The sequence below is a fragment of the Callithrix jacchus genome, chromosome 5 (assembly GCF_049354715.1).
Source record: "Callithrix jacchus isolate 240 chromosome 5, calJac240_pri, whole genome shotgun sequence".
Classification (NCBI taxonomy): domain Eukaryota; kingdom Metazoa; phylum Chordata; class Mammalia; order Primates; family Cebidae; genus Callithrix; species Callithrix jacchus.
The window spans coordinates 53,210,604-53,353,924 of NC_133506.1; the positions used below are offsets into that span (position 1 = coordinate 53,210,604).

The following is a 143,321-nucleotide window of genomic DNA, read 5'->3' on the forward strand; positions in this document are numbered from 1 at the left end:
CCCACACGAGGGGCAGAACATTTAGGTGGGTGAGTGTCCTGAGATTGTCCCTGTGAGTATCCAACTGAGCCTCTTTAATGAACACCTACTACATGCTTTCCAATCTCAAGTGCTCCTCCAACCCATCTACAGGGTAGGGGCCAGTTCTTTCTTATTCTCAGAGGGGAAACTGAGGCCAGAAAGGCAAGATCACTTGTCCAAGGCCACACAGAGTCCATGGCAGAGCATGTCCTGTCCATTACCCAATTGTGTTTCCTGATCTGTAACATCAAAAGTCACACGTGAATCACCCTTAACACATGACGGTATGGAGTTCCCAGCTTTGCCACAGAACTTGCTTATTAATTCCAGAGTCAGATGCCTGAGGTCAGCATCTGAAAACTGGCAGCTGAGTGGTTCGGCATGCAAGCCTGGGCCAGCGTGCTTGGGTCCAAACCCAGCTGCACCATTTACTGGGTGTGTGACCTTGGACAAGTTATTTAACCTCTCGGTGCCTCAGTTTCCTCATGTGTAAAAGGGCTTAATCAAAGGAGCTAGCTCATGGGATTGAGGTGAGGACTTAAGGGGCTAACCCAGCCCAGCTGTCGGGCCGGAGCCCCAGCGCCATCTGCGGTCATGGGTATTGTCACCCCACAGGAATGTGTCTGGGAGAAAATGTGTCTTTGAAAAAAGGTTTGACGAAATGCTGAAAAGAATAGACAATATAGAGAGAAATATAAATGAATTAACGGAGTTGAACAATACAACACGAGAACTTAGTGAAATATGCACAAGTTTAAATAGCAGAATGGATCAAGCAGAAGAAAGGATATCAGAGGTCGAAGACCAACTTAACGAAATAAAACGACAAGACAAGAATAGAGAAAAAAGGATGAAAAGGAATGAGCAAAGTCTCCAAGAAATATGGGACTATGTGAAAAGACCCAATCTACGTTTGATTGGTGTACCTGAATGTGATGGAGAGAATGAATCCAAGCTGGAAAATACTTTTCAGGATATTATCCAGGAAAATTTTCCCAATCTAGCAAAGCAGGACACTATTCAACCCCAGGTAATACAGAGAACACCACAAAGATATTCCTCAAGAAGAGCAACCCCAAGGCACATAATCATTAGATTCACCAAGATCGAAATGAAGGAGAAAATACTAAGGGCAGCCAGCGAGAAAGGCCAGGTTACCCATAAAGGGAAGCCTATTAGACTTACAGCAGATCTCTCAGCGGAAACCCTACAAGCCAGAAGACAGTGGGGGTCAATATTCAACATACTTAAAGAACAGAACTTTCAGCCTAGAATCTCATATCCTGCCAAACTAAGCTTCACAATTGAAGGAAAAATAAAATCTTTTTTGAACAAGCAAGTACTCAGAGATTTTATTACCACCAGGCCTACTTTACAAGAACTTCTGAAAGAAGCATTATACATAGAAAGGAACAACCAGTATGAGCCTTTCTAAAAATATACCAAAAAGTAAAGAGCATCAACATAAAGAAGAATTTACATCAACGAATGGATAAAATAGCCAGTTAACATCAAATGGCAGTAACCCTAAATTTAAATCGGCTAAATCCCCCAATCAAAAGATACAGCCAACACCTAATGGTATATCCAAAGATACACAAAGACTCAAAACAAAGGGTTGGAGAAAAATTTACCAACCAAATGGAGAGCAAAAATAAATAAATAAACAAAAAGCAGGAGTTGCAATTCTCACATTTGATAAAATAGATTTCAAAGCAACAAAGATACAGTGGTAAAAGGATCAATGCAACAATAAGAGATCTTAATACCCAGATACATAAGACCCATAACGAGCTTTAGACTCAGTGAGACAGAAAATTAATAAGGATATCCAGGACTTCAACTCAGATCTGGAACAAGTAAACTCAATAAATATTTATAGAGTTCTCCATTTTAAATACACAAAATATTGATCGGCCATTATTAATACCCATTTTTAGAATGAAGCAATATTCCTGTTCTCTCTCCCTCTTTTTCTTCCTCTTTCTTCCTCTCCTTCTCTCCTTTTTTTACTTTTCAACATCCTAGTTCCTCACCTCTACTCAATACATTCCTCTGAACACCTGATTCCTTGTGATTCTCCCGTCCCACTGAAACCTCCAATCCATTAAAAAAAGAAAAGGAAAGAAAAAAACAGAAAATGCACTTGGGGCACATGGAGGCACAGTGCAGTGTTGTTGGAAAAAAAAAAAAAAAGAAAAGGAATGTGTCTGGGAGAGCATCCATTCCTCCCATACATTCTCAAAAGGGCCAGTGACCCCAGAAAAATTCAGAGCCACTGTTCTCTTCCAGATCACAGAAGGGGAAACTGAGGCCCACAGAGGTGAATGCTGTGCACAAGGCTTCCCAGCTCATGGCAGCCACAGGGGTTGAGAGCTCCACCCTGAAAATCCCTGGACTTGGGGTCTGTGTCTCATCTGCAGAGGGCTGGGAGGGCTGAAGAGTCCGCGCTCCTTGCAGACCCCATTTATACATAAGGAGTGGCTTAGCAGCAAATACAAATGGAAAGGGGGTCTGGAGGTTTGTCTTGACGCTGTCTGTCTTTGCAGAGTGAGAACCTGGAGCCCAGGTCATCGGCCCCACCTGCATGTTAAGGGTTTGAATAGAAAAAGAATCTCAACGGCCAGACCTTCCCAGACTAATCAACTCCAACCTCTGGGGCTGGGCCCAAGGACACAGTTTTAATGCTCCAGGTGACTTTTTTGGGTTCCAGTGAGGGTTGGGGCAAGTCAGTAGCAAACTGCCGGGATGCTTTCCTTCTCCTTTTATGTAAAAGCGAGAACTGTGTGTGTCACCATATGAAATAACAATACATTTTGTTATTAATAATTCTGCTCTTTAAATGGGGGCAGGTGGGGTGCAGAGGGAGATGACAAAGGTGCCTTCCGGGAGGGGCTCCGGGTGAGCCCTGCGAGGCTGAGCCCCTCGGGTGTCTGGGTGCCATACAAGCACTGGCCACCAGGTGACGCCACTCACCAGCCTGGGCTTGGGCCCACCTTGTTTCGGGTCCCCTCTGATCTGCAGGAGAAGCTCCCACCCCCACCCATGGGTGGAGTCCAGACTGAACGGGTCGCGGCTCCAAGACACGCCCACCCCTCCCACTGCCTTGTCCTGCCTCATCCTCTACTCTTCTGTCTCTTCAGTCACTCACCTTGGTTCCTTCGCTCATCCTTCCTGGAAGGAGTCAGATCCCAGCTGTTTCTCTGAGAAGCCTCCGGGGCAGTCCTTTGTGCCCCCTCCCCTGGCCTGGCCTTTAGTGTTGGTCTTGCCGCAGCCCCGCTCTCCCCCATGGGGAAACTGTCCCTCCCTCTGCCTCCAGGACCCATGCTTGTTTCTCCCTTCCCTCCGTGGCCTCTGCAGCCCCTCTCTCCCCCATGGGGAAACTGTCCCTCCCTCTGCCTCCAGGACCCATGCTTGTTTCTCCCTTCCCTCCCTGGCCTCCGAAGCTCAGGCCTTGACCCTGGCTCGCTGGTGGGCTTGCAGGTCAGGTTGAGGGGCACAGTCTTGGTCCTAGGTGTCAGCCTTGCTTCTAGGAAGATGGCTCCTGCTGCAAAGGTGGAGGCTGGTGCCTCTCACGGCTGCTCTCCATCTGCACTGTGCTTGGGTGACCCTTTCCTGCGCCCGTGGCCCCATCCTGAAGTCACATGGAGCCCCCCTGGGCCTCAGCTGTTCTTAGGAGTCTGTAGCAGGGACCAACGTGCCAGCGGAGACCAAGCGCCTGGAGAAGTTCCCTGGGCAAGGATTCTGTCTCGTCTCTTCTCCAGGGCAGGTTCTCCTTCCCAGCTGTGTGGCACTATCTCTCTGAGCCTCAGTTTCTCTAACTATAAAACAGATAATAAGAAAAAGCATTTTTGACTCTTAGTATGTGCTCACAAAATTTGCATAAGTTAGAAAGTGTGATGCGTCTCCGCAGTATCACTGTAGGCACCAGAAAAACAAACAAAAGGGAGAATAGACAAAGAGGAAGACAAGCACGTCTCAGGTGTGTGTGTGGGGGGGGGTTCCCCCTTTCTCTGCGTTCCATGGCACACTTGGAGATGAAGCCAGGAATCTGCTGTGCTCTTGTCACCCCACTGAGTGGGTGTCTTATTTTAAAGGCTTGGATTACCATTTCTCTTCTCAACTTAAGAGATTTTTAAGTTGAGTTTGACCCGAAGGATTATCTTTAAGCCTCAGTACCACTGGTTTAAACAATAGAGCTGTGTCTTTCTCTTGTGACAGTTGCAGGCATTCCAGTGTTAGTGTGGTGACCCCGGGTCTTTCGACCTTGTTAGCCTGCCATTTGTGGCCTTCATTCCCAGGTTTGCCTTACATTTTAAATCGGCTGCTCAAGTCTCCGCCATCACATCTGCATTCCTTCCAGCAGGAAGTAGGAAGGGGAAGAAGGGCAGACATCTCCCTTTAAGCATACATCTTGTAAGTCGCACACACGTTTCACTAATACCCCATTGGTCAGTCTTGTGGCTCATACCTGCAAGGGAGCCCTGGAAAGATGGTCTGTATTGTGGGTCACCATGTTCTCAGCTAAAATTGGGTCTCTATTACTTTAAAATGGGGGACAGCAGATATTGGCAGAGACCTAGCTATCTCTGCCATTTCAAGGTTCCATTGTGCCCCCAAGGAAGGAGCAAAGATACCTCCTCTGCCTTCAGGAGTGTCCAGTCACAGGGGTTGATTTATTCAGCAGTCGCTGTGCCTCTTTATTCTGCTTGGAAAGGGCCTCAAAGGCTGCCAGTCTTCCAAGATGGCATCACTGCCTGCTGGAGTCCACGTCTCCTTTTGCCTTGGAAAGCGCACTCCCTGTTCATGGCTTGTGTTTTTCTGGAAACTATTAGAGCTCTCCGCCCAAACCAGATGATAATTACATGTTACTGATCTTGAGTCTTTAAATTTTTCTCTCTCTCTTTTAAAAGAGAGATATTTTTACTGCACATTGTGTTGACAAAACCCAAGTCTCCTTTCTACCAGGCAGCCTGAATTTTATTTTCAGATTTCTTCTGGGAATTCATGATAGGGAGGAGGAGGTGGAAAGGTACTGAATGTGAATAATAACATGTCTTTGGTCAAGGACAAGGGTCAGAGAACCAGGGGTGGTTGAAGAGGGGAATGGAGATTGCCCAAGGTCACAGAGTCATCCTCCAGGGGCGGAATGAAGACTGAGTAAAACTGGTGTGTCCAGGAAAGCAGGCTCTCATTGCAGTCCCTAGAGGAGTCTGCCCTGGCCCTGTTCTCTGCTCTTCAAGGCAGAGCTGTTGATGCGGCCTCCATTGTTTGTCTGTGTCCACTGGAGTTTAAGAGACCTGGGGCTCTGGTCCTGGCACCCCCCTTTTTAGCTCTGTGCCTTAAGCAAGTCACTGCTCTATCTGAGCCTCAGTTTCTGACTTTGTAAAGGAGATCACAGTAGTACTTACCTTGTGGGGTTGTTGCACAGGTTAAATGTGATCATGTACCTGTAAGTCCTAGTAGAGCACTGGGCACATAGTATGTGCTCAATAAACAGGAGCTAGTCATGTTACCACCATGTGATGCTCAGCTGTCCCTCTCTCTAGTAATAAAGCAATCCTAGTCACTCATCTGATCATTTGCCAAATACTTTCTCATGCCTCCCTTTTGTCAGGCCACAAGCTGGGCCCTGCAGGGCATGGGAGGAAGGTCTCTGTCTTCGTCTGTTTCTGCTGCTACAACAGAACATCACAGCCTAGGGTATTTATAAACAACAGGATGTTATGTTGCTCATGGTTCTGGAAGCTGAGAAGTCCAAGAGCATGGCAGTAGCCTCCGGCAAGGGTCTTCCTTCTGTGTTATCCCATGGAGAGAGGCAGAAGGGCATGCAAGCATGTGAGACAGAGAGGAAAGGAGCTGAACTCTTTTACAACAGCAAAAACAGCATCTGCCCATTCATGATGACAGAGCCCTCCTGACCTAATTGCTTCTTAAAAGTCCCACCTTTTTAATACCATCACAATGGCAATTAAATTTCTACCTGAGTTTTGCAGAGGACATTCGAACAAGAGCAGTTCCCCTTGCTGATTCCTGCCTCCATTTCCCACTCTGGCTGCAGAAGAGGCCATATTGCCCAGTCCTGGGATGTACAGGGTGGCTCAGACCAAATCCCAGAGCCCCTGCTATTCCCAGCAGCACTGTCTGGTAAAGGAGAGCTGGTCGGGGGACGGGGTGGGCAACAGTACCTGCTCTCAAGTACAGATAAGGTCAGGGAAGTGGGCAGGGCCAGGCCATGGAGGGTCATGGTAGAAAACTGAGATTTTTACCCAAGAGGTAAGGGAAGGGCCAGGGGAAGATTTGCACCTAAGGCAAGTGGAAGATTTCTAGAGGTGGCCCTTGTTGCTGGGAGAACAGGTGACAGGAGGTGGGCAAGGGGAGAGGGAAACCAGCCACTTCATATTTAACTTTTATTATAATCAAAGGATTTAAAAAAATAATTTGGTTTCCAAAATTATTTGCCTACAAAAAATTCACTCAATTGCAATTGGTGACAATTTACAAAGCATTATTCTTGGAAATTCTTGCAAAATGAGGAAGATTTCACCACCTATAAATTCTTTTCAACTATAATACAGCGTCATGAAATTTTTATGAGAACTAAATGGAACAATTAATGAACTTGCCATAATGTTAGGTTTTCTAGATGTTTAATCAAACATTTATTGATTTTAATTTTGCAGTGTTATTTTTTCTTCCATTTTTTTTGGCACATTTTCAGAGACTCTTGAAGTGTCTGTCGGCCTGATATTCTAAGACTTTCACACCTAGAAGCTAACATGAGAAAATGGAGGGACACATATCCAAAGGACAGGGTCCCTGGCCTCCCAGAATAGTGGACCAGGTATGAATTGAGTATGGTGTTGGGTATTGCTCAGTGTGAGACAGAGGACAGGGCAAGGGCAGATGCTTTTACATGTTTTTTTTTTTCTTATTTTTTTATTGCATTTTAGGTTTTGGGGTACATGTGCAGAGCATGCAATACAGTTGCATAGGTACACACAGGGCAGTGTGTTCTGTTTGCTTTCACCCCTTCACCCACATTTGGCGTTTCTCCCCAGGCTATCCCTCCCCACCTCCCCCTCCCACTGGCCCTCCCCTTTTCCCCCCAATAGACCCCAGTGTTTAGTACTCCCCTCTCTGTGTACATGTGTTCTCATTTTTCATCACCCGCCTATGAGTGAGAATATGCGGTGTTTCATTTTCTGTTCTTGTGTCAGTTTGCTAAGAATGATGTTCTCCAGATTCATCCATGTCCCTACAAACGACACGAACTCATCATTTCTGATTGCTGCATAATATTCCATGGTGTATATGTGCCACATTTTCCCAATCCAGTCTATCATCAATGGGCATTTGGGTTGATTCCAGGTCTTTGCTATTGTAAACAGTGCTGCAATAAACATTCGTGTGCATGTGTCCTTATAGTAGAATGATTTATAGTCCTTTGGGTATATACCCAGTAATGGGATTGCTGGGTCAAATGGAATTTCTATTTCTAAGGCCTTGAGGAATCGCCACACTGTCTTCCACAATGATTGGACTAATTTACACTCCCACCAACAGTGTAAAAGTGTTCCTTTTTCTCCACATCCTCTCCACCATCTGTTGTCTCCAGATTTTTTAATGATCGCCATTCTAACTGACGTGAGATGGTATCTCAATGTGGTTTTGGTGGTTTTGATTTGCATCTCTCTGATGACCAGTGACGATGAGCATTTTTTCATATGATTGTTGGCCTCATATATGTCTTCTTTGGTAAAGTGTCAGTTCATATCCTTTGCCCACTTTTGAATGGGCTTGTTTTTGTTTTTCTTGTAAATCTGTTTGAGTTCTTTGTAAATTCTGGATATCAGCCCTTTGTTAGATGGGTAAACTGCAAAAATTTTTTCCCATTCTGTTGGTTGCCGATTCACTCTAGTGACTGTTTCATTTGCCGTGCAGAAGCTGTGGAGTTTCAGGGAGTTTCATTAGGTCCCATTTGTCTATTTTGGCTTTTGTTGCCAATGCTTTTGGTGTTTTGTTCATGAAGTCCTTGCCTACTCCTATGTCCTGGATAGTTTTGCCTAGATTTCCTTCTAGGGTTTTTATCGTGCCAGGTCTTATGTTTAAGTCTTTAATCCATCTGGAGTTAATTTTAGTGTAAGGTGTCAGGAAGGGGTCCAGTTTCTGCTTTCTGCACATGGCTAGCCAGTTTTTCCAACAGCATTTATTAAACAGGGAATCCTTTCCCCATTGCTTGTTTTTGTCAGGTTTATCAAAGATTGTATAGTTGTAGATATGTTGTATTTCCTCCGGTGCCTCTGTTCTGTTCCATTGGTCTATATCTCTGTTTTGGTACCAGTACCATGCTGTTTTGATTACTGTAGCCTTGTAGTATAGTTTGAAATCCGGTAGTGTGATGCCCCCCACTGTGTTCTTTTTGCTTAGAATTGACTTGGCTATGCGGGCTCTCTTTTGGTTCCATATGAAGTTCATTCCATGTTCATGGTTAGGAAGAATTAATATCGTGAAAATGACTATACTGCCCAAAGTAATTTACAAAATCAATGCTATCCCCATCAAGCTACCATTGACTTTCTTCACAGAACTGGCTTTTACATGTTAATGTGTAACTTCTCTTCATTTAAAATGGATATCCTCCTTTGAAATTTGACCCAAAGACCTCCCTAAAAGACTTGGTAACCAAACAGCAACTTACCTTTATTTGGAGCTTACTGTGTACTAGGAAACTCAGATTAAATCTGCATTTTACAGACAAAGAAACTGAGGCATGGAGAAATTACTAGGTCAGCTGGCCAAGATCACAGAGCTAGTGAGCACTGGAGAAAGGAGTGCTATCAGACTCTAGAACCCAAGCTCTTAGCAATTACTAATATTGCTAGGAACAAATCTGTTGTTATAATTTTGCAAAGATAAGAAGCGACGCTTTCTATGCCAGACAACTCTGCTATCTAGCACGGCTCTTGAGGCCTGTCAGAAAAAAGTAAGTTGCAATGTCATTGTTTCCTACGGTTTCTTTGAGACTGAAAGAGCCCATGGGAACAGGACACTGTGCTAAGTACTCAGGGGCATAGAAAGCTGACCAGTTAGAAGAAGAGAGTCTAATATTTAAGATTTTTTCCTCATGATGATTTTTAAAATATTGACTATTTGTTGAAATAATATTTGATATATTGGGTTAAATAAAAATATTATTAAAATAAAAAAATAGAACAAAGTGACCGTTTATGTCCACTGATCTCATATGCACAGCCCCAGACACACACATAGCCTATCTGTGCTTTCTCCTCCCTGACCCCTTCTCCTCCAAAGTTCTCTGGCTTTCTCACTTTACTGATCACTGCTTTCTAGTATGTCTGAGGCTGAGCACTCCCAGAAGCACACTCTGAAGGAGGGCTTTGAGTACAAGATTGTTATCTGAGAGGTGGTACCAGGAAATTCTGGGAGGCCAGTGTGGAGGTGAGCCCAGGAAGAACAGAGAGCAGTCAAGGATATGCCATCTGCTGATGACTTCTGCAGGCAGCTGGAGCTCAATTCTTCTGGACAATGCTGGGAGAGCATTGGGGGATCTACCTGTGGGGCAAGGGAGCTGGGGTATTGATCCATCCACTCCCATCATCACTCAGTGAGGTTGCTCCTAGGGGGTGTTAATTCCCTGGCACTCCTGGCCTGCTGCATGGGGGCCAGAGGAACTCCAGGCAGCAAGGCACAGGTGCCTTCAGTTGGAAGCTGGACCTACATGGACAGAAATGCAAAGGGCCAAGTAGATGTGGATGAGGTACCAACCACACATGGGACAGATTTCTGCATAAGTTGTTCCTCTTGGCCTCTAAGGCCTGGAGTGGTTAAGTAGCATGCTGGGTTGAATAGCTGGGAAGAGGCAGTGGAGAGAATTTGAATTCAGATAGAATGACCACAGAGCTGGAGTCCCTGACCTCAGGATCCGCAGCTTCCTCTGCCTTTGCTGACTCCTATGAAGGGCAGGCAGGACTCTAGCTCCATGAATTTTAAAAATTCATTTTTAAACTCACTCACTCAATAAAGTTAGAAGATTTTAAAGACAAATTTAATAAGTTTGAACTCAATAAAAGCCTTTTAATAAGTTAAACATCATGATTTCAGCCTTCTGCTCACAGAGTTGTTAGGCAAGATGGTGAGGGGGAGGGGAGGGGCAAGAGGGGAAGCAGGGTGAGGGTGAGAAGGGAAGTTGGGGAAGTGTGCTAACACACACAAACAGGCACACACAGACGTATGTTTCTTGTTAAAATTTATTTGCACATTTAAATCGATCGTTTGTTTCAAACTGTTTGATTGTGAAGCTTTTATAATATTTTGTTTTATTTTTAGAAACGGTTCTTTTACTTCAGAACAACTGTACGAAGTGCTAAAGAAAATGCTTTGCTGACTTGGCACGGGTTTGCTGTGTGCTCTGCCTCCTCGCTGGCTCGCACATTCTTCCTCACACTGAACGTGTAGGCCTGCGCCTGTGACAGGAAGCCAGGCACACATGCTGAACTAATTTCAACAAATATCAACTTAAAACCAACTAGAAGTCGTCGGAAATGGACGGGCTGGTTCAGGCACAGCTGCCCTGCCCCAGCTTCGTGCAAAGGAAGCCACATTGTCTACACAGTGCAAAAGTGTTGCCATAGCTAGAAAAATTTTCCTTCATGATTAATCTATTTACTTGTCCAGTGTGGTGAAATCTGGTCTTTCTAGCTGCCCAGCACCCAACCCCTTCTGGTAAAAATCACCTCAATTTTCCTTTGAAAACCTCTCCCCTTCTTAATCTATGTGAAGCCGACTCCACCTCCAAGGTTCGGGGCAGGGTGTGGTACTCAAGCCTGGCCAATCAGAGCATTCTATTGTTGTGACTGCAGTGATTGGTCCAGGCCTGGGCATGTGACCTAAGCCAAGCCAATGAGTTTCAGTTCTGAGACTTTTGCCGGAAGGACTGGGGACTAATTTATTCTGAGTTGATTTAAAAGTGTAAGGAAATGAGCCTGGAGAAAATATAGTGTCAGGCAGGGAGAATTTAAGCAGAAATCAGTAGAGATAACAGCAGTTTGATGGTGGAGACAAACTCCTCCTTGACACCACCGTGAGCATGTCTAGATCTGGTAGCATATGATCTAACCCAGCTCTAGAATGTGCAATTATATGTGCTATCAATGTCCTTTTCTGTTAAAAGGTCCCACTTAGGTTTGGGTCACTTACTATAGAAAGATTTAACCAATACATAAACTTATTTTAATTTTGTTTTAACAGACAGAAAACCAAAATGTTGAATCAGCTGGTTGAAGATCACTGGGTGAAGGTCTAGGGATGGAAAACATTTTTGGGAGAATGCAATCAGTCCAGAGAATGCCTCTGTCCCAACCTCGCCATGTGGTCTCTGCTTGTTCACCCTCAGTGATGGGCCACTCACCTTGTGTGTGTACCAGTGCTAATAATAAGAGTTGCTTTCTTTTACCCTAGAGATACTATTACATTGTTCAAAGACACATGCATGAGATTTCCATCACAGGATTGTTTACTAAAGTGAAGGAGGCACAAACAACCTAGATATTCAACCAAAAGGGATCAATTAAATGAATTAAGAAGTCTGTACCATGACATGCTCTGGAGCTATGACAAATGGGATCTAGAATTGTATTTATTGACATGGAAAAGTGTTTACAGTATATTGGGAAAAATGTTTGTAAATTGTGTGATTCCATTTTAAAATGTCTGTGATTATCATAACCCAGAAAAATACTGAGAGTATGGAGTATGTCTCAGAGATACATAGGTAATGTGTATCCTAGAGTTTCTCCCTTTCTATAATAAAAATGGATCACCTGTGTTTCCTAGTCAGCTTGGGCTGCCATAACGAAGTACTATGGCCCGAGTGGCCTCAACAATAGAAGTTTTGTTTTTTTTTTCTCTCTCACAGTTCTGGGGGCTAGAAATTCAGGACCAAGGAGTCACCATGGTAAGGTTCTGGTGAGGGCTCACTTCCTGGCTTGCAAATGGCTACCTTCTCACTGTGTCCTTGAAAAGAGAAAGAAAGAGAGAAAAAGAGAGAGAGAGAGAGAGAGAGAGAGAGAGAGAGAGAGAGAGAGACACCAAGTTCTCTGGTGTCTTTTCTCAGGGCACTGATCCCAGCATGATGGCTCCATCCTTATAATCGAATCTTAACCTAGTCACCTCCCAAAGGCCTTATCTCCAGCTACCATCCCACTGGCACTAGAGCATCTACTTACTAATTTGGAGAGGACACAACTCAGTCCATAGCACTGTGTAATAAAAATAATAGCAAAAATAATTATTTACATTGCATGAGAATTTGCCATGCAATGAACAGTATCGGCATAGTCACAATGTAAATGCCCGTTTACCGAATTTCAGATTTCGAAACACCTCACAGATAAAGCACAGATGATTTCGTTATGCTGCAGGGCAGAATCCAGATGTCATTAGTGTTGAAGGGTTGGACATAGCAATGAAGAGGCAGGCTGGAGGAGGCCACGGTGGAGGTCAGGGTTCTCCACTGGCACCATGGGAGTAGAGCCACATCCCCTTATGTGGAACAAGAAATAGAGTCCAGATGAGGCAGGGAAGTGAAATTCTTCCCCTGAAGCTTTAGTAATTTGAGACTCTAAAACAAACTAAGAGTAGACAGATTAACAGGAAAAAAGGAATATGAATGTGTTAGGTGCACCGTGTGCATAGGAGCCATGCACAGTATGAAAACTCAAAGAAACATCCAGATGGCTGAGGCTTTTGTAGCATCGTGAGCTTCCAGAAAGAAAAGGGTTTGGCGCATGGAACACTTGTGATGGCAGCAATGCAGGTTATGAGAAGGGGAGAGGAGAGGAAAGTCATGGAGCAAAGGCAATCTTGTTTTGCAGATGAAACCTCACGTCAGAAAGAGTAGATGGTCGCCGGTGGGAATGCTTCTGTCATAAGCTTAAAGGTGTCAAACTCTCAGTTAACCTTTCCTGGACCTGGACAAAGTGGGCCACAGAGAGAGCCTGTTCACACGTGCTGTTTACTTCACTTTATTTCCTCTGCAGGTTCAGTTTTCCCCTACAAAAGACATCTTTGCAGGGTGAGCCTTAGGTTTGCAGGCCCCCTGAATAGCCATCTAGAAATACATAAAAAAGATATTTTTTGGGGGTGAAATATTTTTGGTTTGTTTTAATAAGAGGCATGAATAGGAAACCCAATCTAGCAACAAAGAATACACATCCTTCTCGAGGGCAAATGAAAATTAAGATAGACCATATACAGCAATGGTTTCTTTAACATGACACTGAAATTTTAAAAGGAACGAAAGGAAAAAAATAGATAAATTGGACTTCATGAAAATGAAAAACTTTTGTACTTTTAAAGAACATTATCGAAAAGGTGAAAAAGCAACATAAAGAATGGGAGAAAAATTTTGCAAACCATGTATCGGATAAAGATACACTACCTAGAGTATATAAGTAAGTGTTTCAACTTAACACTGAAAAGACAAATTGCCCAAGTACAACATAGGAAAGCCTCGAATAGACAGACGTTTCTCCAAAGAAGATGTACAAACCATAAATAAACACACAACAGGATTCAGAGCAACATTCATCATTAGGGAAACGCAAATCAAAACCCCAGTGAGACACTCTGTACCCTCTAAAGTGGCCATTAAAAAAGAAAAAAGACAATAACAAACGCTGGTGAGGAGGTGGAGAAACTGCAACCTTTATACATTGCCAGTGGGATATAAAATGGTGCCACCACTGAGGAAAAGTTTGTCTCTTCCTCCAAGAGTTAAACATAAAACTACTGTATGACCCAGCAATTAATTCCACTCCCAGCTCCATATCCAAGAGGAATGAAAACGTATGTCCACACAAAAACTTGCACATGAATGTTCACAGAGGTATAATTTGTAGCAGCCAAAAAGTAGAAACTACCCATATGTCAGTTAACTGATGGATAAACAAAGTATGGTATATCCATACAATGAAATATTATTCAATACTAGCACAAAGGAATGAAGCACTGATTCATGCTACAACGTGGATGAACCTTGAAAACATGATGAGTGAGTGAAGCCAAACACAGAAGACCACATATCGTGTGACACCACTTAGATGAACCGTCCAGACAGGCAAAGCTTTGGAGACAGAAAATAGATTAGGGGTTTCTAGGGGATGGCAAAAGAGGGAAATGAGGGAACAACTACTAATGAGAATAGGATTTCACTTTGGAGGGATGAAATGTTCTGGAATTAGATAATGATAACTCTTGCACAATTTTGTGAATATGCTAAAAGAACTCTCAGTTGTACATTTCACAAGGGTAAATTTTATGATATGTGAATTGTGTCTCGACTTTTAAAATTAAAATAAAAAGGAGAGATGTCCAGGCACCGTGGCTCATGCTTGTAATTCCAGCACTTTAGGAGGCCAAGGAAGGAGGATCACTTGAGGTCAGGAGTTCAACTATCCTGGGCCACATAGTGAGACCCTGTCTCTACTAAAATAAAAAAATATCCAGGTGTGGCGGTGCACGCCTGTAGTCCCAGCTACTTAGGAGGTGGAGGTGGGAAGATTGCTTGTGCACAGGAGTTGAGGCTGCAGTGAGCTATGACTGCACCACTGCACTCCAGCCTGGGAAACCTGGTAATTGTGTGCACCCAGCTTCATAATTGTGGTCATCTGAAATACTGTGACAAACAATCTAAGTCTTTGATGAGATTGTTGAAAAACCACAGTGGATTACCACTGCCTAGGCAGACCCTGTCTCAAAAAAGAAATGTTGCGGGAGAACATCTATTTTCAGCTCTGACATGTGAACAACTTAGAAGTCATCACTCTTACCCCTTACAACAAGAAAAATCTGCACACACTGAAAATCAATAACTTTTCTTTGACCCCTCAGAGAACTGAGGTCAGAGGGCAAACGGCCATCCTAAAATATGCAGAGATGACTGAATCCAGTGAGTCACAGCTGATATCTGTTTACCTAGGGAAGAATCCTTTGGAATAAATTGGTAGAAAGACTTGACTCATAATTTTGGTGAATTGTTGGAGTATTAGTTTGTACTAGCATAAAAGTTACTTCTGGCAGCTACAGTCTTAGGGAACCCCCCCACACACATTTTCATGTGTTTTACCTTTAGGAATCCCTCCAGGTTCTTAAAGAAGTAAGAAAGAGCCCCACCTGGGCTGGCAATGGGAGGGAAAGTGTAGCCATTGCAATTCACCCAGAGTGTCCTCCAGAAAAACATCTTGCTCTTTAGGGAAAAAGACTCCACCGGAGCCCTCAGCCTTCCTGTCTTACATAAGTGGAGGAGAGAAAAAGTTAAGCATTTGTGAAGGTATGGCCCAGGGACAGCAGCACACTAAGTAACACAGATTTAATCATAAGATTATAAAATAATTATCTTCTGCATACTATACCACCATACCATTAGGACTTCAGGGAAATAGAGGATTTCACCTGGAAGAGCAGGAAAAAACAGGCTATCTTTGAGGAAGAACACTTAGGAAAGCCCTATGTGAACAGGGATAATGAAAACAAGGACACTAGAGTAATTTGAAGTCTCTGGCAATACAGCTATGGAAAACATTAAACACAGCCCAACTCCTGGACAGAATAACATGAAACCTCACACTTAAGGCCTCTATACCTCCATTCTTATTACCCAATACTTGATGTCTGGTTTTCAATAAAAAATTACCATACATGCTGAAATGCAAGAAAAAAAGATAATCTGAAGCAACAAAACAAGCATCAGAATCAGACTCAGCTATGACACAGATTTGGAATTATTAGGCAGAAAATTCAAATAACTATGATTAATATGGTAAGGGTTCTAATGGGAAAAAAGTAGACAATATGCAAGAACATATGGGTAATGTAAGCAGAGAATGAACATGCTAAGGAAGTCTCAAAAGGAAATACTGGAAATAAAAAACACCGTAACTGAAATAATGAATGTCTTTGATGGGCTCATCAGTAGAATGAATCCAACAAAGGCAAGAAAGAGCTTGAAAATACATCAGAAGAAACTTCCCAATTTGAAAAGCAAAGAGCAAAAAGAATGGAAGAAAACAGAATAGAAAATCCAATAACTGTGGGACAATTTCAGAAGATTTAATATATGGGTAGCTGGAATACTAGAAGGAGATGAAAGAGAAAACAGACCAGAGGAGACGCTTGAAACGATAATGACTCGGAATTCTCCAAATTTAATGACAGACATCAACTGTCTGATCTTGGAAATTCACAGAACATCAAGCAGGATAATCACCAAAACATCTACCTCGACATATCATATTCAAAGTAACAAAAAACAAAGATAAAGATAAAATAATGAAAGAGACCAGAAAGGAAAAACTCCCATCTTACCTATAAAAGAACTAGAAAAATAATTATATCAGACTTCTTTTCAGAACCCATTGAAGCAAAAACAAAAACAAAAACAAAAAAATTAATGGGCCAAAATAGTTAGTGTTAAAAGAAAACAACGGCCAACCTAGAATCAACCTAGAATCTATGTTCAGTTAAAATAGCCTTCAAAATTAAAAGAAAAATAAATACATTTCTATTTAAACAAAAACTGGAGGGATTATTGCCAGTAGACCTGCCTTGCAAAAATATGAAAAGAAGTTCTTCAGAGAAAAGAAAAATGATGCAGGTCAGAAACTCAGATTTACATAAAAAATGGAAAGGCACCAAATAAAGTATAAGTGGAGATAAAATTTTTTGTTTCTTATTTTGATGATTTAATAGATAATTGCTCAAAATAACAATAGAAACAATGTATTCATTGATAGTAACTTATGGGAAAGTAAAATGAATTACAGAACTGTTGTAACAAACGGGAGGCAGGAATTGGAACTGTGTGTTGTGGACTGAATGTTTATGTTTTCCTAAAATTTTTATGTTGAATTGCTAATTCATAATGTGATAATATTTAAAGGTGAGACTTTTGGGAAGTCATTAAGAGTTAGACTAGGTCACGAGGGTGGGACTCTCATAATGGGATTAATGGCCTTAAAAAAAGAGGAAGAGCTCTTTTTCTCTCTTTCTTACTCCTCTCTCTCTCTCTCTCTCTCTCTCTCCCCCCCTTCATCCCTCCATCACTCCCCACCTCCCCACACACATGCACTGAGAAAAATCCATGTGAGGCCACAGCAAGAAGGCAAGTATCTGCAACCCAAAGAGAAAGCCCTCACCAGAAACCCAGTCAGCTGGCATTTCAGGCTTAAACTTCCTAACTTCCAGAACTGCGAGAAAATAAAGTTCTGTTGCTTAAGCCAGTGAGTCTATGGTATTTTGTTATGGAAGTCTGAGCAATCTAAGACACCTTGCTACAAAACACATGCACTCTCCATGAAGCAGTCCATTTCTAGAAATTGGACTGAGAATAATTGTAAATGTATACTAAAAACTCTAGAGCATCCACAAAATTTTTTAAAATGAAATATTGATTTGTTAAGAGAGGAGGGAAAATGGAATCATATATAATGCTCCACTAAAGCCAGAGACATCAGAAAAAGGGGAAGATAAAAAATGAAATAAAGAATAAGTACACCAAGAAAAACAGCTACAAACATGGCAGATCCTAGGCCAAATAGATCAATAATCACTTTAAATGTGAATGGCTAAATATACCAGTTAAAAGAGTGCCAGAATAGATTCTTTCTTTTTCTTCATTTCCATTATCAAATTAGTGGTATTGCACAGAATGCATTTTTTTAAAAACAATATCCTTTTCTATATTGTCTACAGAAACCCACTCTATATAAAATACTCGAACAGGTTAAGAGTAAATGAATAGACAGAGATGTACTATTCTAAAACAAATCAAAAGAAAGCTGGAGTAGCTCTGTTAATTTCACAAAGGCAGACTTCAAAACAAGGAAAGTTATCAAGAATAAAGAGGGATGTTACATAATAATAAAAGGGGTAGTTTTCCAAGAAGACACAACAACGTGTGTGATCCCAACACAGAACATAAAAATATTCAGGACAAAAACTGATAGAAATGAAATAAGAATTAGAAAAACCTATGCTTACAGTTGGAATCTTCAACACCTCTCTTTAGTAACTGATAGATCAAGAAGGCAGAAAATCGGTAGGAATGGAATGTGGAAGAGCAGTGTCAATCCACATGAAAATGGACATTTATAGAATACTCCATCTGACAGCAAGTTACAACATTCTTCTCACGCTTACATAAAACATTCACCAAAATGGACCAACTTCTGGGCCATAAAACACATTTTAACACATTTAAAATAATATAGGAATCATACATAGTATGATCTCAGACCGCAACGGATTTAAACTAAACACCAATAACAGGAAGACAGTTGGAAAATCCTCGTGTCTGGATGTAAACAACATAGATTTGGGTCATAATTCCAAAAGACACAATCCTGATTGCCATAATCCCAAATGTTGAAATCCCCAAAGACAAAAATTCCTGAAGTCTAAATCTCTAACGTCTCAAATCCTGAAAATCACAATCACAGTATAGTTGTATCATGTCACGCAGAATTATTACCTTATTATTGTCTTTATTTATAAATTTAAGTAGGGTTTAAGGAGATGTGTGTATGGGAGCCAAATTGACAAGGGGTGAACTTTTGGATTTACTTTTAGGTGTCAATTTGACTGGATTGAGAAATAGTAGATTTATTAGAAACCAAGTAAAGCGTGGTTTTGGGTGTCGCTGTGTCATTGCCAGCATTGTTTCTGCCAAATGAGGGGTCTGTATATAAGTGCCTATGAAATGGGCTTTTGCATGCCCAAAACAACATAGAACCATGGCACAGAAGACAGGAAAATGTAATCGGGAAGTTACCAACCGCAGTGATACACATTTATACATTCCCCAGTTCGTCTGCTCACAGCTGTTGTACCATGGGACTGTCTTTAGTATACCTGCTTGCAAAAATATGAGTGTTATTGTTGCCTATTTTACTGTGTAAAGTGTTCTATTTTTATGCTTCTCAAATAATTTCCTCTTTGAAAATTTCTTCTTCAGAATGTCTTTTAAAGAAATTTTTAATTCTTTTTTAGAGTTTCATTTTTGAAATTTTGATCTTTTGGCATCACAAATTTTGGGATTTTAGACTTCAGGGATTTTTATCTTTCAGGATTTCAACATTCAGGACTGTGTCTTCGGGGATTATGATCGACTCTCAAACAACACATCCCTAAATAGCCAATGAGTCAAAGAAATGACAAGGAAAATTAGAAAATACTTTGAGATAAATGAAAGCATGAAACATATCAAAACTTACTGGATGCAGCTAAAGCAGCAACTAGAGGAAATGTTTAGCACTAAAATGTACAGATAGCAAAGAAGAAAGATCTCAAATGACAGCCCAAGGCAACACCTGAAGAAACTAGAAAAGGGAGAGCGATTTAAGCCTAAAGCAAATAGGTGAAATAAAATAGTAAAAGTTATAGCAGAAATCAGTGAAAATAAAAACTGTAAAACAACTTTTAAAACAGGTCGGGCGTGGTGGCTGACGCCTGTAATTCCAGCACTTTAGGAGGCCAAGGTGGGCGGATGACCTGAGGTCAGGAGTTTGAGACCAGCCTGGACAACATGGTAAAACTCCATGTCTACTAAAAGCACAAAAATTAGCCGGGTGTGGTAGCGGGCACCTGTAATCCCAGCTACTCAGGAGGTTGAGGCAGGAGAATTGCTTGAACTCAGGAGGTGGAGGTTGCAGTGAGCTAACATTGCATCATTGCACTCCAGCCTGGGCAACTAGAGTAAGACTCCATCTCAAAAAAAAAAAAAAAAAAAAAAATCAACAAAACCAAAAGCTGGTTCATTTAAAAAAATCAATAAAGTTAATAAACCTCTAGCTAAGCTAACCAAGAAAAATGAGAGAAGATATAAACTAGCAATATCCAAAATAAAAGAGGAGTCATCATTACTCATTCCATGGACTTTGAAAGGATAATAAAAAATACCAAAAATTGCCAGGAAAAGTGGCTCACACCTGTAATTTCAGGCCTTTCAGAGGCTGAGATGAGCAGATCTCTTGAAACCAGGAGTTTGAGACTAGCCTGGTCAATATAATGAAACCCCTTCTCTACTAAAAACACAAAAATTTGCCAGCTGTGGTGGTGCATGCCTGTAGTCCCAGCTATGAGGGAGGCTGAGGTACAAGAATCGCTTGAGCCTGGGAAGCAGAGGTTGCAGTGAGCTGAGATTGTGCCACTCTACTCCAGCCTGGGAGTCAGAACAAGACTCTGTCACAAACAGACAAACAAACAAACCTCAAAACAAATTCTAAACCTACAAACTTGGTGACTTAGGTGAAACAGACCAATTCTTTGATAGACATAAACTGCAAACAAATTCGCACGAGAATAAATCATCTGAATACCTATATCCACAAATTAGTTTATAATTAATAACCTTCCAGTAGAGAAAGCATCAGGCTCAGGGGTTTTTCTTTGGTGAACTTTGCCAAACATTTAAGGAAGAAATGATACAAATTTTCTACAATCTCTTCTAGAAAAATAGAAACAGAGGAAACATTATGTAAATTATTCCATGAGGGTAGCATTACACTGTTACCAAAAGTGTGTAAAAACTTCACAAGAAATAAAAACTATGGAACAATATATTTTTTGGGCATAGGGTAAAAAAAATCCTTAACTAAATAGTGGCAAATTGAATCCAACCATGCACAAAAAGAATTATTATACACCATGACCCAGTGGTATGCAAGACTGGTTTAACACTCAGAAAACCCAACATCATCCACACCAACAGGCTAAAGAGGAAAAATCGTATGATCATATCAGTCATGTAGAAAAAGCTTTTGACAAAATCCATGATTCATTCTTGATAAAATGTAGTAGGACTGAAGTTATACTAGAAGGACTGTGTATCCTCAAATGTGTTTGTAGACATCCTAACTCCTAAGGTGATGGGTGGTAGAAGATGGGCACAGGAGGAAAGAACTTTTATGACTGGGATTAGTGCCCTTATAAAAAAAGATTTCAGAGAGATCTCACTCTTTCCACCATATGAGTTCCCAGCAAAATGACAGCTGTCTATGTACCAGACACTGGATCTACTGTGGCTTTGAACTTGGGCTTTCCAGGCTCCAGAACTGTGAGAAATAACGTTTCTGTTGTTTAAAAGCCATACAATCTATGGTATTAATGTCATAGCAGCCCAAGTCAACAGAAACAAGAGGAGAACTCCTTCAGCTTAACAAAGAGAGCAGCTATACAAAGAACTTAACGTTATACTTAATGGTGAGAAACTGGATAACTTCCCTGCTAAAATTAGGAACAAGGCAGGGATGGCCGCCTCACTAGTTCCACTCAACACTGTTCAACATTGTACTGAAAGGCCTAGGTAACCACCTAGGACAATAAGACAATAAAAGGAAATAAAATGTTTAAAGATGCAGAAGAAATAAGTAAAACTGCTTTTGTTCATAGATGACATTATTATCTATGTAAAAAATCCTAAGGAATCAACAACACAAAAACAAAAACCACGTGCAACTAATAAGTAATCGTAATGCTGTCTTAGGACATAAGATTAATACAAAAGTCAATTACTTTCCTATACACCACCAATGAACAATTAAAATTCGAAGTTAAAAAAATCACTCAAAACGGCGCCAACCAAATGTGAAACACTTAGTTGTAAATCTAGCATTATATAATATCTGTATGTCTAAAACCACAAAACCCTAATAAAAGAAATAAAAGACCTAAATAAATGGATAGTCTGTGCTCATGCATTGGAACATTCAATATTATTAGTATGTTAATTTTTCCCAACCTGATTTATCAATTCAATACAATCCCAATAAAAATCCCAGCAAACTATTTTGTATATATGGACAATCTGATTCAAAACTTTATATTGAAAGGCAACATATCTAGAATAGTCAAGACAATAATGAAGAAAAAGAAAAAAGTTGGAGGGCTCACGCTAACTTCCTGAAGACTTACTATAAAGCTGTATGAATCAAGATGGCATGGTACTGGCAAAAAAGGAGACAAACTGATTAGTGGAACAGAATAGAGGCCCAGAAAGACACCTACACAAATACAGTCAACTCATCTTTGAGGAAGGAGAAAAGGCCATTCAACGTAGAGAGGAAAGTCCTTTGAACAGTTGGTACTTTTAACAATTTTAACAATTGGAACAATTGGATATCATGCGCAATCAACCTAGACACCAAGCTTAGGTTTTCCCAAAAACTCACTCAAAATGGATCCTAGGCTTAAAACACAAAATCATAACATTTTTTTTTTTTTTTGATACGGAGTTTCGCTCTTGTGACCCAGGCTGGAGTGCAATGGCATGATCTCGGCTCACTGCAACCTCCGCTTCCTGGGTTCAGGCAATTCTCCTGCCTCAGCCTCCCGAGTAGCTGGGATTACAGGCATGCGCCACTGTGCCCAGCTAATATTTTGTATTTTTAGTAGAGACAGGGTTTCACCATGTTGACCAGGATGGTCTCGATCTCTTGACCTCATGATCCACCCGCCTCGGCCTCCCAAAGTGCTGGGATCATAACATTTTGAGTTAGAAACATTGAAGAAAATCTAGGTGACCTTTGGCTTGTGATGAACTATCAGATATAACACCAAAAGCATGATCCATGAAAGGAAAAATGGATAATTATTGATAAATTGGACTTTATTAGAATGTAAAACTTCTGATCTGTGAAAGACAGTGTTAAGAGAATAAAAGGACAAGCCACAGATTGGAAAAAAAATATTTGCAAAACACACATCAGATAAAGGACTTGTATCAGAAATGTACAAAGAACTTGTGAAACTCAACAATAAGGAAACAAACAACCTAATTTAAAAATGGGCAAAAGATCTGAACAGATATCTCAACACAGAAGATCTACAGATGGCAAATAAGCATATGAAAAGATGCTCAATATCATTTGCCACTAAGGAATTTCAAATTAAAACAACAGAGTTATCATCACAAGTCTATTAAAGTAAGTTAAATAAAAAGAAAACCTGACAATACCAATGCTGGCAAAAATTTGGAGCAAGAGGCACTCTCACTCCTGCTGGTGAGAATGCAAAATGGCATAGCCACTTTGGAAGACAGTTTGGTAGCTCCTTACACGGCTAAACATAGTCCTACTATGTAATCCAGCAGTTGTGGTCCTATGTTTACCCAGAGGATTTGAAACTTTTGACCACAAAAAAGCCTGCATGTGAACATTTTAGCAGCTCTGTTTGTAATTGCAAATGAGTGTTTATGAAACAACAAAAATGTCCTTTAGCAGGTGAATGGATAAACAGAACATGGTATATTCATATAATAGAATAATACCAGCAATGAAAGGAAGTGAGCTATCAAGGCACAAAAATACACGCATGAATCATAAATGAATATTGCTAAGTGAAAAAAGCTAGTCTGAAAATGGTGCCTATTGTATGATTCAATACATGACATTCCGTAAAAGGCAAAATTAGAGTGTTAATACAAAGATCAAGGGTTGCCAGGGGACTGGGGGCATGGTAAAGGGGAGAGGAGATTAATTAGGTGAAGGATGGGAGATTTTTAGGCCGGTGAAACTATTCTGTAATAATGAGGTAGGAGTAGGAGGCAGGACTTGATTCCAGAGGTGGGGCTGAGACACTGGACCAAACTGAGGACTAGCTAAAACAGGGACAGGGTGGAAGCAGCTTTCCATGAGACACACCCACCAGTGTGCCATGTCAGTTTACCATCACCATGGCAACACCTGGGAATCACTGCCCCTTTCCATGGCAATGATCTAACAACCCAAAAGTTACCACCCTTTTCCTAGAGATTTCTGTGTAAACCACCCCTTAGTGTACATGTAGCTAAAAGTAGGTACAAGTACGATTGTAGCACTGCCCTCAGCTGCTGCTCTCAGAACACTGTCTACGGGGTGGCCCTGCTCTGCAAGAGCAGTCACAGGGCTGTAACACTTTAGAGCTCTAACACTGCTGCTTCAACAAAGCTGTTTTCATCTACCCTACCACCAGCTCACCTTTGAATTCTTTCCTGGGTGAAGCCAAGAACCCTCACAGGCTAAGCCCCGCTTTGGGGTTTGCCTGCCCTATATCAATGATACTGTAATCCCAGCTCTTCCAAGCTGGCAACACGGGCTGGCTGACGCTCTGCTTTGGTTTCCATGTCTGAAGAATGGGGTATTGTGAGAATAAAAGCAGTTGGAGGGTACAGGCCCAGTCCTTCCTGGGAGCACCTGTTTATCATAACCCTATGGACAATGGATGTGAGTCTGGCATCGTAATGTCCTGGGGGAGGAGCCATGAACACCATAGGCAGTGTAGTGACTGCATCAGTAGAGCTGGCACAGAGAAGCTGGGGGCATCCTGGAAGTCTTCCTCGAGAAGGTGCTGTCTGAACCAGGTCTGGGTCTGAATGATGTCAGGGCAATGCATGGTTTGAGAGAGGGAATCCAAGGCAGAAGGGGCAGCAGCGATCACAGCTATGGGGAGAAAATGGGGTGTGTGTGGGGGAGAAAACAGGGTGCGTGTTGCTGGAGCATCTGGGAGATGCCAGAGAGAATGGGCAGGCTCTGCAGGGCCTTGTAGGCCTTGAGGGCATCTGGGCTTCCTCGGGAGGCCAAAGGGGCCACAGAGGATTCTAAGCCTCTCCAGATTTGGGGCTCCCCCAGGAGGGAGGAAGGAAGACAGGAGGCAGGGGTGGGCATCTGGGTGGGGTGAGAGCCTGGTCCAGACCACACAGTGGGGACATGAGGAGGGACGGGTGTGAGCTAGTTAGGGGTGCTCTTTGTCCCGCAGCAGGTAGGTGCCATGGAGGGGAGGGAGAAGGATCCAGGAGGAGCAGCAGGTGGGTGACAGGAGGCTCTGGTCAGGCAGACAATGGCTGCCGCTGAGAGGACGCTCAGGAAATTTCCTGTTGCTTCTGATGGATTCCAGACATTTCTTAGGAGGTGCCCACTGCTAGGCCTGGTGCTCTATGACAGACATGGAAGTGGCCAGACCAGGTGACTTGCTGGTTTTCAGGTAACTTCCGGTCAGGATGAGCAAAGGAGCAAAGGTTGGACATGCAGGGAGGCTCGCATACCCACAAAGAGGCCCCAAGGCCATCCCCAGGGCTGCCTTGTTGACATCAGACCTGTGAAGGGAAAGTGGGGGCTCTGCCTGCCACCTGCAGCTAGTGCCAGCCCACAGGCGCCGAGGTGAGGAAGCGTCTGTCTGGTCAACCCTGTGTCCCTGTCAGTGGCGCCTTCCACGCTGGGTGCACAGTGTTCACTCATCAGTCAGATGGACCTAAAGGTGCCCAAGCCCAGGTCCCTTCTTGTTACACTCTGCGGTACCTGCGTGGTGCTCTGCAGCCACAGGAAGTGATGTCTGTGATCCTGCTGGGGCCGCTTCTCAGACACACTCATCGCCCTTCCGGGCTGGTGTGCTGGAGTGTGGGGCCCACCCCGCCTTGCAGGGGCACTTTGTCATATTTGTCACATTGAGCAGCAGCTGTGCTAAGTCCCCTCCCAGCCTTGGCTCATGCAGCTGCCTGGTTCACCCTCTTTCCTCCTTTTCCGGTATGGAAGGTGATCTCTTGATCTCTAAGCTCAAGGCCCAGCCTTTTATAAACTACCCACTTCCTCCAAAAATCCCACTCTCCTGCCCCTCACCTTACTGTGCTGTGGTTCCAGTTTGTGAGTCTGTCTCTAAAACCAGAAGGCGAGACCTTGGAGGTCAGGGATTGCGTCTGAGCGCTGGTATCTCCCAGCAGCTGTCTCAGTCTGGCACCCAGTTGTGATAAAAACACACAGTGGATGGAGTGAAAGATGAGACCTTCCAGGTGACAAGCTGCGGCCTTCAGAGAAGAACTTAGCATCGAGCTTGACACTTTGTAGCTGCTCAGTAAGTGTGGGCTGCGCTGCTTTTGATCGTTATTCTGGAGTCGGCTTGAGCTGTGCCCAAGGACTGGGGTAGGGGGTCTCCTTCTTGAGTAGAACCCAAGGCTCCTCTCTCTGGCTGGGAAAGGCCCTCTATTCTGTCCTAATGACCTGGGGGAGACAGTTTTGTCTCCAGAGCCTGCCCAGGACCCACAAACTGATCCGAAGGTTCAAGGGATTCAATTGTAATATGAAAGCCCCATGTAGATGTCCATGTTAGTGTTAAGAGTGGCTAATCCTTGCGGGTGCCAGGCACCCTGCTAGGATGATGTAACAGGCATTATCTCATCAGAGGCACCAAGTGCCAGCATCTCATAGTGCCCACATCAAGCCCATGCTAAGGACCTGGTGGCTGAGGGTCTGTAGGGGAACAGCCCCTAACAGGAGGCAGCCGGCTCGCCATGTTTGGTCCCCTGCTCTCACCACTGAGGAGTAACAAGCTCTTTTGGTTTCTCCCCAATTCTTCATAATCTCTGAGGTTTTTCTCCACTAGAAAGGGCCCCAGGAAGGCAGCAGGTGCTGAGTTGTGTCCTCATCATGTGGGCTGCAGTCTTGGGCAGCATATCTCAAAGTAGTGAGATGTTTCTAGAACCCTGAAGTCCAGATGCTTGGGAAGCCCTGAGGCTGAGATCAAACAGCCCCCATTCCTGGTGGTGGTGAGGGGGTCCTTGCATCTTTATATTGGCTGATTAAAAATAATATTAATCAGATGTTAAAGATGGTTCAGTTGACCCTGAACAACATGGGTTTGAACTGTGCAGGTCCACTTATGTGCAAATCCACTTATGAGTAGATTTTTTCAATAAGTAGATTGGAATTTTTTTTTTTTTTTGAGATTTGCCACAACTGGAAAAACCTCACAGGTGAACAGGCAGCCTAGAAATATTTTTAAATGTTAAAAAGAAATGTCATGAGGGCATGAAGTGCATACAGACTCTAGTCTATTCGTGTCATGATCGACTGTTTACTAGCTGGTAAGGCTCCCAGTTAACAGTAGTGCTATTAGTAGTTAAGTTTTGGAGGAGGCAAAAATAAGGCATAAGGCTGGCACAGTGGGTCATGCTTGTAATCCCTGCTATTTGGGGAGACTGAGGCTGGAGGACCAGTCGATCCTGGGAGGTTGAGGCTGTAGTGAGCTATGGTCAATACTACTGCACTCCAGCCTAGGTGACAAGGTGAGATCCCCATCTCTAAAACAAAAAAAAAATTGTAAAGCAATGCATGGATTTTCGACAGCAAGGGGGTTTACTGTGCCTCAAACCCTTTGTTGTTCAGGGTCAACTGCAGAGAAATAAGTGAGACCATTTCTGTAGTGGGTCCTGCAGGTGCCCCAGGCCCTGTTGGAACCCTTTAAGGGGTCTGTGCAGCCCTCCGCTACCTCCATGAGCATCGATAGTGACTGGCTTCTGGAGGACCATCCTGCAGCATCTGAAACTCACCCCTCCACTCTTGTGCACCAAGAGCCAGAGGGCTCTGGGACTCCACCTCTCCAGGGTCCAGGGACCCCACAGGTCCCCTTGGGATCAAGTTGAGGCTGAACTTTGTCCACAGTGTCTCCCTTGCTTAGCTTCTCCCCATCCTGATCCCTTAGCTGTCTCCCTGGGAGCTCCTCCTTAATACGTCCTTAATCCCTTGCACACAAAGCCACGTCTCAGGGTGTGCTTCTGAAAGATCCCTACCTAGGACAGATTTTCCTTGTAGACCTTATCAGAGCTTTCACCATGCTATGGTGAATGATTTCCCAAGGGGAGGAAAAGTATGCAGTGTTTTGCAAAATCGTTTAACCACAAGGACCATCCCTTTTATTAGAACCTTCCTGAGCTAGGGTTTTCAGGGGGCTCCCTGAATGCTGCCTGAACTAATAAAACAGAAAGTTGAAAGAGTTGTTTAAGGTTACCCAGCAGCTCTAAGGCATCGCCTCCCCACCGCTGAATACATCTGGGGTTGTAGAGGGGTGGGACGTGAGAAGAGCTCCATTTGGCCAAAGAAGGGAAAAAGCCTCATTCCAAAGAATTGTAAAATTTATTGTATAAGTATTGCAGCTTTTCAGAATGTCACCATTGCCACTAATGATTACTGATACACAACAAGCAGTTTCTTCAGGCCTGCGGATTGGCATCCAGATACAGAGTCTTACGCAGCAGGGACGTGGGTGCGCTCCCCGGGCGCCACGGAGAGCTTACATAAGTTTAACTTGAACAGAGCTTGGGAAATGGGGCTGCGAAGGAGAGCAGTTCCCACGCCAAGAACGCAACGTGAAAGCATCGGAATCAGCACAACAGTCATGGCATCAGGCAGGCAGGGGAGGACGGGCTGTGTCCTCTGAGCTCTGTAGTACAGCAAGATTTCAAGCAGTTTCCAGAAACAATAACAACAACAACCACATTTTCTTGCCTTGTCATGGGGCTGTTTTATGGTTCTGGAAGCTTCATGTTGCACATAGAAAAACAATTTCTCTGAAACGTACAATTCACAGGGACGACCGATGAGGACAGGGAATGAATTGGCTCTCCTCCAGCCCTGATTTTTGCTACATGTTGGGTCCCTTTTCATTCTTTGCAAAAACACTGGGCTTTTTGAGAACATGGATGGTTCTTAGCACAGTTCATGAAATCTGTATAGACTCGGGCTTTGCAGGGGAGATAATTTTCCTCCTCTGGAGGAAAGGTGGCGATTGACAAGCAGGGAGAGAGTGCCAAGGCTGCAGAAAGCCTCGCTCAGGCTTCTCTGAACCCAGGATGGAGAGGGAGACCCCTGAAACCAAGCTGGTCCCTCTCCAACCAGCCACTTCAGAGAACCCCATCTAACCTCACACTGGAAAAGAGGGCCTCGTCAGGGGAAGTCCAAGAGTTTTCAAAGATAATGTGACAAGTAACATCTAGAGGAAAGGGTGCACACCCAGCAGAGAAGCTGAGAGCTTAGCTCTGGTCATTTCCAGAGAAAACCTGCTGGCTGTCTTGGGATGTGCCCTGCCTTTGAGGCCACTGCCCCATGCACTTCTGCCATTCACTGGGCATGGAGCTGGGGACGCTGAACTTCAGCACTGGGTTGTCATGAGAGACGCGCTCTGTCCTCAAGCCGGCTGAGGTCAGCAACCGCTCTCCTCCCTTTTCTCATGCAAAGCCAATCCCACAAATCCAGACTGTACCAGCAAGCAACAAGACCCAAACAGTTTGGCTCAAGAGGACATGGGGCCTGCCTCAGCCTGGCTTTGAACTGAAGCCATGCACACAAACATGGTCCACTTCTACGTTTTCAGCCTAAGCGAGAGTTGTGCACAGACCCTGGCAAAAAAGGTTGGAGGAGCAGGAGGGGTCACCTCACCAAGCTGGGCACTTTCCCAGTGGAGAGAGGGTGAGGACACGAGAGGATAATGGGGTGTCTGAAAAGCAGCAGGAGCCCTTCATGGACCCTGGGAGAAGAGGCCAGTCCCAGGTGAGTGAGGCACTGTCCGGGAACATCCCCACCCTGTGACAGGAGTGCCACTGCTTCCTCAGTAAGGCACTAGAGACGCATCACATAAAGGAAAGATACGTTTCAATCATCTTTACAAGCATGTCCTTGTACCTCTCAGGACAACCTCTATTGATTTCTCTACAGGACCTTTTCAAAGAATCCTCTTCAAGAGCGAAACAAATTTTAGGCTGATGACTCCACGGAGAGGCAGGTTCTGCCGTTGCCAACAAACGAGAACTTTCTATTAGGCTGGCGACACACAGAGTCCCCGTGTGTCCCCTGCCAGCTCTTAAAGCACACACGTGCACATGCATGGAGCTCATGTGGCCAGAACTTCCAAACCATGCTCAGGTGTCTGTTCTGGAAGTTATAAAAAAGTTGCTCACAAACAATATTGCCTTTTATATCTTTCTTTTATGTTAGTCTACTAGTCAGCACTCTGCCCAAAATGGAACACCACTCCCATGGCGAGGGGGTGGCGGCTGGGTGCCCTCCCACTCCTACCCCCTCCAGGAGGGAATGTGGTGAGCTCCAGCTGTGGGCCACCGTGGGTCCCAAGGGCCCACCCCTCGTGCCCTTCCCTGGTCACCTCTATTTACACTCACATGTCCCTTCCTGCTCGTCACCTGCATGTCACCAGCAGGTCCCGCCAACCCCACTTCTATTTGGTGAAAACCTGCAGAACAAGAACGGAGTCCGATAGCGATGTAAATTAAAACACAGATCAACAGACACCAGGAGTGAAGTGCTGTTTCCGCGGGGAAGGGGAGGGAAATGTGGGAACGGGGAAGGCGGAGAATACCGCGCCGAAGCTCAGGCTGGTGTTGGCGCGACTGCTTTACTAGTTGTAACCCTTTTGCCTGTCCTGGGAGAGACCTGGGCTTGTCGCCCTTTCATGTTGGGTTGTCTGCTTTTTGGCCTCTCAAGTGAGAATTGATCCGTGAAGGGGAACAGACAGGATGAGGTCAGACTGAGAATACCCTGGGCCTTCCTAGGTGCCAGTGCGGCAGAGAGCGCACCTGCCTTCACCGGAGAACCTTGAGCCGGCTGAGCCACCGCCAAAGCGCCCTGTGCAGTAAGCCATTGGACCCTCTGGCGTGTCCCTGGCAGCCTGTGCGCCAGCCGCTGCGGATTGCGAGGAGGGGCACCTTGCTTCCCCCTATGGGGACCTTCACGGTTGAAAAAAAGAAGAGGAAAAACGGATTCCTTCGGTAGCAGTTTATTTTCATTTCTGGGAAAGGCAAAACCACCACCTGGAACTTGGTGCCTCCATGGTTAACTTTCCTATTTTGTGATTTAAAGGCTGTTCTGGCCCAGAGGCGGGGCAATGTGTCTCCTTCGGTGGGGAATGTATAACGTGGTGATCACCTGTCACTAGGCAGAAGCAGCCGCTCTCCAGGGACGACGGCCCCTCGGGAAAGCCGGCCGCTTCCGGCCGAGGCCTCTCTGCAGATTCCGCGGGGCTCACGCACTGCCATCAGGCAACTCTGAAATTCTCCCTTAAAGTCTCAACAGACACAAGAGAAGTTTCCATCAAGCAAGCACTGACATATTTATATTAAAAAATAGTGCAAAATCTCAACATTTATATAAATAACTCTAAACCCCTGCTTTGTAATTTTTTTTCTTTACAAGGTAATACACACTTTCTGACTTGGCACTCAAAAATTGCCATTTTTTTCCTCTTCTAGTTCAGAAAACAACTTTTTTTTTTTTAATAGGCCTCTTCTAATACAAAAATACTCCTGCCCTCGCACATACAGTTTCTCTTATCTTATATATATTTATATATATAATATTGCAGATCTTTAAACAAAGGTTTTGTGCAAATATGTCTTTAAAGTTAAGTGAAATTATCATAAACAAAAGAAAATAAGCATTCACGCACGCAGCTCAACTAGAAACAAGAAAGACTACTGTAGAAATGTTTTTTCTCTTCTGCCTTCAAGACACAGCTCAACAAAGAAACGTGGTTTTTGTTTTTGTTTTTTGTTTTTTTGTGTTTTTGCAAGCTTTCCTAGCTTGTGCATTCAGACCAGACATCACATGTAAATATTTATACACAGGGAGGTGGGAGGGGAGGCCACACGATGCTTTTCTGCGCCCCCTGCCTTCCTCTCACTCCTCTTCTAAGAAGTGCGGAGTGTTCTGCCTTTCCACCTGCGCAGCCCCAGCCCGGCCCCCCTGGGGACCCTAGAGCGGGTGTCCTTTCTGTTTATCCTTCTCTTTGCTCCAGATGGCTGCGCTCTCTAGAGGTGCGATGTGTGTGTGGTGGAGCCGGGTCCCCTCCAGCAAGGAGGGTGGCCCACTGCTCTGCTGGTGCTGGAAGGAGGACCCCGGGTAGTGGCCGATGACCTCGCTGTAGGTGGGCGGTGGCCCCTCCATGCGCCCGCCACTGCCGTAGCATGTGGCGCTGATGCCCGAGTTACTGCTGGGGGGGCAGGGGCCGCCTAGCCTGGCACTATCCATCAGGTCACTGTCGAAGATGGTTCTGTTTGGGGGTGCGCGCACCGACTCGCGGTTCAGTTCCAGCTGCTGCTCAGGGTCCCGGAGCTGGAGGGTGCAGGGGCCCTGGTAGGGTGGGGGCTCCTCCCCATCTGACAGCGAGATGGTGGGGGGCAGGTCGATCTCGTGCTGCAGGTACGGGTAGGTGGGCTGGAAGCGGTGGAAGCGGTCCCGCTGGGTGAAGGGCGGCACGGCCAGGCGGTCGGTGGGCCGAGGTGGGGCATACACCTGTGGCTGGAGGAGGCAGAGCGGGAGTGAGGGAGGGTGGCTGTCTCAGGTTGCCCCAGAGGCAGATCCTGAGACTGGAGTTCTGCTGCATAGGACGTGGCTCTCTGGGGAGAGGGAGAAGGTGGCACGGGTGGCCGGGGCAGAAGCCAGGAGCCTGATCCCGCAGGAGCCCTGGCATGTGGGCAGCACTGCAGAGCAGCATCACCCCCTCTAAACAGGGGCAGCGTCCATGCTCCTGTGCTGCAGAGTGTGGGCTCCTCCCCCAGGGGCAGAGAGCAGATGATCTCGGGCCAGGAGGATCCCAGCAGCAAGGACACTCAGAGAAGGGTGGAGGGGTGAGCCTTTGGCGGCCAGCACTCCTCCAGCCGCAGCGGGAGCAGCCCAGGTGGGGGTGTTGGAGGGGAGGTGGAGGGAGGTCTCACCTCTGTGATTCCGTTGCCTGACACTGTGCTCTCTGAGGGCCACAGGCATCCTTCCTACACAGGAAGAAACATACAAGCAGGGTCAGTGGGGTGGGCAGGAGGGATAGCAAAGGCTCAGGCCTTTACCCTGGAATCAGCTCTTGAACCCAACCCACCTCTCCGCATCCGCACCAGCTTCCCTAGCCTGGCCCCGGAGGCTTTTTGAGGACATGACCACAATCGCCTCCTCACTGATCCCTAAGGCGCCCACTGCTGTCCCCAGAAAATCCAGCCTGACACTTTCCAAAACATACGCCAACTCCTGGGGCCCCTTCTCAAAGCCCACCGTAGCTTGTCGTGGGCCTTCACAGCTTCTCACGAGACTGAGTTTGGCTTCAGCCCCTCGCCCCTGGCCCTACTCCTCCCAGCCTGGGCCCCCTGCTGGCTGTGTGACCTGCGGCAAGTTACTTCACTTCAATGCTGTGGTTTCTGTACCTGGAAACGTAGGTGATGATAGCACTTGCCTCACGAGTTGCTTGAGCACGTGCTAAAGTTGAACGTAAAACCCACCCGGAAACTGCGGGGCACTCAGGGAGCACGTGAAGGTGTTGGGTGTCACCTTCACACACCCACCAGCCACCCTGACTTGTGCCGTGCAGCTCCACAAGCTCAGCCCCAGCCGCAGGGCCTTTTGCACAGCAACCAGGCTGCAGAGCCGGCTCCTGTCCACATTCAGTTCCACTGTCCCCTGCAGACCCTTGGAGACCAGCATCAAAAGGGCTTCTCCCGTGAACCCCCATCATCTGCTGATTCCCTTCATTCCCTTCACAGCACTGTCCCACCTTAACCATTGTTTCTATACATTCATTTCTCTACAGTCTCTCTCCCTCCATCCAGTGGGCCCATCATTACGGATGTCCTAGTTTCATCAACAGTGAAACACAGGAGAGTTGATGAAAGTGCCCAAGGCAGCTGCTCTGCCATAAAACAGTGATTCAGCTCTGGCAAAGGGGGCATGTGGTGCCACGGCAGTCCCAAGCTCTGGTCTAGGTGTGGGGGCACAGCTGCCACTTCATGAAGCTTATGCCATCTGCTCCGAGATGACAGCAGGGTCCTGGACCTCGTCCCAGGAAAATGAGACCCCACGCTGCACTGGCTTCTCTGAGATGCCCCAGATGCCATGATGGTGAGGTCTGGGCTTGGGGAAAGGCGTGTTTATTACTTTTGTAGCTTCATTGAAATACAACTGATAGGCAAATAAATGTACATATTCAAAGAACACAATTTCATAGGCTCAGGCATATATTTATACCAAGAACCTCTTACCACATTCAAGATAATGAGCATGCCCATCACCTCGAAAGTTCCCTTGGGGCAGGTTTTTTGTGGGGTCCCAGGTAGGATCCCGCTCACCTGCAGCCTGGGCAGGAAGGGGAGAGGGCGGTAATTTCCCATATGACCACTAGAGGGCTCTGTGGCCCTCAAAACTGTCCCATCAGGAAGGCTCCCACCCCTCAAGGAGGTCCTGTCCTGCCTCATCTCCTGATGTAGCGAATGGCTCTGACATCCTTCAAGGTGCAAAGCCAGACTCACGGAATCATTCCTGACAGACAGCTCTTCTCCCCACTGCCCTGGTTCCACCCACCCCTGTCCCTGCTCACTTCTCCCTCCATTAGGCAGGTCTATCCACCTTCCTCCCCAGCATCTGGGCCTGGTGGACAGCAAAGTCCTCTGGAACCAGCCTCCATGTGGACAGTCCACCAGCAGACTGCAAAAATGCAGTTTCTGTGGAAGGAGGGCTGGCGACGCTGCGCGTCTCACAAGCTCGCAGAGGCTGCGAGTACTGCTGGCCTTTGAGGTGCTTGAGGGGGGTCTCCTATGGTCTCCTCCACTCTTGCCCTTCCCCATGGCCCTTCCTCCTCACAGAAGTGGGAATATCTCCCTCACGCCCCCCACCCCTCACCCAGTCACTCCTCTGCTTAAACCCTCTGTGGCCCTGGCTGCCACCAAGAGAAATTTCCAACTCCTGACTGAGACCCATGCCCCTGTAGACGTCCACAGCTGCAGTATAGCTGTTTCCTTTAACTAGATTTCCTATCTGTATAGTGGGCTGACTCTGCCAGGTGCGCAATGCACGCAAGCTCTAGAGTCTTGCCTCTGGATCTGAGCCCACCCCGGGCCTGGACCAATCGCCCCTCTTTCCCGAAGAACTTCCACCTGCCCCCAAGGCTCTGTGAAGGCGTGCTAACCCTGGAGCTCCCTGTTAGTCCTGCAGGTGGGTCAGGCACCTCTTCCAGTCTCCTCCAGTCCCCTCCCTGCACCAGGGCCTTTGTCCCTCTGCCCATAGTGGCCTATTCATGCGTCTCACTTGCCTGCAGGAGCTGGTACCATTTCCCCAATGGAGGCACCAGCGTGGCATGCGATCGGTCAGGGCTCAGGTTGCTACTCATGTGCCAATGTAGCTTGGTGACCTGTGTGTCATCTTTATGGAACTAGGTCCCAAAGTGACCTGAGAAGTGGGGCTGGGGCAGCTCCAGAATTGTCTGGAACCTTCTCCAGCCTCTGGCTGTGTCTGGCAGTCACATCCAGGTGGAGGACGAGGACAGGTTTCAATCCTACAGCCACTGCTGATCAGCCCCGGCTCCCAGCAGCCTCCAAGCACTCCCGGGCTCCCAGGGCTCGGCGGGGACTGCTCTTCTTTGAACACACCCGGCCCGCCTGTGCCTTCCCCGTCTAGATGCTTCTACACCAAGGGCCTGAAAACTGTTTCCATAAAGGGCTGGAGAGTAAAATACTCTGCTTTGTGGGCCGGCGGGTCTCCAGGTCTCTGTCACACCACTCAACTCTGCTGCTGCAGCCAAGTGCAGCTGTGGGCAAAATGTACTCAAAGAGACTTCACTCGTGCTCAGAGAAGTCTCATTGACAAAACCAGGCAGCTGCAGTGAGCTGACGCTCGAGGCAGCTCCTGCCAGACCCCTCCAGAGTCTTCACAGCACTAGGCCGGACGCAGCTCTCAATTCTTCCCCTGGACTCCCCAGGCACAATGTTCCCACCCCAGGGGACCAGATGGCCTTCCACCCAACTGCAAGGACTCAGAGATGTTTCTAAAGAATAAAAGGTGACTCCAGCCAGGACCAGGCACAGCACAAGGGGCCTGGGGGAATTCAGGGTCTCCTGAGGCCACGGGAGTGGACACAAGGTCTTTGGCTTCTGCTACTAGCTGATTGTCACACACTGGCCTGCCCACAGTCTTGTCCCTGCCCCTGGGAAACGGACCCTTGGTGGTCTGAGTTCTCTCAGGAGGACTCACACTGAGGATTGATTTGGGGACAAAGAGGACAAAGGGTTGCCCCATTCAAGGCCTGAGTTCCCCGTCTGAGCAGGCCTTGGGCACAAAGACTGGGACTGCCTTTCTGGGTAAACCGAGGTCTGTGTCACTCGGTGGCTGGGTGGTCACTGCAGTGACGTTATGCATCGTGTCCTGAATGCCCTCAGAGCAGTGCCAGGGAGGAAGTGCCATCCCTGGCGGGGGGGCTCACCTGCACTGCAGTGTCACCCTCAGAGGGCAGATCCTTGCCCAGTGTCACACCACGAGGAGGTGACCAGGCTGGGACCAGAGCTCAGAGCTCCGGGTCTTACCCAAGAGGGTGAGGCAGGTGGGTGGGGCATGAGCTTTTGGCTCCATACAGGCCAGAGGGGACACCCCAAGGTCACCCTGAAAAGGGGCCATGGCTGGATAGCCACACCGGAGGTAGGGCATGGGTGGACTGGTGGGGCACAGACTGGGTCCCAGGCAGACAGGAGCTGTGTTTGGGTCTCTGTGAAAGGCCACGGTGCCCAGGAACTCCAGTCTGGCAGGGCGTCCCCAGGGGAGCTGCCACATTCTGCTTTAGGCCTAGCAAGTCTCCATGTTTACCCAGCCAGGCATTCCAGGGGGCCTGTGCAGGCGGCTGGGTGAATAGTGGGAGGAGACTTTCTGTTGGCCGCAGGTGTATGGGAGGCAGGACGGAATCCTACCTCCTTCTAGGCAGCAGGGACTGGGGGGCTGTCTCCCACTCCCCAATGGCCCAGTTCCTCCAGTCCAACTTGGGCACCGTACACTCTCCACTAACTCCAGCCTCCCCATGGCCATAGACGCCTAGGCCTAGCTTCAACCCACTGTAGAGATGCACACACAGGCTCGATTGGCAAGGTGAGCCCAGCTGAGGCACGTGTCCCTCCAAGGCTGCCATCCTCTGCAATGTCCAGGGCGCCGTCACTCTCCCCAGCATTTGAGGGAGGACAGAATAGGCTGTTGGCTCTTCAAACCAGCAGTGACAAGCGGCATGGTGCCAGGCAAACGTTCCACCTCTCTAATCCCATTTCCCCTCTGGAAAGTGGGGTGAATCCTTGACGTCCCTGACTGCATCCCTGGGCAGGCAGCAGTGCTTGTCGCTGGAGCGGTGGCAACAGCACATAAACATGCAGTGCCTGGAGAGCAGCTCATCTGCAGTGCGCCCTCCAGACACATGCTGGGCGCATAGGGGGCCCCGGGGCCAGGGAGGCGGGCATTCCCATCAGAGGTCCCAGGGTTATGCTCCTTGCCCTGTTAACCTGGTGACGCACTAAGGCTGGGGCCTGACGCAAGCAGAGGTGCCCAGACCTGTCAGTGGCAGGCCCGCCGGCTTGGGACTGTGGCCAACAGGCTCCTCAGCCGACTTGGCTCAGCCCAGGGACTCTGGGCTCCGCCACCAACCCCGGGGCATCCCCAGAAGTGGGGAGGCCACGCCCTGTGCTGCCTGTTCCATGAGTCCTCCCCACACCTGGCGAGCCCAGGCTCAGATTTGCACCGCAGCCCCAGGGCTGCCCACGTGCCACCTCCTCCCCAAGGTTCCCAGCCTGCTCTTTTCAACACCTGATTCCTGCCTCACATTGTGGAGTTATACATCCTGGGTGCAGAGATGGAAGCCATTAAGAGATTAACTCTGCTCTGCCCTCTGGTCCACCTGCTGAAGATATCCCAACAGCAGGGTTCCGGGCAGCCGACGCGGAGCCGGGAGTCCACCGTCACAAGGGGGGCAAGTCCCCACTGACCCTGCTCTGCCTGCTCCTGACTTGTGGAGGCCCGAAGGGGAAATTCTTGGGGTTTCCAGAATGCACACCAATGCTCACAACTCTGATAGCTAATCAACACACAGGACTGGAGCGGGGAGTGGGGTCCCTCCTGCAGGGCTCTGTCCTCCTCACACTCCGCGCCCACTTCACTGGGTCCTTCACAGCTCGGCCTCAAGAGCAGCTCGCCCTGGCTTCCCCGCCACGGCCCTCGGCGTCCTTCATGCATGCACCTGCTCTTGTCTGCGCCCATCCAACTCAGCAGCATCACCCCCTGGGACTGGTGCACAGCCACTTCCCAAACGCAAGGGGAGTTCTGTGCTCCCTGTGTGTGCTGGGTAGAGATCTGTCAGGTGGACGGACAGATGGATGGACGTGCATTCACAGCCAGCAGTGGCTGGACCTGTGCTCTGGGCTAAAGCCCTAAATCCCCAGGGGTTGGATGCGACCGTCAGCTCATTTCACACATGGGGGACCTGAAGTCCCATTCTGGGGATCAGGGACAGGTCTGACTGCACGTGTCCAGTACTGGTGGAGCTGGGATTAAACTCAGGCCCTGGGACCTGGTGTCCTGTTGCCTCTATGGTTCTCCATGGCACTGTGACCACATGACCAGCTGCCAGTGGAGCACAGGGGCGAGGGCAGAGCCACTAATTCCCTTCCGTCTGGGTCTGGGCTGCAGGCACCTTTCCCTTCATGGTCCCAGTGGGCGCAGAGCCCAAAGCCAGGCCCTCGTCTCCACCATCCTGTTGCATCAGGCCTCTGTGTGGACCTGGAACGCCCTCCTGTGCCGCCTGTCCAGGCACCTCCCTGCTTTCAGCCCCATCCTGCCAGGCCTGTCTCCACTCAGCCCCGAGGGATGGGGGTCAGCCTGGGCTGATTGTGGCCCAGCCCTGCCTCCCCAGCAGAGGGGTACTCACAGGGGCGCCCCCAGGCCCCCATGGTCACATCTGCATGGCACTATCACCACCAGGCAGCTCCTCATCTCCCTCCTGGAACGTCAGCTCCATGACAGCAAGGACTTATGTGCTGCCCACGCCCCAGGACCCCGTACAGAGCCTGGCACCTGAGGCTGCTCAGGAGCCAGCTGAGTGTGTGAGTGGATCATGAAGCCTCTTCCTGGCACAGCTCCTCACCCCCACCTTCCTCCTGCATCTCAGAGGCCCACCTGGTGGGTGCTTTCCTCCCATTTCAGGGGAGGAAACTGCTACAGATGGGCTGCTCAGCCCGTGTCTTCCTGTCCTGAATCTGTTTCCTGAAAAGGCCACCATTGGACCCCATCCATGATTTTATAAGGGGTGCCCCGCTGCCGCTGAGGCCTTGGGCCACAGATAGGAGGGTGTGGCACTCACTGAGGACAGGGCGTCTTCTCTCCTCCGCCCCTGGCTGTGCCGGCTGATGAAGGACCTTGCAGACAGCTTGTAGTGGCTCAGCAGGCACGTGATCACCACCACCATCACCATCATTACCACCACGATGATGACGATCTGAACGAACTCCAGCTCCGCTGTGGATACAAAGAGGGACACGTGAGACCCTGGACACCCGAGACCCTGCACACCCGAGACCCTGGACACCCAAGACCCTGCACACCCGAGACCCTGGACACCCAAGACCCTTCACACCCGAGACCCTGCACACCCGAGACCCTGGACACCCGAGACCCTGGACACCTGAGACCCTGCAAACCCAAGACCCTGTATACCCAAAGGCTGCCGTGCTCAGGACTCAGCCCTTCTGAGCTTTTGCACCCACCTAGAAGGACGAGAGTGCAACCCAGACTCAGGAAAGCCCCTGCCACTCTCCCGGCAAGGTCACAGGCGATGCCTGGGGCTGGGGTACCTGCAGGGAAGCAGTTCTCCTGGTAAGGGAGAGGGAAGTGCTGGTTCAGAGAGCACTTCAAAGGTGTCCTGGGACCCCAACACTCCCTCTGTAGGGACTGACCCAAAAGAGGTAAGGGAACAGGCAGGAGGGGCCCTGCTCTCTGCCTCAGAACCTCCTGGAGCTGCTCTACGAATGCACAGCATGACGTGACCAGCAGAAAGAGAGCCCTGTACACCAGCTCCTATCACTGAGCAAAGGCTCAGGCAGACGGTCCCAGACCCTTCACCTGTTTTGGGGGCCCAGGGAGGGGGTGGTTGGGAGGAGAAAGGGACCCCTTAGTGCAGAGAGAGGAAGTTGGCACCAAGTTTGGGGCTGGAGCTTTGTGGAATTAAACAAGGAAGAGCTACATGTGAACATGAGTACCCAAACCTGTGCACACCTGACACTACTACACATACGTCAACACCCCAACACACATGCCCCAACACTCCTACACATACATCAATACCTCAACACACGCCCCAACACTCCTACACACACAACACCAACACAAATGCCCCAACACTCCTACACACACAACACTCCTACACACACACACCAACACACACCCAACACTCGCACACAAATAACACCCCAACATATACCCCCAACACTCCTACATATGTCAACACCACCAAACACCCAACACTCCTGCACACACAACACTCCTACACAGACGTCAACACCAACTCACACCGAACAACACTGCTACTCACAGGTCAACATCCCAACACACACTTCCCAACAGATACAAATAAACATAAATAACACACAAACGTAGACAGAGCGCACACACACACCCACTCACATACACGTCTATCCCACGACTCACAAACGCCAAGCTCAATAGGACAGGGTGTCAGGACCCTCCTCGTGGTGAAAGGCCTCAGGAGAACCACATTCCAGATGGCTGCAGATGTTGCAATCGCATTTTTTAAGGTTGGTTTTTTTTTTTTCATTTTTGGTTTGTTTTTCCCCTAGAAGGCGGAAAAACCCTCAAGTGCTGGAATAGGAAGGTTATTTTGATCCTGCCTGAGCTGGGCAGTTTCTGCTGACTCCAGCGGGTCTGTGCCGAAGCGGCCTCAGCAGCTGGCCGAGCTCGGTGCCAGCAGAGCCCCCAGCAGTGGGCAAGGCACCGGGTCCCTTGGAGGTGACACGGCAGAGTGGGCACCAGCTACAGCGTCCGGGGCCAAAGCTCCTCCAGCCTTGCCTGGCCCAGGACACCCTGGCCAAGGTGTGCAGGAATGTGACTCCCCAGACCTCGGCTGACATGGGGGCGGGGAGGACTCCCCAGGGCTCCCTGGCACTCACAACTAATTACCCAGGCTCCCTGGGGGCCCGGGTTCAAGCTCAGTGCCACTGATTTGGCTCCTCCTCCTCCCAGGAGGGAGGAACCAAAGCTGGAGGAGGGGATGGGTGGGTGGTGGGCAGGGGTCAGGTGGGAAGTGCAGAAACGACATGCAGTGCAAAGCGGATGCCAGGCGCTCAGGCCTCCGACGGTCCAGGCAAGTGCACTCCAAGTTTGGCAAGGCCAACTGCCTCCTGCCACCAGCCTCGATTTCCCCAAGGCAGGAAAGCAAGGCATCTTAGGTGGGAATGTCACTGTCTGTGAAGCGGCAGGCGCCTCTCCACACAGAAGCACTCCCACATCTGCCCACGGCTGCCCCTTCTTCCCCCCCAGGTTTTCCAGAACTTCCCAGCGGTGGGGCACTTTATGCATCTACTCAACTGCTCAGCGCCGCTGTCTAGAGGACGTTATTGAGCCAGTGCTTCTCAGCTGGGGCTGCGTCTTGTACCCAGGGGACATGTGGCAACATCTGGAAACACTTTCGGTTGTCACAATGGGGGGTGCTCCTGGCATTGACTGGGTGGAGGCCAGGGGCTGTGGTAACCCCTGCCCTGACAGGACCGTCCCCCAGGACAAAGAATATTCGATCCAGTGGGTCGTGCTGTGGGCCAGGCACACCTAAGGACAGGCATTTTTTTTTTTTTTTTTGAGATGGAGTTTCGCTCTTGTCGCCCAGGCTGGAGTGCAGTGGCACGATCTTGGCTCACTGCAACCTCCACCTCCCAGGTTCAAACAATTCTCCTGCCTCAGCCTCCTGAGTAGCTGGAATTATAGGCATGTGCCACTGCACCCAGCTAATTTTGTATTTTTATGGGGTTTCTCCATGTTGGTTAGGCTGGTCTCGAACTCCCAACCTCAGGTGATCTGCCCACCTCAGCCTCCCAAAGTGCTGGGATTACAGGTGTGACCTGCCATGCCCAGCCTAAAACAGGCTTATCATCCCCATTCCACAGGTGAGGAGACACGGCTCAGAAGGAAAGTGACTCCCTCACCAAGTCCAAGACCATCGAGCTGGTGGGGTTCTCCCACTAGGCGGCCGGCCTCTGCACCAGGAGATTCAATCTGAGCCTAGGACTGAGCTGGGGTTTCTGGGAGAGATGCGTTCCCATTTCACCCTGGTGGGGCCAGAAGGGAGAGGAGGAACTACCCAAGGGCTTTGGTGAGACTGTCCCAAGCCCTGAGAAGGCTGGGGCCCCGCCTGCTGGGAACTTAGGCTCTAAGCCCTGGCTGCCTGTGGGACACCTGAATGTCCCTGGCCAGGACAGACCAGGTTTCAGACCCAGGTAGCTGTCTCACCTCCTGTCTCCCCAGACGAGGCAGGTCCAGGGCCCGTGCAGCCTGGCCTGATTCTGTAGGGTCCAGGTCCGTCTGTTAGTGCTCAGGATAAAGCCGCATTCAGGGGACAGACAGGGCCGGCTTTGTGCAATGCCCACGCCCCCCCACCCCCGGGGCCTGCAGTTCCCTGCCCCCCAACCCTGTGCACTCTTCACCCCAGTCCCCCCACTCCCCAGCTGTCTCCAGGGGCCCTGCCCACACCAGCCCTGGAGGGAGGGAGGTGTGTGGCTGTCTTTGTCCCTGTCCCAGGCCCTGGTAACCCGCAGGACACAGACAGCAGTGGCGAGACAGTAGCTGGGGCTGCAGGGCCGGCAGGACACAGGGCAAACGAGAAGGCCCCTGCAGACTGAAGGGGTGTGGACAAACCCTCATGGCTCTCCCGGCCCTGCCAGGCTCGGCCCCAGAGGCAGGAGGATCTGACTTCTGGATGCCTGTGTCCACAGAGTGAGAAAATCGCTCCCAGAAACAAGCACCAGGCTCAGTAGGACATAAAAGTGTCACCCTGGTCCCCGGGCCACCAACCTCCACTGAGTCACAGGCCCAGGAAAATGCACACAGGTGAGGGGAGGGAAAAACTCTCCAGAAAAGAGAAACTACAACTGACCGTGGGCTAGACTTGGTGAGCCAAGGGCCTGGGTCCAGGCTTAGGGAGAGGGAGATTAGCAAGGGTTCTTGAGACTACAGCTCAGGGGCACCCTGGAGAGGGTCGGGGCGATGGCAGGGAGGCTCAGTGGCTGGCTCAGCGGGTCCGGGTCCTGGCCTGGCTCTGGGGGGCCCTCTCTGAGTCCATGACATTCTCCCTGTGTCAGCAGGGGGACACTGCAGCAGCATGTGCGGGGGGCATGTGCTCAGTGCGCAGTGTCCCCTGGAGGTGGACCCGAATGCACGGGATGCCCCCTTCCATCCTGGCTCCACCAGAACAAGGGTGGCCCAAATCCATTCACCCTCAAAGAGACACGGACCTGTTCCAGAATCACAGAGGGAGCATATAACGAAGACCTGGAGGGCTCCCTGTAAGGTGGGCACTGGGGCTTTTGGTGCAGAGCACAGTGGGAGAGGCAGAGGGTGCAGGTGAGCAGAGGCTGGAAGCCGGACGCTCCTGGATGCCCCTGGACATGCCCATACATGGAAGTGTTGAGGAGGGCAGGAGAGGCATCCCAGCCAGCAGCTGGGTCACCCCCACCCATTAGGAAACAAACACCCTGGGCTGAGTATTCTGGCCAAGGAGGCCCCGAGAGCTCCATCCAAGCCCCACCAGCCTGTATGCTGCGCTTGAGGAAGGCTGGTGAGGCACAGCAGCATCGGGGCCCATAGACAGGCCCAGCGAAGACCACCCTTGGCCATGGGGTGAGGGGGCACCCTCCCATGCACCTTGGCACCCATGGTGCTGCTTCCAAGGTACACCCAGCTTTAGGGGACAGGAAGGCATTTCTCTGGGAAGCGGACCATGCGAGCGCCTGCTGGTGAGGTCAGCTGCAAACTGGTGACCCAAAGGCACGTGCACTGACTGATGATCCCTGGCCCGTCGTGTTCCCACCTGACATCACAGGAGCGGGGCTGTGGGCAGCCACCCTTTCCACAGTCCTGGTCCCAGGACCCACCTGTCCTGGGGCAGCCACACCCTGACACTGTCTGCTTCCCCCGCCACACCCCCCCGGGATGCCTGGGCCTCAGCATGCCGGCCTGTACAGCTCACTCCGGGGCCCAACGCAGCCCTTCATCAAGCTTGGGCTCCCTCCCCAACTAAGTCCGCACGTCCCTCTGGGCAGGCACTGTGAATCCACCAGCAAAGACCCCTTGGGGGAGAGAAGGGTGCCTCCCCAAAAGGGCCTCGGAGTTAAGTTCAAAACATAATGTGTGCATGAAGCGGCACGGACAGACACGGCTCTCCACCCACAGTGGCTCAGAGAATCCTCTTGTGCACCTGTATTTATTCCAAGGACTGCAGGGAGGCTGGTGGGGCCCATTCACAGTCGCAGCAGCTCGAGAGCTGGATTCTCAGGATCAGATGCCTCGTGGGCAAGGAAAGGAACCCCAGCAGGACAGTAAACAAGAGGCAGAAGAAGAGGCGGCCGGCGCACCCATATCCCTCCCTCTCTCCAGAGGACCTCGGAGCCGGCTGTGAAGCTGTGGTCCTTTAAGGCTGGAACCTCATGCAAAAGTTTTAAAAGGGCCAAGCCGGCCACACGCAAGGCATCTGCGGGGCGGGCGCCTTCAGGACTTCTGGCCAAGAGTTAGGCCCCAGGTCATTCAGTGACTACCGGCAGATACGGAGCCACATCAATCCTGCCTCAGTTTCCCTAATCTGACAGACTGCCCCTTTACCAAGGCATGAGGCAAAGACATCCCAGGCCAAATGCCCAGTATGACAGCTGCAGGGGTGGGTCCTACCCCTGTCCCCGACCTAGGCTCCACTCTGTCGTGACCACAGGACTCACTGCCAAGCAGTCACAGACCACAGGGCCTGGAGCAGGAGAGGGCAGGTGGTCGGGTCCACACCCACACTCAATGTAGTCACTGTAAGTACTGTCATGACTCTAACACATGCCCCAGGACCACTGAGCTGAGCCTCCCCAACTTAGGTGCTACCGCCACGCCCATTTTGCAGATGGAGAAACTGAGGCTGAGGGAGAAGTAGCACCAGATGATGCAACTAGGAGCAGGGTTGAGTCTTGAACCCAGAACCGCCATCTAGGAACTCTAAAGGGGGAAGGGCTTCAATACCCTGCTAAGTTTTCCTAGCTCTCCCACAGTATGAGTCTGCCAGGCCCCTGCCCTGGGAATCCGAGGCTGTGGTTCTCATGTCCTGGTCCCGTCCTCATGCATCCGTTGTCTGTGTGGCGCTCACTGGGCACCTCTACCCCTGGGAGCCGAAGTTACCTCATCTGTAAGAAAATAATCAGACCAGGCGCGGTGGCTCACGCCTGTAATCCCAGCACTTTAGGAGGCAGAGGCAGGTGGATCACGAGGTCAAGAGATCGAGACCATCTTGGTGAACATGGTGAAGCCCCATCTCTACTAAAAATACAATAACAACAACAACAAAATTAGCCGGGCATAGTAGCGTGTGCATGGAATCCCAGCTACTCAGGAGGCTGAGGCAGAAGAATTGCCTGAACCCAGGAGGCGGAGGTTGCGGTGAGCCAAGATTGCATCATTGCACTCCAGTCTGGGAAACAAGAGCGACTCAAAAAAAAAGAGAAAAAACCCACCAGGGGGCAGGGGTGGAATACTGGATGTGAGCGCTCAGAACCGGTCAGAACATAACACACTCAGCTGCCACCACTGTCACAACTACGGACACTCCTCTGGGGACAAAAGCATCCCTCATCCCACGATGCTCCCTGGAAACGCTGAGGTTTGCCAGGCTGCAGAGTTCAAGCCTGCTCAGCCCATCATTTCCTGATGGGCTTCTGTCCCCAAGGTGGAAGGCTGGAGCTCAAGTCAGTCCCAAAAGATTACCCAGGATGGTGGCTGGACCCAAGGCCCCCAGGGAGCTAACAGGCACTGGACCCCACTCCAAGGGCCTGCAGTGCCCACAGAAGCCACTGGGAGGGAAACATCCCCTCGTTCTCCTGCTCTGGGCATCAAGCCTATGCTCGTGACGTGGAGGGCCGGGGGATCCTGCCATTTTTCTTTGTAATTTTCCCCTTGGGGAGGGTGATGAATATGGCAGGTTCTCAGGGGCGACCAAGCCCATCTTCCACAAACAAAATAAGGTCACTCTAATTTAATTTAGTATCCTCTTTTTTTGTGAATAATTTCACATTCACAGGTTTATGCACCTCGCTGGAGAGGCCCCATCCTCCTTCCTTTAGCGGTCTCCTCCAGAGACAGGTACAGTCCCTCTGGGGGTGCGGGGGCAGCTCTGTCCCTGTCCTGGCTCACCCTACCCTACTCATCTATGAGCTGGCAGCTCCCTAGACGCCAGGCAGGGAAGCCAAACTGTTTACACACGTCATCTGATTGGATTCTCATTGTCATTCTGCAAGGTCAGCACTCATAGGACTCCCGCTTTGCAGAGGAGGAGACTGAGGCTGGGAGAGGCGAGGCGGCTGCCAAAGACCACACAGTCCAGGGCTCAGACCCAAGTTCCTCTGACCCCAAAGCCAGAGCATTCACGGGTTTTAGGACGCACTGCCCCAGCCCCAGCAGTCCTGAGTGTGATTATCGCAGAATGACAGAAACAGCGGGAGATCAAGCTGGGTGCTGGGGCTTGTGTTGCATGTGACTGATCCTCAGGGTCAATAAAAACTGCCTGGAGTGTTGTCCCCAGTAGGGCCCATGAAGCTGGTATTTATGCCCTGTGGTGCCCACCTCCCCGCCAGCGCAGAGCAAAATCCGGACGGTGAGGAAGGAACCGGGTGCCAGGAGGTCCGAGCACCTCCCACGGCATCACGTGGACAGTGACAGCTGCCCTCTCCTTGGCCACTTCCAGTGTGCCAAGCCCACCTCCAAGAAAGACTTCACCCTGTCTCTGAATTTTTCATGACAAGTCCTGAGAGGCGGCATTGGCCCCAATCACAGGCCAGGCGACAGGCCAGGCCCGGAAAACCCCCTTGTCCCGGCTTCCAAGTCCTTCGCCTTCTCTCTCTGGGAGCCCTTGGTGGAGGGACGGCCTCTGGACCCTCTCTCACAAAACAGAGTCGAAGAGACATTGGTTAAAAAAGGAAGCCAATCATATAGAAACAGTTCTCAAATTCTGCAGCAGATTTGTGACACAGGAATGACACACAGGGTGACACGTGTGCCACAGAAATATATATCGCATTAAATGACCTTGCAGTGGACACCACAGAGTCCAGAGCTGGGAGGCCTGTAAGGGACCCGGGCCTGTGGAATGAAGGGAGTGGTTCCCACCTCCTGCAGTGTCTTCAGTGCAGTCAGGTGACGATGGTCAAGTGCCTGCATTTGGGATCCGAGGGAACCCCCCTTTTCAGTTAGAGCTCAAGTAAGGCAAAGGCACAGTTCTTTCCGGTCCAAGTTTCTGGACTTCTGTTCTTGGGGCAGAGCCTGGACCTGAAATGAAGGCAGAGCAGGGCCTCGGGGTTCGGATCCCCGTGTGGATGCTTCTCAGCTGTAAATGGGGAGGGGGTTGCTGGAGAATTTGTTACTGTGCAGGAAGAACCACGGAGCCCATGGGAGCACTGGACGGGGTGCTTCCGTGATGGTTTCTCAGAAATAGTGGGGATGACAACAGGGTGCTGGGGCTCATTTCTCTCTCCTCAGCAGGGGAGCTGGGGGCAGAGTCCACCTGGCTCCTGCCTGCCCCACGGAGGTTTCCAGACCAGACGACCCCCCTCCACCGCCCCCAAGAGTCGGTCCCAGGGGAGGGGCAGCTGGCGTCCTTCCTGGTTAACAAGCAGCCCGTGCACACGGCCCTGTCTGGCCTCCTGGCCGCACACCGAGGAATTAGGAATTGGCACTGTCTGAAATTTATGAAAATCTAATCTTGTTAGGTCTGCCTGGATGAGACCTGCCTGGCGGGTCCTCATTGTCATTCCGCAGAATCCCAGCGGCCCTGGGGTTCCAGCCACTTCATTTACTGCCCCCACCTCCCTGCCCACCCCCACTACATTTGAATAGGAACCCAGCTCCCTGCCCTCCCATTCCAGTCCCCCAAATTTTAAGTACAGTCAAATCAGCCGTCAAAGGAATAACTTTCTGATAGCTCTTGTGCCATTTCAAACACCCCCGATGGCACGTCTATTTCTTAGGGTAAGACCTTTTATAAGTAAAAAAAAAAAAAAAAATGTGCTCTGTCTTTCTCTTGAGGTTTGGGGGGTGGGTGGCAAATCTAGGCCGGTTTTCTCGTTTTTAAAACCAGACTGCACTGCTTTCAGAGTGCTTGCTTTGTGGCAAGCACATGGCTGAGCGCCTGGCACTTGGACAGGTGACCCTGGGACACTGTCCCATGTAGGGGAGGTACACTGAGAGGGGACAAGTCACGTGGTCAGCGAGGGTGGGGACTGGGGCCCATATCAGGGCCTGAGCTGACTTCCTGCCCTGCTGTTCTTGGTAGAATCTTAGGGTAGAGGTTAAGAGCATGTAGCCTGTACCCAGTGGCCCTGGGTTCGAGCCTTGCTTGCTGTGACCTTAAGTTAATCTCCCAGTATCCTCAGCTGGGAAGAAAATGGAGAGATAACGAAGTCCCCTGTTCACCAGGTTGTAGCAAGAACTACTTGAGTCAGCTTCTCAGATGGAACCTATTGAGTCAAGAACTCTAAGCTCTGGGCTGGGCTCCTCCTACACCTGTCCCCTCTCCCCACAGGACAGGAGCTGCAGACATCCAAACCCACAGTGGATGGGGAAGGTTCCCTTAAGCGGCCTTGGTCCAGCACCATTGCTTATGGACAGTGTAAGCTGGAGCGCCTCTGCAGAGTGAAACAGCAGCCTCGGGACATTTGCACGTGTGAACCTTTGCTCCAGCATATTGATGGCTGGGTGCAGATCACCTGTTTCCAGTTCCCCTAGGCTCCCCCGGCACGTGCTCTGTTCTAGCCACCTGGTTTTTGTTCTGTAAAAGCACCAAGCACGACCCACCTCAGGACCCCAGCACATGCTGTTCCTCCTGCCTGGAATGATCCTTCCTCAGTATCCACGTCTTGCTCCCTTCATTGCCTTGATCCCGGCCCCCACGTCCCCACTTCAGACTAAAAGAGCCCTCCACCCTCCAGCCTCCAGGACCCCCATCCCTGTACCTGCTTTACTGATCTCTGCAGCCCTGATCTGGAAGCTGTATTTGACCCACCCAACACCGTACCCCCTACCTCTCCCCTCTGGAATATCAGTGCCCCAGAGCGGATTCAGGTGTCCTCAGCACCTAGAATGGTGTCTTCCCCAAGGCAAGCATGCAATGACTACATTGAATAAAGAAACACAATTATTCTTTATTTTTTTTTTTGAGGCGGAGTCTTGCTGTGTCACCCAGGCTCGAGTGCAGTGGCGCGATCTCAACTCACTGCAACCTCCACCTCCCTGTCAAGCAATTCTTGTGCCTCAACCACCCAAGTAGCTGTGACTACAGGTGCCCGCCACCATGCCCAGTTCATTTTTGTATTTTTAGTAAAGGCGGGGTTTCACCTTCTTGGCCAGGCTGGTCTTGAACTCCTCAAGTGATCCACCCGCCTCAGCCTCCAAAAATGCTGAGATTACAGGCGTGAGCCACCGCACCTGGCCAAAGCACATTTGTTCTGGTGTACACAGGTAAGTGTGCAAGAAGGCCCCCCGCAGGTCTGCACAAAAGATCACAACCAACTGAGAACCACTGAAATGTCCCCGGCAGGGCTGACACCGCTCCGAGGCACAGCCACTGGTCGATCTGCGTCCTCACAGGATGAGCCCAAACTGGGTTAAAAGAGAAGAACAAATATATTTTTAAAAACACAGGTGAAATCCTCTGATGCACACCTATATTTATGAGTGTCTCTCTGTGTCTGCTTAGACCAGGGACAGGCAGGGCACATGTGAAACTGCCAGCTGCGGGTCCCTCGAGAAGGGACCACAGACAGCAGGCATGTCCCCTTCCACGTAACACACTTCTGCAATCTCAGCACTCTGGGGTGCATACAATTAGATTTATAGTAAAAGAGGAAAAAAAAAGATGTAAGAAGCATCTGTCAGTATCCAAAACAGACAGTTGCTCCCGTAATGAGGTTTACCAGGTGGTCTCTGCGAGGTGCCATCACCTGGGCTGATCACGGCTGCTGCGGGAGGGGCTCGGAATCAGGGTGGGAAGCCAGACAGCCTCTGCCTGGCCCTAGGAGCAGATACTGAACTGGGAATGGGTGGGGCTGGGAGAGGGACCTGACCAGCCCTCCCCGTGCCCCCGGCTAAGGCCCCAAGGTGACATCCAGGCACCAGTCATCCAGATTCCCCCGGCCTTCCCTCTCCCTGCCTGGAGGTAGGGGTGGTGTGGGGTGGCAGTACATGGATCCAGGCATATAGACTGCCCTGTGACACCCTACTGCCTCTCCTTAGCTGGGCCACTCCAGGGAGAAAGGTGTCTTCTCTGGGCCTCTATAATGCAGCCAGCAAATGCGATGGCAGATGGTGGTTCTGAGGGCGCTGTCTCACTACCCTGCCTCAAGCCCCAGGATCCATACTCATGCCCCCTGTCTAGAGGCCACTTCCACCTCTCCCTCCCTCACCTGGCCGACTCACCACAGCCTTTCCTCCACCCCTCCACTCTCCCTCCCTCCTGGGTGTCAGGATTGAGACTGACATGCCTGGCCGGCCTCCAACCTCAGGTCACATGTGCACCTGCACTTCCCTGTTGGGCTTGGTCCTCTCCCTCCAGGCTCCCACACTAACTCCCACTCAGCACCCTGCCCTCTGGCCTGAGCCTCTCAGGACAGGTGTGCCTGACTCAGCATTGTACTCCGTCCCCAGCCAGCAGACCCAAGAGAGATTTAGAGAGCAACGAACGGCACATACCTGGCCTGTGTGTGCTTCTCTGTTAACTGGTACCTTGTGCTAGTTTGCCACTCAGGTTAGGGGTGAGCTTCTTTTTTTTAATTTTTTTTCGAGATGGAGTTTTGCCCAGGCTGGACTGCAGAGACACAATATCAGCTCACTGCACCCTCCGCCTCCCAGGTTCATGTGATTCTCCTGCCTCAGCCTCCCGAGTAGCTGGGATTACAGGTATGTGCCACCACGCCCAGCTAATTTTGTATTTTTGGTAGAGACGGGGTTTCTCCATGTTGGTCAGACTGGTCTCGAACTCCCGACCTCAAGTGATCCACCTGCCTTGGTCTCCCAAAGTGTTGGGATTATAGGTGTGAGCCACTGTGCCTGGCTGAGCTGCTTTCTATATCACCCAGGGAGAACTGGGCAGAACCCCTTCATTTCTGCGGCTTCCGGAGTTCCCAAGCAACACAGAGACACATGTTCTTCCCCTGCCGCCCCCCAACCCTCAACCAGTGTCCCCAGTCATCTTGCAGGAGGGGGACCCGGAGGCGGCTGCAGCTGCAGCCATAGGTGAGTCCTGGGTCTGAAAGTGGGTTCGGGGAACAGGAAAGTAAAAGACCTCTAGAATCATTTTAGAACCTGATGACTTCAGAATACTCCTTCAATAAGAAAGACAAAGCTGTGCTTTTTATCTTTCTTGCTATGATCAAATGGAAACAACTAATGGAATTTTTGTTTCTATTGTCACTGACATGGAGCACCTTTAAACATCCACTGTCAGCAAAGTATCAATCACCGTTCCAGTTATTGGCAGAATGGAGTGAATTCACGGAGAGCGAGCAGCCTCTGTTAACGGACACATTGGAGGTGCATAACATGCGAAAGTTATTTAAAATAAACCAAATGCGTTTGTTAATTGAGGAGAGAGGACAAATGGGGAGTGGGTGGGCGTGGGTGAGGGAGTCTGTGGTGCTGACGGCCACAGTCTTCTTGGAGGACATTGAGCAGTGCCTGTCAATATTACACAGGCACTTCACCTTTCAACCCAGAATTCAACCTCCAGAATCACATCTAATGGAAAAACTCACAGCCCAAAACGTACATATAGATATACACAAAACATAGACACACACACACACCCTTGCTCATATATATATAAATGAGAATATAATTGCATGGGTTTTTTTTTTTTTTTTTTTTAGACAGAGTCTCGCTCTGTTGCCAGGCTGGAGTGCATTGGCATGATCTCGGCTCCCTGAAACCTCTGCCTCCCAGGTCCAAGTGATTCTCCTGCCTCAGCCTCTGAGTAGCTGGGACTACAGGTGCACACCACCATGCCCAGCTAATTTTTGTATTTTTAGTAGAGATGGGGTTTCACCACATTGACCAGGATGGTCTTGATCGCTTGACCTCGTGATCCTCCTGTCTTGGCCTCCCAAAGTGCTGGGATTACAGGCGTGAGCCACCGTGCCTGACCAGAGTGTTTTTTAAATGAACAACTACAGACCATCTAAATGCCATCAAACACACCTTGATATATCACATGATGAGATAATGAGGCCATTAAAACATGACATACATCTATGCTCAGCTCTGAGGAGGGGACACAGCCCGGAGCTGGGTCATCTCTATTGTGGGGCCATCCCACGTAGCAGGGTGTTCAGCGGCAACCCTGGACTCTGCCCACTAGAGGCCAGAAGCACCATCACCTCCCCATGAGACACTTAAACGTGTCTGCAGACATTGCCCAGTGTCCCCTGTGGGGCAAGTCACCCCTGGCTGAGGACTGCTTGGTCCACCATCCAGCTCGCGGGAATTGAAACCAATTCAGTCTGACGATGGATGGATGTTGGCAATTATTGTGGGGCAGAAATAATAAAACTGGGACAGTGAATAAAACATGGATCCGTTTTTATAGCAAATGCGAGGATTAGAAATTAAATTGTTCATGATGCTACTTCTAGATGAGGGCCTATTCCTTTTACTTTTCTTGTATTTGTAAATTGTTTGCAGTTTTAGCACAGACATGACAATTTTAATTTTTAAAATCTTAATAACATACCCAAAAGACTCTCACCCGTGCACGTGTGTGCCTGCATGCACTCACATGTGTGTTTCCAAGTGCCGGCCGGCAGTGACGCACGCATGCCCTCGCCATTCGGCAAGCACCTCGTGCTCCTTGGTAACCAGCAGATATTTCTCTCAATTACTAATTTTCAAGAGCCTGGTGTTTCCTGACATGAGCCAGGACAGCGGGCGGCGCCTGGGGGAGGGGAAGTGAAGCAGGGCTCCGTTTCCAAGCTTCTTGGACAAAAAGCGAGGCCCTGAATCAGGCGGCACAATGCGGCCGGTATTTAGCCACTTCTCAATAGTGCCTCATTCAATCCCTGGGGCCTCATTGATGCCCGCCGCGTGCTGGAGAGCCTCTAAGGGTCAGCCGGCGATGGGCACCGTCTGGAGGGGTCTCTGACGGTGGGGTGGCTCTGCCTTTCAGGAGCAACAGGGGCCCAGCTATTCTTGTTCTCCCCTGTGGGAGAGGCAGGAGGTGGGCTGATTGCCAAGGTTGGGCATCAGAGAGGCTGCAGGAAACGGTGAGGGTCTCTATAAGCCCCTTGCACCATCGGGCTCAAGTTGAATCCGATTCAGTAACTACTCGGAGGGGAGTAGCTTAGTGGTTAGCAGGAGCCCTGGTGCTGTCCTGCCTGCATCCAACCCCCAGCTCTCCCCATGGCCAAACATGGGACATCAGGAAGTCATTCATTCATTCCCCATGCCTCAGTTTCCACATCTGGGAAAGCGGAATACCACTAGCACCCACTGCATGAGCTGCCGTGTGGATGCAGTGGGGTGAATAGCCACTAAGTACAATCAACAGCACCTGGTGAATCTTTAGGTGGGCAGTCAGTATCAGCTGCCAGTAAGAGGGCTGCTTGCTGGGTCCAACATGCCAGCTCTCTTGGGCCCCTCACCCCAACTTTATCACCAATCGCCCCTGACTGTGGTCATGGGAGCAGAAGCCAGGGTGCTTCCTGGAGCCACATCTTTGCCCAGCCTGGCACACCTGCCTGGGGTGCCTGCCCACCTCGTGCTGCCCATTCTCAGTGGCCTGCCCCTACCCCATTTCCAGTGGCCCAGCCCCTGCAGTCACTTCCTTCTCTGGCTGTCTCTGGCAGTTTTAAACTCTCCCATGTGGTGGTTAATTTTGTAAATACCACCCGAGACATCTGCTATGACTTCTCAGAAAATGTCTAAGTCATGCCTTAGCCTTTCCTCAGTCTATGTCTTGCTGCCATCACTGGTCTGGTCACTCTGTCAGATGCAACCACCTCATCCTGCAGCCTCCTCAAAGCTGGCACGAGCCTGGCATGCAGGAGCCCTTCGGTCTAGCCTCTAACTGGTAGACTCCTCTTTAACCCTCAAAGCCCAGGCTTCGTCGCCCGAGAACTGCCATATCCTGCATAGTAGTAACTACTGTGGTGTCAAGCATAGGCCACCACCATGCGGGACTCCCAGCTACAGGGAAGAGAGTGTCCCATCATGAGTATCCCTTCACCAGTGTCCCTGACACCCGGTCCACAGGCAGCAAAGAGACCCACAGCCGGTCAACACAGTATCAGCCAAGCGACGTCCAGAGCAGTGCAGGGGCTGAAGGTGAGAGCCTGGCTGTGGCACACACCTGCACCCCCGTTGGACCCTGCTACCTGAGTGCTACCCTACCCTCTCTGGGCTTGTTTTCCCACCTTTAGCCCTCATGAGCAAATGGGGCCTTACTCACACAACTAACATGACAGTGCCATGGTAAATGCCTCTCCCAAAGCCCAGCAAGTGGCAGCCACTCTTGGGTTGTTGCTAACAGTAACATTATAGAGATGGCCATTCCCACCTTCCTTCGTGAACCCTCTGTTTGGAACAGAAAGCAAAGGACCTTGTGCTACAGACCTCTGTACCCTCCAACATCGAATGTTGAAGCCCTGACCCCTGGTGTGGCTTCATTTGAATTACTGTCTCTAAGGAAGTAATTAAGGTTAAAAGAGGTCATAAGGGTGGGGCCCTGATCCAACAGGATTAGTGACCTGATAAGAAGAAACAGCAGAGAGCTCGTTCTCTCCCCACTCCCTCCATGTGCTGGCCCCAAGGAAAGGCCAGGTGAGGACGCAGCCAGGAGGTGGCCATCTAAAGCTGCAAAGCAGCCCTCACCAGAACATACACTTGCTGGTCCCTTGATCTGGGACTTCCCAGCCTCCAGAGCTGCAGGAAAACAAATATCTATTGTCTAAGCAATACAGTTCGGGGTTATTTTATTACAGTGGCCTGAACAGAACAATATACCTTGTGTAGACAGACAGAGGGGGCTGAATGGAGGGAAATGAGCTGCAAGGTGTGGAGGCAGGACCCCTGCCCTGGACGATGGACCTACAGAATCCCAGCTGCACCCCTTCGGGACAAAATATCAACAACCTGCCCTCTGTCTCCATGCAGGGGTGTCTGATTTTATTTTCCATGAAAGACATTTTCTTCTGTCATCTAAATCTATGTTCAGGCTTTCCCCTTCCTATTCACTCACTGCAGCAGCGCATAGATTTATCGTGTCCCTGCTACATGCCAGGCCCTGCACAAGTGCTGAGAATTCACGACGATTGAGGCCAGGCCCCCAGGTGAGGCACGCAAATCCTACTATGATCTGCCCTTTTTGGGGCAAAGCAATTTGAACCTGTAACCCAGAAGTCAGACTGGACTAATATCTGGACAGACGAATGTGGACATACGAGGAATGGCTTGGAATCTTCTAAAGCCACTCTGACCATAGTGAACCTGCAGTCAGGTACCCTGAACTCCTGTGCTTCATGCCCTGTATGAAGGGGTTTCCGTCATCTCACTTAATTTTCTCAGCAGCTTCTCAGGAAGTACACTTGTCTTATTATCATCCCATTTTCAGGATAAGGAATCTGAGGCTCAGGGAGGTGCAACAGTGTGCCCCCCAGAAAAGTCACAAAAGTTCAGGTGGCAGGGCCAGACTTTCCCTGTGTCTGGGACACAGAGCCTGGTGCTGTGACGGCCATTGCCCCTAGTCACAAGAGTGTACAACAAACTCAAAACGAAGCACCCACCCCGAAAAACAGCCTCCAGCAGCCCCAACCCCTCCATCGACAGCGACATCCTCACCTCCTCCGACCCCTTGGAAGCAGCAAAAGGCAAAGACCTGAGTGTGTCAGGACCCCGACCAAGCAGGAAGGTCACTGTCATCAAGAGCTTTGTCATGATGCCAACTTGCTGAACCTGGCCTGGTGGCTGGCTCATCACCTTCATATGAGGATCAGAGGCCCTGGAAGGCCCCTGGGCCACAGGTGAGGCATTCCTTGCTACGAGTGTTTTCCAATTTTGGGAGGGAGGGTGTAGGAAATGCTGCTGGCTACACTGACTGTCGGCCGCTGCAGGGACCACTGAGCCTGGCTGCAGCCCAAGGAGAGGAGGGGCTCAGGTGGGAAGGGAGATCTCGCTAGAGGGGACTCTGGGGCAGCAAACATGTGTCAGAGAGTGTCAGTGTGTTTACCTCCCACCTTTGATTGTTTGAGGTGTGCCCTTCCCTCTGAGGCATCTGTCTGTCTGTCTGTCTCCAGTGTGTCACCGTCTGTCTGACTCTGCTGTGTTTGGGGTCTAAATCTGTTGACTCTTTCCTTGAGTCTCCATCTGTATGAGTCTCTTCCTCTTTCTTTTTCAGGCAACACGAAAAGCAGATTACAAGAAGGAAGTTCTAAGCCTCCCAGACACCAGCCGCCTCTCCCTGTCCTCGCCTCACAGGCGAGGCTATTCCAGCCCCTGCTATCACTTCCTTTCGAAGCAGCATCTTCCAGAAGCATAAAATCCCAAATTCTAGAAAGATGAGGTTCTGACCAACTGTTCTGTGAAGGGAGCAGGGGAAGCTTCTGGAGGCGTCTTTTCTCTAAGTGTTGAGATGGGGGCACAGTAAAACTGTGGAAGGCAGGTGGCTTGGCTCTGGATTCAAATCCAGATGCAGCGACCTCCTGTATGTGTGGTGTCTACAGTGACCTGGCCCTCTGCCTCACTTTTTTTTTTTTTTTTTTTTTTCTTTTTGTATGTTTATTGCCTCACTTCTTTATAGTAAGGCACTGGTCAACAACACTACCAGCCTCACAGGACTGCTTAAGGGTGAAGTGAGCAGCGACATAGGCACTAGCTCTCTGAACACTAGCTGGTATACAGCAAGTGCATAATAAATAGTGACCATCATTACACGGCCACGCAGGTGTCGTTGCCTGACCAGACGAGTATGGTGAATGCATCAAGGATGTCAGGTGCAGGTTTATTAACGATCTGGAATGACTGATATCGAGCAGGTAAATTCAATTTATAGAATCACGACTGGCATGGAGAGAGGAAGAAAGAGAAACCCTGAGAAAACTCCAGAAACAAGAAAAATTCATTGGATGATGGGAGCTACTGGTCCAGCTGTAGAGACTCAAGGGGCGGACTGGCTGAGGATCAGCTCTCCTGCCCACGAGGGGCGGAGCTCCGGAAGAGCCACTCTGAGCTGAGTCCCTCCACGAGGAGATGCCTCCCTGCATTGCTGAGCACCCACAGGGGGAGGAGAGGGAACCTGGAGCTCATCCCTCAAGAGCAGAAGGTTTGTCCACATGGCCTCCTTGTCTCCCTACTTCCTCCTTTGCAAACATACCCCCAGGCTATTCTGCAACTTGCAGCCAGAGCAATCTTTAAAAAAATCCAGTCTCGATCGGCTGTGGTGGCTCATGCCTGCAATCCCAGCACTTTGGGAGGCCAAGGCAGGCTGATGACTTGCGGTCAGGAGTTTGAGACCAGCCTGGCCAACATGGCAAAACCCTGCCTCTACTAAAAATATAAAATATTGCTGGGCTATATGGTGGGTGCCTGCATCCCAGCTACTTGGGAGGCTCAGGCAGGAGAATCTCTTGAACCTTGAAGGTTCCTGAAGGAGGTGGAGGTTGCAGTGAGCTGAGATCGTGCCACTGCACTTCAGCCTGGGCAACAGAGCAGGACTTTGTCTCAAAAACAAAACAAAATCCAATCTCTAATTTCCCGCACCATGCTCAGGTTAAAACCCTGCGAGGCTCGCCTGGCTTCACCACTGCACCTCCCATTTCCTTCCTCGCTCAACACGCGCCAGCTAGCCTGGCCTTTTGCCTGCTCCCACCCCAGGGCCTTTGCACATACAGTTTTGTCTGTGGGGAGAATTTCCCTGGGTCTGTCATCCCAATTGCACTCTCACCCCTTCTTTCACTCAGCATCGCCTGGTGCCTATCTTGGTCACGAGGGGCAGTGCAGGGTGTGATCAGGAGCATGGGTTATCCTGGCTGTGGGAGCAGCTGTGTGTTTCTGCTTCCTTGTTTGTACCATGGAATGAACGAGGCCCTGTCTCGTTGGGTGTTCAAGGATCGTAAAGAACGCAGGAAGCAGCTGGCGTGTAGGAAGCACAAAGTGCATGTTGGCTGCTATGAGAAACGGCTTCTTTATAGGTGCTTGCTCCTTCGTTATCAAGTGCACCTCACCAGCAAGAAAGTGCCTCGATGACCCTTATTCATCCTGGCACTGCGCCTATGAGGGCTAACACCAAACCCAACACCGTAAGTGGCCCTCGATGAATATGTGAAGGAAGAAATCCATGCACAGTGTCCATTCCCCAGCACTCACCCATCCCCACCAAAGCCAGAGACCAGAGGAGGGCATGGAGGTGGACTCAAACTGAAGGATCTTTCAAAAACCAAACTGCAGCTACTATCCGACTCAGCCACTGTACTCCCAGGCATTTATTCCAGAGAAATGACGACAATGTTCACACAGAAACCTGTGCATGAGTGTTCACAGCAGCTTTACTTTCATAGCAAAAACAAAGCAAAACTGGAAGGAATCCAGGTGTCCTCAACAGGGCAATGCCTTGGAATGGCCACGGTGCATTCCTACCTTGGAATACTACACAGCAGCAAGGAGGAATGAACTATTGATACCTATGGCGACCTGGAGACATCTTCAGGAAATTATGTTAAGTGAAAAAAGCCAATCTCAAAAGGCCACACAGTGTGTATGACTCCATTTCTATAACACACTTGAAATGACAGTATTATAAACATGGAGAAGAGATGAGTGGTTTCATGGGTAAGAGAATGGATATAGTTATAAAAGGGTAGAATGAGAGTTTTTTGTGATGGGACTGTTGTGTCTTGACTGGCGGTTACACAAATCTATGCATGCGTTGAAACTGCACTGAATGAAACACACACACACACGAATGAGTGCGTGTAAAACTGGGGAAAGTGAATCAAGTTGATGGTTTGTGACACATGTCAATGCTGGCATTCACACTTACACAGTTATGTAAGATGGCACCATTGTGGGGAAGCTGGAGGGTGTCTACACATTAATTTTTACAACCGCATGCTAACAACTCAAAATAAAAAGTTTTCTGAAAAAAGTGAATGGTCTGAGAGTACCCTGTCCCTCAGCATCACTGGGATCACACTGGCAGACGCTGCGGCCAGCAGCCATAAGCGGTCCTTACGGCCGGGCCCAGGCCTGGCAGTGGGAGGGTGGTTTCCTGCAGCAGGAGGTAAGAGCCGAAACAGAAGCCGCTTCTCTCTCTCCAGCCTCCCTCGCCTCCCGCTCACAGCACCTGCCATCTGGCTGCTGCAGCCACATGAAACTATCTCTCGGCTGTCATCTCTCAGCTTGCAGGTCTGGCTCCCAGGTTTGAAGATTAAATTCTAAACACGTCATTTAAAATTTAGAAATGAGGAAAGGAGATTTTAAGTAACGTGGAAGCACTGGCTCCTATTGTCTGCCCGAAAGCAGTAAGCACAGAACCTCCAACCTCTTTCTTAAAGGTGATAGGAGCCGGGAAAGGGAGGGCAGCTTGGGTTTCCCCGACGTGAAGTGTCACTGCCTCCCCAGCACAATCAAATACTCCCAATAGGATGTCCCAAAGTACCACTATATCCCCAAGAGAAGGTGTCACTGTAAAGGATCAATGTATTGCTCAGGAAAAACGGCAAACTTCTCTTCCACCGAGCACTTCAGGTACAGAAGAGCCAGGAACTGCAGGGGTCTCTGAACGACATGAGTGTCTTTGAAGAGGAGCCCTCCTGTATTCTCCAGAACATGGAACAGAGAGCTAGAGCAGGTCTGTAATAATGAGCACCTGGGAAGGGGGACCTCCTTAGCCGATCTGGTTAGGCACAGCCTTTTGGAGGAGGTGGCTTTTCAGCTGAGACCTGAAAGATGAGGGGAGCTGGGGAAAGAACACTCCTCTTTGAATGATGGCAAGCGCAAATGCCCTGAGGTAGGAACTTCGGTCTCATTCAAGGGCAAGAAAGCCTACCTTCTGGGGCATAGTGTGAAGACACCATGAGGAGGCTTTGGGGCTTGGCAAAGCTGCATGGAGATTTCCTGCGGGTGGCTGTGTGTGTACTGGGGCAAAGACGGCACAGACAACGTGAACCTGAAACGATTCAGGTATCATTTTCCAGCGTGATTTTTCCAAACACAGCACACATCACAATTACTGGGGAAGCTCCTTTCAGACAATACGGGAAGCACACAGGTGGAAATCCACATTGTTCAGTGGTGAGTTCGGGACCTGCAGCGAATGGACTTACAAGCGCCCCACTGTGGATGAACAGATCCCAACTAACCGTTCACTCCCTCAGTGGAGGGACCACTAGTTCAATTATGAAGCCCGAAATGTAAAAGCACCTGCTGGAGCCAAACAGGTGAATTGTTTACGGTGGAAGGGGGAGGTCACCTGGCACTTTGAGCAGCTCAGAGATCCTAAGTGATCAGAATTGTGAGTGACCCGGGGGAAAACCTTGGGAAAAAAACCACCCTCTTAGATATTGAGTCTCTAGGGGGGAGGGTGGCTTAGAAGTCCCTGAAATGGGTCCGATGAGAAAAGGATGGGGCCGGGGCGGGGAAGGGAGTTGCCCAGAGACACAGCAACCAAGCAAAGCTGGCTAGAGCCGAAGGCTATGACTTCCAGTTCCTTGGGTACAGGCCATCCATGCTGGCATCCCCAGTGGGAGTGAGGGGAATAATGGCTGTGCCCTTGCCCATCTTTGCAAGGTGAGCCTGGCTTGTGGCATGGAGGCTGGCTAGGACTGCAAGCCCCAGTGAACTGTGGGGGGATGAGAGGATGATAAAAATGAACGCTGCCAGTCAGACACTCAGACACGCCATCAGGGAGAGCTGCGGCCACTCCAGCTTCAGTCGGGTCATGCTAAGAGCTTTAAGTGCATTATTTCATTCAAGGCTCCCAAGGAGCCGCTTTGGGGATGCCTGTCATCGCCCAAATTCCGCAGATGAAGGGACTGGGACCTCAAGGGCAGCTGCTGGGGCTAAGGTGTGGTTCTTATATCGGAGATGCTTCTGCCCCCAGGGGACATCTGGCCATGTCTGGAAACATTTGTGGTTGCCATAATTGGGAGGGGGTGTTACTGGCATCCAGTGGGTGAGGGGAAGTGGCTAAACATCCACCCTGCCACGAAGAGGAAAGTCCCCCACAGAAAAGAATTATCCGACCCAAATGTCAGTGCCAAGGTCAAGAAACTCTGGATTAAATTAGAAGATAGTGGGTATCTAAGGCCCAGTGCCGAGTGCATAGTGCCTGCTCAATAAACATTAGCCAGGCAACAGCTGATTCCTAATTAGGCCTCAATATGAAGACAGCAGCAGGGACTTAAATCACACACAATCCGTTTAAAGAATAACAACAACTTACTCTAAAAAAAATCTGCTTTGAAAGCAAACACTTAGGAAAGGGCACTTGCTCATTTCACACTTGGATTGTGCATTTCTGAAGGTTGGAGCCGAAGCTACCTTGATCACCAATCAAGGCACTGGCACGGACCACCATGCCAGACACACGGGAGGCGTCTTATAAGTGCTTGTGAAATAAATACACGAGTGAGGGAAAGTAGCGGATAGCAGTCCGCATGAGGACGTAAGCGTCGCTCCACAGGTCCCTTTCTGGAGGCAGGAGAATGAAAATGATCCTACTGGTCGGGGCCAGGTCAGTGAGAAAGGGAGGGAAGGAGTTCTAAGAATGTTGATCTGGAGGAAAACTGGAGTCTAGCACAGCTCTAGCTTCCACCTTTTGCACAAAGGGCAGTCACTGAAGAGTCTTTTTACCCAAATGCACAGGACACCCTAAGCTAAAGGGCCTCTAAGAAACCATGGGCCTTCATTCAGTCTTTATAAAGGCCTGGAATGGCCCTGGGCGGCCTCTGAATTTCGGAGTTGTGCTCTGGCTGTGAGCTCCAAAGGGCGATCTCTATTGCTGCTTGTTCAGGTGACAAGGGAGTCTCATCTACCCTGGGTGCTACCAGGGACAGAGCCCAGTGTTATTCGTGACTGCCTGCCTGAGTGCCAGTGGGGCAGGTGTGGGGGAGGTGTGGGGCAGGAGTGGGGCAGGCGTGGGGCAGGTATGGGGGAGGTGTGGGGCAGGCGTGGGGCAGGTGCCTGTTTTCCTTCCTGACCTCTCCAGCACGCTTCATCCACTTTCGTGGAATCATGTCAGGGGGGAGTGAAACCCCCACCTTCATCGCTGCCACTGGGAACCCCTGCCCTCCAAACCTGCTGCCTGCCTGCGCTCCTGAGGGCACCCTCACCCTGCATGGGTCCCCTTCCTGCCAGGGAGGGAGCCCTGTGTTAGGCAACCGGGGCTTCCCAGAAGCCAGTCCCACTTCTACCATCTGCAGGTGACAGCGAAAGACCTCTCCAGGGTGTTCCCTCCCGAGACACCCATGAGGATGGGGCAGCGCGGACTCGGACTAGGGTCTTCCCAGCAGGGATGGGCCCTCCCAGACCTTTCACTGCTTAAAATAACCAACTTTTTAATTTAGTGACCATTGTGGTTTCCCATTCAATTTTGTAAGAAATAATGGAGCTCTCCATATCCCTCCATCGCTTACCCTACTGGCAACTTCACAAAACTCCATGCTTTGGGGTTTTCCCAGAATCAGAAGCTGGTGCACTTTTTAGTCACCCCTCATTTTACAGAAAAGGGAACTGAAACCTGGCCAGTACCCCCTCAAGGCGACACGGCCAGCGGGGAACTGGACATGGCCACCACACCTATCTTAGCAGACCCCACACTCCCAGCTTCTTCTATGTGACCCCCACCCTCCCAGCTTCTCCTCTCTGCCTGAGGTACTCTCCCCACAAGATCTTCCCACTGCTGACTCCTCCTCATCCCTCAATTCTCAGCAAAAGGTCAGCCCTGCTGACAGACCCTCAGACCTCCAGTAAAGCAGCCCCCAAGCAGTCATGTAACGCTGTCAAATCTCCTCCTCTGTTCAGTATCTGACTGTTTCCCGCCTGCACCAGACAGGAGCTCCCTGAGGGCAGGCTCAGGCCTGTTCCATTCACCAGGTCCTCCCATCTCCAGTGGCACAGGGAAGGTGCTCAGCTACTGGGTAAATGCACAGGTAAATGACAGGCCCAAACCCATGATCTGTCTTCCTTCCTCAGGTCACTATTATACACAGACAGAAATGGCTACCTTTGATGGGAGGTGACGACATAGCAAAGGCTCCTGGTGGGACTGAAGGCTTGAGCTGAGGGTGAATGGTGCTCAGGGCAGGGGACCAACTCCACCAACCATCCCTTGCGTGACCTTGGGCAAGCTGTTCTCAGCCTTGGTGTTTTCATCCATAAAATGGTGAAATGACAGCCCGCTACCTTGCACAACTAAGCATAGAGTCACTGGTAATTAAGGGCCAGGGTCTTGGGTCTCCCTGAAGTGTTGGGCTCCCAGCACCCGCCCAGAGGAGTTTGAAAGTCAGTCGCCAACTGCCCTCCCGGTAAAGAGGCTCCGGAACACTACAGAGTAGGCTCCCATGGCCAACGCCCCACATCTGCAAGATGAAAGGACACAAGAGGGAGAGGCACAGCTGTGTCACTGGCTATGACCCACACTCCTCCAGTTTTTGATTAAAAAAAAAAAAATCCCTGAAACAGCACCCACTCCCTATCAAGTCTGTGTCCGCATCACCAGCAGAAACCAACTCCTCCTGGAGGAAGGAAAGTTCAATGGATGAGCTATAAATATTTCTGCTAGATGCTGCCTCGGAGCTGGGCTTTCTGCATGAGCAGGCCCCACTGAAAAGGAAGGCGGCTCGCCAGATTTGTTTCGAATTATGAAAATAGATGTTGTCTCCCCACCACATCTGTTTTGCCTGACAAATGAGCAGCAACTCGCCTCCTAAATAAGGCCCACACCAAGACGATCTTGAAACTCCAGCTTCTCCAACTCTTCAGAAAAGAAGAAAAAAAGAGAGTCCAGGCCTCCTAGTTTTAAGCTTTAAAAGCCAGACCTTGTTCAATGTTGTCTCTCACGCCGCAGTCTCCTGGGGCATTTGCGCCACACACGTCCTCAAGTTCAGATCTCCCTGAGCAGGTAGAGGCTGCGCGCATTAGAGGGCACCGACGCTGTCCCCACCCACTGCTTTTGAAAAAGAAAAAGAAGGCCAGGAGACACTCGATCAATTATAAAAAGTGCAAAGGAAAAAAAAAAAACTCCCTAAACTCAAGCCAAGGGTGCTTTTTTGACGTGCTGAGAAAGGCCAGTTTTCGGAGGGAAACATCAATACCACTGCCATTCAACTACTGCCATCATTCACTTCTCCATGCTATGTTGGCCTGGTGGCTGGGTTAATATCATCATTTTCTTTTAATTACTCCAGGACAGACCCAATTACAGTGCAGACGCATCTGCCAGCCTCCGGATCCAATATTTAATAGCCCATCCTTCAGGAACATTCCTGCTTGTGAACTTCCTGGAGCGAGAGGCTCTGTCTGCATTGTGAACTTGCATTACTATACTAACTCGGAGGTGGTGTTCTGGACTGTGTGTGTGTGTGTGTGTGTGTGTGTGTGCGTGTGTGTGTGTGTGTTTCTTTTAAAAGTCCCTTCCCCTGAAAATACCTTATTTTGATTTTTCTTCTTAAAGACACAGTAATTATGAGAGAGCAGAAAGAAACCCCTGAATGACTGTATAACTTGAAACATTACAAGCTCAGTCATCCAACATCCCCCCTCCACCGTGAAATTTACAGGCTTCCAGGCTGCCACGAAGAGGAAAGAGCTAGAGCCCAGTAGCTCTCGAGGTTCTCAGCCTCCGAAGCACATTGTCCAGCCACCCGCACAAAGCCCGTCATAAACCCATGTGGGGCACAATGGGAGTAGCTGCTCCACATGCCACTCCTGCCTGCGGGCTGTCTGTTTTGGGAGTAGAAATAAAAAGATCTGGCCAAGAAACCCGGATGTCCTTCTCTATCTCCTGCGGATGAAAAGTCCCGCCACCCCAACCCCCCGCAACGCCCCAGGAAAGTAGGCTGATAGGTTGGACTCGCTTCATCTGGCAGAAATTAGATGCAGTTTAGGGATCCCAGGAGACATCTGGTCAGCTGCCCACCCCTGACACCCCCTCGACACCTTTTGTGCCCCCTACCAAGTAAAAACCAGAGGGCAGACTGATGGCTGCGGGAGGGGAGACGGGTGGAAATTTATGGCTTTGCAGCAGGTCAATGGTAAAGACAATAGTTTTCAGGGGTGGGGGTGGGGAGTTGGGGTCTAGCTGGGAGGGGCAGGGTGACGTCTTTTCTCAGCCCTGCGGCCCTTGCTCCAGAAGGGGACTCTGAAGCCAGCTTCCCTCCTTGGCCTGAACGTGTAGCTGGCTTGGAGGTCAAATGAATTTCCCAATTCCGCTGGGCCTTGTGGCCGCCGAAGAAGGAGTGGGGGCTCTAAAAACCGCCCCCACCACCCACTGCAAAGTCTGAGGGAGGCAAAGCGGGTCCACTTTCTGGTCACTGGCAGGACAATGCCTATTTGGCCTCAGCATCAGTTCTTGTGAGGTGGGTGACTGAGGGGCCCGGGGGGGACCCTCCACCCCCACAGCTTGCCCCCTTTTCGCGCCGGTAACAATGAGCTAGTCGCTATGGCAGTGAGGTTAATTAATGCATCTATTTGGCAGAACTAAAACCTTGGACGCATTCAAGTAGCCCTGATATTTTCATCCTTAAAAAAGCCAACCTCTGGTGTTTTATTTGTCTAGGCATGTAGGCATGCCGCAAAACAAAACCACCACCACAAAGGGTAGAGCTATAAGAAGAAATGCGGGAAGCTGTGGGGAGGAGCTGGGGGGTCTCTGCCCACCCCTCAGAGAGAAGGAAACCTGGAATGTCACTTTTCCTTTTTTGATGATGGTATAAAATTAGCACAGTCAAGTAAATGTGTTATAAACACAAAGACACTGCCAGGAGGCAAAGTGCCTTAAATTAAGGAGAGGAAGAACGGCTGGCTGAAGGGGAATTTGGGGAAGGGGCTGGGTGGTCAACGGTTGGACGGGGTGCCATCTGCAGCCCTCCCGAGTACTGCAACCAGAGGGAAAAGCCATTTCCCCCGAGAACGTACATCTGCAGAACGTCTAGACAGTCATAAAGAGGACAATTAAAAAAAGAAAAAAGCTGCAAGCCGCAGTCACTCTCCTCGCCAGGGTCCCCACCCGGCTGCAACCTCCAGCTAACTGCCCAAGCAGGTGAAAAATTATAAAAGCAAGAAAAGCCAGTGTGGGCTAGGAAGAGGCCAGGGAGTCTGGGCTGAAAACAGTTTATGAGCAAGTGTTTTGAAATCCCGCTTTAAATAAGCCGGTAAATGAATTCAACCTTGTCAGATCTCTCTCCCCTCACGCAGACCAAATATTCCGCTGGCGTGCTGTCTAGACACAGATAACAAAGGACTTTTTACAGAGCGCAGAGACGCGCTGACAAAGTAGCCATTTAAAGATGCAGTATTGCTTTCTCGGCCTAAAACGATTTGTCAGATGGACTTAAATGAAAATGCTAAGTTATCGGTCTGGTTTGGGGTCTGCTGGTGGACTGGCTGGGGGGAGGGGGCTGGCTGCTCCGGAGAACTAGAAACCATCATCTGTGATTGGGCTGCCCTCCAGGTCGCTCTTAAAATAGGACTGTACGTGGCCGCCCAGCAAATTCTGGCTCTTCTTGTTCTAGGAAGGCGCCTGCTAAGATGTTTCTAACACCTCGGAGCGGCAATTTTGTTGTAGCACTGTTCACTTAAAAAAAGGTTACACGAAAGTCAGTCGTGGGGGAGCGGTGGGAACTTGTATCCACCTGCTCTGGGTGGACCAGAACTGGAGGAGAGGAATCTGCTCTCACCTCCAACTTGGCATTTTAGCCCTTGGTATACAAAGGGTCGCTGTAAAATGAGTCACCCTTCCTTCCCAGGAAAGAAAGCCAGGGTTGGAGGTGGGCTGGCTGCAAGGGTGTGGCCCTGGGGCACGCTCAATGTGACACCCAAACACCCTCAAAACTAGGGAGTGGGCCTCGATGCAGCCAAGGCGCCGAGAGTGGGTTCCAAGCAAAGGGGAGCCGCCTCCAGGAGCTCAACAGTCATGCGCCGACCTCTCCTGCAGGTTACACTCCGGGGCAGCCGGACAGGGTGGCTCTCCTAAATGGGGGCACTAATTGCTTCCCCTGGGACTGCTAGCTTCTAAACTGGAGCAAGACCTGCTGCCTGCCAGATGCCCAGTGAAGGTGCATTCACTCCACAGTCGAAGGCTTTCTCTGGTGGGGTGCCGGCCAAACGGTCGCTTCCTTCCAACGCCTGCCCTGCTTGCGGCAGCTTCTATTTGAGATTGGTCTGCTCTCCTTCCTGCCCTCCCTCCCTTCCTTCTCTCTCAAATGTTGTAAAGCCCAGATGCTGGATCCAGACAAAGCCCATCTCTACCACTTTCAGGCTGTGTGATCCAAGGGAAGTCACCTCCCTGAGCCTCAGTTTACCCAGCTGTGAAACTTCAGGACAGGTGGTTGAGTTACAGGGGTCTCAACCACCTGTCCTGAAGGGCTGCTGTGAGGGTTATATGTACCAGGGCACTAGCACGGCTTTCACTGGCCTCTTTCAACATCGAGGCCCTGAGTAGGCCCCTCCCCATCTCTGGGGCCTCACCTGAGGTGGGGTGACCGGAAGTACCTGCCTAAATCCCATGCAATGAGAAGGAGATGACAGTGCACACAAGAGTGGAGCTGGCACTGACCCGCAGTGAGCACCCCACAAACAAAACCATAGTCAGGCTTAGGCCTCCACCAAAATAACATCCACAGCAATCCCCTGGGGAGGACAGCGCGGCAGGGAGACACACCCTAGGAGTACTGCTCCAGCTGGCCCTTACAGCAGCCCCCAAAAGGGTGATGGGCTGTTAGAGGACTGAAAGCTTTCCCCACTCTCACTTCTAATAACTGGTTTAAACGACTGTTTCTAACCTTCACTCCTCTTGTAGCAGCAGCCCACAGGCACTGCTATACGAGGCACAGCCTCTGGTTCTGCCCCAGACACCAATGCGTAGGTTCTAGAAGGGATCTGTCAATGCAGAGGAACGAGATCAAGACATGAAGCAATGTTCTTTTTCTGTTAAGGGGTTCAACTGAGCCACTTCCTTTCTTCTCCAGGTGATCTCCTGTGCCTGAAGCTGGTCCAACGCTCCGCATGATAGCACATCAGTGACCCAGAAGCCACTGACTCAGCCAGGCTGTTTAACAGAGGGACCCCAAGGTCAGAGGGGACGTGACTTGCCCAGAGTGCAAGAACCAGGTCAGGCAAGAACCCAGGTGCTTTTTGCATGTGTGATTTCCCCTACACACACCTATGGCCACTCCCTGGTCTGGCAACACGGCAGACATTGCTAATCAATTGCCACACTCCTTCTCAAAGAGCCCAGCCCTGCCTCCAGAAGCTTCCTCTCCTTAGTGTGCCAGGAAGGCTCTGTCCATCAGGTAAATACAACTTTTTTGGCCAACTCTTCCCCAAACACAGTCATGGGGTGGTTGACCTGAAAAGAAAGGATAAAATATTCAGAGGGAAGATGAGAAATCCAGCAGGACAAGATCAGGGGCATTTGGGGAGAAAGTGACACAGCTGGGCTTTGGGAGTCACAAGAACTACCCACAGCAAGGTCAGCCTCTGCACCTGTGCCACCCAGGGCCCTGCTCGGCCTGCCCTTCTCAACCCCAAGCTGATCCAAGCTTGCCCAAGCTCATTTCCAGCCCACAAGGCCCTCCTGCAGGGCTCCTGAGCCGGGAGCTCTCTCAGTCTGTGGGTTCCCTGTCCAGGGATGTCAGTCTGACCCTGTGTCTAGATTGGGCCCTGACCTTGCACCCACTCTAGGATCAGAGTCTCTCCCTCTTCCCTCTCACTGTGAGCACCATGAGGTCAGCCCAGGTGGTTCAGGTCTCTGCCACCTCTGCCCTCACCTCGGGACGGCCTCAGCGCAGCCTCCACTGGCTTTGAATTCCCCAGGGGAGGAGGCAGCCGGATGTTTCTCCTCATTCCAAGATTCCTCTGTTTTCCTGCTCAGGTCAGTACAACCGCTTTCTATTTAGCCTCAGGTTAGCTCCTCCTTGTGTGGGGAGCAAGTTGGAGAGCAGGTGTCTGGGGCCTGAATTGCCTTCAATCAAGGTTCCTCAACCTCCTGCCTGACCTTAGGAAGGAGACACTTCTTTGTGTGGGGTAGAGTGGGGTGGGCTGTTCTGGGCATTACAGGCTTTTTAGCTGCATCCCTGGCCTCTACCCACTAGATGGCTGCTGGATAGGAACTTCCTCCTTGCCCCAGGTTGTGACAACCAACGTCTCCAGACACTGCCAGTGTCCCAGGCGGCAGTTGAGAACCCCAGAGTCAGAGTATCAGGAAGCTATGAACAACGGCCAGCAGCAAGGGCTGAATGACGAGCACACGGTCATCCTCAGCACCCAGTGGTTGAAGGCACTCTGCCAGGCAGGGAACTCTGTGCCAGGCAGGGCCTCACATTCATTCTCCCTAAGGAGTCATGGCGAACACTCATATCCCCATTTTACAGAGGAGGCAACCGAGCCTACAAGAGGTATACAGGGCTCACTAGGCAAGAACTAAGCCTAAAACCTGGGAATCAAACTGGAGACTCTGCGTCTCTCCTGGGTTAGCACTTGGGAGTTTCTTGTCAGCAACAGCCTTGAGGACAAGGTGGCTTCAGGGGCGTCTCCACCTGCCCTCTCCTTTACGGAGCATCCCGGAGTGCGTGGGGGCAGGAATTCTGAGTCTTTCCCCAGGGGTTTCTTTGGCTCAGACCTGGCTGAGCACTGCCTCCGGGCCTTCGATCCCTGCTGGCAGCCCGCCCCAGACTTACTGGCACAGGCTGTAGGGTTTTATTTAGATGGTGTCAGCTAAACAGCTCTGGGCGCATAGGCCCGAGTGGGCGTCAGCTTGATTGGGTTTCAAAACGCGTTTCTGTTGGGAGCTGCCTCCATCATTAGAAATTGGTGCACGTTTTGTCGGTGAGGCTGGTCACTCACCGGGCAGGCGGAGGGAGAACCAGCTGCCTCCTTTGAAGCCAGTCTCCCCTCACCCACCACCCACCCCCTCTCTTCTGTCTCGGCCCAAATCCCACTTTCTGGGGCCCTCCCCCAACCCCTGACCCTTCGGAACAAAGGGAGTATGAGCGTCTAGACCGCTCGTCTGAACGTGAGAAGGGAGTATTGTGTGACCAGGACAGAGGCCTGGCCTTCCCAGGCGGAAAGGTCAGTTGGGGAGTGGGGCAAGCTGAGGGGCGGCTCTGGCCTGGTCCACCTCTGTGGCACCAGACACCACCCCGCTCCCTCTGGGGAGTCCAGCATCAAACCCAGCACCAGCAATCGGACCTAGGTCAGTGCCAAGATGGAACAGTCTCCAAAAAAAAAACCTGGGGAATCCCCTCTCTCTGCTGGTCACTAGAGGATCTAGTTCAAGGACAGTCCTCAGAACTGTGCCCACATAAATAGCTATTTCTCATGAAGATCCACGTAGAAGTTTCGAGTACATTTCCAGCTTCAGGGATAAGGGGACCCAGGAGCTGCCCTGCATCTGCCTCTCAAGACCATAGAGAGTGGGGGAGGTACTCCTGGAGGCCAGGACCAGCCTCCTACTTACCCTCTCTGGGTCTCAGGGACCTTTCTGTAAAAAGAGAGCCTATGGCTTTTCAGACGTGTTTCACCACAGAAGCCTTCGATTGTGAATCAAAGTCTAATTCAGCAGCTCCATATATAGGGGGGATGCACACGTGGCACTGCTTGGGCTGATGTGGGTCCAGGGGCCAGTGGCTTCGTGGCCTGGTGGCAGTCGAGGTCCATGGGGTGCTTACTGTGTGCTGGGCGTTTGCTGAGCTTCTCCCAACACCTGATGCACTCCTCACCCCGGCTCCATGAGGTAGGAACTGTTGGTGTCACCGCATTTTACGGATAAGGAGGGCGAGGCTCTTAGGTGAAGGCACAGCCTGCTGGATCTAACCCCCCACCTGCCAGGCTTCCAGCCCGGGGACCTCCATGTGGAACTCTCCCTGCCTTTGCCAGCAGGGCTGCTCCGGAATCCAAAGTCCCCAAGGGAGCCTCTGACCTCGCCTTCTAGGGAAGAGACGGTGGGCAGTGGTGCAGGGCACAGACCACCCGGCGGGGCGGGGCTCAGCGCCTGCAAATCCCCTAGCACTGTCACTGCCCTGCCTCAGCCCTACACATGCAAATGAGCCTGAGAATATAACCCACAGAACAAACTCACCTCCACGTGCTGGAATTACAGGCATTTTGACTTTTCGCCTGTCATTTATCAAATTCTTTGAATTTCTGGTTCAAGCAAGAGTGTATATCACTTTTTATAATCAGAAGAGCAAAGCGATTTTTACTGTGAAGCAAAAAGAATGACTGTAGCAGGAGCAGGGTCCACATTGCTGCGTGGGGTCTGGAGGGTCATTTGAAAACAGGTGGCAGGGCCTGGAAAGCAGGTACACACCCCAGCCTGGGCTCTGTCCACACCCCACACACAGTGGGGAGGAAGATCCGGCTTCTTCTGAGTTTGGTGAGTGACACGCCCAGCCAAGCCCCACCTGCTGGAGCTCTGGGGTGGAACCTGGTCATGTACTGCTCACCCCCCCTCATCTGGTAAGGGTCCAGGGGCCGGAGGTTCTGGAACCTGCACCTCCCGGGGGAAAATGTGTGACCGTGCTGGTTCCTGCACTCACCCCACTTCAGCTCACATCTGAGGGAAGAACTGCTGCGCCTGATAAATGCTGACACCTCTATACCCTGAAACCCAGGGATCCCGCTTACACAGCTACCTGAGAAGTGGGGTTAGAGAAAGCAAGCCTCTCCTTGTCCCTACCAGCCCCTCAGTCTTTTCCCACAGGACTTCCGAAAAGCGGTTCTACAGTCACTGGTTTTCTGGCCAATTTCTGGTCTGCCATGCTATAGCTGGCCTGTCTTTTTAGTGGTTGTGTGCCCATCACAAAGTAGGTGCTCAATAAATGTTTCAGATGAAGTCACGAAGGGAGTGAAATATTGAGTCAAATCACCCAGTAATAAGCCTCCTAAATGTGCAAAATGGCAAATGCCACCCAGCCTTCTGGTGTCCCCTCCCATTAACATGGTATGAGGGGAGCCTCCTTCCCCCCAACTCTTCCGAAGGTCCCTCCAGCAGAGGGGCGGGGCTGGGGTTTCTCGTGCAGTCTCTGAAGACGGGGAGCACACCAAGGACTAGTCAAGGCCCCAGCCTGACTGAGAGTCGAATCACAAAGGGTCCCTGGGCTGGTCTAGGAGGTGGAAGGAGGTACCCAGGCTACAGCAGCCCCAGGGACCCAGGGACAGGGCCTGCAGAGCTACAGCACCACTCCTCTCCCCTGAGCTGATGCCAGCTCCTACTCCCAAAAACTCCTTTCCTGCTTCCTCAGGGATGGGGTGGGAGAGAACGTTTCCCCCCAAAAAGTCATGACTCTGCTGTTGAGTGTTACACAGGTCACAGAAGAGGTGGGAACAGGACGGGGGAGGCAGGACCCTCACTGTCACTCTCACCCCTCCCAGAGCAGAGCAAGGAAGAAGCTGCCCACAGCTGCCAGCTAGGGCCAGGTACACCATCTTCCAGTCCAGACTGTGTCCATTTCATGCTCACAGAGGTGCTCAGACTCACCTCAATAGTGCCTGCAGCCCCCATTCCAAAGCCACCCCATTCCAGAGCCCCCCCCCCCCCAACCGACGCATGGCGATGAACAACTGCCTCTATCTGCAAAGCAGAGAGAACAGAATGCTGGGTGTGCCTGGGAGGGGCAGGCTCCTGAACGCCCACTCCTGCCCACCGCCTCCGGGGAGAACTCCTACTCACGCTGCAGAACTCCTTCTGATATCTCCGTCCCCAACGAGCCCCCCAACTTTGCACATCCCACCATCCTCTTCTCCCTTTTCATAGGTAGGTCCCGGGGCTTACGGAGCCACTGCTTCCCCAGTACTGGCCACATCTTCCTCACAGGACAGGCTGCATTTTTCGAGCATTTACAAAGTGCCTGGCTCTGAGCTGAGCTCTTGCCACAAACTGTCTCATTTAATTCTTACAATTGCCCCTGTGTAGCAGGTGCTTATTATTATTCCCATTTTACAGATGAAGAAACAGAGGCTCAGAGAGGAGACAAAACTCTGAGGACACTCGCATGTGGTGGTCACTCACTCCCTGTGGACGGCGTGTGGCCTCACCTGGACCTGGGCCAGCTGCAGACACCAATGTGCAGCCCACCAGGTGTGGAAGAGTCATGGGGGCAGGTGGGCACTGGCGGTCAGGGCTGGTGGCAGGAACGCACAGAGCGGCCCAGACAGGGGAGGGGAGGTCCCATCTCATGACCAGGGTGCCCAGTACTCCTGAGCCTGGTCCCTGAAGCTCCTCCCTGCCAGGCCACTGCTCCTTCCAAGAGCCCAGGTCTATACCAGGCTGTGGCTGGGTGGGGGGCGGGCATGAGCACGGCCACTTTTGGCTCCAGGAAGATTTAATTCCTTGAGGGCCAGGGCTGCCAGATACAGAGGAGGCCAAGAGGCTGTCTCACCCCATGCCAGCGGGTGCCACTGGCAGGGCAGCCTGTGGAAGCCATGGTCACCTAGAGCCTGAGGAACCTCCATGTACCTCCTCTTGCCTGAATACCCTTCCTGGTGGAGAGAAAAGGCAGAGATCCAGGCCTGGGCCTGGCAGGCCTTAGTCCAGTCTGGGTGCTGTCTCCCCTCCACAGTGAGACCCTAGGCCAACAGCATCCCAGTAACTGGCAGGGACTGGCAAGGCCAACCACATCAGCAAGGGGCCATAACAGCCCCTCGGCCAGCACCGAATCCACACTCAGATCAATTAGGAGGTGCTGGAGCCAGACTGCCGGGGTCTGCCACTGACAGCAGCCCTGGGACCTACGGCATCTCACCGTCCACGTCTGTACAATGGGACGGATGGTGCTCTGTGTCCCTGGGCGCTGGGAGGATTCTGTACTACAGGACAGCGCTCAGCAATGTCTCAGGGGCACAGGGAGCTGCCGAGGTGCTGCTGCTCTCAGGAGTAGTCTCTGGGCTTCACAACCTGTCATAATCAACTGTTCATCCCAATCCCTGCTGTGGGTCAAGGTGTATCAGGCAGTAGTCAACCCAAAACCTAATCAGAATTAACCTGGCAGAATCTGGGCAAAACCCAGACAAGTCCCGAAGCGGCAAAACCACGACGTCCACGCTCATGTTGTGAGCAGGCCAGGGGGCTGCCGCCTCGCTGGCGTTCCTGCCCAGCAGCCAGGCGCTGTGTCTGAAGCCCGCCCACCCCACGCCTCCCAGGGCCAGGATCTCACATTCCAGCCGACCTGCAGTGCCTCTGTGGGCTGCAATAAAAATTCCTAGACAGGTAGTCAGGTAGGCAGACCCACAGGACAAGCAGAGAGGCCAGGTACAGAGTGCCAGGTGCCCTCCTTGCCCCACACAAGTCAGAGCCAGGGGGCTGAGAAGTTGCCTCCTCAACCTTTCCCCCCAGTTCTTGTAGGATGAGACCCAAGTCCAGGATCCAAGACCTGGGTCCAGGAAAGTCTGCCAAACCACAAGCCAGACAGGCGGCAGAACTTCCCCGACACCTCCCCGCCCCGGGACTTTTCCTAGCAGTAACTGGGCAAAGGTGGGAGCCAGCAGATGGCAGGTGTAACTGCAAGGCCTGGGGCCAGGACACACCTGAGCCCTTTTCTTCACTTGCTTCCAATTAATTGCCTTTCCCTCTCCCCAGAGCTGGAAAGGTACATTAGGGGCTAGATAAGAAGTCACAGACCTATTCTGCAGAATATCCAGCCATGTCAGACATCGTAGAACAATTAAATTAAGGAGATATTTTTTCCATTACAAAAAGCGAACACAGAGATCTTGCTGAAACGCAGAAATCAGGATGCCACACAGCTGTGACCTGTGTGGTTACAGACACTCTGAGTCTCAGCAGGCTCTTCTGCAAGCCTTGTGAGGTGTCAGAAGAGCCCAGCTGAGTGGTGACGGGGCACCAAGGAAGCACTCAGTGAGGTGCTGGCCTCTCCATTATCCGCAGCATGCTGAGATTCAGGCTGGACCCCCATCACCAGCTGGGAGCACCTCTGAGCTTGCTCTGCAGGTGAGGACGGGAGGCCCTTCTCTTTCCACACCTGCCCACCTCCCAGCCTTGCAGCAGGGCCACAGCCTAGGCCACAGAGCTCCATCCCCCACTTTCCTGAGAGCAACATGACCCTGTGACCTTGATCTCATTAGAATCAAGTTGACCCTGACCTTTGAATAGCTGGGTGACCTCAAGAGGCCAAGGAGCAAAGTGCTTCTGCCCTGCCAGAGGAGCTGTGGATCTGTGACTGCTGATTAAAGACCCGCAAGGGGCTTGGGACGCAGCTCCCAAATGTCACCCTCAGCCTTCCTGATTTTTGCCATACTTAAGTACCCCATTAAAGAACTAAAATTCTTCAATATTTTTCTTTTCAACTGAAATAAAATAGTCAATTGGTTTACTTATTACTTAACCCGATCTTAAGCAATAACACTCATGAAACCGACAACGTGCTTGTTATATTTTCCCTAATATACATTCACGTGAGTAAGGAATTATTAAATTTTAATTGCCCATCCATGTGCCATCTCCAAGTTTCTCAAGGGCTACCATTCGCTTTGGGTTTGTAGATTTCTTGGAACTGACACGGGAGGTGGCTGGGACACAGGTGGGTGCAGCAGGCTCCACATCCAGCCGAGACAATTACAAGTCATGCCCCCTTGGGCAATTGACTTCTGCCCTCCGAGCCTCAGCCTCCCTGTCTGTAAAACAGGTCTAGTAGCTCTCGGAGGGTTGCATGTGGCATCCTGCCTGGCACACGGCAGGCACTCAGGAAATAAGAGTAAGGAGCTCCGTGTGGCCCTCACAACAGGAAGTCAGGACTGCTTCTGCACACCCCCATCTCATAGATGAAAAACAGGCCGGAGAGCCACGAAGCTGGCAAGTGAGGCTGCCAAGACTGTGACCTGGCCTCCGACATGACAGCCACACTGCTGTGTTCTTTTTCTTCTACAGAGCATGCTACAGTCGAGGGGACAGGGACCCCACCTGTCAACCCCACTCACTCCATTGAGGCCCTTCAAACACCCACCTCAGCAGCCATGCCCAAGCCCAGGATGGAAGCTCCACACTGAGGTCCGCACCGTCTGGGAGGAAGGCAGCCTTGGCGTTCGCGGCCTCTGAGTAACCACCTCCCCAAGACATGATTCATACCCGTCTGGGGTCACCCACATCCTCGTTCCCTGCAAAGGAATGCAGGCCAGGTGAGGCGGGCAGGCGGTGGCTCTGGGCTGGAGCACAGCAGGGCTGGCATCAGTGGCTGATGGGCCAACCTGGCCCCAGAGTTCCTGGATTCTGTCCTGTCTCCAAGGCTCTGCCTCTACCCTGAGTCCCCTGGCCACAGCTGGGACAGACGCCCAGGTCTCTGGTACCTGTTATGGGCCCAGATTCAGGTTACAAAATGTTTTCACCATAGGGGCACCTGGCATTTTACCACTAGAGAATCAGTCCTCTGGCCCACCTCGGCCCTTTCACAATCCCTCAGCCCTGCTTAAAACTGCAGGTCTGGCCAGGCTCGTTGGCTGATGCTTGAAATCCCAGCACTTTGGGAGGCCAAGGCAGGAAGATCACTTGAGGTCAGAAGTTCAAGACCAGCCTGGCCAACATGGTGAAACCCTGTCTCCACTAATGCAAAAATTACCTGGGCATGGTGGCATATGCCTGTAATCCCACCTACTCAGGAGGCTGAGGCAGAAGAATCACTTGAACCCAGGAAGCAGAGGTTGCAGTGAGCAGAGACTGTGCCACTGCACTCCAGCCTGGGCAAGAGTGAGACTCCATCTCAAAACAAACTAACAAATCTGCAGGCCCGTGGGTCACGTCCACAATGCAATGCTTCTCAAAATAAAACGAAGCCACCACTAACACATGCGGCAACACAGGTACACGTCAGTCACCAAGGAGCCAGGCAAAAACCGTGAACATAGAGAATGATTCCATTTATGCAACATCTACAGGAGAAAATGTCATCTGTGATGATCAAATCCACAGTACCACTGCCTCAGGGCAGGCCCAGTCCCAGCCTGGGAAGGGAGATCCAAGACCCCAGACCTAACCCGGCCACAGCTGCATATACGTGCTGGCCCAAACCCATCACACCGCACACCAAGGATCAGAGTGCATTTTCCTGTCTGTAAATTCCACCTCGGTAAAGACAATACAGCAGAGGGAGACACAGGTTTCTAAGAGAAAAGGAAAGGTAGCCAGAGCCGCCTGCGGGGGGCCTTTGCAGTGTCTCTCTTCTTTCAGCAACCTGGGGGTCCTTCTCATGGGTTCCGCCCATTTTACAGGGAAGACAGTTGAGGAGAGCACAGAGAGGAGGGAGAGAGAAATGAACCTGTGCTCACCGGGAGCTTCAGGGGCATGAAGAAAACCTCGTGTCCAGAACATTCCCCTTCGACCTCGGGCTTGCCAGTGCCCTGTTCTCATTCTCGGTGATTCTCCCTTTCACTCTGGCTAAGGTGCCTTTTGAAGGCACCCAGGAGAAGCAGAACACAATGCATAGGTGACTGAGAACCCAGAAGGAAATGGTTGGGCCGGCTTCAACCTGAAGCCCAGGTTTAAGGTTGTGTCCAGCCAGGCACAGGAGGCAAAAAAGAGCTGGGATGCTCAGAGCCCAGCCTGATGCTGGTGAAACCATACGCCCGGCTGGTTCACCCCTCCGGTGTCTTTGACCTGAACTAGGTGATGCCCGCACTCTGAGGCCTGTGGGATGCCTGCCTGTCTGAGAGCAGGCACACAAGGTGCAGGGCGCACACACAGAGCCCCCACTGACACGGGGTCCTTACAGTGATAATGCTACGGGCAGCACTCCTCTTTTATTCTTTTGTTTTGAGACAAGAGTCTTGCTCTGTCACCCAGGCTGGAGTAGAGTGGCATGATCTCAGCTCACTGCAACCTCCACCTCCTGAGATCAAGAGATTCTCCTGCCTCGGCCGGTTGAGTAGCTGGGATTACAGGCACTCACCACCATGCACAGCTAATTTTCGCATTTCTAATGGAGATGGAGTTTCACCATGTTGGCCAGGCTGGTCTTAAACTCCTGACCTCAGGTGATCCAGCCACCTCGGCCTCTCGAAGTGCTGGGATTACGGGCGTGAGCCACCTGGCAGTACTCCTCTGATTAGCACCAGAAGGACTTTGTGGCTGAAAGTGGCCTGAGTTTCCTTTTCCCCCTCACCAGACCTCAACTTACCTATTTGCAAGCTTGGGGCTGGGGGCAGCCGAGTGGGTTTAACTCTGCCACACCAGGAATCACCTGGGCAGTTTTAGGTAATCTGGATGGCCTGACCCCATCCCAGAGGCTCTGATGTAGTGGGTCTGGGTATAGCCACAGCCCCTTAGGTGGTGTGAATGTGTAGCCAGGACTGAGAACTGCTGCATTTTAAGGCTAGAGAGGGTTCCTCCAGTCCAGATGTTCTCTGGACTCTCTCCTCTCCCCTTCTGGGGAGGTCGGACCCTGCCCAAGCACCCCACTGGTCACAGGGACCACTTTCTCCCTTCAGTGGCAACCTGTTACCAGACAATTTCTGCTCACCACCACTCTGAGCCCAGCCCCCTTCCAAGGAGGGAAGTGTGTGGAGGATGAGGAGAGGAGGAAGGAGCAGAGGACTCCAATCAGCCACATCCCTTAAACGGAGTGACAGGTGGTTCTGAGGCTCACGGGAAGGTGGGTTCATCCCTGCCTAGGAGCAAAGCACAGGCTTCAGGAAGAGAGAGGTATGAGCCTGGGTGCCCCTGAGGCTACAGGAACACCAGGAAAACCTCGTGTCCAAATCTTTTCCCCTGGCCCACAGGCTGGCCAGCAGTCCTGCTTCTCTGTGACTCTCTCTCCCTGTCCTGCCAAGATACCACAGACCAAGTTCAAATCCTGCTCTGCGGCGTGCTGGGTGATCCATGGCAAGTGACTTAGCTCCACTTCTCCATGCGATGGGGTTGCCATGAGGATTAATGAGACGGGGTGTGCAAAGTGCTCTGTGAGCACCTGCCACTGTCAGCAGGAATCGCTTGGGTTCAAAAAGCCACGATTTCACAGGTAAGAAACCAGAAAAACAGTCGAGAAGACAAAGTTGTTGGGTGTCAGGTTGATTCCCTAAATACTGACTGCCTCCCAGATTCTCCCCTTTCTCGTCCTTGTTCCTGAACCCACCGTCAACTCCCCTCTGAGTCCATTTTTGGGAAGAGGATCCAGAGGTCATTCTCACTAAAGTGAAAGGGAATACAGCAGAGGGCTCAGAGCAGAGCTCAAGACTTCAGTGGAGAGAGGCTGGCCGGAGAAAACAGAGGCCTCGGTGCATGTTAAAACTGACATATCATCAAGGAACCAAGGAGTAATGCTTACTCGGGCAGAGCGTGCTCCTGGGGGAGCCTTGCTCGTGGAGTCACACTTGGATGCTGCTTCGCTACAGTCCTGGGAGGTTCCTGCTACAGGCAGCTGAAGTGTGGGGCTGGGCCATCCACAGGCGGGGAATGTCCTTAGAACTCATGGAAGGAACGGCCTTGGGACTCACACAGAGTGAAGAAGAGGAGCAGACGGGAGTTGGTCCTGGTGGCTGCATGCACCAGGATTTCTGCAGCCCCCCCAGTCTTTCAGTCAGCCATTTCTCTGCACAACTTCCAGTTTTCTCCAAAAGAATCATCCGCATCCTGAAGGCCAACATATGTCATCACTCAAGCCCTGTCTGAACCCTGACTGAGAGCAGACACCGGGAATACCACCTTGGTGAGGATCCGAGCCCGCAAGAATGGAGGGTGCAATTGATTAGCAATGTCTGTGACAGGCAGTAAGTGGGGGACGCTGGATCGAATGCCATGCACTCAACTCCCCTGATCTATACTTTGAAAGTCACCAGGCAGCTCAATGAATACTGGCTGGAGTCTCCTCCAGTGAATTTTCTCATAGTCATCCAGCCAGCAGCTAGACAGACACCAATGACATGCTTTGTACTTGGCCCTGAGCTAGGATCTGGAGGTTCGAAACGACCTAAGCCAGGTCCTTGTTTCCCGATGTAGAGTGGAGGATGCAGTGGAGCTATGGAGATGGGGGACCAACCAGAGAAAGCACTGCAGGGAGGAAATACCCCACAGGAACAAATATTCCCCTTGCGGGCAGAGCCTAGATTTATGCAGACGATCAGAATTTGGACTCATAATCACACCTCTGGGCCACGTGGTAAGCAGCCCTGATTACCCTCTAGACGGGAGGACAGGGACACTTTAGGGCCAAACCAACTAATAAAATTAGGCAAAGCAAGTAGTACCATGTGTAAGTTCACACAGTTTGGAGAATAATGCTAAGACCTACCAACTGCAAATCTCTAATGATCGTCACTGTGAGAGAAATGAGTGGGGAATGAGGCAGTGACTCCCTTACACATAAGCCTAAACATTTAAACATTTGTTGCATGGCAGGTCCAGCTGATAAACTTGTTAAAGAAGCAACATTCTCTGCATCTGTGGCTTATGACTTGAATCATCCCTCTGGGTTTGGTGGGGGTACCCCTCCCATGTCAGCCTGCTCAGACCTTAAGATCCATAAACACACAGAGAGATACACCTGAGATAGGAGTGCATTGAGCTGTGATCTATCTAACGACCAACGGCAGCAAATGGAGTGGTGTTTAAAGGCTGGTTGGTGTTGTTTCATCTGTTATATTCACCCATGTAATTGACACCCTCTCCATCATCTCAATACACCCGCCTCTTTCTCCCATATCATAAATAGATGAGAGAAACAGTTTCCTCCTATGGCCATGACCCCACTGGCTTCTAAGCTCAGCCCCATATGCATCAGCCCTGGCTCACCACGATGGCATCTGAAATGACTCAATAATGAGGAGGCACAGACACCAATAAATGAATCATGCCTTCCGCAAGACCAAACCTTTGGCTTTTACAGACACCAATTACAAAGTAGAAAGAAAAGAACAAAGAAATTACTCAGGGTGTTTGCGCAAAGTTGATTCGGAGGTTTATAGAATTATTACCGACTAAATTGTTTTTAGGAAGGCAATTAGAGCTCTGGCCAGCTACAGACATCAGCTCAGCCCGGTGAGGGGAATCTGCAGAACGGGAGGGGCAGGCGCCAAGTTCCTGCAGGGTTCCCAGACCTATGCGAAGCTCCCTGGCTTCGCTTTCCACCTTCTTCTGGGAAGCTGTTTCAGACCCTGAGAAATCCTGAGAAGTGCATGTGCATATAGAAACACACACAGGCTTGACTAGAGCCCCTGTCTGTATTCACTTTTACTTTTTATTCTTTAAATGTAGCAGTCATAAGAGTACCCTGAGATTCTCCCTTCTCTGGGAGTTTGAAGCACATCACTGACCACAACCAAACTCTCACACCATCTCTCAATTGACTTCCATGAGGTGTTTCAGATCCAAGCTCTGTTGCCTGCTGTATAACTCAGGGTGATGCAGAAAAGGCATTTGCTGTGGCCCCATGCAAATGCTGAGTCTCCCTAAAGGATGTGTGACCTCTGGGACAACTCACCCCACAGGGTTCAAACTGAATGTTGTTGCCCAGGCATCTGAACCTTACAGGACAGCTGTGCAGTCTGTGGCATCACCCACATCACAGATGCACAAGCCTAGTGGGCAGCCTAATTTCAGAGGGAGTCAACCTGAGCTCTGCCCAGCTCACATTCTAACCACCAACCCCTACTCACCATCAGCACCATCACCCTCATGGCCATTTAAGGAGCATCTGCTAGGTACTAAGCCCTGTGTTAGGTGCTTAAAAGGCTATTTAATCACCTCCACACTGTAATTGTAAATCCCAGTTTATAAATGAGGCAGCCACGATCAGGGAGAGTAAGGGGCTGACCGAAGACTACATACATACAAAGAGTCTGGGCTATGAAGAGCCCCTGGACCTCGCCACAGTCTCTCTCCCTACACAACCACCAGCTGTCAGGACTGCCCCATGGGCTGAGCAAGGTGAGTGGGGTGCAGAGCAGTCTTCTGGGATCCGGTCTAGATGAGCAGAAGATAACCGGGCAACTGAGACCGCCGGTGCTGAAAACCTCCTGGGGGAAAGAGCAGTTTGCTCAACATTTCTGACAAACGGACTCAGCTTCCCACTTGCTGCTCAGGACAGAGCCTGGAAAATCTGATTTCACCTGCCCTGGGGGAACTCAGGGCAAAGCCAGGAGAATTCACCTGAGCTCACCCTGCGGCACACCTGTGGGAGGTGGGGTGCCGACAGCGGGCTCCATCAAGGTACCTCAGAGAGGCCTCTTGGCCTGGGTGGTTGAACTCACACGTTTAGACAGTCCATATTTTACATATATCATACACAAAATACAGATGTATTTGTATATATGTAAAGATACGTGGCTTTAAATTTTAAAAAATATTTTTAGAGTCTTAACCACTTACAATCAGAGAGATTCATGGCTGGGTTTGTCACTTTCATGCTCCCCAAGCCATCGATGGGACTGGCCCCTCATAGAGACCTTAAGGACCAACAGAGATTCTTCCACTCCTGATACTGATGTGACCCGCACACTGGGAATCCAGGACAACCCATCAATGACAACAGAGGCTGACAGCTGCCACTGACAGACCCCATCACAGGCCCACGCTTTACAGAGCGTGTTCAGGGAAACAAGGAAACTGAGGCACGCAACAACATCACTTTCACCAACTGTCAAAATGTGTATTGATCTATTCAGTGCCAAGATCGTGCAATTTTTATCGATAAGCACTTGCACAGCCACCTCCCCTGAAACTCCAAAAAGCCTACACTGGGGACAAAGGATAGAGGACAGTTTCTTAAGACTTAAAAGGCAAAGCGGCACCTCAAACCTGCATGACCGCTAGCTGGTTCCAGCTGCAGCCGTCTAGCCTGGGGGCCTAGTGCTGCTGCCGTGGAGAATTTTGAGGTGCTTCTTGGTAATGGTGAAGACTTGGTTTATGGAGGTCGCAGCAACCTTTATCCAGCATCCAGATCCTGGAGCCACTGGGTATTTTCAACTTGTTACCAATAATTTAAGTTCTCTTTTCTGCTAGTAGAGCCAGTTCCCAAGCCCACTGAAACAATAGCGAATGATTTTAGTTAAAAGACATTTAAAAAGAGGCCAGGCATGGTGGCTCATACCTGTAATCCCAGCACTTTGGGAGGCCGAGGTGGGCGGATCACCTGAAGTCAGGAGTTCAAGACCAGCCTGGCCAAAATGGCAAAACCCTCTCTCTACTAAAAGTACAAAAAAATTATCTGGGTGTGATGGCTCAGGCCTATAGTCCCAGCTGCTTGGGAGGCTGAGGTACGAGAATGGCTTGAACACAGGAGGTAGAGGTTGTGGTGAGCTGAAATCGCACCACTGCACTCCAGTTTGGGTGTCAGAGTGAGACTCCATCTCAAAAAATAAAGCAATATTAAAAAAAAAAGAAAAGAAAAAAAAGGAAGACATCAAAATAAAGAAAGAAAGAAAGTCAGACTATACTTCCCAAACTTTCTGACATCCTTATTGGTTTATAGCAGGTACCGATTCCAAGCCACCTTTCTTCCTACCTTTCTCCCCATCCCCATGAACAACAAATTCATACTAGAATGTGCTGGAGCATCAGGAGTAGCCGATCACCACCCTATTCGGCGAAGCGGAGCCCCAACAGCTGCGTAGCTCGGTTCAACCTGCAGCATCTCAGCATCACCTCCAAGCAAACTCCACCTTCCTCCGTGAGAATACCCCAAAGCACCCCCAGTCTGCAGTAGGTGTGAGCCAAGAACTGCCCTAGGGATTCTTCTGGGGGCCTGAGGCAAGCCCTGGCAGTGCATTTTCCATTAGATGCCCTCAGCAGGACTGAAGCCATCACTGTGAAACCCTGGCCACCCTGGACAACTGGAGCGGGCGCAGGGGAGGTGGGTCCACACTGACTTCTGTACCTGCCCCTTGGATCCGGAAGAGAGGGCAGGTAGGAAACTCGGGCACAGCTCCCTGCCCCAAACAGAGGAAACTTTGGAGCATTAAAAATCACACTGTGTGCCAAGAGGTGCTTTTCAGGTAATGGTTGTGACAACCCCATAAAACAGATGTCATTCTTCCTTCCACTTTACAGAGGGTCAACTGGAGGCTTGGGAGGATACCGCCCTCACCCCCCAAAATGAAGGTCTTCAAAGCCTATATCTTGACCCCAAGAATCTGGAATCTCTTAGAAGTTCGCCTGCCCACTTCGTCCCTTCATCCAATGCATATGAGGCTCCTACCACATTTGGTGACACAACCAAGAAAACAACCCGTCCATGCTCGGCGCCTGCAGGGAAAGCAGACGAGGCATAGCTCGTGACACAAAGACTCAACTACTGCCATGAAAGGTGCAACAGGAGGAAGGCCAGGGTGCTCCTGGGCCCCAAACAAGACACCAGGCTGGGGGGTCTCACTAGGCGAGGCCCTGGGGGTGCCCCTGAGTGTGGCTTCTCAGTCTCCCTTCTTTCACCTGTCTCCTTATAAGAGCAGCAGCTTGCAGAGGGCAGAGATTTGTCTGTGTTGTTCCCTGATGTTCTGTAGACCCAGGAACAGCGCAGGAGGCCAGAGGTGCGTGGCAAACGGTGCTGAACGATGAGCCCTTGTGGGGGCTGTGTCTAGTGATGCCCCCTATCCAGTCTACATTTGATTCTCTGGGGAACATTCCCCAGCTGCTTCCTAAGCTCCTGCCACGACATCTGTTGGTGCTGGCATGTAAAGAAGCATAGAGGAGCTGGAGACAGAGACACCGGCCCCCTTGCAGCCTGACAAGGCACGTGTGTTTCCGGGAGACACTTCCAATGAACATCAGCCAGTGTCTTGCCAGAGTAGAACAGACCCAATTGCTCTGAGGGGTGGCCAATTCGTATGTGTTCTTCCCTAACAAATGGTCCAATACGGGCCTGAAGTCTTGGAATCCTAAAACACCACTGCAACGGCCAGTCTTGCAAAGAAAGCCCTGGAGCTCAGGAGGTCGGTGTGGTGGAAGAGAAAGCCTGGGAGGGTGGGTTGCAAGGTCAGAGAAGCGGGGTTTGAATACCAATGGAGCATCAGTTCCTGGCTGTGTGACCCCGAGCGAGTATCTTACCCTCTCTGATCCTATTTTTGCATCTGCAAATTGGTGCAATAGCTTTCTCAGGGTTGTTTTGAACACTGAGAAAAATGCGTCACTAATACCTGGCACATAATAATCTCTTCACATCCAACTAGGAAAAAGAGCAGAAGCAGAAGAAATCCATCAGTCACCCGGAAAACAGAAACGAGAAGCCATCCTGTGACTCTCAGGTAGCCTGGGGATGCCCCCAAGCTCTTCCAGGCCCACCCCAGGGTGCTGAAGCCCCGTCCTGGCTGGCAAGTCATTCCGGGATTCTTCCCGGTTTGGTGACAAACAGTTCTGCCCGTGCCCGACAAGACCCTGATGAGACCCCTGAGGTGTCAAGGTTTGGCTTTGCAGTGTCATCCAAAGGGAAAATGAAGTTGACTGTCAGTACACGGCTTTGTCATGGCTTCACAAAGGGGTGCAGCCCAGCAGCCCACCCTGGGGAGAAGGCAGGAAGGAGTGCTCCGAGCAGAAGTGAAACTGAAGACTGGCCCCTCCCCGGCCCTCCCACCCCACTGCACCTGTTGATGGGGGTGGGGGAGATCAAGGCCTTTATTTTAATGGTTTGCCCACAAATACACTCACCTGTTAAAATTTTCAGTTGATCCTCAAAAAAGAGAGCCACAAACTATCAGAAGCTTCGAGGCTTTCTGCTTCCAGGTTACGACGTGGACCCAGTGGGGCTTCGGGACATCAGGGCGGTGTTGACCTCACAGCCCCAGTTTTGTGCCTTGCCTTGTACCCCCTCTTCCAGCCTCTGTCCACCAAGCCTGGCAGTGGATTAAGGGAACCCTGCTGGCAGGACTGAAGAGACCGTCTGGGGCCTCCTGGGCCAGCAGCAGGCATGCTGGGGTCACTGCCAGCCAGGTCTGCGGTAGCTCTGGCAAGGACAAGGAGTATCACACAGATAGTCAATTACCTCCATGTTCAAGGCCATGGGCCCCAGACGCCTGTTGATTCCAACCTTCCCAGCCAGTCCGAGGATGGGCAACCATTTTCTAGTGAAGGCCTTCTCATCATTAGACACTCTGTTAGAGAGTGACTGCTAGGGAACCAGGCAGAACAGACCATCGAGTCCAATCGCCCCCACCATCAGCGCCCACCCCTACCATCAGCACCCACCTGCACCATCAGCACCCACCTCCACAAACACACAGCTGCACCAGACACCAGGCCACAAACGGCCAGAACCTTTCTCAATATTCTTGGCCCCCTCAGCACAGGAGCTATTGTTGCCCCATTTTATAGACCCATGAGGTGACAGTGAAGGGTGACACAAAGGGGTGCAGCCAGCAAGTTTTGACGCTTCCATCCCTCTGGCCCTCGGTCACACTACTAACTTGCCCACGGTAGGGCAAGTCACTTGATGGGACAGACGGGGTCTGCCAGCAGGTTCTGTGGGGCCTCTTGGTGATGGGGGGACAAAACCCAGCACTTAAAACCCAGGAGTTTCATGTCAAAATCTAACTGTTCGGCTGTCCTGGAATGGAAAGATCTGGCCACGCAGGGCCCACACGGCAATGGTGGGCTAAGCAGTGGCCACAGTGCCTTTAAACTGGACTCTTGCCCCTGGTTCCCCGATCCCACCCCAAAGACAACTGAGTTTGCTTCCCCAAACCGTGCTCCCCCAGCCTCCGGGAGCCCCTGGCACAGCATGGTACCGTCCTCGTTGCTCCAGAGGGTGCATGAAGAGCAGGCCTGCCTCCCGCACAGCTCCCGCACGTGCCCCAACCACGCGCGTGTTACGCAACACCTCGTAAAAAGCAAAAAACGGGCCCTCAGCTTCAGTCTCCCTCTCTCAGCACGTGCACTGTGTAGCACCGTGTAGAACCCAACACGGCAGCAGCACAGCCTCCGAAGTTCACTGTGTAAGAGTTCCTTCCCTTTGGGTAGGATCCCAGACACCTGGGTGCCTGCAAACTGGGTCTCTGGATGCTCAGACCAAGAGAGAAGGCCACCCCAATCCTCAGGTTTGGACCCTGCCACCAAGCACCCTCCTCTGAACATTTTCAGCTTTTAAATTATTGACCAGACCATAAACATTTAAACCCCCTGGCCTTGGGCCAAGATGGGAGTGGAAATGGTGGGGGCAGGCATGGGGGCACACCTGAGCCCGTGGCTCTGAGGCCATTTGGTGGCAGGTGCATCTTGCAGCACGGAGGCTGCCTCGAGGCTCCTGAGGGAGGCAGCTCTGCTGTAGGCATGTCCAGCCTCCACTGACATGACAGCCTCCCTTCTCCTGGGCAGGGGCACACACAGCTCCACCTTCCTTCATTTTTGAAGAGAGGGCCTACATTTGCACCTCTCACAGGGGAGAGCGTGCACTCTTCCCCCTTTTTTTCTTACATGCCCAGAAGTTGTAACCATTCCCCACCCAAAGAGAAGAGGACCGGAAGGACAGAGGGGTAGAAGCTGTGTGTACATCTGTATGAACGTGTGTGCGCACATGTCTGTGTCTGCACGTGTGTGCATGCAAGCGCCCATTCAGGCATGTGTGTGTTTGTACAGGAACGATGAGTTATTTTGTGTCTTGACAAACGCTAAGCTCACCCTGACCCTGGGTCACACTGGGCAGGGTAGCTGTCTTAACCCAGACCTCCTGGGAAGCTGCGGCCAACTGTCTGACTTAAGATTCAGGCCACAGAAATCAACTCCCTTAATAACTCCCTTATTGCACCACAACCTAAAACCCAGACAGTCAGAAAACCTGCGCGGGTGAAAAGTCCCAGGGTTTAGAGGGCCCACAGGGGAAAATAGCTGGTGCTAGACATCTATATTTTAACCCCAATCCTGAAACATCAGCTTTCACGGACGCCAGGGTTTCTCCTTATAAACGCAAATCCAAGATGAAAACGGGAAAAATTCATCAAGAAGGAGCCCCTATCTTTCCTTCAGGGCACAAAACAGGCACTCATTAAAAGTTGAGTGGCTGAGTGGCTGCAGAGTGACCACAGGCCTGCGCAGGGACGATGGCCGAAGGGAATTGAGGGTCATCTCCTGGCAACCCCGATGCTGCCCTCTGGCTCCCAAGCCCATTAGGAGAAACCGCTAATTGATTAAACAGTGGTTCCCAGCAAGGGGCATCTGATGATGTCTGGACACATTTCTGGCTGTCACGACTGGGAGAGGGGAGCTGGCATTTAGTGGGTGGAGGCCAGGGGTGCTGCTGACACCTTACAGAGCCCAGCATGGCCTTTCCCCACTTCCCAACAAAGAATTACGCAGCTCAGAATGTCACAGTGCCAGGTCACTGTCTCTACACTCTCACTTGATTCAAGCGTCAAACAGCATGTGCCAGGCAAACCCATGGAAAGCTGCGTGTCCTGTGAGTTTCTGATGTTTTCTCATATTTGTTTGGAACAGGTTGGAGAAGAGGAATCAGAGGCTGGGTGACTCTGGCTGTGGGTGGTGTTAAAAAGACAGCTGTCACTGTAGATGCCACCAGAGATGGGCCCAGGGCAGGGGCGCCTCCCAGGACCCTCAGGAAATGCCTACCACGTGAGCAGACACCCCATGGCCCCAGGTTTAGTCTGTCCCAAGAACTAACTTAGCATCCCTCTGGCCCTGAAAAGTTTGAGGCAACAGCCAGAGGAGAAAGGCCGGTGGTAATCTCTGAGACGTGGCAGAGCTGAAACGAGGTAGATGAGGATGCCGGGAAAATCGGGTGCCAGGAGTCTTTTCCTCAAAAGTAGCTGCGTCAAGCTCCCGGCTGTCATCTGCTGGGCTGTCACTCATGCTGCCTGCTTTAATCCCAAGACCCCTGGCTTTTTAAAAGAAAGACTTTTCCCACGGGCATGTTTTGGGAACACTGAATTCCCATCAGGTAGCAACCTCATCCCTTGACTCTCAGAAAAAATGGGGCCCCAGGAGTGTCCTGTTCCAGATGAGCCCACTCCATTCAGCATCCTGAGCGGAGACACGGTTCCCAGGGTACAAAGGGGCTCTGACAAGTTCCCCCAGCCCGCAATTTCAAGGGGGACCTGCTCTGGGGCCCAAGCTCTAAATTTAAGAGTGTGGGCAGTCCACGAGAAACCACTCTGGCCTGGGGCTGGTGTGGGTTTTGGACCTTGGGCAAAACTTTCCACGGTGGACTTTCCTCATCTCTAAGCCAGGAATGTGAAATCCAAGCTTGACTAGGCTCTTCTCAGGTCAGAAATTTGGGGTAGCTGCAGACCACACAGGGGAACCAGCAGTGGGTGGGAGGCCTGGTCCAGCCCAAAGACCTCCAGCCAGGATCGGTGGGGCAGAGACCCTATCTTGAAAGACTGTAGAATTTTAGACTTCATCCACCGTGGTCTCATTCTTCAGATGAGGAAAGTGAGGCCCATCGCGGCTCAAGGACCTAGCAAGGTCAATTTCCTTTCGCCAAAAGAAGGTATCTCACAGGCTGTGTGCGATGGCTCACGGTTGTAATCCTGAGTCACCTGGGATTGGGAGCTCAAGACCAGCCTGACCAACACGGAGAAACCACGTCGCTACTTAAAATACAAAATTAGCTGGGTGTGGTGGTGTGTGCCTGTAATCCCAGCTACGTGGGAGGTTGAGGCAGGAGAACTGCTTCAACCGGGGAGGAAGAGGTTGTGGTGAGCCGAGATTGCGCCACTGCACTCCAGCCTGGGCACCAAGAGCAAAACTCTGTCTCATAAAAAAAACAAGGTATCTTACAGAAGAGGAGCCATATGGGCAACGCCTCAAAGCCCAACTCGAAACCATCCATCAAGTTCTAGTTGCAAACACTCCCAGCACGTCCTGGGTGAAAAACACAGCAGCCTCCACTAGTTAAAAGAAAAACCAAGCACTAGCTTCTTTCCTTTCTTTTTCCCTTTCCTCGTTCCTTCCTATCTTTTGGTGTAAAGAAACTCCAGCAGACACCAGGCCTTAGCACTTCCTCACCCTAGTCGTTAGGGGAAATCTGATACACACTTACAACAAACTGTTACAGTATACCTGCATTTTAAAGATTGGCTGGTCTCTCCCGCCTTGTAGCTTTCTTCCAGTAAGTACAGGGCTGTGTATACACAGAGCACCGGACCAACCCGGGGGAACCCAGAGGCCAGCTGGAACAGGCTACGGTTCCAGGCATTAACCCCAAAGGTTTCACTCAAAGGCTGCCAGGGGCAGCGGGGCATAGTGCAGGGGGTGATGTGCAAGGCATTTAACAAGAGGCCCTGATGTCAAGTAAAAACATCAGGAAGGATTGATGAGCCTAAGAAAGGACAGAAATAAGAACAATGCTTTTTTTCCCCAAGTCCTGAACCATAAATAGAACAAGAGCAAACTGCTGCACTGTGCCCAGCCTTTGGAATAAGGGTGGCATAAAGATGCGTGTCCCTTGAGCAGGAGGTCCCCAAGGCAGCTTTCAAGAGTGAAGGGGGAAAAGTGAGGCGGCGAGGGCCCCAAAGCAGCCCATGTAAGGCAAGACTCTCCAAACATGTGCGAACGGATTTTAATAGCATCCTCGTGCATTTCATTAGCCTCCTGAGTTCACAAGGGGCCTCTGGGAAGGCAAGTCGGTTCCACAAACGCTGGCTCTGGGCAGGTCCTCCTGGCACCTAGCTGGCCTGGCGCAGCACAGCTAGGGTTGGGTCTGGGGAGAGCTTTCCATTCCAGGCTGGGAGAGAGTGTGGAGAGGTGGATGGACAGAAGGACCTACCACCAAAGCCCAGCCAGCCTGGTTATTTTTACCACTCAAAGCTCACCATACAGCCTCAGTGGCCACAAACTGGCAGCCGCCTGCAGACACTCACTTATGGGCCTCCCAGACACTGCCTTCATTCCATTCCACGGTGACTGCTTCTCAGCTCCTGGCCCCAGATACCAGCAGGCTGGCCCAAGCAGGGAAGGGCTGTGTGCTTCACCGGGTGCCTGTTAGGGGTGGGGATGGGGAAACTAAAGCTCAAGGAAGCAAAAGGTCCCCAAAAAGGTGGGCTGGGGGACAGGGTGTAGGCTAGAAGCTAGAATCCTGGAGGTAGTGGTTCAATTCCCCACTCAACCAAATGTCGACCTTGGTGGGCTGTGTGTGCAGGAGGTGGAGACTTACTTGTTTCAACTTTTGGGTGTCCACGCTGCTGCAGTCGCCTCAAAGTTCAAAACCCCACTCCCCACTGTTGGTTCACTGAACCCTTTTAGGGCCAGGCAGTCCCAAACACAAACAGCCTCAAACTTTGACTCCTTTGTAACCACGGTCCCAGCCAGACTGAACCAAGCTGCCCAGACAGAGGCTATTTATAGGTGCGTCGGGGACACAGACACTGGCACAATGACACACACACATTCAAGATCCATGCTGGGCCAGACGCACCAGCGCCAAGCCCTGGATTCAGGCACCTGGACACACACAGTCCTCAGATCCGGCCCAACCACTCCAGACCCCCGGGAAGACGCACACGCTCAAAAAAGGCACCCCGGCCCAGACTCGGGAAAGACACAGAGAGGCAGGAAGACTCGGAGACACGCACTCTCGGGCAAGACCTCGACTCAGACCCCCAAACACCCCGAGAGACGCCGAAGATCCAGACAGAGTCACGCAGCCACGCACACTCCACAGTTGCACGGACATCCACTCAGAGCCTGAGACACAGCGCCGCGAACACTTCCGACACACGCCCGGAGCCCCAGACACCTCGCAGACCAGACAGTGTCTCACACGCCCCTCCACCCCCGCCCAAAGTTGATAAAGAGCCGGCCTAATTGCTTCATCGCGACTGCCCCTTAGGGAAATAAAATGGAAACTTGACGGATCCGCCCGCCCCGGCCCTCCCGCGCCGAGCGCCGCCGCTGGGGCCCGGGTCCGAGTCCGGGCGGGCGGGGCGCGGACAGCGGGGGCCGTGCCAGGCTCGCAGCGCCGCGGGACAAAGCCGGGCCGGCCGCCAGCTGCCGCGAGCCAGGAGGGTGCGCCCGGGGCGCGGCGGGCGCTGCCGGGGCGCAGGGCGTTCGGTCCGAAGGGGCGCGCTCGGCCTGGACCCCCGCCCGCAGCTGCGCCCGGACACAGGGTCCGAGCCCCACAGAGTCTCCGGGGAGGGGGGCGTGGGGTCACTCACTGATCTCCATGCTCTGGAACAAAGAGCGTTTGCAGTTGCACGTGCAGGAGACATTGGGCTGCCCGGCGGCGGCGGCGGCGGTGCTGTTGACCCCCATCAAGCGGTGCATGGACGGCGCGGCGGCGCGGCGCGGGGCGCGGGGGGCGCGGAGGCGGCCGGGGGGGGCTCCGGCCGGCGCCCGGAGCTGGGGCCCCGCATGCAGGAGGCGCGCGGCGGGGGAGGCGCGCCCCGGCTCGCCGGGCTCGGGTCGCCGCCAAGTTCCCGGGGCGCCACGGGGCTCAGTGCGCGGGACCGCGCTCCTCGGCGGCCCCCCCGGCCGCCCCTCGGCAACCCTGGGGGCGTCGGCAGTGCCCGCGGGTGGCGTCCGGAGAATGGGCTGGCAGCGGGGCGCGCGCGGCCGCCGGGGCTGAGCCTTCGCCGCTAGCTTTCCCCAGCAGAGCGCCTCCGCCGCCGCCGCCGCCGCCGCCTCCTCCTCATTCAAGTCCAAGGAGATCGGGTTTCGCTCCGAGACCGCGGTCGGAGGCAGGCAGACGGTCTGACGTCAGCGCTAGACGGGGCTGCCGGTTCCCACCGCGCGGGGGCCGGGGAGGGGGCGCGCGCTGCGCCAATCCCCGCCGAGGTTCCCCCGCACCCCCTCCCCGAGCCGCGGGGCGGGGTGACGGGGAACGGGGCGGGCTCTTAAAGGGCCAGAGACGGGCGGCCCACGTAGACCCGGCACCGGCGCAGCGGAGGAGGGGCGCTGTGCCTTCTCCCCAACGGGGGTCAGCTTGCAACGCCTGCCCGGCGCACGCCGGGGACCCGGAAGCCGGACTCGGTGCCAGCCGCACGGGGCGAGTGTCTGGTGCGCGTGTTTGGTGCGCCCTCCCCTCGATCCCGTCTCTGGGTCCCTGACCCAGGCTTCTGGGGCTAGCCTATCTTCTGAGGAGCACAAGGTCCCTGGGGGCTCCGGGAAGGGAAATTGGAGAAAGCGGGAGGAAGCCCCCAGGATCGATCACCCATTGCCTGATTTCACAGCCGCCTGTCTGCCTTCAGTTCTGAAGGCAGCTCGGGGATCCTGGACCACTGAACCCCCCAAGCGCTTTCTCCCGAACCGAAGGAGGGCGACCAGGAAAGACTGGAACTCGCTTAGACACGCCCGGAAGCCCTTGTCATGTAAATAGCTGTCGGGGACTGTTGTATTGTCACTGCTCCAGCCGGCGGGACCTGGGGCGAATCCACACCCATTGTCTGCCGCCCCGAGGGGCCACCGGTTGGGGCGCGCGGCTCCAGAGTCCTAAAGGGGTCTGGGCGGGAGGGTTGTACTTTTATTTCATTAAGTTTTAATTACAGGAGTGCTACAAGAACACATTCTTCTGGTTTAAAAAGATATTAAAATATTACATAAGAGACCTCCCCTCCCTGGCCCACCTCCAGCCTCTTAAGAATTTGGTGTGTCGCCTCTTAGACACTTTCTCAAAACTTCACTTATTTAACAAGCACGTAAGGAGCACCTACCTGTGCCAAGAACTTTCCAGATATTCACTCAACCTGACACCCACTCGGTGTGGCCGAAGATTACTATCCCCATTTTACAGAGCGGGAAGCTGGCCAGGGAAGTCTCTTGCTGAAGGTCACACAGTGGTGGAGCCTGTGTTCCCATCCGGACCCTAAGGTAGCTGCCTCTCCCTCTCCCCCATAGTTCTGGTTCTTTAAATATCCACATATTCCTGTAATGCCTGGAGTTTTCGTAATTAGCAGGGAGTTTGTGGTGTATGTTCCGAGCAAAACAAACAAACAAAAAAAAGGCTTTTAAAAATTATTGTTACTGTGTTTGTAATGGATTGGATAGAGAAGGAAAAGCTGGAATTTGGGAAGTGAAGGAGGCCTCTCAGGAGAATTCACCTAGACCAGAGCGAATTCATCCTGAAGAAGTCAGAGAAAGCCCGTGCGGGAAGTGGTTCCGACTCTCCTTGCACCGCCACAGTCTCCAGAGCTCTCCCAGAAAGACTGGGAGACTTGTTCTGGAGACTTCAAGCCCAGGGATGTGGCTCAGGCTGGTCCAGGCTCTTTGGAGGAGTCCAAGAGTGCCCAGCCTCAGAGGTTCAGAGGCACTGACCATCATCTTTTGGGAGGAGAAGCTCTCTTGGAGCCATAGCCAACACTAGGTCAGGACCCAGGCACTGGCCCAGGAGTGGGGCAATACCCAGGGTCTACCCCAGATGGCACTCTGCTGTGAACTGGGCACCCTCAGCCCCTGGCTTGAGGAAGGGGCAACGTCACCAGCATGTCTTTCATCAGGGAAGATCTTGTTTTTGGCCTCTGCAACTTAAGAGAAAAGCTGAGGGGTCCTGGCATCCCCTGGGGGGCATGGCAAATGCTGGCTGGGCCTGGAGATGACCGTGGATCCCATTCATTTCCTAGGGTGAAGGAAGTCATCATTACCACCCCTCCTTTCAGCCATTTCTTTATCATTCAGTCAACAAACTCTGGCTGAGCTGCAACCCTGGGCTGGAGCATGGGATTCAGCCATGCCAGACACAGCCCCTGCCCTCTGGGAAGTCTCCGGAGACCTGGCAAGTCTGGCTGGGAGAAATCACACGTTGATTGTCTTGGAAGTTAGACGGCATTTACACAATGGAGGCTGCACTGCCAGCAGGCAAAAATAACCAGTTAATTCAGTGGATTAAAAAAAGCAAACCTACCCACAGCACTTGACCTCCCATTGATCTGTCTGCGACAACAGCAATGGCTACCATTTACTGAGTGCTGATGGGGTCACCGGGGATTGACTTAGTGGTCTCTGGCGCTAGTTCCAAAGTGGATTCTGTCTGGAGAGAGAACACTGTCTGCAGTGTTCAGACCTGAGGGTCCAAAACGGAGGGTCACCGAAAGATGAGTGGGACAGAGCTGTGCAACCTCAGCTGAGTGCTTTCACCTCTCCAATCTGTTTCCTCTTCTGCAAATGAGGTGGCTTCATGGCACCTTCACATGGTGTGATTGTAAAGAATGAAGGGATCGATGCCTTGCACGTGGGGGAGAAGAGGGCTGGATACATCTCAGTTGTTACGTTATTTAATCCTCTCGGCAACCCTGGGAGGGAGGAACCACCATCATTTTATTTTACATTTTACAGGTGAGGGGAATGATGATTCCAGCACAGACAGCACCTCTGGCGGGGCAGCAGGAAAGGAGAATGGCTTTGGAAGGAGCATGGGCTGGACTGCCAGCACTCACAGGAGGCCTCGTGTGTGTCCAGGACTGCCAGATTAAACACGGGACACCCAGGTAAATTTGAATTTCAGATAAACTATGAATAATGTTTAGTATAAGTATATCTCATGCAATATTTGGGACATACTTATACTAAAAATTTATATATTATTTATCTAAAGTTCAAATTTAACTGGATATCCTGTATTTTCCTTTGTGAAATCGGATAACCTAGATGTACCAGGGATTGTGATGCTGGGAATTTGGGCATGAGGGGCAGAGCCCACTGTCAGGCACAGGCAGAGGAGGTCACAACTCCCTGATTCTACCCAGGGGAAAATGGGCACAGCCATGGTGTTCATGGCTGAGGAGTTAGGGCTCACAGCCGGGAGTGGGAGTGAGGAGGGGTCACCATGATTGGGCAGGCCTGAGTCCCTGGGAGGAAGGCCACAAGTCAGAGACAAAACACGATTTTGTTCACTCATTCAACAAATGTCCTGCTCCTACTATTCAGTGTGAAGCTCTGTGCTGGGTATTGGGTGCAGGGCTGGGAAGATAACAAGCTCCCTGACCTCAAGTGACATTGTGGGGGACAAAGGGACTAGAGATGCACATGCAAACTCATAGCTTAATGAGGTCAGGAGCACATTTCAGATATGGTGAAGACAGGCCAAAGGCAGGAGTTGGGTGAGATCAAGGAAGCCCTCCCTGAGGAGGTGGCATCTCATTTTACCTGGAGTTACCAAGCACCCACAGGTGCAGCCCCAGCCATACTGTGGCTCACAAGTGAGGCTGATGTCACATATGTAAAAAGATGAGTCCAGGTGATAATTTCAGAGAGGGACAGACCTGGGAACAATATAAAGGAAGATGGGGATTTGGAAGTGACTTGAGCCCAAGGGGTTGGGCCTCCTGTCTGGGGAGATGTGGGCTGGGCATGTAGGGGACAGTGGAGGGGGGTGCCAGGCCAGTGGGGGCCGCAGGAACTAAGAGACTCGTGGTCCCAGCAGGTCTGGCGTTTGGGACACATTTCCCAGCCTGGCTGTGGTCACAGGTTGTGAAATGGGCATGTGAAGCAAGTGGATTGTGAAACAGGTGCCTTTCAGGGACTCCAGACAGCATGTGCTACCATCTGCCCTGCCAGTGGGTTGAATCTGTGGTAGGGGGTATCTCCAGAGAAAAGGTCCTGTTTCAGCAGGTGGGGCTTTGCTCCAGCGGCGCCATATGTGCTGCGCCAGGCTGGGGTGCAGAGCCAGCTTTGTGGGTGTGTGACCCCCTACACTTGCCAGGGCCCCACACTCTAAGGGTTGGGGGTTGATTTTATTTTTGGGTTTACTACCGTTGACATCTTGAAATTCCTAATAGTCAACATTTCTGAACTCAGGGGCCTGCAAATCTGTACCCAGTCCTGCGCAGATGCCAGGCCCACACTGACAGCCAGTTGGGACCCCGTAGAAGTCACTGTGGGTTTCGGCCACAGCTGAGGGTGGCTGGCAGTGTCCTGACTGTGTCCGCTGGCCAAGGGTGGCTGGCCACTGTGGAGAGTGCCTGGCTGAGCCAGCAAAGGTCCTGCTTGGGGAACCGGCTGTGGGGACATAGCAGAGTCCTGCTCAGGGCCAGCTGTGCTGCTGTCTGCTTGCCACACCCTGGCCTGCTTGGACGGAGCTGCTTGGTCTCAGGAAGCCTTAAGCAGCTTAACAACCTCTCCTCCCAGCTCAGCACCTTTGGAAATGCCGTCCAGCAGGGTCATTGCATTCCTCAGGTTGGGGTTAACTGTGTGTGTTTCACAGGTTAGTGTCTTTGGACTTCAGTGTTTTTTTTTGTTGTTGTTTTTGTCTTGTTTTACTTTAAACACTAGTAGGAGCTGATGTTTATTGGCACTGCCCGTGTGCCATGCCAAGCCCTGTTCTAACCGCTTCACATTCTTCCATCTAGTCATTCAGCAGATATGCATGGGGACCCTACGGTGCGCCAGGAATGAGCTCACTGGATCCCCACAACAGCCCTCTGAGGTCCAAGCAAACATTCCCACTTGATATATGGGGACACTGAGGCTCAGATACCCAAGGATGAGGTGGAGCTGGGATGTGAATCAGGTACTCGGAACCCAAAACCCATGGGCTGACCTCAGCAAATGGCGCCTTCTGCACCCTCTCCAACCTCACTACCTCTGACTGGGTCCTCCCTGGCCATGCCGTTAGACTCAAGTAGCTCTGTCCCCTGTGGCTCCATAAAAGCTCCCTGGGAACCACCATTTGCCACCCCGCTGGTAGTGTTCGTTCATAAAACCTCATCTCCAATGATGAGAGGCAGCTGACTCTGCAGAGGAGTGAGGCTGGAGTGGCTGGACTGGTGAGAGAGGCCCCGCCAGCCCCTGCTCTGTGTCCAGCACGGGAGACCTTGGCGGGCTGCTTCAGCTCACTGAACCTGCGTCCCCACCACCACTGCACGGGGAGGCATAGGCTTTCGCCATGAGGGAGAGGCAGTGTGGGGAACCCTCAGCACAGGGTCCAGTGGCCCCCGGACATGGCATCTGTGAGTTCACTGTCCCCTCCACTTGACTGGTAGCTCCAGGGGGCAAGCCAGTTTGGCATCTGGTGCCTCAGTTGGGGTCTGGCCTGCAATGGGTGTTTGGAAAACCTCTGTGGAGGAAACGTGTGAGTGGCACCTACCCACAAAAACATCCAAATCCCATTTTTGGCTGCCTTCATGACTAGCTAACAATTCTTCCCGCTCGCTCACCCTCTCCACCTCCAACCGAGTATCCTCTTCCAACCAAGTATCCAGAAGCCAGTCACCTGGGCTAGCACCCACTGAGAAGACCAAGGAGTGCTCATGTGGTATCGACTGGAACCAGAAGTCTCAGCCAGAAAGACGTGTTGCGTATGTATGGTCTACACCGGGAGCTTCGGGGTGTATATGTGGAACATACATGTGGGAGATACATTGCATGTATTTGTGGGACATACGTGTGCATATTCACGATAAGGGGTGTAAGTATGTGGGGGGTGTGTGCCATCTGTGTTGAGGGTTTGAGGGTGCATGTTGCATTGTATTAATGTGTGGGGTACGCATGTGAGTGTATTCATGGGGGGGTGTGTTGTGCGTGCATATGTGTGTGCGTGCACGTTTTCTTAGTTGCGTTGTGTGTGTTTAGGTGCTGATACAGGAACTTAGCTGCTGGGCAAATGTCAGATGGTTGAGTTCTCCAACAGCAAGCCAAAGAAGCTTGGCTAAATTGGCCACCGATGACACCCCCACCTCCACCCCAGGGTGCCATCCCATTTTCTTCTCCGTCCAATTGTTCATTTCCAGCAGGGAACTGAATTCTCCCGGAGAAGATAGGGCTTTGGGGGCCAGGCAGGGAGATAAGAAGTGGGCAGAAGGAGGGGACAGAGGAAATATTAGAGCCAATTTTGTCTTCTGACAGATGGGTAAACTAAAGCCCAGAGATGGCCATGAATTGGAGAAGGTGGAGTAAATGCGTGAGTATTTACTCCAGTAATACTGGTGCCAGTGAAAGGCAGAGTTGAGCGAGGATCCGTCCAGTGCCTGACGGTGATCCAGGCCCCACAGGCTCTTTGGTTATGTTAAATAGCTTAATACACAGACCTTTCTACCACAGGTTGAGCTTGAGAGGGCAATGGAAGATTCCAGATGTTTAACTCATGTCTGAAACACTTTCAGAAAGAACTATTAGTCATTCAAGCTGATTTCGTGGACCAGAAATACCCAACCAAAAGGGTTTTGTGTCTGTCTTGTCATGAATGACACATTGTACTGTGGTTAGGGGTATTTAATAATATAAAACTGTGCTTCTCAATGACACAAAAGAGATTTAGGCAAGGCTGGCCTTTGGTGCTCTGCTGCTGGGTTTGAGGGGAAGCAGGTGGAGGGGGCTGGGTGTGACAGCAAAGGCCACGCTGATCACAGAGGACTAGGATGTGACTATGTCTGCCTGGCTCTGTGCAGTGCCAATGCCAGGCACCTCACCTGGCAGAGACTATTCCATACCTCATGCCAGGCGTTGCAACAAGCTGTGGGGCACCACAGTGATGAGCGCAGGCCAGCTCCACCTCCACGGTCTCCCCTCTGATGGGCTTACTCATTCATCGACCCATTGCCCCAAACACTGAATTCTGCATGCTGAAAACTGTGAGCTCAGGCAAGTATATGTCACTACTTCTGTGTGACCTTGCTGGAGAAAGTAACCAACTATTCCCGGCCTCAGTTTCCTCATCTTTTAAGTGGAGATCTGGCTGGGTGCGGTAGCTACACCCGTAATCCCAGCACTTCGGGAGGTGGGCGGATCATGAGGTCAAGAGATCAAGACCATCCTGGCCAACATGGTGAAACCCCGTCTCTACTGAAAATACAAAAATTAGCTAGGCATGGTGGCACACGCCTGTAGTCCCAGCTACTTGGGAGGCTGAGGCAGGAGAATTACTTGAACCCAGGAGGCGGAGGTTGCAGTGAGCCGAGATTGAGCCACTGCACTCCAGCCTGGTGACAGAGCGAGATTCCATCTCAAAAAAAAAAAAAAAAGTGAACATCTGACAGGTATCCATTCACAGGGTCACTGGAAGAATTCTATGGGGAACTCACGCAGGGCACTCAGCACTGGGCCTGGCTTGGAGCAAGCTCTTGACAAAGTTAATTACAGTAGTTCCCCCATCATGCAGGGCTTCCCTTTCCAAGGTTTCAGTTACCCATGGTCAGCCGAGGTCCAAAAATAGTGGGTATAGTACAGTAAGATATTTTGAGAGGGAGAGCGAGAGGGAGAGACCACATCCACATAATTTTTATTACAGTATATTGTTCTAATTGTTCTATTTTATTGTTAGCTGTTGTTGTTAATCTGTTGCTATGCCTAATTTATAAATCAAACCTTATTGCAGGTATCCATGTGTAGGAAAAAATAGTGTATAGGTTTTGGTGCTGTCTGACGTTTCAGGCGTCCGCCGGAAGTCTTGGAACGTACCCCCCCACGTGTAGGAGGGGAGACTGCGTGCTGTGCACTCCAGGGGCTCCTCGTCCTGGTCAAAATGCAAACGGACCCTTTTCTTCCCTTTGGAGAACTTATTTTGTGTATGAATCTGTGAGTGGCTTTGTTCAGTGTCTTGCCCCAGCTAGACTGCGCCCTCGGCGTCCCCAGTGTCTTGTCTAGGAACGAATGCTGAGATGTCTGCAAGGTGTCCAGAATGCCACGCGGGCACTGTGGGAATCCAGGGGAACAGGGCGAGATGGTGCCCAGCACTCTCCGCAAGGGGGTGGCACCAGGAAAACACTCTGTGCCCTTCACCTGCATCTCCATGCGAGGGATGGAGACGCGGTTCTGTCCCTTCTGCACAGGGAGCACTCACTCTGGGTGAATCTGTCATCAGTTTGACACCAATGAGAATAGGTGTCCAAGAGCTGGCTTCAAAGGCAATGAAACTGGCATTGCATCTTTGAAGGTGGCACGGGCTACATGTCTTATTCTCGTGTCCACAGCCCCTAGCAGTGACTGGCATGTGGTCACACTGAATAAGTATTTGCTGAAGAAATGACATGCAAAACAATCTTGCAATGTGGACTAGTTCCTCAAAGCATGTGCATCTGCACCCAGTAGGTCCATTTCTGCCGCATATCTTAAGGAAATAATCAGAGAAGTGAACGGAGTTTTAAGGAGGATGTTGATCTTCATTTGTAAAAACAAAAGTGTAATGAAATTAAGAAAAACAAGTAGGGGATGGGGAAATAAAAGTCAGCGATAATGAAACTGTTCAAACTAGTGCTTGCAAAAATCATCTGATGACATAAAGTCCCATATAAACTGAATGTAAAAACTGGCTGCAGAACTGATCTCAACTTTGTACAAAAATATTATTAGAAAAAGGATAGAAATGATATATGAATGCCAAAATAGTAACAGTGATCAGCTTTGTGTAATGGATTAAATGCAATATATTTCTCATATCTTGTGCCATATGTTTTACAATGAAGAGTCATTTAGAAAAATTTTGAAAGATTACTTAACAGTACCTCTGAAGCAACTTTCACGTCCTGCCTCCTGCGGCTCCTTTAACTGCAGTCAAGACACCGAAGAGGCGGGGGTGCCAGACAGGCTGACGTTATGGGCAGCCCGAAATGACACAGGGGAAGGGCCAATCCCAAGTTTGGATTCCGAGAGGAGCCAGTTCTATTGGATATAAGTGCTGGCGGCCTCTGCCAATGGTGGGAGAGGGGCAGGAGCCCCGTGGCAGCGTGGGTTTTAAATCCACGTGGTGGCTGCGGGGCGGGGCAAGGGGTCTAGGTGCTTAAAGGTTTAGGGTCTGCGGGGATGTAGCTGCGGCTCCGAAGTGCTTGTTCTTTTCTGGGAAAGGCGATTTCTCCACCACCTCTTAGGATCTTGGGCAAGTCAGTCAGCCTCACTGAGCCTCTAGGATCAGTAGTGTTTTGTGAGGATCCAGCCCTTCAACAGACATTTGCTGAGCATCTACTATGTGCCGGGCAGGGCCCTCTGGGATCAGGTAGAAGGCAGGAGGGAAGCGTGGGGAGCCATAGGCCTGCTGCCTCTGTAACCACGGGCAGTGGCTCAACATTACCTCCCCTTCCTCCCCACTGCTCTGCCCCATCCTAGCTCTTGAGTCTCTCCTAAAGGGTGTGAGCTCCATGGGAGGTACCCATGTGCCTTGAGGAAGGGCTGCCCTGGGTTATATTCAGTATGTACTTTCCGAATAATTATTGTAAAGACTAATTCTCAGCACAGAGCTTAACACATAGAGGTGTTTGATAAATGGCAAATGTTCGTGCAGTAAAGAGCAGCGGGGCAGGCACGGCGGTTCACACCTGTACTCAGCATTTTGGGAGTCTGAGGCAGGATTATTGCTTGAGCCCAGGAGTTTGGGACCCCTGGGCAACAGTGGTGGGACCTCATCGCTTAAAAAAAAAGAGAGAGAGAAAAAAAAAAAAGAAAAAGAAAGACAAAAGTATATTAGCCATGTGTCTTGGTGCTTGCCAGTAGTCCCAGTTAATTGGGAGGCTGAGGCGGGAGGATGGCTTGAGCCCAGGAGTGTGAGGCTGCAGTGAGCTATGATTGTGCCATTGTACTCCAGCCTGGGTGACAGAGCGAGACCGTGTCCCTGACAGCAACAACAGCAAAGAACAACAGATAGCACTGATGAAATGCCTATTACGTGTAAAGTGGTGTTCTGGGCATTTCACATGTATTACATGCGATTTAATATTAACAGAATTATAACTCGTATAACTCACAAAAAGCAAATTAGGCACCATTATTATTCCTACTTTGCAGACGTGGAAACCAAGGCAGAGAGAGGCAAGGTAACTTTTATAAGGCTGCATGGCTAGATGGTGGGGCTTGATTCAAATCCAGGTCTGTCGACTCCTGGGGCCCTTGTTCCTAACCGCGGTGCTGTCCTAATACCTGTCTGGTACTCAGACTTTCTTTTCCAAGAACGTTCTAAGTCAGGCCTGTGGTACTGGGATTTGGGAGAGAAGGGAGGAGACAGGAATCCAGTGGGTGAGGAGAGCCAGGTGAACTGGGGTCCTGCCGCCTGTGGCATGGCCCAGCCCTGTGGGGTGGCATTGGGCAGGAAGAGGGGTAGTGAGACGGACAGCTGTTGGGGCCACATGTCCCATAAACAGGATATGTTTATGGGACATGTGGCCCTGTGCTGGGCTGGTGGGGGCAGTGCTCGGCGTGACACACCCTCCCTGCCCTCATGGGGCTGGCAGTCTAAACCAGCAGCCACTAACAGTGACCTGTGCACAGCCTGGAGGAGGGGTTTTGGTTTTGCCAGCATGGTATTTGAATATTTTTTAAACATGAATTGCCTTGGTCCCCACCCCTCCCTAGTGTTACACATGTCAGCTTTACTCGTGTCCTGCTAGCTCCTGAATGCCCTGAGCAGCTTTGTCTCCGGTACCCCCATGCCAGCAGCCTGTGGTGGGGTGCAGCAGGGTGCTCTGTGGCTGGCACACAGCAATTGTCCTGGAGTTCTTTGCTTTGCCACCCGTCTGTGTTTGAAATCCTGAAATCTCCACCTTGAGCCTCCACTGGCCCCAGATGTGCAGCCTGCAGCTTGAAGCTCTGGGGACTCTGGTGGTGGACGCCAACTCCGAGTGAGTCAAACTTGGTTTCAAGTCCCAGCATCACTGCTAACGAGCTGAATGAAATGAAATCTGTGGAGCCTCAGTTTCTCTCCTCTGCAAAATGGGGATAAGAGCTCCCTCTTCATCAGGTTATGGTGAAAGGTAAGTGCATTGATGCAGGCTGGACGCTTGGCACAGAGTAACACTCCCTTTGGAGGCAGCTCATTTAGAGCCACTGTCACAGGCAGGACGTCCTTCCATACATCAGACTGCAGTCTGCCTGCTTTATAACGTCTGTAATTCATCTTGCTAGCAGCATAAACATGCTTCTCTTTCCATAGAAGAGTCCTTCAGTAACTCAGGACCATGCTGAACATCATGGTGTCCCATTCAAGATCTGCTATATCATTTGTGGAGCTGAGGGCAAACTAAAAATCCCAGGCTCTGTGTTCAGAAAATGAGCAAGAATGTGAGGATGGGTGAGAGCAGCGCTGAGAGTCCCTTCTGAAGGCAGAGCGCCCATGGCTACGGGTTACCTCCCTTGAAGCTGGCCCTGTTCTCACTGGTGGTCCATGGTCTGGCAGCATCCTCCAGTACCACAAGACGGGGTCTTGCTGGACCCAGGGAAGGCTACCTGCAGATGTGGCCTCTGTCTCTGCAGCTCACAGTGGGAATCTGGTTCACAGGACCCAGCCTGCCAACCTCCAGGGAGCTGCAGAGATTTTGGAATTTCTCTTCTGCAAAATACAGATAATAGCTTCTTCTTCATTAGTTTATGGTGAGGGGTAAGTGCATTGATGTAGGTTGAATGCATGGGACAGAGTAGCGCTTTTGCTTTTTTGTTGATAGCACATATATTGAGAGCAAAGCTCACAAATCCAAACTGGATCGTTTGATGACTTTTCACATTGAATACACCTGGCTCACCCCTGCCCAGATCAAGATCGAGAGCATTCCCATCACTCTGGAAAGTTTCTGGTTACCACCCACCTCGTCCCTGCCACAGACGGAACCACCATCCTGACTTCTTTGACCGTATATTTGTTTAGTCTATTCTTGACTTTCTGTTTTTTATTTTTATTTTTGTATTTTTAGAGACAGGGTCTCGCTCAGTCACCCAGGCTGGAGTGCCATCGTGTGATCATGGCTTACTTCAGCCTCCATCTCCCCTGGGCTCAAGTGACCCTCCCACCCCAGCCTCTCAAGTAGCTGGGACTACAGGTGCCAGCCACCATGCCCAACTAATTTTTTAATGTTTTATAGAGACAGGGTTTTGCTGTGTTACACAGGCTGGTCTTGAACTCCTGGGTTCAAGCTCCTACCACGTCCTCCCAAAGTGCTGGGATTATAGGCATGAACCAAGGTGCCTGGCCTTGACTTCTTGTAAACAGAGTCCCACAGTACCTGACTTCTTTTTTTTCTTTCTTTCTTTCTTTTTTTTTTTTTTTTTTTTTGAGACAGAGTCTTGTTCTGTCGCCAGGCGCCAGGCTGGAGTGCAATGGTGCAATCCTGGCTCACTGCAACCTCCGCCTCCTGGGTTCAAGCAATTCTCCTGCCTCAGCCTCCTGAGTAGCTGGGACTACAGGTGCACGCCACCACACCCAGCTAATTTTTGTATTTTTAGTAGAGATGGGGTTTCACCATGTTGGCAAGGATGGTCTTGAGCTCTTGACCTCATGATCCACCCACCTCGGCCTCCCAAAGTGTTGGGATTACAGGCGTGAGCCACCGCGCCCGGCTGGGATCTGATTTCTTCATTCAGGTGTGCTAGGTTCACACTTGCTGGTTTGTTCCTTTTCATGGCTCTGCAGCTTTTCTTTGTGTGCAGACACTGGATTTGTCCCTTCTCTTGTCCTGGACATTTGGGTTGTTCCTAGCTGTTGGGTCTTACAGGTGGGGCCGCTGTGGACACTGTCTCTTGGCTTGCTCCCTGCACACATGTTCTCCTTTCTCTCTGGTCCTTTGCCTGGAGTGGGAACACTGGCAGAGGGTGGGCTTGTGTTTAGCTTTAGTAGATATTCCTGATGGGACTTCCAAGGTGGTGGCATCAATGCCCATTCATTGCCATCCACAGTGGATGGAGGCTTCCTGTGTGCCACATCCTCCCCAGCACTCGATTTGCTGCTCTTATTAATGTAGCCATTCTGGTCAGTGTCACCCTTGGATTTTGCAGCTGACCCAAGGGGCCTGAGTGCCAAGACCTGAATTTGCTGCTTTTCAGTGACCACTGGTGAGAGCTTTTAGCCCTCAGCCTTCACCCTCAGCCCCTGGGTGCCCCTTGCCCTTGGAGACATTTGCAAATCTGACAGGCATGGGTCCTGTGACTTCATCTGAGTGACTGGTGAGCATCTGTAAGAGGACAGACCCCAATGCAGAGAAAGTCGGGGCCTCCTCTTAGACAAGCCCCTCCCAGTCACCGTGTCTTTCACTCATGTCCTCTCCCAGCAAGACATGCTCTATGTAAAAACGGCTTTTGGGAGGAGAGGAGGGAGCAGAACAGATGTTTGGCCATGTTAAATTTACACAGCGATTGTAGGTTGTAGCCTCCTGCCTGAATGATAAAATACGAAAAAAAAAAAATGCATCTCAGAAACACAACAATAGCAACCTCAGCCCTAAGGTGCGCTCGCTGCAGGGAGGTGCTGTGCTGGGGGCTTTGTAGCTGGAGCTGCAGGGGAGCTCCCTGTCAGCTTCTCAGCAACCCTCAGAGGTTGGTGTTATCACACCATTTTACAGCTAAGCAAGTTACAACCTCCAAGCCTCAGTTTCCTTATCTGTAAAATGAGAGGGAGGCAGAGGGAGATTTGACACGCACAGAGGAGAAGGCCATGGGAAGACAAAAGCAGAGGCTGGGGAGAGGCAGAGACCAGGTGAGAGGAGGCAGACACAGAGGCTGGGGTGGAGAAGGGGATAGGAAGGAGGCAGAGACCCAGAGTAGGCAGAGACCTGGGGGGAGGCAGAGATTGGAGGCAGAGACCCAGAGGAGGCAGAGCCTGGAGTGGCACAGCGGTGAGCCAAGGGACACGGGTGCACGGGCAGCCATCAGGAGCTGGCAGAGGCAGGTAGGACCCTGGTAGGGCCTCTGGAGGGAGCCTGGCCCTGCTGACACTTTAATTTTGGTCCTGCAATAACTGATTTGGAACTTTCATCCTCTAGAACTATGGGAGGATCAACACTACTTGAAGCCACCAGTTTCTGGGAATATGTCACAGCGGCCCAGGAAACGCATGCAGAAGGTTTGGAAATCTGTCTTTCTGATGTCTGGGGTATGTGGTGCCCGTTTCAACACTCTCTGTCCTCAGTGGCACATTTGGGCTACGTTGACTTGGGCAATGGTGAGGGAAATGTGAAGGTGAGCCAAAAGCACATGGTGCCTGCCTTTGGGGGATATAAACAACAGCAGCTCATTCTCTTGCAGTCCAGGAGGCCAGAAGTCCAGAATCACGATGCCACTGGGCCAGCCCCTCTTGGGGCTCCAGGGAGAATCTGTCCAGTGTTTCTCTCCTGGCCTAGTGGCTGCTGGCTCCTTTGGTGATGTGTGGCTTGTGGGCACATCATAGAGGGCGGCAGGTGGGTCTCCCCTTACTCTGTCTGTGCATGGCCTTCTCATAGGGATACCAGTCACTGGATTTAGGGTACACTCAATCCAGTGTGACCCATGTGAAGTCACGACATCTGAAAAGACCCTATTTACAAATATAGTCCCATTTTGAAGTCCCAGGTGGATATGAAATTTGGGGACGCTATGCAACCCAACACCATCCCTTTCTGCAGGAGTCTTACTCTTTGGTTTCTGACATGGGGACACACGTTACAGTGGAAATGCATATTTGGGGCTCCCTGTCTCAGAAAAGGTGTTGTTGAATCAATGGCACATTGATTGCTTCAGCAATCTGGGAAATACTATGTAAGTTCCCTCCAAACTATGCCAATATGGCCACCGCGTCCTCCAGAATTCTACTATTCATTCATTCACTAATTCGTTCAATGTTTAGTCCTGATGATTTGGTTATGGCCAAAGCAGACACATCACTGACCTCAGGGAGCATGTGTTCTGGTGCAAGAACAGACTCTGGGGTCCCCCTGACTCTGCTTATCCCTCTGACAGCAAAAGTTGTCAGTAAAACAAACAGAAACAAAAACTGCCCACTCTGGACTGAAATGTACAACTTATTTATTTCTCCTCACCCAAAGCTCAGCCAAGCAATTTGAAATTCCATACCTGCTGACCACTGGACAAGATCTCTGTCCACTGGGATATGGGCAAGGCCTCCTTTTAGCATCATGCCTCTGGGGGAACCAGAGGGAGCTGCAACCCGTGGAGGCCTCCCCACTGAGTCCACACCCCTGGCTCAGGGCACTCAGGATGGCTACCAGCCCCGCCCCCTGGCCAGCATTATTTCCTCCTGTTCCCTTGCTCAGTGCCCCTGGCTGCAGCCTTACACCTGGCCTATTGCCTCCCACCCCAGGGCCTTTGCTCTTGCTTGTCCCCTGCCTGGCATGGTCTCGTCATTCAGGGTTCAGCCTGAATGTCACCTCTTCCTGGAAGCCTTCCCCTTGTCTCATTATATCCTACCCCATCACCCTATTTCTTTCCCTTGGGTCACCAGTAAGAACCTGGATTGAGCTTGTGCAACTGTCTCTTTGCTTTGGCCCCTTTTGGTGACATTCTAGGATTCAAAGTGACGGGGGAGCCAGTGTGGGGAGATGGGACACTGCTGTCTGAGGTCTGGGGATCTGTGTATGCTTCTCCGGCAGGGAACAGTCTCACCAGTTAGAAGCCAGGCTTCAGCATTTTGGGAGGCAGCCAACAGCCAAATTGCTTTCTTGGTTTTATATTTGGGGACCTTTTTTGGTACCGTAAGGGCAGGTAGATAGGGCTGCCTTTGCTCCTGGAGGATCTGATTCCTTTCGGGGAAGGGCTTAGTTGGCCAGTGGAGAAACAGCACTGCATCGGCCCCTGTGGCCAGCCAGTGCCCCTGTGCTCATGGCCAAGGACAGGCTGTTACTCTGTTCTGTGGGTCTTGAAGTCATTTGGTCAAGTGGACTTGGGAAGGAGGGAGAGAGAAGGGCAGACAGCATCCATGGTGACTGTCACAGGAGCTGGGAAGAGAATGAGGTCTGCAGTCTGATAGGCTGATGCATCTCAGCACAACGACAATAATAATAATAAGGAATTAGGCCAGGCGTGGTGGCTCACGCCTGTAATCCTAGCACTTTGGGAGACTGAGGTGGGCACATCGCTTGAGCCCAGCAGTTCCAGACCAGCCTGGGCAACATGGTGAAACCCTGTTTCTACAGGAAATACAAAAATTAGCTGGCCATGTTGGCATGTACCTGTAGTCCTAGTTACTTGGGAGACTGAGGCAGGAGGATCGCTTGAGCCCAGGAGGTGGAGACTGCAGTGAGCTGTGTTTTTACTACCACACTCCAGCCTGGGCAACAAAGTGAGAGCCTGTCTCAAAATAATAATAAATACTGACTTCATCTTGCGTTCCTCCTACACGTTGAGCACTGCCCTCAGGTCTTCACCTGAATTACGTCACACAGTTCTCATGAGACCCCGATGAGGTAGGTCTCACTACTGTCCCTTTTTACAGTCATAGAAGTGGATGCCCAGAGAGGGTCACTGGCTCACTTGTTGTTTCTTTTCTTTTTTTTTTTGAGACAGAGTCTGGCTCCATTGCCCAGGCTGGAGTGCAGGGGTATCATCTCTGCTCACTGCAACCTCTGCCTCCCAGGTTCAAGCAAGTCTCTAACCTCAGCCTCCTGAGTAGCTGGGACTATAGGTGCGTGCCACCACGTCCGGCTAATGTTTATATTTTTAGTAGAGACAGGGCTTTGCCATGTTGGCCAGGCTGGTCTTGAACTCCTGACCTCAAGTGATCCTCCCGCCTCAGCCTCCAAAAGTGCTGGGATTACAGGCATGAGCCACTGTGGCAGACAGTCACTTGCTCACTTGGTGAAGTCAGGATTCTAATTCAGGTTGTTGGAGTTTGAAACGGAAGCTGCTATCCATTAATGGAAGAACTCAGATTTGGGTTTCCCGGAAGATACACCCGGGGTGGGAGGAGAATTGATGGGAGCAACACCAGCAGTGCCCACAGTGGCAACCCAGGAACGCTAATAGCCTGGCCGTGGGAGCAGCCGCTTAGGAGCCTGGTCCGGAACCGGGCCCTGGATGAAGAGCTTCATGTACTTCATGCCACACTCCCAGCAATTTCCCACAGCCAGCGCATCTCGGGTGCTTGGGAGGTGTTACTTGCATATCTGTTGACTCAATCACTGAACAACTCCAGGCAGTCATTAATTTTACCGCATTTTGCAGAGGAGAGCTCTGAGATTCAAAGGAGCCAATCTGCCTGGTGACTTCCTGGCTCAGTGCTGAGGACCACTGCTGGTCTGGGATGATGTTTTGATCAGGCGGCTGTGAAATTAGGCTGATTGGAAGATGTTGTGAACTTTTTGCAAAAAGAAGTATTATTTCTGTGACGTTGATGTCAGAGAGCCTCCTCTGAAATGATACTGATTGCAGAAAGTCATGTTAAAATGTTATGATTACTAACCTACGGTGGTCTCTTGCCCATCCCCTTCTGAAAAGTCAGTCCAGTTGGTGAATTCTGTACACATGGGAGCCACTTCTAAGGTCACAGCATCCAGGTATCTAGAACATGAGCCCAGGTCTGGGTGATCACAAACTCTGCCACCTAATCAGCTCCACAAACTAAAGGTGGGTGGCTTTGCCTTTCTCAGCCTTGCCAGGATAGCAGGGCATTACAAGAATCCGCCCTGGCACATTCCTGAGATGAAGGATGAAGCCACGATTCCAATCCCATTTCCTGGCACACGGTAGACACAGCTTTTGCCCTTAGTGCAACCCCAGGGTCCCCCATGCCTGAGGGCAGACTTAGAAATGTCAAAATCAACCCAGACAAGAGAAATGAAGGGGGAGAGGCAAGTATGTTTGGTTGTTAAAAAAAAAAAAAAAAAAAAAAAGCCTGCGGGGTGGAAGACTACAGTGATAAATGAAGAAGCAGAGGACTTTGATTTCTGGTAACAACAACAAAAGCCAAAGAAAATGTTGCTGTGCACGCACGGTTTGTCAGTGGAATGTCCCAGTACTCAAAGTAAGTAGGGACATAAGGGAACCCTGGGATTGGCTCAGAGGAAAAGACTTCCAGGCTGGGTGAAGTGACCCGGTGGCTTTCAAAGGTTGAAGTGGCAAGTCCCGCCAAGGTCAGGGGTGGGAGGGGGTGGGGGGGGTTGAGGGGGGTGGCTCGGAGGATCCCTGGGTCTGATCACAGCTTCACTCCTGAAACTTGATCATCTCAGCTGCCTCAGTGGGACTGGTTTCCTGAGAGCCAGGACCTACTTAGCTGAGGTCCTTGGGCAAATCACTTCACTTCTCTGGGCTGTTAGCTCCTTTGTAAAACAGGTGGAAACGTAAAAACTGTCATGGAGGAAAGGCTTCATAGCAATGCAAGACACCCAGTAGCCACTCAGCTCTGTTTCCCATCCACTGCAGGAAGGAGACAAACCCCCAGGCCCTGTGAGTCCCTTCCTGGCACCTGCTCACGGGGTTGGGCAGACGGTCAGTGGGAAGAGAAGGGACCGTCCTGGAAGGTGAGAGGAGCTTCAGGCAGCAAATTCCAGAATTGGAGTTCTCCTCTGGGTTCAGTCTTGGGTTGCAGCTGACAGGCACTTCTGGGAAAGGCAAATGACAGAATTGCTGGTGTCAAGAGGTGAAATAATACAGTTCCACCAGTGCATGCACGTGCTTTGTAAGTCAAGAGATTTTGATGTGCTTCTCGCTGTATCCCCAGGATACACAGAGCTATGCACTGTGCCTGGTGCATAGTAGATGCTTAATTAACATAACTTGAGTCAAAAATTGAATATGGTTCTCAAGGGTGGCCACATGCAGCCTGGTGCCTGTCTTTGTACTACCCACCAGCTATGAGTGGCCTTTACATTTTTAAATGGTTGGAAAAAGACAAAAGAATAATACTCTGCGGTACCTGAAATCTATATGCAATTTGAAGTCCTGTGCGCATGAATAAATGTTTCTGGGGAATGCAAACAGGCTCATTTGTTCCCGTATTGTCTATGGTGGCTTTTGAGCTACAAGGCCAAAGGTGACTAGTTGTGACAGAGACCTTTCAGCCCACACAGCCTAAGATATTTACTCTCTGGCCCTTTAAGAAAAGGTCTGTGGCTGGGCACAGTGGCTCACACCTGTAATCCCAGAGATTTGGCAAGCCGAGACAGGAGGATCACTTGAAGCCAGAAGTTCAAGACCAGCCTGGGCAACAAAGCAAGACTCCGTCTCTACAAAAAAATAAAATAAATCAGCCAGGTGTGGTGGTACACACCTGTAGTCCCAACTACTTGGGAGGCTGAGGTGGGAGGACTGCTTAAGTTCAGGAGTTTGAGGCCACAATGAGATGTGGCCTCAATGAGATGTGTTTATACTACTGCACTCCAGCCTGGGTGACAGAGCAAGTCCTTGTCTCTAAAATAAATAGAAAATGTTTGCCAACCCCTTATGTAGACCAATTGGTCTCGACTTAGGCTGTGCATTGGAATCACCTGAGAGCTTTAGGAGTCCGCTGCACAGGCCTCTGCCTCAGAGATTCTGACTTAATTGGTCAAGAGTGCAGCTGGGACAGGAGGGTGTTAAGAGCTCCCAGAAGATTCTAATGGGCAGCCCGGGCTGAGAACACTCCCTAAGTGCTGGCTGTTAATTAGGGCTACTCTTTTCAGTTGTCAGGACCTCCCAAGCACAAATAGGGCATCAGAGCATCATGGGGAGGCAGCAGGAGGCTCCTTCCGGAGATCTCCGAGCCCAAACTTGCAGACTCTCAGGTTTGTGGGGTCAGGCAGGAACGAACGTGGGGATATAGGTAAGCCAGCATGGCCTGTCTCAGGTCCTCTGTCTCCCTTTGCTCCTGGCAGGTGGGCTCAGGAGGGTGTAGGCGCGGGGCTGCGTCTCCTCTGCTGGCCAGCGACATCTCTGCCTGCTTCTTGGCACTCAATACCATGTGCTGGGCACTGGCCATCATGCCCATCTATTCTGGTGGTGGTACAGGCAGCTCCCAGGTATTGAACGTTCCCTTTGCACCCAGCAACTCTGTGCCACCCTATGATGGGGGGGCAGTGTCTTTCCTTTTGCGGAAGAACTTTTCTGAGGCTTGAGAGGTTAAATCACATGCCTACAGCTGCTTGGTTACTACCAGGCCACGGTTTGAAGTCAGACCCATCAGGCTCCAGAGTCCGCTCTCTGAGTCCCGGCACTCTGCTGCCAATGGGAGGAAGAGGGATTAAGCCCATCTCTCTCCTGGGAGGCTGGGGCATCTGTTTTTTTAAGTGACGAGCACCGCAGCAGTGGCGGCGGCACCGTCCTGTGGCTTCTTTCTCACAAATCTTTTATTTTTGGCCTGAGACAGCTAATGCGTGGCCAACGTATCCTAGGAAACCAGGATGCTTGGAGCAAGCTGTACCAAATCTCCATGCTAAAACCATCAGACAGCTAATTTGGGCCTCTTTCGTTATTTATTTATTTTTAGATGCCCGTGTATTATTTTACACACTTTCTTGACAAATGCAAGCGTCAGGCACACGCGTGCAGGGCATTGGACCATGTGCCTGTTCTCATGTGCACCCGCTCGCTATTCCTCTCAATGGTGAGCCTCCCATGGCTTGCGGGTGAGGCAGGATCTGCACAGGCCTCCCCCTCCTTTGTCTTTTACACCGTTCAGTGACACGCCCCTTATGTCAAGCCTGAGGTCTAGCTCTGGGTCATGGCCTCTCAGTGTTGGCACTGTTGGCGCTTGGAGCTAGGGAACACTGTCCTGGGGGCTGTCTGAAATTAGACCTGCAGTAGTGTCCCTGGTAGCTACCTCCTTGGTCCCAATGGCAGTCTCCCCAATCCCCCATCCCTTACCCTCACCCCGTTATGACAACCAAAAATGCCTCTAGGCATCACCACGTGTCTGCTGGGGTTTGAGTTGCCTGATAAGATACAGGACACCCAGTTAAATCTGAATTTCAGATCAACAGGGAATTATTTTTTAGTATAAATATGTCCCAAACATACACATAAGTATAGCATAAGAATGTCCTATGCAATATTTGGGACATACTTATACTAAAAAAAATTCATTGTTTATTGATATTCAAGTTTAACTGGATGTCCCATATTTTATTTGCTAAATCTGCCAATCCTAACAAGGGGACAACATTGCTTGCAGTTGGGAACCACTGTGCTAATGGGTTCCACTTCACTACAATGCCTCAGTTTCCTCACCTGTACAATGGGTATGATATTAGTTCTGACCTTGTCAGAGTGTCCTGGCCCTGACACAGCTGAGACGGGAAGAGAGGCACGTGATGTGCTCAGTGAAGGCCAGGACACGCTGTGGGGACCTTAATGGTGCACCTGAGCCTCTTTCAGCCTCCCTGTTCTTCTCCCTACTTTATTCTGCTCTTTGGCTTGGATCTCCCATGGGTGACTTGACTAAGGAAACACAGACACCCCCTTAACAATGGGCAGCAGAGGACAGGCTCTGCCATCTAAGTACACTTTTAGAAAGAAACCCTTTCTCACGGGGAGCATATTAATCCATTTTCACATTGCTATAAAGAACTACCTGAGACTCGGTAATTTATGAAGAGAAGAGGTTTAATTGACTCACGTTCTGCAGGCTGTACAGGGTGCATAGCTGGGGAGGCCTCAGGAAACTTAACAATCATGGTGGAAGGGCAAAGGGGAAGCAGGCACCTTCCTCACATGGCAGCAGGAGGGAGAGCAGGTGTGAAGGGGGAAGTGCTACACACTCTCAAACAAGCAGCTCTTGTGAGAGCTCACTCTCAGGAGAACAGCAAGGGGGAAAGCCACCCACATGACCCAGTTACCTCCCACTGGGTTCCACCTCCATCACTAGGATCACAATTCAACATGAGACATGGCTGGGGACACAGAGCCAAACTATGTCAGGGAACCAGCATCTACTGCACAGAATTTCTTGTGCCTAGTCCTGTGCTAAGAACTGGGAACGGTGGTGCCCAAACACAGATCCAGGCCCTGCCTTCCCAAGCTCCCCAGTTCCTGGGTCCCTCTGATGCCTCCCTCCTTCCCCATACCAGTGGCAAATCTTGGAGTTCTACCTCTGTTTTAAAAATAGCTGTATTGAGGCATCACTGGCATACGATGAATTGTACAATTCGATAACTTTTGATTGACATATGCACCATGAACCCCTCAACACGGTCCACATGCCGAATATCTCTGTCACTCCCGGGGAGCTCTCTCTCTCTCCCGCCCCCTCTCCCCCAAGCAAACACTGATCTTCTCAGTCACTATAAATGACTTTGTATTTCCTCGAGTTTTATATATAAATGGAATCATACAGTATGTACTTTTTTGGGTCTGGCTTCTTTCCTTCACATAATTATTTTGAGATGTGTGCACGTTGTTGTGTGTATCAGCAGTTCATAGCTTTTTATTTCTGAGTAGTATTCTGTGGCGTGGATATACCCCGGTTTGTTTATCCATTCATTTGTTGTTAAATCTACCTCTGTTTTACAATGCAATTATGTATTGAAGTATGACATGCACACGGCAGTGGATAAAACATTCGTGATACAGTTTGATAGAAGAAGTAAGATCTAGTGTTAGATGGATCAGAAGGGGACTGGAGTTCAACACTCTATTATATATTTCAAAACAGCTAGAAGAGAATAATTCAAATGTTTCTAGCATAAAGAAAAGACAAATATTTAAGGTGACAGATATTGCAGGCACACTGATTTAATCTTCACTAATGATACGAGTGTGTTAAATTATACGTACTGGAAAAAACAGTATGTGACCAGTTGAGTGAATTTTCATGAAGTGCAAACCCTCATCCATGTAACTATAGCACCCAGATTAAGAAACAAAACACAGGCAGACCCCAGAATCCTCCTGAGCCCCTCCCTGTCCCTGCCTTCCATTCCACTCTGGGCTCTGATGCGTACATCAAACTGATGGTTCTTGCACTTCATCTGAATGAATCAAGCAATATGTTCTTCTTCTGTGCCTGGCTTCCTCCCCTCTACGTTATGACTGTGAGATTATGTGCACTGGTAGCGTGTTCCTTTTTACGGCTGAGTAATATTCCACTGTGTGAATACACCAAAGTTTGTTTCTCTGGTCCCCTGTTGGAGGACATTTGTGCTGTCTCCAGCAGTTAGCCATTTCACGCAATGCTCCTGTGGACGTGGCTGCCGTATCTTTTGTGCACGTGCTTTCATTTCTGTTGGGCTGTGCCCAGGAGTAGGGTTGCCAGGGCCTAGCATGTGCATAGGGTCAGCTTTACCAGATATTCTTCCTCTTAAATTCCTGTAAGACCATTCGCTCTCTAGCTGTCCACCGCAGTCCTCACCCCAGACGCTGCCATTTGCACCTTGGTGACTTCAACAGCCTTTGAACAGGTCCCTGTCCCTGTTTATCCCTCCCCAATCCACTCTCCACGTGGAAGCCAGAGTGAGCATTCAAAATGGCAGTTTGGGTTATGTTGTTGCCCTGCCTTCTTATGGGCCTGAAGCCCAGGAGGCCTTTCCTCATTCCACCCTTGACTGCCCGGATGAGTTTCTTCTGGCTGCTGTGACAGGTTGCCATGAACTCCATGGTTTAAAGCAGCATGTAACTGTCATCTTCAGTTCAGGAACTCAGAAGTCTACAACAGGGCAGCAGGACCCATACCTTTGTGGGGCCGTAGGGGATCTGTGTCCTTGCTCTTTTTCAGGCTGTAGAGATCACCTGCATTCCTTGGCTGCAGGCCCCTTCCTCTGTGGCTTCCGACCTCCAATCTCCTCTCTCACTGTGGCTCTCCTTCAGCTCTCTTATAAGGACCCCTGTGATTGCACTGGAGCCCTGGACAGTCCAGGATAATCTCCTACCTACAGGTCCTTAGCTTCATTACATCTGCCCGGTCCGTTTGCTTTGTAAGGTTGCACATTCACAGGTTCTGCAGATTAGGACGTGGACATAACCCTCTCATCCTTCTCTGGATATACACGGGCCTCCCCACTTCCCCATCTCAAGGAACAAACCTTCTTTCCCTTCAGCTTTGGCAGACGGCCTTGGCTTTTGCATACCTGGTCTCTCTCTGTTCACGTTTTCCACTTATCTGCCACCACATTGTCCAGCATGACCTTGTTCACTTACCTATTAAAATGTTTCTACATCCCCCATCCTACTCCCTCCCTACCCCATCCATCCTGGAGTAGGGGCCTTGGCTGTTTGGTTCCCCGCTGTGGCTCTGGCTCCTAGGTGCTGCCTGACTCATGGAAGTTGCTGGGCCCACATTCCTTGCCCGCCTAGGGTCTCCTGCAGTGCTGGGCACTCTACTCAGGCTTCCTAGGCCAGCTCTCATAGCAACCCTCTGTGGTTAGTGCTAGTAACAGGCGTGACTCTGCAGGTGAAGGAACCACAGCATAAACAGGAGAAGTGACTTGTTTGAGTTCACACAGCTTTTAAGTGGCAAAACCAGAATTCATGCCCAGGCAGGGGGGCTCCAGAGGGCTTGAGGTTCTTGGGCTGCCTTGTGAGCAGGCTTTGTCTCCTGGTAGCTATGCTTCTGTTCACAGCAAAGGTGACCTCATCCCTTTCAACCCAGACAGTCACGTGCTTTAGGATGTCACCCCAGAACAGGGTCTGTGCTTGACTTACGCATAAGGAAAGCTCCTCTGAGGGAAGTGCCCTCGGTCTGCCCACGGCAAGCCCAGGCTTTTTTTTTGGCAGAGTCTTGCTCTGTCGCCCAGTCTGGAGTTCAGTGGCATGATCTCAGCTCACTGCAACCTCCACCTCCTGGGTTCAAGTGATTCTTATGCCTCAGTCTCCCGAGTAGCTGGAACCAGAGGTGTGTGCCACCATGCCTGGCTAATTTTTGTATTTTAGTAGTGAGGGGCTTTCATGGTATTGGCCAGGCTGGTCTCGAACTCCTGACCTTGTGATCTGCCCACCTTGGCCTCCCAAAGTGCTGGGATTACAGGCATGAGCCACCGCACCTGGCCCAAGCCTAGGCCTCTTAAAGAACCACCTAATACTCCTAAAATGGACTTTTCAAGGTCTCAGCTAAAGCCCGTGTGCTTCTCCTTCTCCTTGGCAGTCCTGCAGGAAGGGAGCTTTTTGTCAGACAAGGACGGGGAGGCTGGGGGCCCCCTCCCCAGCCCACTCAACCCCCTCCCATGCCTGCTAACCCCCTCTCACTCAACCAAACACCAGGTCTCCTCCCCTCCCTCTCAGGCTCCTGCGTTACCCAGTGAGTAGCCTGTAGGTAGGTACCCATATTATACCCCATAGCCAGAAGCAAAAACAAAGTCAGTGCCATTAACTCGGTGTATTAGTCCATGTTCATGCTGCTGATAAAGACATTCCTGAGACTGGGTAATTTATAAGGAAAAAGAGGTTGATGGACTCTCAGGGCCTGGTGGATGGGGAAGCCTCACAATTATGGCTGAAGGCAAAAGGCACTCCTTAGATGGCAGTGTCAAGAGGGAAAATGAACAAAGCGAAAGGGGTTTCCCCTTATAAAACCATCAGCTCTCATAAGTCTTATTCACTACCACGAGAGCAGTATGGGGAAAACCATCCCCATGATTCAGTTATCTCCTGGTGGGTCCTTCCCACAACACATGGGAACTATGGGAGCTACAATTGAAGATGAGATTTGGTGGGGACACCAAATCACTTGGTTCCCCGTATCACTTGGTCACCCAAGTTCACGTGGCTGGAAGGAGGGTGGGGGGCAGAATCCCAGCCTAGGTTCCCCTGACTTCACAGCCTGATCTCATTGTTTATTTATTTATCCAACAAATGGTGAGCACCTACCATCTGCTGAGCAGTCTTTTGGAAGCTAGAGATAGAGCAGGGAATAAAACAACCAAAGTCCTTTTCTTCAAAGAGCTGGTATTCTTGAGCAGCAGAAAATAAATGCAAAGGTTCTTTACCACTGGGTTGAGCCTGGTGAGAGAGAACACTCATACAAGAAGTCAGGCAGAGCAGACATCACTCACAGACAGGGAGCAAGAACAGGCAGAAACCTAGAACCTGGCAAGTCACCTGCTTACAGCTCAGGAAAGCTGCCGAGGGTGGAAGGCGTTTCATCTGTCCATGCCCCACCTTGCACCACAGCTGAGAGACCTTGAAAGCACTCTCCCTCAGGTTTCACACACAGGGTGACATTGGAATTGTTGAGTTCTAGCATCATGGGACATCCTGATCTAGGAGGAATGAGTATATATACAGCCCAGGCAGTTCTGGACAGCTCTTTCTAATTTCAGGACATTGGATTTGTGGCATATTCTACAGTGAACCCCGAGCACTAGCACTGATCCCCTCTCCCTTCCTCCCAGAGAATATTTTTGGTTGTCTATTCTCATTCATTCTACTTCTTAAACTGTTTGGAACTGCAGGTCACATTCTGAGAACACCATGGGAGGAGGAGAGGAGAGCTGTGTTAGCCACGGACATGTGAGGCTCTGTCCTCCTGCAGTAAACAAACAGGCCCATCTTACGGGCACCCACACACCATCTCCTTAGGGACACACAGACAAAGCCTCTTTCTTTGTAATAATTACAGCAAAAATTCCTGGGCTGGTGTTCATTGACCTGGCTTGTGTCACATGCTCATCGCTGAACCAATCACTATGGCTGTGGGGATGGAGCACCCTGATTGGCCAAGCTTAGGTCACTCCCTGCCCCTGAAGCCGGATCAACGGTCAGACCAACCTGGACCACATGGACTGAGCATGTTGATGGGGTGGGGTGAGGTCCCAAGAAAATCAAGGTGCTTTTACTGGAAGGGACATGGATGCTGGTAGGCAAGGTGTTCCGTAGCCTTGGCATGTCTATGGGTTGATGACTCCTCCAAACCGTTCTCCAGCCCAAACCGACCCTGGAGCTCCAGACCCACAGTTCCAACTCCCTCTCGGCCCCGTTTGTTTGAAAATCCTATGGGCTCCTCAAACACAGTGTCTTCCTCCCGACAGCAGCTCCCTCTCTGGTGTTACTCGCTCTCAGCAGAAACCCAAGCACCTGCGCTGATCCCTCTCCCCTCCTCCCAGTTGTCCATTCCCATGCGTTCTACTTAAACTGTTCAGAACTGCAGGACAGGCCCCATCTGCACCAAAAGCATCCAACAAAGTGTTTTCCTGTTGCTCTTGGAACAAGCCCATCTCTGGCAAGCCTGACACAGGCTATGGGCTCTGAGCTCTGGTATGTGGGTGATTTCGGATCCTGCTGAAATGCCCTTGCTCTCAGCCCTCTGGCCACACTGACCCACATGGGCAGCACTTAACAGTGTCTGGCACAGATGTCCCTTTGTCTCTTGTTTCACTCTTTCTCTTCTCTAAGCTTTTATGAATGTTGCCCCGATGCATGGAATATTGCCTCATAAATAACCTAGATAAGTCCTTCTCTTCCTGAAGGCCTCAGTTTACCCATCCCTTCCTCCGGGAAGCCTCTGCCCATCTTCCAGGCTGGGTGTCTGTGCTCCTCCCACAAACTCTTGTACTTCATCTTAACATGGTACTGAGCAGATGGCGTCATTTCTGTCTAATCCCTCCTCTTCCTTCTCTCCTTCCTTCCCTTCCTCCCTCCATGCTTTCTTCCTTATTTTCCTTCCTTTTTTCCTGTCTTCTGCCTCTGTGTCCCCTGCTGGGCCATAATCCCCTTGAGGGATAAGACTGTATCTTACTTATCTTTATAATGGGATACCAAGAACTGCAGAGTCACAGGCCCTCAACCAAGCTCTTCCAAAGGACTAGGCTTGTTCCCATTAGACGGGAGAGCATCGAGGAGAAGTGGGTACAGCCCTCCACTGTTCTCTGCTGGAAGTCTTGAAGGATTTGGGGTATGTTCTGGCCCAGGAGACCTGAGATGTTGGAAAGCTTCGATTTAGAGACAGCAAAATGGTGCTGAACATTTGGGGTTACAAAAGAACCACTTGGGAACTGGCTGTCTTTACCAACTTGACCCTGGAAAGTTGTTTCATGGGAGCCCCCTGGGTTTGCTGCCCAAGACCTTTCCAGCAGAAAGCTGGGATATGCTCAGACTTCTGACCTCTGAGAACATTTTTTCTATGAGATCAAACATAGGGTGGCCAGATAAAATACAGGACACTGAGTTAAATTTGAATTGCTAATAATGAATTTATTAGCATAAATATGTGCCAAATATCATATGGGACATACTTACGCTAAAAATGATTCACTGCTTAACTAACATACAAACTTAACTGGCCATCCTGTATTTTTATTTTGCTAAATCTGGTGCATTTCTATCTGAGTTGGAGGAACAAACTATCTATTGCCCTGTAACAAATTGTCATAAACTCGGCAGCTTAAAACAACACACGTAGATTATTCTGCAGCTTCTGTGGGTCAGGAATCTGGGGGTGGCGTGGCCGAGCTCTCTGCCTCAGGCATTCCCCAGGCTGAAATCAAGGTATTGACTGGGGCAGTGGTCTTATCTGAAATCAAGATGTGGGACAGGAAAGGAATCAGCTTCTAAGCTCCTGCAGGCTGATGGCAGAATTTATTCCTTGGTGGCTGGAGGACTCATGGCTGTTTGCTTTTTCTGAGCTAATAAGGACAGTAAAATTCCAGAGTGAGTGCTGGCGGATGGGGGTCTCATGACATGCCATCTCAAGAGTGACACCCATCAGCTTTGCTGTGTTCTGGAGGTTTGCAGCAAGCCACAAATCCCACCCACATTCCAGGGGTGAGGATTATATGAGTATGGCCATCAGGAGCTAGGGATCATAGGGACACCTCAAAGTCTGTCCTACACAGTTTTTTTTCCCCAACACTGCATTTTCGCCCATGCAGTTACTCATGCCAAGGAATATCATTTCCTTTTCTGAGTGAACACCAAATGTGATCTCCCCATCCTTCAAGGCCTCTTTAAGAGTGTGGGCTTCTGAGCCAGACCTCTCTGCCCAACTTGGGCAGGTGTTGCCTCTGCGTCTCTGTTGTCCCATCTGGAAGCTGGAGAGAGTAACGGTGCCTGTGTCCTAAGATGGTTTGTCAATTGTGACAATTCAGGAAGAATGCTCGGCTCAGGGACAGGGAGCACTTAGAAGGCACAAGAGCCCCACAAGTTCTGCCCTGGGCACTGCCCAGGGTCTCGCCACTGGTAAGTTTCATGGCTGTCATTACACCCCAGCAGCAGGCGAAGCCAATGAGAAGTAGAAACACTGGTGGACAATGTGCCGGGTGAGTTTTCCTCACAACAGAAATAAACACATTTCAAACTTGGTTTTATTTTTGGTGTTGGTAAAGGTGGGCAGTAAAAGTAACTACATGCCAAGCACTTCCTGTGTGCCAGGCCCTCTGCACAAGGACACAGCAGCAAACACCGGTTGTTGAGGGAGGGCTAAGTCTGGTGGTGGCTGATCAGTGGAATTGGGCTGTGGGACTCTGAGATACTGAGGTCCAGGCCTGCCTCATAGGTGCCCTTCATTCATCTGGAGTAGCCATTTTCCAACTTCAGTGAGCTCGTGAACCATCTTGCTCAAAATCAGGTGCGGATTCAGCAGGTGTAGGGCGGGGCCTGAGGTTCTGCATTTCTGAGCAACTCCCTGTTGCTGCTGGTCCATGGGAGTTACAGTGGAATTGGAGGTGTTGATATTTATTAGGCTACCCCAACAGTGACGGCCTTGAAATAAGTCCATAGGTTCTTTGATACTCCTCCCTTTAAGAGGTAAAGCTGAGTCCCCCCACCACCACCCCTTTGAGTGTGAGCTGGACTTTGCTCACTTCTAAAGAGTAGAATATGGTGGAAGTGATGGTGTATGTCTTCTGAGACTTAAGTCATAAAAGTCACTGGGACTTCTATCTTGCTCTCTCTTGGATCACTTGCTCTGAGGGCACGAGATGACATCTTGCAAGAGCACTCAAGTAGCCTATGGAGAAGCAAAGAACGAAGGCCAGGAACATGCCTGTGACAGGACCTATGGCCTGCTGCCAACATCCAGGGAGCAGCTGAGGCCTTCAGCCAACAGCCACACAAGTGGGTCCTCTTGGAAGCAGATCCTCCATCCGGTCAGGCCTTCAGTGGCCACGACCCTGGCTGCCGTCTTGACTGTGATGTCAGGGGACACTCTGAGCCGGCTCCACCCAAACGAGCTGCTCCAAATTTCCTGACCCACAGAAACAGTGAGATAACAAATGCTCATTCGTTGAAGCTGCTAAGTCTGGGGAATAGTGAATACACCAATAGTGATTTGAATGTGCACCTGGGTAAGAGAACTGTTGTAATGGAAGAGACAGACAGTAGTCAAGCAGTTATCAAAGTCAGTGGTTCTCAAGCCTGAGTGTGCCTTGAAATCAGCTGGAGGGCTTGTTAAAACACAGGTTCCTGGGGTGAAGACTGCCACTGAATAAGCAGCTTCCTACTGGACCAGGTTTACTGTCCATCCATCTTCTCTCTCCCTGCTCACTCCCCGCTCACCTCTAAAGCATCCCCTTGTCTCAATAAGTGGGCAAACCATCCCCAAAACCATTCTGACCCAGCCTTGCCCAACTTGGTGATCCATTACTAGGGAGTTGGTCGAATAAATAGTGATATCTCCAAGCTCCAGAATATTGTGCAGCAGTAATCAAAAAGGGTTTGGTTTCTATCTGTGGATCTAGAGAGGTGCCCATGATTTATCTTGAAGTACAGAAAGCAAGTTGCACATTTTTCAAAGTGAAAATAGCTAAATTGTTTTTGACATCTCCTCCCGCCCCCAATTATAAAAGCAATACATGCTCATGGCAAAAAATAGAGAAAACAGAAAAGTATAAGGAGAAGGAAAGTGGAAAGGATCCAGAATCTTACTGCCCAGAAACACTACTTTTAACATTTTGATGCATTTTCTTCCAGTCTCATTTCTATGCATATTTGCACACATGGGTATATATATATATGTATATGTGTATATATATATTTAAATTTATATTGAAGCAAAAATAGAATCACACTACGAATGCTGTTTAGTGGATTGCTTTTTTTCCATTTAACTATCACAGCTTTCCATGTTAATGAATATAGATTTATCATCTTCTTTCACGGCAGCAGAGCATTTGAGTTTGAATACAGCCCACGCCATTTGAGCAGTCCCCTGCGGATGGACATTTAGGCTGGTTCTGGATTTTCATGACTGTGTGAACAGTGCTACTGAGGACAGTGATCCCCTGTACCTTACCTGCTGGGCACCTGCCTGATCCTCGCCTTGGGATCAATTCCTGAGTGTGGAATGGCTGCTTCAAAGGGTGTGCACGGGTGGCTGTCTTTGTAACAAATCTAAGGGTGGGTTCTAGAGCCAGGGGCTTGGGGGTGAGCCTGGGGTCTGCGCCTTGGCTTTTACAACTGTTTTTATCTGGGGCATGTTGCTTAACCTCCTGGTGCCTCAGTGTCTTCCTCTAAAATGGAAATAACAATTGGATGTCCTTCTTGGAGCTGTTGGGAATCACTGGGGTCAAAGGGATGGGATTCAAATTCCAGCTCTGCCTCCTCACAAAATAATGAGATGTTGAGTGGCTGAGAGAGGGAAAGGAGAGGTGGGGGAAGAGATAAGCAATAACCAGCAAACACGTGTGATGGCTGCAGCCCATGGTGCCACTGGGAAGGATATGGGCAACAGAGTAGAAGGAGAGATTGGCAGGTCTGCCAGAGCCTTCCTGAGAGCAAGACTCCTGAGCTGAGATCAGGAAGATGAAATGAGGAGTTACCTCTGGAGAGGAGCTGGGTGTGGGAAGCATTCTGGCACGTGTGAGGGCCCTGGGGTGGGCAAGATCTTGGTGAGTTTGAGAAATGGGAAGGAGACCCATTCTGGGGCCACTGGAGGAAGGAGGAAAGTTGTGCTCTTGGCAACCCACTTGACTGCAGGGGAAACTGAGGCACAGAGAGATACATGGTTTGCCAAGTCCATGGGGCTGGTGAGTGCAGAGCAGTGCTTTCAATGCAGGTGGTCAGATGCCTGAGCCTGGGCCCTTCATGAGGCATGTGAGTCATGCTCACCAGCCTCTGAATATTCAAGAGAAGCCGAAATGCTGACTTTTGTGTGAAATGTCCTTATGTTTAAATTTTGGTAACCACTTAAAATATAAAGTAAAATAAATCCTGTGGAGGTACGACTATGTAAGTGAGATCCACCCAAGGGCCATGACCTAGTGTGTTCTGATGTCACCTGTCTCTTTATCTAATAACCTCTGTCCCTTTACCTAACAATGCACACGATGCCAGTTCCTGCCTTGCAGGATTGCCAGAGTTACGTGAGCGAGAGCTCCCGGAGAGGGCCTGTGTCTATCAGCCCAAGGCTGAGGTTCTGCTCATGAAACATAGTTCCTATTTCCTCTATTTCCTCACACCCCACCGTCTCTGACAATAGCCTAGACGAGGCCACATTTCTAGAATGGTCTTTGCCTTTGTCCCAAAAAAGACAGAGTAGGAGCAATTGATCCCTTATGTCCCTCTCAGAAGCTGCTTTGCAGAAGCTTATGATTTGTGCATTTAAAACCTGACTAGAAAACACTCAGGGGTACCTCCCCCATTACCTAGCAAGCCTCATGGGAGAAATGTGTCTCCCTGGCACAGGTGCCCAGAGACGTGAGTGAGAGATAGTATTAGTTCATTTTCACACTGCTGATAAAGACATACCTGAGACTGAGCAATTTACAAAAGAAAGAGGTTAAATGGACTCACAGTTCCACATGGCTGGGGAGGCCTCACAATCATGGTGGAAGGTGAAAGGCACATCTCACATGGTGGCAGACAAGAGAAGAGAGATTGTGCAGGGAAACTATAAAACCATCAGATCTCATGATACTTATTCATATCATGAGAAAAGCATGATTCAATTGCCTCCTACTGGGTTCCTCCCACAACATGTAGGAGTTGTAAGAGCTACAATTCAAGATAAGATTTGGGTGGGGACACAGCCAACTCATATCAGAGATTGACAACCATTGTTTAAAAAGTTAAACTTGGGAAACAACCTAAATGCCCACTTAGTGGGGACTGAGTAGTTGACAGCACGAGTCACAGTGGACGCCCAGGAGCTATCCATGAGGGCGGAACTAGAGCAGGGCTGGCAAATCATGGCCCTTAGGCCAAGTCTGGCCCACAGCCTGTTTTCCTAGGGAAAGTTTTATTGGCACCCAGTCACGCCCATTTGTTTACACGTTGTCTAGGTCTGCTTTCAAACTGCAATGACAGTGACAAAGAACTGCAATAGAGACCATATGGCTGCAAAGCTGAAAACACTTACTTTTGACCCTTTTCAGAAAAGTTTTGCTTATTCTTGGGCAGTATAAATAAACACCAAGCTGGAAGGTTCCCCTTGACTGACTGCTATGTGGGGAAACACCAGAAAGGAAGAGGGGATGCACAGGTTGGCTTCAGTTTTGTAAAGAACAATGAAACGCAATAAAATCACAGAAGCACAGAGATGTATCTTGTAGATGATCAAACATCTGAAATGATACACCCCAATCTGCTAATCATGCTACCTCTGGAATTTAACAGGTAACATACCCTAGATCCCAGACACAGATCTGAAGGCACAGATTCTCTCAATTTTGTAAGACTGATGCCCTTTCTACAAGTGAGAAGATGAAGGCACAGAGAGGCAAAGTCACTTGCCCAATGTCTCACAGCTTTTGAGTAGCAAAGCTGGGATTTGAACCCAGACCTCTTTGAGTCCAGACTATGAGGGAGAAAGGCAAACACATGTTTGTTTTTGTCTTTATTGTTTGATAAGCATGAAAAAGATCAAACATGACTTGTTTAACATAATTCGGATCAAGAGCCCTCTCAACATCCCTCCCCTACCTCTTAGAGGTGTTCTTCCAAGTGGGGCTCATTGTGATTTGCCAGGGAGGTCACAGGGCAAGAACTGCTCTAGATAATTGGTGAGAGGCTGGGAGGGGCAGATTCTGAGCCCTGGGGTAGGACAGTCACCCTCTTTTAATTTAGGACCTCCCAAGCTCAGGACACACATTCACATGGGAGCTGAGAGCTCACTTATTCTGCCCAGATTTTCCAAGACATTGCATTTTATGAGTGTTATCAAATGGTGACATTTCGGAGCACATGTGAGTCGTGGAGTTGTTGTTAATACTGATTTAATGGTGCTAAAATGATTAAGCATGGCAGGCTTTTAAACAATGAGGTTCATAAAAGGTGTTAATAACCTCTTAAGTACCTTAATAATACCCCCACCTATCATAAACTGCTCCCAATTAGGCCTCTTTACTTTTCTTTGCCCCAGGAATGAGCCAGGAATCCAGTGGAAGGCTGGATGGGGCCTTCTGGAACAGAGGAGGAGCTGCACCCAGTTTGGGAAAGTCAAATGGAAAGGCCAGGAAATGTTCTTGTGCATTCTAAAGGACAGCCCATTTCAGGCTTTCCAGAAAGAGGACGAGGGTCATCCAGGCACCAAGAATGCGGTAAAGGGAATTTAGGTATGGGCTCTGGGGCCGGACAGCTCCACCTGTGACTGTTCTCAGTGGCAAAACCCAGACTGCAGCGATGGGACGGAGGGTTAGTATCTTGGCAGCCACGTGTAGACCTGGCTCTGCCTTGCTCTCGCCTGGTCAGTGTGGTCAATTTGCTTCCCTCTGTGCACTGCACTGGTGCAAAATGCAGCCGTGCAGCCCTTTGTTGAAAAGTTATTAAAAATTTCAAGATGACAACAGCAGAGCCTTCAACCAGTGGTGGAGCCCTTCTGAGCCTGGGGCTCTGCATGACTGTATGGATCATACCCACAAAGCTGATCCCTCTCTGTGTTTCCCTTCTATGAAATGAAGTTAAACACATAAATAACTTAAAATGTTTTAATAGTCACATTAAAAAAGGTAAAAAGAGGCCAGGCCTGGTGGCTTATGCTTATGATCTCAGCCAAGATGGGAGCATTGCTTCAGCCCAAGGGGGTTCGAGACCAGCCTGGGCAATACAGTGAGACGTCATCTCTACAAAAATGTAAAAATTAGCCATGCATAGTGCTGTGTGCTTGTAGTCCCAGCTACTCAGGAGGCTGAGGCAGGAGGATGGCTTGACCTTGGGAGGCAGAGGCTGCAGTGAGCTGAGATTGTGCCTCTGCTTTCCAGCCTGTCTCAAAAAAAAAAAGTAAAAATCGACAGGTAAAATTCATCTTAATAATATATTTAAAAATTATGTTTAACATAATATATTCAAAATATTATCATTCTAACATGTAATCAAATAGGAAATTATCAATGAAATATTTTACTTTTTTTTTTTCAATACCAAACCTTTGAAACCCAGCATGTATTTTATAATGACGGCACATGACATTTTGGAATAGCTGGGTTCTGGGTGCGCAGTAGCTACTCAAGTCTTGTGGTTGCCATGCTGGATGGCACAGATCCAGATAGAATTTGGAGCTCATTTCTTTCTGTGCCTCAGTTTCCTTATGCCAAGGGTGCATAGTTAGGTGGGGCTGGCACCCTGAGACCACGTGCTTGATGCACAGAGACTGGTGAGTCCATACTGTCAACAGATTGGAATTGCCACCCTGGGTGTGCCAGCCAGGTGAGCCTGGGCAAGTCCCCCTCCCCAGTTCAGGGTGTGGAATGCGTCTGCCACACCCTGACACAGCCTCATGGGCTGCTGTGGGGACCAAAGGAGATGTGGGCAGGGGCAGGGTGTCTTGTGGGCAGGGGCAGCGTGTCTTACAAGCAGGGGCAGGGTGTCTCGCATGCACAAATCAGCCGCTGGTGTTGGCAGGCCTTTGCTTTCTCTCTGCAATTCCTGCCCACTTCGGGGATGTCTTGGATCTCCCACCTGAATGTGGAGGTAATGACAGTCCATCCTGACCTCTCAGTGCTAAGACTCTGGGAAGTATCATTATTTCTTTGTATTTATAGCTCCTAGAACCGTCCCTGGTATGCAGTAGGCACTTAATAATCATTAAATAACTGAATGAATGAATGCATGAATAAATGAATGCCTATGTGAAGGGAGCCATTCTGCTGTCTTTTGTCATTTGGGAAGGGCACAGATTTGAAGCTGAGTGGGGAGTCAAGGGCTCCTTCTCTTTACCTGGTGGGTTCATGGTCTGCTCCAAGAGACCCCTCAGGCCAACTTGCAAAGCCAGAGCCCCTTGGGATCTGCTCTACTTCTACCAAGGGATTTCACCCTCCCTGGCATTGGGCTCTGGGGGGACCCGGAGGCCTGTGTACTCCTGGAAGGGCTGGCAGAGTGGCCTGTGAATGACCTCTCCCCCGCCCCCACGCCAGCCAGGCCTGTTTACTCCTAATGCACTGGATTTCCAGAGGAGAATCATTTGGGCAATTGTGTACTTTTATATCATTGAAAGGAAAAGAGAAAACAGCAATGCTTCCCTTTCTGCCCTTCCCCTCAAGGTCTGCCAGGATGACATCAGACCCTTAACCTCACCAGAGGCTTCCATGGATTGGGGGGACCAGAGCACAGAGCTTAGTGGGAGGCAGGAGAGGGAGCCTGCCCCTCCCCCTGCTTCCCAAAAAGGAAATTATGAACTTGGAAATGACGGAAGCCCGTGCTCTGTTAACCTGCACTCCTCAGTCATTCGCACGTCACGGTCGTAGTTTCTGCCATGTCTGTGTGCCACTTGTACTATTTCTTCGCTTTTTTCTTTAAGATAACTTTACAAAAGTTTCTTTTTGAAGGCATTATTATTATTATTACTTTTTTTTTTTTTTTGAGACGGAGTTTCGCTCTTGTTACCCAGGCTGGAGTGCAATGGCACGATCTCGGCTCACCGCAACCTCTGCCTCCTGGGTTCAGGCAATTCTCCTGCTTCAGCCTCCCGAGTAGCTGGGATTACAGGCACGCGCCACCTTGTCCAGCTAATTTTTTGTATTTTTAGTAGAGACGGGGTTTCACTATGTTGACCAGGATGGTCTCGATCTCTTGACCTTGTGATCCACCTGCCTCAGCCTCCCAAAGTGCTGGGATTACAGGCTTGAGCCACCGCGCCCGGCCTAAAATGTGTTTTTATTATGCAAAATTTTAAATACACACAGAAGTGGCCTGAATAAAATAAATATTAATTTACTCATAATATAATGTATATGGATTATATATAACATACGTCATATTAAATATGTTGCAGTGTAAGATACAATATTTGAAGTTATATGTAATATAATACAGTACCCATCGCCTGGCTTCAAAAAGTGTCTACTTGTGACCGATTGTGTTTCTTCCATGTCTTCACTCACTCCTCACTCCTCCACCCAGACACTGTATCATTGCATCGCCAAGTATTTCAGTACCTCTCTCCCTCTAAAATGTTCGACTAACTTACAAAACTTTACTTGTCTTAAAAGTGAACTCTGTATCACTACCCTATGGGGAAATCTGGACAGCTTTCCAAAACTAGATGGAGGAAGTAAAATAGTGTTTTTCATGTTAGGTGAGTGTGAGCCTGCCCTCTTGGTTCAAACAGAGAAGCCAAGTGCTTAGGGAGTGTTGAGGACAAGCTAGCACCCAACTGAGACTTTCTCTTTCGATGATGATTAGGGAGGGTGACAGACAATTGGAAACTTTCTCTCCTGTGGGCTTCACTGTTACCTGATACTGAGCCCAGGGACCAGATGTAACCTCACTCCGACCTGCACGTCTGCTGACTACTCCTGGGGGCCACAGCTACAAGCAGAGGTACCCATGGGAAGTGCTGGCTTTCAGGGATGTGTCCCTGCAGGGGGAAGAGGAGGAGCCCAGCCTGTTCAGGAGGCCCGCCCGGGGTCAGATCCTGGCATAGCCCTTCCTATGTGAGCTTGGGCACACAGCAAACTCCCCAGCCCTCAGCTTCCTTATCAGTGGAATGGAGGCAGGAGTAGCGGTACCACACATGGCTGCTGGGAGGCTCACATGTGATATTTCAAGTGTGGAATTTAGAACGGAGCCTGATTTAGGGCACAGTCTCAGGAACGGCAGCCTTTATTGTTATTGTCATTATTACTAGCAGCTAAGTAGGCATCCCGATTCCTTCCTAAGTGTCCCCTAAACAGTGGAGCTGGTGTTACCTTTTTCCCTTGTTTCCTGGTGGAGGCTAAGTCTTGCCCTTTCTCCTGCCCCTGGCATTTTGGTTTCTGATGTCCTGGAACTTTGCACTGCAGCATTGGGGCTCTCTTGATCCCCTGAGCCACCCAGCCTGCCAGCATGTGAGTCACCTCTGTCTACTGGGGAAAACCAAGCAGCCCAGAAAAAAGTCCAGACTCCCATGGGCGTCCCCAGCTGCCTGCTGCCGGGATGAGCAGCGCCACTGCCACCCCCATCCCTGCCAGACAGCTGGGCAGGCTGCCAGGTCCGCGGCTCACACCCAGGATGGCAGCAGACAGCCCCACCAGGCTCGGCTCTGGGTGTGTGTGCGTGTGTGTGTGCACAAGTGCACCGTGTTCTCTCCCCTCTGCTGGCCTGGGTTGTTTTGCTCTGGGTCGCACATTCATTTTTAGATTCCGGCCTCCTCCCTCCCCGCCATCTCCCGTTTCTATTCTTAGAAAGCAAACTGGGATGTGCTTGGGCTTCGCAGGGAAGTCAGACAGAAGTTTGCCCACGTGCTCCAGCCGCCTGAGATATGGAGTTAATTAAAAAGAAGGCTTTGAGCGGCAGGTTCATTGGCCGGAAACGCAGCTGGCTGGGGCCAGGGCAAGCCTGGGGTGTGTGACCACACTGTTCCAGATGGACTGGGGGTTCTGAGTGGAGGCTCTGCCCAGCCTGGCTCCCAGGGCCTGGGAGGGCAAGGCTCCTGGGAGGGATGGCCCTGCCTGGATTGGTTGGGTGACCATGAGTGTTGGTTAAATATGAACTCTTCCAGCATGTTGAGCTGCTGAGACATTTATAATTAGATAAATAAATTGTAAAGGGTTTGGAGGAGGGTTGCCTTCAGGAAGCTGAGCTGGCTGAAATGTGCAGTCTGCGGAAGAAAGCCGACCTTCCTCAATGCCAGCCTGGCAGTGCCAGGGCGGGAAGGCATGGAGAGAGGAGAGGAGGGAGGGAGGGAGGGGTGAAGGGAGAGAGACTGGAAGAGGAAGAGGGTCTGGGAGGTACTGGGGTGTCTCAGTGTCACAGGCATTTGAACCAGAGCGACTCCATCTTGAGTGAGGGCTAGGAAGGTGAGGCTGAGACTTGCTGGGCTGCATTCCCAGAAAAGTAGGCATTGCTACCCTCTAGATATTTACAGTTAAGGGAACAAATTAATGTTTACTAAACAGACCCAGACTTGGGAGTGTTCAGATATCCTGATATCTGGAGAAGAAAGGCATTCCTAATTGTGCTTTAAACACAGTCATATCGATTCTTGTAAAATATAGTAAGAAAATTAATCCTTCATCACAAACCCTTGTAGCAGAGCACATCTCCCATGTATACCAGCATTGTACCTGGGTGGACGCTTCCTCCTCTTACTCTCGGGAACGTCCTCCTCTGTCTAAGGAGTAGCTGTCTTTTCACCATTTTACCTTCTCAGTAAACTTGCTTTACTGTGCACTGTGGACTCGCCCTAAATTCTTTCTTGTGCAAGATCCAAAAACCCTCTCTTGGGGTCTGGAATGGGACCCCTTTCCCATAACAGCAGAAGAGAGTGAGCAGCTAGAAGAAAATGCACCCCAAGAGAAGGGGAGCATCTGGTTGAAGGAACCAGCCTGAATGGGTTCAAAATCTTGGCTCTGAATTTTCCAGTTGTGTGACCTTGGGCAAGGCACTCACCCTCTCTGTGTCCTGTTGTCTTATCTGTGAAATAGGAACGTTGATCATAATGGTGCCCCTCTTTAAGACAACTGACTTTAGCAGAATCTGGTGCAAAGATGTGATTATGAAGTCATCTAAATTTATGTCTGCAGCAGAGAACAGAGGAAAAAGAGAAGCAAAGACCCTTTGGTGCTTAGAGTCAGTGGTTACCCCATTCTGTCTTAGCCCAGCAGATCCCAGTGCCACTGCGTGGAGGAAGCAAAGGCAGTCCTACCAGGGCTTAATCTTTTTGGAGAAGAAGCAGGTGAGACCAAGAGAAACCCTTCTCTGGGGCCAATCCCCTCCACTGACTGAAAGAGACACAACATTCTCTGAGAGCTCAATGCCTTCTCCTCCAGGAAGCATTCCCTGACAGCCAGCTCCCCGCAGTGGCTCCCTACTGTCCCCTTACCATACATCGTACTGTAGGACGGTGCCTCTCTCTTCTTTAAAGCTGTGTGTTTTCTTACCTAAGACATTTTCACAAGCGTTGTGCGCACACATTCTCATTATAAAACATTAAAAATTTCAGAAGCCTGAGGAATAAAATGAAGAGGTCTTATCCCACCTCCTCTGCACCCCTCTCTACAGTTTGATATATAACTGTATATGCCTATACCATTTTATTTGGTTCATAAATGTGATTGGACTGTGCATAATAGGCAAACCAAGTGAGCTTCAAAATAATATCTTGATATCACTTCATGATGGTGCTTATCTAACTTATTGTTTTATTTTTAATTTTTGTAAAGATTTTTCTCAAACCTATGGTATAACATATAGTAAAAATATTGTGCAAACAGATAAAAAGTGAAAATGAAGTGTCTTTACAATGCTGTTGTCTCTCTTCCCCAGAAGCAAGGCTGCTACCAGTTTCTCATGCAACCTCCTGGAGCGGGTCTGTGCACATCTAGACACCTGTTTCTCTCTTCACATTAGTAGCAGCACACACTTCCTATGCCTCCCAGCTTCTGGCTTATTTACGCTTAACTCTGCATCTTGGCAGATCATTCCTCATCAGTACAAAGCATAGCAACCTCCTTTTTGATGGCTGCCTAATATTCCTTTGTAGAGTTGGGCTATAAATTACTTAACAGCCTAGTACTGGGTGTGGGGGTTTCTTTTTGTGGCTGTGAATAATATTCTCTTACGTGGATATAGCACAGTTCATTTATTCATTCACTGATAGACGTTTGGGTCGTCTTCACCTTTTGCTTACTGTGAATAATGCTGCGATGAACGTTTATATGCACATATTCGTTTGAGTACTTGCCTTCATTCTTTTGAGCCTATATCCAGGAGTGGAATATGCTAGATCATATGGTGATTCTATCTTTAACTTTTTGAGGAATCATTAAATTGTTTTCCACAGCGGCCGAACCATTTTCTATTTCCGCCAGCAATGTAGAGAATTCCAATTTCTCCACTTCCTTACCAACACTTGGTATTGTCCTTTAAAAAAAAAGATCCTAGCTGTCCTAGGGGGTGTGAGGTGGCATCTCACTGTGGCTTTGATTTACATTTCCCTGATGCCTGATGATGCTGAGTGTCTCTTCCTGTGCTTTGCTCTCTGTATACTAACTTTGGAGAGCGTATCGATTTTGCATCCCTGGTGCCTCCTGCAGGACCTGGTACAGACCCGTGCTCCAGACAGCTCTGCTGAGTGAAGAACAGGAGAATAAACAAGGGGCTGTTCCCCTGCCCTGGTCCACGCCAGGCTCCTTGTGGACATGCCTGTCCCATGAAGCAGTGGGACCCTCTTTGACACTCCAGGCTGGGTGAGTCTTACCACCCTGCCCTGTGCCCATTTATCCCGACTCTGTGATTAAGCTAGAAGCCTGTTTTGCTGACTGATGCCCAGACTACAGGCCAGAGCTCTGCTGGGTCAATTGTGATTTGGTCTGGGGACTGTTGAGAACAAGAGGGGAAATTTCCTCCTCACTCCCGGGAGAATGAACTGGAGCGAGGGGCCCACATGGGCTCAAAAGAGCTTGGGGCTGCCTGGGAGGGAATTGGTGTGCCCCCTCCTCCATGTTGCCCTCAGACAGTGTGGGAGCCCTCAGCTGCTTCAGGGGGCTGTGCCTTGAGAGGTGGGAGTGGGGGTGAAGGAGAGGAGGAGGAGGAGAGAGCAGTTCTCTGGTGGTGGGTGCCAGGGCTCCTTGCCAGAGGGCGAACTCAGGAATGAAGAGGAGGCCCCAGGAGCCAGATGGCTTGAGCTGCCACATCTATTTTTAAAGTATTTTTTAATTGAGGTCTGGAGCAAAATTAATTAATCTTATTTGTACAGCTTGATGAATTTTTCCATATGTGTACACCTGTGTAACCACCTCCCAGGGCCCCGAAAGACTTCTGCACCAGCATTCACGGGCACTGACCCCCCTCCCAAGACACCCACCATTCTGACGGCAATCACCTATCACTGTCAGTGAGTTTAGCCTGTTCTTGAATCTCATACAAATGGAGCCATGCTCTGGGCACGCCTTTGTTTTTAGCTTCTTTTGTTCAATGTCATTTTTTTGAAATTCATCCATGTGACTGCAGCACTGCCTGTGCTCGCTCCTTCCCTCCCTCCCCTCCCCTCCTCTCCCTTCCCTTTCCTTCCTTTCCTTCCCTCCCTTCCCTTCCTTCCTTCCCTCTCTTCCCTTCCTTCCCTCCCCCCTTGCCTCCCTTCCCTTCCTTTCCTTTCCTCTCTTCCCTTCCTTCCTTCACTCCCTCCCCTTCCTTCCCTCCCCCTCCCTTCTGCTCTGTTCTCCTTCCCTCCCTTCCCTCCCCTTTCTTTCCTCCCTTCCCTTCCTTCCTTCCCTTCCCCTTCCCTTCCTTCCCCTCTCCTCCCTTCCCCTTCCCTTCCTTCCCCTTCCATCCCGTTCCCTTCCTTCCCTCCCTTCCCTCCTTTCCCTTCCTCCCCTTCTTCCACTCCCGTTCCCTCCCTCCCCTTCCCTTCCCTTCTTTCTGTCCCTTCCCTTCCTCCCTCCCTCCCTCCCTTCCCTCCCTCCCTCCCTCCTCCCCTCCCCTCCCCTCCCCTCCCCTCCTCTCCTCTCCCCTCCTCTCCTCTCCCCTCCCCTCCCTTCCCCTCCCCTCTGTTGCCCTGTTGCCCAGGCTGGAATGCAGTGTTACAATCTCAGCTCACTGTTAACCTCCACCTCCCAGGTTCAAGTGATTCTCCTGCCTCAGCCTCCTGAGTAGGTGGGATTATAGGCGAGTGCCACCACACTTGGCTAATTTTTTGTATTTTTAGTAGAGATGAGGTTTCGCCATGTTGGCCAGGTTGGCCTCAAACTCCTGACCTCAATTGATCTGCCTGCCTCGGCCTCCCAAAATGCTGGGATTTCAGGCATGAGCCATCCACCTCGCCCAGTCCTTCCTTCGCTTCTTCCTTCCTTTCCTTCCTCTTTTTCCTTCTCTTCCTTCTCATTGCTCTCCAGCAGTGATTCTCACTCAGATGATTTTACCCTCTGAGGACACCTGACAATGTCTGGAGACATGTTTGGTCGTCGTAACTGGGAAGCGGGTGCTCCTGGCATCTAGTGGGTAGAGGCCAGGAATGCTGCTAAACATCTTATGCCGCCCAGCCCCCAAAACAAAGAATTCTCCGTCTCTGAATGTCCGCAGTGCTGAGGTTATGAAGCCCTACTCTGCAGTATCTCACTATAGGGATAAACTACAATTTATTTATCCCATCTGTTGTTGATAGACATTTGGGTTGTTTCCAGCAATTACAAATAGTGCTGCTGTGAGCACCCTCGTAGGTGTCTCTGAGTGCCTCTGTGTGCATTCCTCGTGGGTCCACTCCTGGGAGGGGAATTGATGGCAGGCGTAAGTTTCACTTCAGCAGATCCTGTCAAGCAGTTCCCCAAAGTGGTTGCACCCATTTTAACTCCCACCCTTATGTCAGTGTTCCAGTGACTCTACTTTCTAGTCAACACTTGGTATCGTCTGTCTTTCTAATTTTAGCCATTGGGTGGGTGCGCTCCGTGTATTTTTCAAATATGCAAGCCTCTTGTCTGAGACACCTGAGTCCTCACACAGTGTTGGGGATGCGTGTCATCTTTTGGCTGTCCAGAGTCTGAGCTCTTCCCTTATGTTTGGAGAATCCCCTACAGTATAAATTGTTGTGGGAGATAGAGTTCCCTCCTGCATTCAAATCCTATAGATTGCATACTTGCTTTCCCAGACTCCTTTGCAACGAAATTGTGGCTATCTATTCCCCACAACATTGCTATGGGGCAGATCCCAATCTTAGCTTCAGCTCAGCAATGCTCAGTGAGGTGAGGTTGTCTGCTTGGGAGTCACATTCTGACAGACAGTGGGGGCTGGCAATGGATTTAGGGCTGCCTGCCTCCAAAGCTGGGGCTAAACAACATCAGGATCAGGGCCTTGGCAGTCCCACTGTACATCTCTCCCTTGCTTGTTTAGCTGTAGGTTTCCCCTTTGGGGCTATCGGGACCTGATCTAAATTTGTGCCCTCAAACCCAATACTGCATAAGCTTATTGGATCAATTAGTAAATGTTCTTGGTCTTGAATCATCCTCACAGATCTTTGGTCTCACCCTTTAGTACATTAGAACAGATTTTAAGTCCTTGAAGTCAGGCCCTATGTTTTTCCTCTTCAGTGACACACCCCCAGTGCCCACCGCAGTGCCTGGCACAGAGGAGTTGCTCAAGAAACCTTTGTTAAGTGAAGGAAATGAACAGTATAGCATCCTGCATGAAAATAGACACTCTGAACAAGATTTAAGTGAAAAAAAGAAACTTATAACCAGAAATAACGAGAAGTCCAGAGAGAGGGAGGGCTTCAGGCCCGCTGTGATCAAGGCTCTGGTTCCACTTTAGCTGCAGGTCTCTTGGCTCTGCCCTGCTTCATGCGTTGGCTCTGTTTTCACGCTGGCTTCCCGCACGTCGTAAGATGCTGCCTGCAGCAGCACGTATTCCTGCTCCTCTCCAAGGAGAGAAGGAGAAAAGCTCCCTCCAACCATGGAACTTGGGTCCCCCTTTCTTTAGGTCCGATTGTGTTAATTTATGTCACATGCCCATCACCGAGACAGAAATAGTTGCCCAGTGATTGCTATGAGCTGATTGGCTAAATTGAACCAATTCCTGGCGAGGGAGATAGAATTGCCACAATTGGCTTAGGTAGATTACTGAAGTACTCCCTAGTTACTATGTCTAGGGAGGGGCTCGGCTTTCCCCCAGTTACAGCAGTGGCGAGGGTGCTAGGCGCCAAAACAAAATTAAAGTTGTATTGGGAAAGAAGAAAGGGCAGTCGTTACTGTTAGGCAGCCAAGAGGGTCCACCGTGTTACTCTTTACATGACGTCTCTCGTTAACATGGTAAGAATAAACTCCACAGCCATTTATTCAATCAACCAACTGAAAACCTGTATTAGTTATTTAGTGCTATGTAACAAATTTCCCCAAAGCTTAGTGGCTTAAAACCTCATGTGGTTGCTGTCTAGATGTGGGCTGGTACTGTCATTATCTGAGGCCAGAATCTGCTTGCAAGATGGTCTTCTCACACGACTGTCAACAAGAGGCCTCAGTTTCTTGCCACATGGCTCTCTCTGCAGGGATGCGTGAGGGTCCTCACAAGATGGCATCATCTTGCTCAAGTGCCAGTGGTCTAAGAGAAAGGGCTCAGAAGAAGCCCTTTGCGTCCTAGTCACTTCTGCTATATTCTGTTTGTTAGAAGTAAGTCACAAAGTCAGCCCACACTCAAGGGAAGGAAATGAAGCACCATCTCTTAATGAGAGGAGAATTTGTAGACATATTTGAAAACTTCCATGGGAGTCATCACCTCTCAGCTCTTTCCATGTGAAAGTGCAGAGAACTGGACTCCTCCTGCAGGTTCTCTACTCTTGGCTCTGACACCCACATCCCATCTTCATACATGCCTGGAGCTTCCTCTGGGTCAAGGGACTTTCTGCCAAAGATTGTCTCTGCTGATTAGAGAGCAGACACACTGTGCCCTCCATGGGGATTTTCCTGGTGACTTTCTAGACAAGTTTGCCAAAAGGCCAGATCCTACTAGGTAACTTGCAGGGAAGCTCTGGAGAAATTCTTTTTTGGAGCACCTACCTTGTGCCAGGCGATTTGCATGTATTTTTCTCATTGATCCTTGCACCCTCACCTGAGAGAGGGAGGACTTTTGTCACTGTCACTGAAGAAGCTGGGAAACAAGTGAGATGGCTCACTCCAGGTCACCTGGTGTGGGTGATGCCAAACCTGTCTTTTCCGCTCCACATCGATCCCATATGGGAGAGGTTTCCGTTTAAGGGAATATCTGGAGTCTCGAATCTTGTTGATTCAAACCAGCTTGGTCATGTTCTAGACTTCAGGGGCCCCTTGGAGAGAGGGGACAGGAACAGGCTACACAGGAACCACTCTTCCATATTCCGAGGTTGACACTAATTAACATTTGCTAAGGACGTTTGCTGTACTTGTCACCATGCTATGGTCTTTCCTGCCTCGTCTTATTGGGGATACTGTAAGGTTGGGATCTCTACAATCCCCCACCATGAAGAAACTACGTCTCAAGGACATTAAATAATATGCCCAAGACATGGCTGCTACTGAGTAGCCATGCTGGGATTTCTATCCAGTTTGCCTTGTTGCCAACCCCAGTGCTCCTGACCCCTGTGTAATGTGCAGCCTGGTGAACGCTGAGGCCCCAGCACGCAGCCCACTGTCCTGAGGCAGCGTCTGCATCCTTCAGCAGGAGCTTCGGCTTGATCCTGATTGGTGGCATCAGCAGGATGTGGATGAGGTAAAGTGATGGGGAGAGGCATTTGCTTGTTAGCTTGTAGATACTCAGCTCCCAGGCACACAGAAAAGGCCCCCTTTCCCAAATCACATCTGTATTCATGATGGGGCCAACAGGCTGCAGGGGCAAATCACACATATTTCCTTCTCATTTTTCATTTATTTCCTGGTGACATATTTCATCTTGGCAAAAAGCAGGGGTTCCAAGCTCATGTGGAGAGGCGGGCATGCCATAGCTGGACTGGGCATCAGAAACTCTCCTGCCTGCTGTGAATGACTAAAGGAAGTATAGCAAGAAACGCCCGGTGCTGTGATGTGTCTATTTTGGGAGGTTGCAGAGCCTTTGGGTGACTGGGCCTTAAGGCCATCTTTATGTCTTCATTCTTCATCTGTAGATGCTGGTAACCACTCTGTGCCTATCCCTTTAGCCCAGACCTCTTCCCCGAGCTCTAGACCATACTGTCCCCACAGAACCTTTGTGATAATGAAAATGTCCATTCTCCTCTAATACTGTAGCCACTGGCCACATGTGGCTACTGAGCCCTTGAAATGCAGCTAGTGCAACTGTGGGACTGAATGTATCATTTTATATAATATTAATTCATTTAAATGTAAACCTCAACAGCTGCACATGTCTGGTGGCTACTGTATTTGACAATGCCATTCTAGGCCTTTATTTTCTTTATTACCTTGTCTTAGAGTGCACTCCCCAGAGGCAAGGATACACGTGGAAGCCATTTACAAGGGAAGCACTTCCAGAAGAAACTGGGTAGGAGGGGAGGCAGCAAGATAGGGGCAGAAACCAAGGCAGGTGCCGAGGTTCAATTTCAGGGTAACTGCAGCCCTCTGGAGTCTGGTGTGTAAATCATGCCTCTGAAAGAGTTCTGTTTGGAGGTGGGGAGTTGGGGGTTTGTGGTCTCTTGGCCAATCAATGGCTATGAGTTGCCCCGGGGTAGGGAATCATAAACTTTCTGGCACTCCTGGCTCCCTTCGTGTCTGGTAGGAACAACTTCAGCTGTCCATGGGAAGTCCTGTAGGAGTTCTACAGATGCATGCTGTTGGAAGAGTGGCCACAAACAGGGTACGAGGTCCCAGGAATTGAGCAGATTGCTGGCAGTGTCCCCTCTGTCACTCCGGTGTACCCCCTGACACTGGAGGGCCCACAGCCCTGTAAACTCGGCATGTACAAATGCAGACTCCTCACCTGGATTCATTTCTTTTTTTTTTTTTTTCACATCTCACTCTGTCGCCCAGGCCGGAGTGCAATGGCACAATTTCAGCTCACTGCAGCCTCTGTCTCATGGGTTCAAGTGATTCTCCTGCCTCAGCCTCCTGAGTAGCTGGGATTACAGATGTCTCCCATCATGCCCAGCTAATTTTTGTATTTTTAGTAGAGACAGTGCCTTACTATCTTGGCCAAGCTGGTCTCGAACTGCTGACCTTAAATGATCCACCTGTCTCAGCCTCCCAAAGTGCTGGGATTACAGGCGTGAGCCACTGCACCCAGCCTCTCTCTGTATTCATTCCTGATTGCTTGTGTAACCAATCACCACAAAGCGTGTGGCTTAAAGCAACACAGATTTCTCACCTCATAGTTCTGTAGGCCACGGGTCTCACTTGGTTAACATCAAGCCATCGACAGGGCTGCATTCCTTTCTGGGATCTTCAGGGGAGAATTCATCTCCTCGCCTTTTCCAGCTTCTAGAGGCCCCTGCATCCCTTTGCTCATGGCTCCTGCTTCTGTCAAAGCCAGCAATGCCCAGTGGGTCCTTTTCACATTGCCTATCTCTGATCCTCTTCCTTGTTTCATCTGTCTCTGACTTGGCTAAAAAAGATTTTCTTTTAAGGCCTTATATGACTAGGTTGGGCCCACCTGGATGGGCCAAAGCACTCTTCCTTTCAAGGTCTGCATCCTTAATCAATCACATCTGCAAAGTCTCTTCTCTCATGGAAGGCACACAGCTTCTGAGAACTGAGGTGTAGGCATCTTTGAGGGGCATTATTCTGCCTGTGACATTCTCTAAGCTCCTAGAATGCTGTCTACTCTCAAGTTCTCTTTCTTGGTGAATGGTCCCCTCCATTGCCTTCATGGTGTTCAAGCCAGAAGTCATTCCAGTCACCCCACAACCAATACACCCCAAATCCTGTTAATTCTACCTGTTGATGGTCCTCAAATCAATGCACTTTTCTAGATCCTCACTGCCTCTTCACTGGTCTTGCCTGAATGTCTGTAACATCTTCCTAACTGGTCCTGCCAACTTTAAAGCTTTCCTTCAAACAGCATCCGGAGGGACCTATATCAAGTGGACATTGGGGTGTATCTGTCAGGGTAGGCTGGGTTATGCGGCAGTAACAAATAATTCCCACATTGCAGTGATTTTACACCACAGAGGGATGTTTCTCACTCATGCTGCCTGTCAATGCTGGCCAGCAGGGACTTCTGCAGTAACTCAAAGACCAAAGCTGACAGATTCTCCATGTGGACTTGTGTTTCCACCATCACAGCAGCAGGAAGCGATGCATTGGCTCTTAAAGAGTGTGTCTGGAAGTCACTTAGTACTTCTGCTCCCGAGTGATTGGCCAAAGCACATCACATGACCATGCCTAACATCAAAGGGGGTGAGGAAATACATCCTTAGCACAAGTCCAGAAGGCAGAGAGGATGAATATTTGGTGACCAGGCTAATGGTTCCATGCTGGGTGTGTCCTTCAATGGTGCCTGGCTGGCTGGTAAATGGAATCTTAGCTCCTCCACATGACCCACAATTCCCTCTGGACCTGGCCCTTTCTCACTTCTCCAGTCACACCTCATGCACCCTATCTGACTCCTGCCACCCTGGCCTCGCAGGGTAGGTGCCCAGTCCTGCAGCTCACCTGTCCTCTGCACCAACCTCCCTCTGGTTGTCTTTTGGCCCCAGGTTCCGGAGCCCTAGACTGGACAGCATGTCCAGACTTTCGGGTCCTTATCAACTTTCCTTGAAGCTTCTGCCTCCAGCCCTGGGCTGGGATAAACCTGCCAGGGAAGGTGAGTTTGAGCTGCACAGGGTCAGCCCGTGTAGGTGGGCATGTGATTGTGAATCAGCTGACAAGTACTTGTGAAGCATCTACAAATTTGCCAGTCACTGAGATATAAAAATGAGAATTCTTGTCTTCAACTTCAAGATTATACTTTTTTCCTCCCCCTAGAGATCGGGTCTTTCTCTGTCACTCAGGCTGGAGTGCCGTGGAGTGATTGCAGCTCACTGCAGCCTTGAATTCCTGGGCTCAAGTGAACCTCCCACCACAGTGTCCTGAGTAGCTAGGATCACAGGCACATAACACCATGCCCAGCTAATTAAAAAAAAAATTTTTTTTTTCTTAGAGATGGGTGTATTAGTTCGTTCTTGCATTGCTATAAAGAACTACCCAAGACTGGGTAATTAATTTTTTTAAAAAAAGAGATTTAATGGACTCACAGTTCCATGGGCTGTACAGGAAACTTGACTGGAGACACCTTAGGAATCATGGCAGAAGGCAAAGGGAAGGCCGACATGCCTTACATGCCTGGAGGAGGAAGAGAGAGCAGGGAAATGTGCTACACACTTTTCAACAAGCAGATCTTGTGAGAACTCACTATCATGAGAACAGCAAGAAGGAAATCTGTCCCCATGATCCAGTCGTCTCCCACCAAGCCCCTCCTCCAACACTGGGGATTCCAATTTGACATGAGATTTGGGTGGGGCCACAGAGCCAAACCATATCAACAGGGGTCTTTCTATGTTGCCTAGGCTGGTTGTGACCTCCTGGGCTCAAGCATCTGCCTGCCTAGGAATCCTAAAGTCCTGGGATACAGGCATATGCCACTGCACCCAGCTGGAGCTTATGTACTCTTGTTGCAAGAGGATGGCAAATGTAGTGTTAAATTGGAAGTTCTGGCCAAGAGGCTGAGAGAATGGATTCTGGGTGGCAAAGTGAGTCAGCAGAGAGAAATGACGCCTCTCCCCAAAGGAGGTGGCCAAGAATCCAAGTGGGGACTCTTGAAGTCCTTGCCTTCATCAAGGGCATTAAAGGATCTGGAATGTGAGACTAGGAAGAAGCTGGTGCAGGTCAAGAAACTGGATGTGTAAGAAGACTACTCGAAGCACCCAGTATGTGGACCCTGTTGTTTGAAGGTCACAGAGGGCAGTGCCTGGCTCCCCCCTCCCTCTGGAGATTTGCAAAGGGGAAACTCCTGGGCATCAGCTCTGCTGCAGAGGGTGAAGAGGTTACCGCACAGGGCATCAGCCTGCTGCCCAGGGTGTGTGGGAGCAGAGAACACGTGTGTCCCATGACCTGGACAATGACCTCCATGCAATGGCCAGTTCAGGGCCATTC

At 50.4% G+C, this 143,321-nt stretch overlaps 1 protein-coding gene and 1 long non-coding RNA gene across 3 annotated transcripts; one reads left to right on the top strand and one right to left on the bottom strand.

Moving 5' to 3' along the window:
• Positions 1 to 27,958: 27,958 nt before the first annotated feature.
• On the bottom strand, positions 27,959 to 92,702 carry PMEPA1 (prostate transmembrane protein, androgen induced 1). 2 transcript variants are annotated; one of them, XM_035299002.3, is made up of 4 exons: positions 92,163 to 92,702; positions 38,989 to 39,143; positions 32,567 to 32,620; positions 27,959 to 32,150 (listed from the first exon to the last, which is right to left on the bottom strand). In XM_035299002.3, the coding sequence occupies exons 1-4, from the start codon at positions 92,269 to 92,271 to the stop codon at positions 31,605 to 31,607; spliced, it is 864 nt and encodes a 287-aa protein (XP_035154893.1). In that variant the 5' UTR covers positions 92,272 to 92,702; the 3' UTR covers positions 27,959 to 31,604. The 2 variants fall into 2 exon arrangements, with proteins under 2 accessions (XP_035154893.1, XP_054111456.1); XM_054255481.2 differs by lacking the exon at positions 92,163 to 92,702 and adding an exon at positions 76,091 to 91,320.
• Positions 92,703 to 92,867: 165 nt separating this feature from the next.
• On the top strand, positions 92,868 to 101,384 carry LOC118153643 (uncharacterized). Its single transcript, XR_013535261.1, has 2 exons — positions 92,868 to 98,234; positions 100,250 to 101,384. It is a non-coding gene; the product is annotated as an uncharacterized LOC118153643 (long non-coding RNA).
• Positions 101,385 to 143,321: the final 41,937 nt, after the last annotated feature.

Coding starts and splice junctions, on each gene's coding strand:
- PMEPA1 (XM_035299002.3), bottom strand. CDS start 92,271: ATGCACCGCTTGATGGGGGTCAACAGCACCGCCGCCGCCGCCGCCGGG. Junction 32,621..38,988: donor GAGAAGACGCCCTGTCCTCA/GTGAGTGCCACA, acceptor CTTCCTGTGTAG/GAAGGATGCCTGTGGCCCTC. Junction 32,151..32,566: donor CAGGCAACGGAATCACAGAG/GTGAGACCTCCC, acceptor TGCCTCCTCCAG/CCACAGGTGTATGCCCCACC.